The sequence below is a fragment of the Enoplosus armatus genome, chromosome 9, assembly GCF_043641665.1.
Source record: "Enoplosus armatus isolate fEnoArm2 chromosome 9, fEnoArm2.hap1, whole genome shotgun sequence".
NCBI lineage: Eukaryota > Metazoa > Chordata > Actinopteri > Centrarchiformes > Enoplosidae > Enoplosus > Enoplosus armatus.
The window spans coordinates 1,924,331-2,066,349 of NC_092188.1; the positions used below are offsets into that span (position 1 = coordinate 1,924,331).

The 142,019-nt window shown below is 44.4% G+C and overlaps 3 protein-coding genes across 3 annotated transcripts in view; 2 read left to right on the top strand and 1 right to left on the bottom strand.

Moving 5' to 3' along the window:
- The first annotated feature begins 35,468 nt into the window (after nucleotides 1–35,468).
- Nucleotides 35,469–117,377, top strand: mef2d (myocyte enhancer factor 2d). The gene is made up of 13 exons (XM_070911349.1): nucleotides 35,469–35,589; nucleotides 68,749–69,132; nucleotides 76,226–76,429; nucleotides 88,108–88,242; nucleotides 94,509–94,740; nucleotides 97,946–98,002; nucleotides 104,284–104,462; nucleotides 105,746–105,775; nucleotides 107,945–108,062; nucleotides 108,497–108,674; nucleotides 109,990–110,058; nucleotides 113,408–113,458; nucleotides 116,925–117,377. Exons 2-13 carry the CDS (start codon nucleotides 69,079–69,081, stop codon nucleotides 117,364–117,366), a joined length of 1,749 nt encoding a protein of 582 aa, XP_070767450.1. The 5' UTR covers nucleotides 35,469–35,589; nucleotides 68,749–69,078; the 3' UTR covers nucleotides 117,367–117,377.
- An 11,671-nt stretch (nucleotides 117,378–129,048) lies between these two features.
- nes (nestin) lies at nucleotides 129,049–136,944 on the bottom strand. Its single transcript, XM_070912343.1, has 4 exons — nucleotides 136,114–136,944; nucleotides 134,954–135,078; nucleotides 133,210–133,283; nucleotides 129,049–132,543 (listed from the first exon to the last, which is right to left on the bottom strand). Exons 1-4 carry the CDS (start codon nucleotides 136,942–136,944, stop codon nucleotides 129,671–129,673), a joined length of 3,903 nt encoding a protein of 1,300 aa, XP_070768444.1. The 3' UTR covers nucleotides 129,049–129,670.
- Nucleotides 136,945–139,839: 2,895 nt separating this feature from the next.
- Nucleotides 139,840–142,019, top strand: part of LOC139290515 (asialoglycoprotein receptor 1) — a 3,231-nt gene continuing 1,051 nt past the window's right edge. The window contains exons 1-5 of the mRNA XM_070912311.1: nucleotides 139,840–139,914; nucleotides 140,421–140,498; nucleotides 140,852–140,974; nucleotides 141,457–141,762; nucleotides 141,850–142,016. Coding sequence (XP_070768412.1) covers nucleotides 139,848–139,914; nucleotides 140,421–140,498; nucleotides 140,852–140,974; nucleotides 141,457–141,762; nucleotides 141,850–142,016 — 741 coding nt within the window. The 5' untranslated portion in view covers nucleotides 139,840–139,847. The remainder of the gene's footprint in view (nucleotides 139,915–140,420; nucleotides 140,499–140,851; nucleotides 140,975–141,456; nucleotides 141,763–141,849; nucleotides 142,017–142,019) is intronic.

Consider the following 142,019-nt stretch of genomic DNA (forward strand, 5'->3'; position numbering starts at 1 on the left):
GAATCAATTGCAGAAGCACTGCATAGACATAGATTGTTTAAAGTAATATTTAAAAGATTTGCATAGATTATCAATCGTAATAAAAAATTTGCCACTTCCCGAAAATTAATATAGAATGAATTAGGCTGCGATAGTACTTGCTTTATTGCATTTGGATGTGTGTGTGTGTGTGTGTGTGTGTGTGTGTTAATGTCAAGGACAGGAAATTAAGGCAGTGTTTGAAGCCAATGTATTTGTCATGTCTCACCCAAAGATGTATCATTACAGCCAAGCAGGTAACTGCTATGAACAAACTGCTGCGTCTCAAAGCCTGCTGGGAAGGTTTTAATAGTGCGGCGTGTTCTGTATACACGCAGCCATGAGCCACGCTCAGCTACTTCCTGCTGATCAAACACACCTCTGCCATCAGGAATATTAAACGTGTGAGTCCACGTTTACTCAGACTGCAGCTCATGGCTGCACCGTCAAATCAAAGTCTGTTAAGGCTGCAAATATGAGATTCAATACATATGAAACTGAGCTGCATTCTGTCATTTGTCACACACTCACACACGGTCTGACTGTAATTTCTGTATCAGTACATTAACATCGAGACTGTAGGCTCTTCAAAAGCCATTTCTCTTGATGATGTCTGAAGGAATGTCTATAAGCTGGTAGTTGAAAAAGAAATCCACAATGAGGATGAAAGGGGCTCTGCCCAACTGGGTTTCAAGATGAAAAGAATTAACAAAGAAAAACGATAAAACAGTTGCATAGAGTATAAAGACGACAGCTCACTCCTTCGCCATTGTGTCAACGGACACACGGAGCCGTCCAATCGCAGTGCAGTATTATTCACTGCTGCCGTGGGTCTCACATTCACGCGTCTTTGAGTCCTAGCAACTATAACCAAACACAAATCAAACTAAACGTGGGCTACGACTCAGGAAATATGACCTACGGTAAGTCAGGCCTATGTTAGCTGAAGATTAACTCATGTCTAAGTAATATTGTTTATAGGATAAAATATATATAATTACAAAATAGAGTGCCACACCCTCAAAAATACAGAGTCACAATTATGGACCAGTCCGTCCACACCTGGAGCTGCTGGTCTTCTCTGGGAGCCTTGTTTCCCACAGTCGCAGTCCACCATGATGTTTGCTCAGCTAAAACACCACAAGGCGTTCACAAACAGTCCAGCTTGACTGCTGGGTCAAATAATGCATCAGAGAGGTGCAGACAGCGCAGCCGATGTTCCAAAGTCACGGCAGGAATCGCCGGCGTGTCACGTGCAGACGTCCACGCCGTCGTCCTTGTTTAGTCCCGGCTGAAAGGCCGCTGAAGGAGTTGTGCTGCTATCCCTCCGTCGCGTGCTCAGGCCGTTTCGGATCCTCCAGCACCGACAACATTCACCTACAAAGAGAAAGACAAACATTAAGATACAGCTTCAATTCCTCAGAGCGAGTCTAAACACACAGCGAGGCCAATCATGTGAATGTCAAAACAATTATATGAGACAGCGGACTGTGAATGCCAATTTAGGTGTATCAAAAGAAGGCTTGTCCTCCTCCTTGTTCTTTAAGGATGAAAAATAACTTATGGGGGCATTTCTTGTGTGTCCCAAATCTGGCCGAGATAAGCGCAGCTCCATGTACCAGCTGAAGGGATTGGGGCTGAAGTTGAAAGGCCTTAACGGGAGCCTGGTACGCTACGAGCTGCTAATACAAAGAGGAAGCATGTGACACACCCTAAGCTAGGCTGAGTTGGACTTCAGAAGGCTATCAAACCCCCCCTTTTTGTTACATTTTCAAGCAGCTCAGACAAGCAACTTAAAATATTACAGCGGGTCACTGAGTGCAGAGTGGACCGATAATGCAGCCGTCCAGCTTAGTGGCAGAAATCAACAAGCATTGTGCTAATTAGCATTGCCTGAGCTATTAGCAGGCATCACGTTAGACTTGGCATTTAGCATTACGCCGTTGTTCAGAGCGGGTGCACTCGGCCCAGGGAGGGGGGGGGGAGTGGCTAACAGCGGAGGGTGGTGGCATAAAAGGCAGTTTCGGGTATTGGTGTCGCTTTGAGTTATTGGCATCATGGTCTTGTTTTGTTGAGAGGACTACAGTGAATAAGCTTGTTAATGGTAAATTTACAGCCCCAGCATGTGGCCTAATAAAACCAGAGGATAGAGGGGATGATGAGAATGATTGCGATTTTGTGTGTGTGTTCAGGAGTGTGTGTGTGTGATGGCGATGGGGGGGGGGGGGGGGGGGTTGTTAGAGAAAGGGAGAGAGAAAAGTGGAAGGCGCCGGTAATTAAGAGTCTAAAAGAGTGTGAGAGAGGCGCACACCGCTCAAAGCAAACTTTGAGCCTGGATTCCTCACTTTTTATTTATGCACCCCGACTCAAACCCCCCATCCCTCTTCACTCTCTCCCTCACTCTTTACTTGTCTCCCCCTGCTGAATGAATAGCTATCACAGTGCTACGGTGTCCCATCTAGCAACCCCCCCCCCCACCCCACCCCCTCCATCCTCCAGCCCTTTCTCAACAATCCCCCCTCCAGCACGGCTCTGAATAGGGAGCCGAATTGAGCAAACAGTCAGGCTGTCAGCTCAATAGGAGGTCTGGCCATGAACTTGAAGTCCTTCCCAGGCCCCCAGCCTCACATTAGGATGGGAGGGGTGGTGGTGGTTGGGGAGACAAAAGGGAGGAGGGGATGGTTGTGATGGGGGGTTGCAGCCAGACTTTTTAGGGGGCCCCTACGTGCCAGTGTTGGGGGGACCCCTGCCACAGAGGTTCCCAAGGCTGGTGCTCTTGCCGGAGCAATGGGGGCAGGGTGCCCCAGCTGCCTGCTAACCCTCCCCTCCCTCTGCAGCACTCAGTCTGGGCAGGAGGGGTGCTGACGATGGGGTTTGTGCAGGCGGGACAGTGTCTGCTCCCCTGCCAAAGCTCCTCTAGACCCTCACACACACTCGCACGAAGACACACACACGAATACACAGATCCAGACACAAGCTGCCGGCCGTGCCCACCCCCTCACCTCCACTAGCTCCCAGCCCTCCCAGGCTTCTCATCATCTCATTAGCCAACGCCAGCCACTCCACTGTCTACTGTTTGCATTGTTTTGGGCTCTGCATAATTTACACAGTAAATTGAGAACGGCCCCGGCCCCTTTTGCTCAATCTACCACCTGTTTATGGAGGCCAGGCCGTGATTAGTGTGCTTTGGGTTTGACACAGTTACCACAGCATTTCTTCTCAGGAAAGCCAAGCGACGCCTCCGCTTTTAAAGGCTGCATCGTCAAAAATGTAAATGCAGAAAGCTTGGCATGACCTCATTTGAGAGCTGGTATCACTGAAGGTTCAGTGTGGGTAAATATTGGACATCAGTGTTGAAATTTAGGGGGAAAGGTTTGGGTGAAATGAAACACTTTTTTAAAACTTTGGCTTGATTTTCGATTCACCTTGGACCTTCGATGACGAGATGCCGTGTTTAGCAACAGTCTCTTTTTCTTCTCTCACCTTGACACAACAGGGGGCATCGGCAGTCTCTCTGTTAGCCCTATGGACGAGTTAGCATTAGCATTGTCTCTCTGACCTCCACACCGCAGACACAAACAAAGGGAGGTCTCTCTGTTGCGAGGACAATGGCGTGCATTGTTTACCGGCTGCCTTACTTAATCAAGCCCAGCCGATGCTAATTGGTGTTTTGATTTAAGCGGTTTTCAAAGTTGGGAGCTCCCTGGTTGGAATAATGCTGCACTATAACGAGCTCGCTCAGGGAGAACAATACTCGACTTGTCTGAGCACCGACTGCCCTCCAACACCGGCCACTCGCACAAAGAGAGGCTATCGAGTACTGAGACTCTGCCTATCGAGGTCCCACTTTCTCACTTCTTCACCGTCTCTCCTCTATTATTTCTGTCTCTCGCTGTCTGTCTGCCTCCAGTGTGTTCCACCTGCCTTGTGTTGGCTTTGTTATATGCTGCCGTGTCCCTGTATGAGAATGTGAATAGCGCGTCATGGATATCATCACTGTCCACTCGACAGATGTGCCCACCTTGACATTTCTTCTGACCTGATTTAAGGAGTTGAAAAAATGTTCAAGAAGATTTTTAGAATTAATCTAAAAGTCATCACTCTGTTACAGCACACTGCAAAAAAAACGTCATCTAAAAACACTCTTTTATGTCTGTGACCAAAATGTAGCGCACAAATCCTCGAGTGCTCAACCATATGGAGTTATGAATTGTGCCTCTGTATCATCCGGAAGGCACGGCTTGCATCGTATCTCCAAAATGGCAGCCGCCGCCATGTCGGGGCACGCATGTGAGGATGGCATGAGAATTCCCAAACGGGAAGGAAAACATGGCGCTTCAGAGGACAGATGCCCACTGAAAGCCTCCTGAGAGAGGCATTGAGAGCAGAGTGATTTAATGTGAACACACATACAAAACACGCTCCGCCCACATCAACTCACCCCCCCTCCACCCATCAGCGCATCTTGTGGATCGTGCAATTAACAAACATATCCGAGGTGATTAAAACGGAGGCTATAGCCCGCTGCAGAAGGGGAGAGAGGGCACGGGGGGGTTGGAAGAGGAGAGGACGGAGGGTCGGGATGGCGCCGGTGGAAAGATGGCGGGCGCAGTGGGTTTGGTGTGTTACCTGCACTGACTGGTCTTCCCACTTCCATTTCATGCCAGCGTTGCTCTAAGATGGTGGCGCGGGCTGCGTCTCGCTGTACAGGAAAAAGGGGCAGTCTGCTGAGGATGGAGCGGAGGAGGAAGGGGGGAGGAGGAGGAGGGAAGAGGCGATGCAGAGGAGGGTGAGGAGAGAGGGAGGGCAGAATCAACAGCAACCCCTCCTCCTCCTTCTTCTCTGTTTTTCAGTCTCCTTTTGCCAGCTTTCCTTCAGTGGTGGTGGTGGAAGCCTGCACAGAAAACGGAGGGAAAATCAGAGGGCAAGAGGGAAAATTTTAAGAACATGGTTTATCCATCAAAACGCACATGTATAGTTCACGGAAGCATACGAATGCAAGCCATGCACACACATGAATGCATGTGTACACGAGCGCATGCACACACACACACACACACACACACACCTTTTCATGTCTGTTCTCATGGTACAGTCTGCCCCTGAGCATGCAAATGACTTTCATTATGCAAATGCATGCAAATCAGATCCAACCATCTGAGAATCAAGGGTGGGAAAGAAAAAAAAAACTCGACACAGAGATTGAATGAAAGAATGAAAGAGAAAAAGGGACAAGAGAAAAATCCTTTTGAGTGGCAGGAGGCGGTAAGTTAGGTAAATGCTCTGTGGAAAACAACGGCAGCCCAATTGGACAAACACAATTACCTTCTTTTATTGTGTCTACGACTTAATTTTTTTAATTAAATGTGCTGCGTCCTTGTCGTTTTACAGGATACCAGGTTGTTTTTATTCATTTGATGTCTCTGCCTTTTGTAGCCAAGGCTTTCCTAATGTAAACACTACGTTATTTAAATTCAAGGACACCGATGATGCTCTACATTCCTGTCACCACGTATTTTGCATCTGACAGCCGCAGTTAAGCATTAGTGGAAATAATGCTGCATTTTCAGCATCGGTAGAACTGTAAACAGCTGTTCAGCACTGTTGACACTCACCAGTTAAGATAACTTGAATTTGACGGAGCTCCGGTAAATCTGACTGTAGTGTTTATAGTGCATTTCTTTTAGCCTTAACAGTGACACAAAGCCTGTGCTCTCAATTCAAACAGTCTCTGACTGCGGCCACTCTCAGAATAGGATGCTCTGTGTTTGTATGCAAAATAATAAGCAGGACTAGCTTAAAGCAAGTCATTAGGTGGCTGAATGCTATTAGCACCAACACAGACTGACCACTGTGGATATCAGATGAAGGGGGTTATTTTTAATTGCTTGAAATCAGCGTCTGTCTTTACCAAAATTCTTCCCTCAATTACCCACACCTGTCAATGCAAACCAGACTAAAACCAGAGCAGCACAATGTAGCCAGCTTGCTAAGTTCAATATTCACTAGCAGGTGGAGACTATATCTCACAGGTTTAGCCGCATAGTTCGCGAACCCTTCTATTCAAAGAAATCAACAAAGAAAGCTGACTAATCGGTGAACAGAGCACGCTGTCTGATTTTGCTAATACTCTGAGCCCGACAGAAAGGATCCTCCATTAGCCAGCAGAGGAGGGATCCAGCTTTTGTCTCCTGGTGTCAGAAGGGGAAGGCTATGTCTGAAATTGGAATAAGGTGGTAAAAACAGGGGTGACTTGGAGTGTGAGAGAGTTGGGGTGGGTAAGCAGGGAGGGGAAGGACTATAGGGGTGGGGTACTGCTGAATGGTGGCAAACCTCTCCTAATTGGCACTTGACATTTTTTTGCCATTGGCACTGGAGTGGGCCAGCTTTCAAGCCCTCTCCGGGTCCTTGTTGGAAAAGTGCCTTATGCAAATATGGCGAATGGGCTCTATTGTGAAGCCTCTGATATTAACAGCTCACGCAACAATGAAATTGTGTGCTTACTCTGGACTCGTAGGTGTGTGAGAGAGAGCTAAACAATGGCAGCGGGAGCAGCTTCAGTCTGAACAGACCCTCCATCGGATGCTTTGCCAAGTCATTTCACCAGAATGGGCTTTTTCTGAGGACCGAGGCTCTCGGTAAAAGCTTTATTAACGACTGAAACAAACAAATGCATGCACTGTTTTGCTCTGGCACTGAGAGTGTCTCTGTTTATACTGCTGCTGAATGGCTCAATTTATTGTTGTTGAAAATACTGAAGGTATGGATAGAAAAGGCTTCACTCATTCTCTTTGAAAGAAATTTCCCCTCTTAAAACATCACTGTCTCAGTTCTAAATGTGAAAATGTATTCATGCTTCAGTGCCGTGCCGCACTCCCTCTGATATTTCTTTCTTCCTCTGTGTGCCCGCATTGTTTACCCTTAACTCGCTCCCTTGGGTGAGCACGGCTCGAGATCTAAAGATATCTGCAGAATCCCTTTGGAGAAAACTTGGCAAATCACTGGAGAAATGTTGCAAAACTGAGCTACATTTTCAAAAGCAGCAAAAATGATAAGAGGCCAGTGCTAGACAGCAAGGCCGAATACACTCTCGACTAAAACTTCTAAGTTGACAAGGTCTGAGGCACTCTTGTTGTCTCAGAACACAAAGCGAATTTCATCTTTATCTCCGCACAACTCAAAACCAACAGGGAGGCGAACAGAGCAACGGGTCAGGCAACAGCAGTCACCCCCCGTGTGGTCCAAGCACAGTCAAAGTACACCTGTTACTGCTAAATTGCCAAACTTAATCTCCTTTGTCTGGGGAGGCCCATTGACTTTTGCAACTGCTTAAGATACATTCATTTCTCTGTGAGCATATGGGGGTGGAGGGAATGCCGATGTTGTAGAAAATACCAGGGTCTGGCCTTCTGCTCCAGCCCAACAGCGAAGCCATTTTGCAAACCCTGTTGGTGTGTTCCATCAAGATAAAGAGAGGCAGAGAAAAGGGGGCAAGAATCACTGGGTCTTATTCAGAAAACTGTCTGGCTGCTCGGACCCGGCAGGGGTGAAAGGGAGGCAAAGGGGCGCATTGTCCCTCAGTGACAAGTGGACTAGCTCTATTGACTGTAAAGTCTACTGGTGGGGGGGCAAGTAGGACCCGACCACAATGGCTGTTTTTCTATTTGACACTTGGAGTCTAAATCTGCTTGCCTAGTGCATGAAAGCTAAGACAAACCCACCACCCTCCTCCTCCTTTTCCTTCCTTTCCCTGCCTTCTTTCCTTCTCCACCCTTTCTCCTCACGCTCTCTTTCTATTTCAGGCACCGCCATGGGACACAGAAAAAGAGAGAGAGCAAAGGCCCTAAGGTGGTTTTTAGGAACTCTCCCATCTCCGTGCCATTTTCAGGCAGGCAGAAGCTAAGACGGTCTCTACCCCGGGGTCCCCAGTGTGAAGTGTTAGTGATATAACTGTGCCACACACGGAGCCAGCACAAAGCATTTGCACCATGACATGCTTCTCTCCCAGGGCACTGCTTAGGGTATAAACACAATCTGTCCAAGACTTCAGTTCCCATTTAGCCCCAACGCTGTAACTGACACAAAAAGCGAAGCAAAAGGAAGAAACTTGTCTCAAAATCTGCCGGCCTGGCACCTGTTAAATGTTAACATTCCTAAATGCAAAATGCACCAATGCTTGGATATTAGTCAGGCACAATCATTAATCTATCATTTGCAATAACAGACCAAAGCCTACACTGTAATAAAAACACATCGGCAGGGGCGGTAGCAGCACAATAGAGAGGGAACCAGGTACTACTTTGCCATCCAAGAAGGTGACATCTCCGGCTGTCACTTCCTGTCAAGGCCCTCGTTCCTCTCTCTTGCTAGCGGAGCCCGGAGCTCAAATGTCACACTCAGCACCTGCAATGCAGCAGGCAGGCAGGCACAACTGCAGGGCTTGAAGAGATTGACATTGCGAGGTGAGGTTGCCACGCAAGCTTTTAGGAATTTCACTTCGGCCCTGTACAAAAGTTGAGAATTTGTGCCATGTCAAGCTGAATATATCCAAACCCGAGGGAGATGTTTTAGCTGAGCCATGTTGAGAAAGCAAACCGCCATGTGGAATATGTATTACAATTGGAGTTCACTGCTAGCCTGGTCGCTCCAAAGCCTTGAGACCTTGGGAACAACCCTTAGTGGCCTCTCTCAGCAGGAGTGACCCTCTAGCTTTGATGGGCAGAAAAGAAATCACACCTTCAATCAGCCATCAGAGGCCTTGAGGTTGAAGATCTGATTGACCAATTACTCCTCACCGTGAGCCTGGGCAAAGAACCTTCAGGCAGAGATTGTTCTCCTATTCTCGCTCATGGATCTTGTCACTGGGGGCACTTTCTGCTTGATTGCCCCTGGACCACTCCCCCCTTACGGAGCCTTGCGCGCACACACAGCAGCAATCGGCGAGATCCCATCAGGCCTTTCCACATGGTAGCACCTCATGCAATGGAGGCTTTGCCACGGCCCATTCACAACCAAGCCAACTGTCACGTCAAATCAAACAACGGCCAGGACCCCAAATCAAACATCTTTTCATGCAAAAGGGAGAAAGGAGTAGGTGGGAAGGAGAAAAAAATCAACAATGGCTAACTTAACAAAATTGGCCTCAAACAAATTCTTGTCTGTTCGCTTAGGTGCCGGCGGGGAGTTGGGAGCGCGGATTAACTCGGAGGGAGCATTCTTAACTCTCACAATCCCATCCAAGTCAGAACATATGTATAATTCATAGCACCGTATGCAGCTCCTATGATATAAAAGGCCCACATTCTTTTCATATTGCATGTTCTCTTGATGCCAAAGACACAAGCAGCAAAGCTGAAATTCATGGAGCCCAGTGAATAGAGCATTGACCAAACTGGCTAGCAAACTGATTAGCGAACACCGACTTGTTAAACGACTTGTCAAAGTCCGCCAGCTTTAGTGAATCAGTGTGGGTCTTTTTCAGCAGGCCCGTCACTCCCGGCCATGTGATACTATGACTAAGCCCCTGCATCCAGCCCCACACACAAGGATCATGGGGTTTATTAGATTAAAAGTGATCCTGTTGCACCAGGCGCTGCTATGGATCACTGCCACTGGCTGCAGGGAGCTGTAGGGAATATTTACGGCGATGTCCCATTTATTTCCCAATGCCTATCCATGGTATTCTGCATTTCTAAATGTTGATGGATCGAAACAGCAAATATAGACACAGCCTTACAGTAAAGCTAAGTTTATCTAAAGGCCTTGTGGTCTGGGATTTTCTCACCTACATGCACTCACACACAATATTCACGCGTCCTACCTTTAGCTGCACTCTGCTCCCGTCTTCCTTTTAAACGTCGTCCATTTTCTTCTTTCATGTTGCAGCTCTTGTGGCAGAGTTTGTGGGGTTTTTTTGGAGGGAGGCGCGTTTGGGGTCTTGATGCCTTTTCAGGAGTGTAATGGGATTCTTGTTACTTTCGGTTATCTAGCTTTATGAAGAATGTACATCACTCATACAGCTAGATAACCAAAGATAACAACCAACCCCTAAGGCTACCCATCCTCTCAAGCTGCAGGCAAAGTAACATGGGCCAAGTTCTGACCTATAAGCAGAGGAGAAAGTTGTTAATAAAAACAATATTATTTGTCTCCATTTCTTTCATTTCACATGATTTAAATCATTACAGACTAACTTGAGAAGGAGTTAAAATTCAAGACAAAAATTAGTCTGGAAATCCCAAAAAATCCAACAGCAGTTAACGCCAACCCCAAACAAAGACGTTACTCTTCTGGCTTGGGGCCTTTTTTCCTCACTCAACCTACAGCGGCCCTTAAATGTCCTGACCCTTCATGACGTCACCAAGTGGCCCCCTCACCCCGCCTCGAACCACCTCGGCCAATTAGAAACCTCCCTTTGTGCACAGAGAGCTTTGATTGGCCTGCGAGTAGTGCCTCTATATCGAAAACTCCCCAGTGTCAAACAATCAGTGAGAGGCACCAATAAAAAAAAATTACGCAAGTTGTCAAACCAGTCCAAACCGGCTATGGCGCCAACCTTGCCTTCTCCGGCCCAGCGCCCATCCCTATGGCGCATCCGCCTCACCCGCTGACTGGCTCCATAGGAGGGTGATGGCTTCAAACGCCGCCCCCCGCCACGGCCCAAATGCATTTTTAAATTAAAAGATCCTGGCTGTTTGACTACAAAAGAAACTGGTTTGTCTTCATTTACATTATCTGATGCCAAAGCAGTCGGCCGGTGCTCGAGGTTTGGCGTCAAAGCGAAGACAGAGGGCTTTAAGATGTACACACACACACACACACACACACACTCATAAAGAAACAAACTGTCCTTACACATACACTAACAGTGATGTAATGCAAATACACACCCTCTCAGACTTATCGGAGCATGAAGCACATGTAACAGACGTATCCTTTCACACCCAAATATGTCCGCAGAAATGAAGCTAAATGCACACGAAACACAAGTAGGAGTATAGACAATCCTGTAGCGCGCACACACTCCCCTCACACGCTGTGGTGGCACATGGCACAAGGCCCCTTCTAATTAAAGCTGCTCTGTGTGCCCAGATCCCTGTTGTGGCAGGCTCCTCCCCCACCAACACCAGCGCCAAGTAAAGCTCAAATGACTGAGAGCAGAGAGAGAGAGCGAGATGGAGAGATACTGAGAGAGAATGAGAGTGAGAGAGGAGGGCGAGGCACCGAATATTCTCGCCCTCCATCACACGCACCCGAACCTGAACGCTCCAACACGACTTGACTGTTAGCGGAGACGGCTACATCGCTGTTAGCAAACAACAAGTTCCACTGGCATTGTTCTCTTCCCAGCTTACAATAAACAGCTTCTTCTTCTTCTGCTGTCTGAATCTATGTAGCTTCTTTTTTTTTTTTTTTTTTTTTAAAAGGCACTCTGTTGCTGTTCAGAAGGCCGTCACGGTAACACACACACATGTTCGTCAAGGTGCTTTGTTTCAATCCACAAGGACAAAGCGAGGCCCTTTAAGAGCAGAAACATGCCTCAGCTCTCTGAAAGCTACTGCACTGGATCTCACACACACACACACACACACACACACACACTGGTGTGAACTTTCACATGTTTAAATGCACAATTTCAGATTTTCAGATATCGACCCAGGCTTATGTATAAATGCACAATCACACACACACAGATAAGTGCAATCACACACACACACAGCAAAAATATGAACATGTATTTTTCATACATAGCTCAGTCAGAGGGACTAGTGGTTTAGATAATTCATATTAATATTAAAAGGCACATTTACACACAATGGTTAATAATAATAAATAAAATACCCAAATTTACATAAAGGTTTGATATTTTTATATCATCATATTTTACAGTATTTTAAGGTACAATGCTACATTTTGAAAATCCCAATGTATTTTTATATTAATTTGTTTTATGTTAAAATATGGTTTAATTTATTAGAATAAACATATCAATCACTTTGGAGTTTGAACTCATCAGTAATCCATCAGGATGTTATTTAATCGTTTTGAATGGCTGCAGACTGCGCTGTGAGCTTTATGACTCGTTCTGAGATCAGATATATTTTCAAGATTTTCAAGCTGGATAAAGAGAAAGATAATTATATGCAGATTGCACTTATTTCCTCATTATCATTAATAGTCCCTTCATTAACACTGGCTTGTTCCTGATTGTGCTTCTTATATAATTCTAATAAATTGATACAATTTCAGTATTTATCTTTGGGGTTTCTCTTCTCACAATGTTCGTCTTTTACTCGAGAAATGATTCACGCCGTGAGTCCAGAAAATTAAGCTTGTGGGGAATTTTTAAGTGTCTCTGTTCTGCAAAAGTTTAAAGCAAAAGAATCTCACAGCAGCGGCCTCTTTTTCTTTCACTCGCCTGAGCTCCTGGTTCTTTCTCTCAGCCGTTTAAATAAACCTCATCAGGCTGTGCCATTGGCCAAGACCTGCATGACGTCAACAAAAATCAAATCCGGCGCCTCTAATTGGAAATAATTTATGCGAAGGTGCAGAGCTGATGAGCAAGAAACTGAGTCCCATCCCGATTCAAACCACGTGGTAAAATCCGGTGAAACATTTCATTTGACGCCACTTTCTGACACCGGTGGACTGATCGGACTGACGGCTGCATTCTGAGGCACCGACGGAAATTACGCACGAGTTTTACGCACGAGATAAAGTGGTTTTTTTTTACGTCAAAGCGATATTTAAAGGTGGATAGGTGAAATTCTGAAATGACCAGAATGGACGTGGCACACTGGGTGGGGGTGGGGGTGAGGGTGGGGGTGTAGGCCTGTTGGCAGACGCGCGGAGTGTTGATCGCCACGCTGTATCGTGTGGAGCTGATTAGCTGAAAATGACGGTTTGCAGAAATGAGTTGATTCATTTTAAGCCGGAAACTAAAGCTGCTCAACATCCCTGACAAAGTAACGGAGCTTGTGGCTCCATCGTGTTGGCCTCATGTTGAACACTCTTCTACCTCAAAACTAGATTTATCTGTATAACTTTAGTAGAACTTCACAACTATGTACCTCAGGAGTAGAGCTTCATATACGGTGTCTTATTTCTTCAACAAATAAAATATATTAATCCATCAAACTTCCCCAAATATCCAACCGGACTACGGAAGCCTGTGTGTGATGTGGCAGAGCGAGCTGGTCGCCAGTATTACCTACAGTAAGCCACGTGCTGTGAGGCCGCTGAATGTCTCTCCAGGGATCTCTGGAAAAGAGAGACGATCATTTTATTCTTCAAATAGACTACAGAGCACGGAGGAGCCAGATGGCCCCGTTTTACATCCTGCAGCCTTCCGTCAAACAGTAAAGACGGTCAGAAAACTGCAGTTTGCTGCCACAAAGAAGACGGTTTAAAGGTTTAAAAAGGCTGCTGACTGCAGACTTCTTCAGGCGCGTGGAGCGTGTGATGCTCCAGCAGCACGTGCGTTCTCTCTGCACATTACTGCTGTCATTGAGATGAAGTCCAGGACTGTGGACCTGCCGTCTGTCTGCTGGACATGCAGGGTCAGAGGGTGTCCCTCTGAAACACACTGCAGCGGCCAACACAACGTCTCCTCTCCGTGCGCTGTGTGAGAGTGTGTGTGTGCTGTGTGAGAGTGTGTGTGTGCTGTGTGAGAGTGTGTGTGTGCTGTGTGAGAGTGTGTGTGCTGTGTGAGAGTGTGTGTGTGCTGTGTGAGAGTGTGTGTGTGCTGTGTGTGTGCTGTGTGAGAGTGTGTGTGTGCTGTGTGAGAGTGTGTGTGTGCTGTGTGAGAGTGTGTGTGTGCTGTGTGAGAGTGTGTGAGAGTGTGTGTGTGCTGTGTGAGAGTGTGTGTGCTGTGTGAGAGTGTGTGAGAGTGTGTGTGTGCTGTGTGAGAGTGTGTGTGCGCTGTGTGAGAGTGTGTGTGTGCTGTGTGAGAGTGTGTGAGAGTGTGTGTGTGCTGTGTGAGAGTGTGTGAGAGTGTGTGTGTGCTGTGTGAGTGTGTGTGTGCTGTGTGAGAGTGTGTGTGTGCTGTGTGAGAGTGTGTGTGTGCTGTGTGAGAGTGTGTGTGTGCTGTGTGAGAGTGTATGTGTGTGTGTGCTTTGTGAGAGTGTGTGTGTGCTGTGTGAGAGTGTGTGTGAGTGTGTGAGAGTGTGTGTGTGCTGTGTGAGTGTGTGTGAGAGTGTGTGTGTGCTGTGTGAGAGTGTGTGTGTAGTGTGTGAGAGTGTGTGTGTGAGAGTGTGTGAGAGTGTGTGTGTGTGTGTGCGCTGTGTGAGAGTGTGTGTGTGCTGTGTGAGTGTGTGTGAGAGTGTGTGTGAGTGTGTGCTGTGTGTGAGTGTGTGTGTGTGTGTGTGTGTGTGTGTGTGCGCTGTGTGAGAGTGTGTGTGTGCTGTGTGTGTGTGTGTGTGTGTGTGTGTGTGTGTGTGTGTGTGTGAGTGTGTGTGCTGTGTGTGTGTGTGTGTGTGCTGTGTGTGAGTGTGTGTGAGTGTGTGTGAGTGTGTGTGTGTGTGTGTGTGTGTGTGGTGCAACTGGATTCAACAAATAAAATAAATACATAGAAAACGTAAAACTGTTTAACCTGAATATTAAAAAGCAAATATTTTAAGATGAACTATTTCCGGCAAACGTTTCTTCTCCAGACCCGCGCTCTGCCGCTCCTCGCGCATTAACCCCTGCGTGCACACACATTAATACTCTCATGTTCATCATGTGAAACGTTGCATAATCCCAGTTTTTTATTTTTTGCTTCAAACCCCCGTCAAAGCTCCACAGGCCCAGTTTTCTCCCCCGGTGTGTCCGGGGGGCGCACACGTGTTCTCCGCACAGGCCTCGTACTCGGTGCACACGTGTGGACTGGATATTTGGCCTTGTGATCCCTTTATCCGCCAGCTATGGGTGTGAACGACACCACTTTGTCTTATTACGCATGCATTGCAGGCCTGTCTGCTGGTAATCCTCATATCTGAGCCACATGGCCACACAGAGTCCTGCAAGGGCTTAATTTGGAAGGGGGGGGGGAAAAGAAAGACAGAAAAAAAGGTTCCCTCTTTTTGTCTCCAGACCCTGATCGTGTCATATATAAACTGGGTGGCTTTTTGGTGCCATATGTTGCCTGACTCTGCCGCTCCCGCTGCCACAGCGAGCAGAGCTGGAGAAGTGACCCTGCTAAGTGCCTGGAGGTGTGCATGAGAAATGAAATCGGGGCTGAAGCGCCTTTTGGCCTTTGTGGCTCCCTGTGAATGGCGCATATGAAGCCTGTGCACAATGCGTCATTGAGGCTGTGAAACAGGGGAGTTCTCCTCGAAGCGGAGCCAAACCCCGTCTAATTACAAGTTGCTCTTTCACCGACAGATTTCATCATTTAACCAGAGTGCAGGTTTGTTTCTGCATGCTCATCTGTGACCTTTCACTGGGCCTGGACGCGGTTTCATCCTCCGCGCAACGAATTCATTAGAATTGTTCTTTCTCTGGAGCCTTTGAGGCAGTTTGAAAATAGAACATTAAATAAAAGACCAAATGTGCACACTTCGTGCTGAGCAATATGTTTCCAGCTTGTATTCGCTCCCAGCAGCTGCCATTCTGAGTGAAACCTCACCTCCTACTTTACACTCCTCAGAGCATCAAGACCAAAGAGACAGAATATATAAGAATTATATCAGATTTAGAGCTGAAGACCTGCTGCTCAAACACTCTTCGCCCATAACCGCCTGCTGCTGCCACATCCAGACTATACACGCATCCTGCTCCGTTTATGTGTGCAGGTTGGCGACGCACACCGCGGGAATGCAAACGCGTTTTCCTCCGTTTTTAGCTGATATTCCGCACCTGCCTTCGCATTCCCCCCTTGAAGAAAACACAGCTTATACTTCATACTCACGCCGTCGTCTGCGAGTCTCTGCGGCGTCCGCGCTCCAAAACCGAGAAGCGAGCGGCTCGGGAGATGGAGACCAAGTGAGCTGCCGGAGGCTGGACCGCTCAGTCTTCATGGCTGCGGCTGGCCGTGACGTCTCTCTGGCTCCATCCATTCAGCTGCCCTCGGACGGGTTTTCCCCCTGTTTTATTATCGTCCCCATTATTTCCCGCGGAGGTGGATCTCGCCTCACCCCCTCCTGCCCGCGCCGTCCCTCGCACTCGCCATTCCTCGCGTCAGATGCAATATGAACTTAAAACATGCCTGCTCTAAAAACATATACTGCCACCAGGGCCCTCCCCTTTATGACACGATGCAGGTCTGCTTTTGTCTCCACCCTCTAAAATATGAAAGCAGACGTGGTCGTGAATAATCATGGATGCTCAAGTGCTCTTATGGACCAGAATTCTGCAACCTAATCATCTAAATTAATGTTGGATTTATTGAATTAATTTTATATTTGAGACCAAACCAAACAGAATTATGAAAGTATTGGCATTCACCCTCATATGGCATCAAATCTGATGGTCAGATTCATAATTAATTCCCTAATTACGCATAGATTGGCACCATAAGCGCCTCCACACATGCAGCATCCTCCCTGCCGCCTCTATTGTGGGTCTATTGGGGAGTTTCACTTATCAAGTGTGTCGTTTTGAGCCCCGTTTTGGCCCATGTGGGATTATAAAAAGTTTCGTGTAATCTTGTCTGGCTACTAGTATTCGTTTGACACAAAGCCCCCGGCGGAGACTGCGGCCTCCGCTCATGCGCCTGGATCAAGTGCGCACATCCACTATTCTCATTGTCTGCGTCTTTGATACAGAGGAGTCCAGGAATGTGACCAGGGGGTGAAGACCGTGCAAATCAGCTTTTACTGTCACCGCCGAGCCCAGAGCCCGCAGACAAGAGCCAAGAAAGGGGGTCTGGGTCACTTGATTATCATAATAATCAGATCGCGGGGATAAAAATCTCCTTTGAATAAATTACTGGTTCAATAGGAGGCGCGACTGCCAAAGAGACAACTTTGTCAGCCCCCGGTTTGTTGTCGGGGGGCTCTCTCTGCCTACCAATGTCCCGGGCTCCCCTTTTCTTTCTCTCCAGATTTTGGACGCTTTCCTGGAGATCAAACTCTAAATACGGCTACTGTTTCTCTCCTCCCCTCCTCTCGCCCTCGCCGATGCCTGGTTACCGAGTCCAGGCAGGCAGGCAGGCCTCGAGCTGCTCTTGGGAAAGCGGAGTGGTTGGTGGTGGCTAATGGGCTAAGGACCGGGCACAATGGGCCGGGTGCACCATCCAGCCCCCCTCCATCCCCTCCACCCCCTCGTCATCCCTCTCTCTTATTCCGTCGGCTGCATGGGAACCCGGGCACCGAGGTGGACCAGGGGCCGCTCTGCATTGTGGTGGCACATCCCAAGTTCATTAGCACCCATCAGGCCATTCCTGCGGGGCTTGGCGGTTAAACCCCCCCCCCCCCCCCCCCCACCCCCCCACCACCACCACCTCCTCCCACTCCATCCAGTTTAATCTGCACAGTTTCACATCCAGCTCATGTTTCTGGATGAAACATTTTGCTGGAATTCAATTACAATACAACAGAACTGTAATTCGTATTGTTGTGAGCTGATTTGTAACCAGACGTGGAAGAAGTTGTTTTCACGTCCTTTACTCGAGTGAAAAAATGCAACGATGTAAATAAAATAAAAATAAAATAAGATGAAATAAAATACTGCTCTACAGGTAAATGGCTCCTCTCTTTGTCATATTATTAAATAAAGTGTAAGCAGCTTGTCATGTTGGTAATTACTGTTAGTTTAATCTTTAACAATCATCTTCATAACTTATATAAATATATATAAATAAATATAAAAAAAAATCCTAATTTGCAGCTATAGAAGTGTAAAAGAACAGCTGTGGAGTAAATACAGTTACAGACGTGTAACTCACAGGAAATTCATCAGAAACTGCCTTTTTCAAGCCGGTTCCAGCTTCTCAAATGTAATAATAAACTGAATATATTTGATAATAATAAACTGAATATATTTGATAATAATAAACTGAATGTATTTTGGCTTCTGGACTGTCGGTCAGACCAAACGAGACATTTGAAGACGTCACCTTGGACTGTGGGAAAATGTGCTGTTGATTAATAACTGTAGCTATCGCTGTAACGCTAACAACTACATTTAACTGTGCAGGTATTAGACTGTAAATCATGTGTTGGTCAGCCAGGTGTGCAGACGGTAAACACTCTGCGTTGTGGGGAGGAAGCTTCAGGCCGCCTCTTCGACGTCCACATAAATTGTGCAGATGGATTCATTCAGGAGAAGAAGTTCATGAGCAAGACGTGATTTCCTTTTCCTGAAATGTACATCTTCAGCAAGACGTTGACATGCTAACATTTAACAGACACTGCAGACACAGATGAGCAGCAGAATATGGATGGTTTTACATCAACCTTTAAAACAACCAAAGATATTGAACAAAAAGCACATTTATCTCCCGTTCATAGCCACCAAAGCCACGACAGGCCGACCCATCGTCCAGCCACATCTGACACTATTTCAGCTGCAGCAACAAATCGAGAGATTCTACTTTTCTTTCTCAGAAGGATCAAATGATCTCAGTTTCATTAAGCTAAAAGGGAAGTAAAAACACGAGTGCAGCGAGTCAGAGTGACACAAAAATACTGTTCTGTACCTAAAAGAGCTGTTTTACCGTAAACACCTCACACCTTCTCAACAGCTTCATTCATGGAGAGCTGCTGTATTTGATTGGCAGGTGTTCTTGTTATTTTGGCCACCCTCCGTGGTAGATATCAGGCCCAATCTGTTATTAAGTATAATAAACACAACAGGTGTATTTATATTGACATAATAGAGGAGTTTGACTGATATGAAAAATAAAGACTTTGTAAACATTTAGTATTTGTTCCAGCTGTGTTTACAGAGATCACAACCTGTCAACAGCCTTCAAAATGATTCATGACTGACATTTAGATCCGTCATTTCCTGATTTAGTCCCTGTTACTAAAAGGCCTGTCAGTCAAATCTGGCCGTGACGGCAGCTTCCTGTCTTGCGCTTTGGATTTTGCTGGCAGATTGTTGTTTTGTGTACATTTGGATCTCAGATCGTGTCTTTAAACCAGCAGCAGGATGTTTTCGCAGCCCGCACACTGAAAACCTTCAGTGAACCAGTTCAGCTGCTGACCAGCATGTAAAACACTTCCATGAATGAGAACCAGGGCCCAAAAAAAAAAAGACTCGGGTGCAGAGACCGAAAGCAGAAAGAATCAAATCTTTCAGATGTATAAACTGCTTCTTTTTTTTTCTTGTTTTTTGTTTGTTTTGTTCGTAAGTTGCTCTTTTTTTCCCTGTAAGGTTCAATGTATTCTTTAGACCGTTAACACTTCAGATAAACCACATGAGAAGTGACGGTTCTATTTGAAAAAAATGCCAAAAATGTAAGATTTTGTCTTTGTGAGACTTATTCAGTAAAGTCTGCCATTATTTTTTGGTTAGTGAAAGGAAGAGTTTAGATTTTCACTGTAAAATAAAGCACCTAGATTTAGTCCACAAGGTCCACAATTTTCATTCAAATTAGTGCAAATTTCCAATGAGGTCTGGTTCTTAGGTACCACTCTCTATTCAGAGCTGCAGCTCACACTGTGTGAGAGACTGTACACTTCCTGGTTGTTCTGCTGGGGATCTGAACCCCGAACCTTCTGCTGACTCTGGTCCTCATATCAGAAGTGATACTGTCCTGTGACTGAGACGTTCAGGGTAGGCAGGGTGTCTTTTTTTAATCTAACAGACTGTGTTAATACATTATTTTAATTCAGCATCAACTGGATGTTTTCTTTAAATATTGTGAATTTAATTTGTGATTAAATTATAAAATATATTTTTCTGCAAGGATTTGTTTGGTACGATGAATTGTCTTGAAGACAGCATGAGTCTCTGACTCTGAGCAGAGGTCCAGTGGGTTTCTGCTGTCATTTATCTTAAATGTACCTGAAACAAACAACACACAACAACAACTATTGACAGATGAAGGAGGAAACATCTTCCAGGAAATCAGCAAAATACTGTTTATGTGGCAGGAAGAGGGGGCACCTTGATGAGACAAAGGAGATTAAAGACCTCTGAGGTTTGTCCACCACACAAAGACGTGTTACCCCCTACAGACCCACGTCTTTAAAACGCACCTTTATTTTGAAATGCGCTGACTAGATTCACTAACATCACTTTCATATTTAGAGTTTCATATCTACACGAGTCCACGAGTCTTTTAAATCCTGCTACCTGTTGTGCAGCTGTGCAGGTAAACGGCTCCAGCTCTCTGCCTCACCGTCTCCCAGTATAACATCCCAGTATCCCCAGTTACACCAGTGTCCCAGTGTCAGAGACGTGCTCTGCAACTCAAAGCTCCGGATCTTTTGTCCCTCAAAATCTGCCCATATTGTTGGAGCTCTGTGGGGGCCAAACAGCCTCCTTGTGCCAAACCAGACAGACCACCCCCACACCCCCCCACCCCCCAAACCAACCCCTCCACCACACACACACACACACACACACACACACACTGTCATCCTAATAGTTCATTAGCAGGGAGCAGTGGTGTGGTGGTAAATAAAAAGGGAGAGCTGAGACAAAAGAAAAGATTCAGAAAAGACAGAAAACACTGAATTTTGCTTTTGTCTTTAATCATAAAGATTCAGTTTGACTTTGACTCTGACACATTCAATCCTGCAGATTTGGGTCATGAAGATTTCTGTCAGGGGTCAAAACTTTCATTTCTCCCACGAGAATAAGTGCTTGGTTGTTGTTTTTTTCAGCCTTACATTGTCTTTGATTCCCGCTGATAGGAAGCTAAAACCCTCAAACTGCCGCTTCCTTTACGTGCTGCCATTTTGCATTTCCATTTTGCATCAGAGGAGCTACAGGCAGCTGCACAGCTGCACATCTGCACATCTGCACACTCACCTCCAGCTCAGACTCCTGCAGCATCCTGCGGCGCAGCAGCAGAAACTGGCTTTTGTCGATGTGGCGGAGAAACGCGGCCTGTTGAAGCCCAGAAGTCCGCCTCTCCGTGTGCTCCAGCGGGACTCCTGCCGGCTGAGCGGCGGGAAGGAAGAGGAAGGTCCGCTTTTGTTTTCAGAGATGAAGAAGAAAACAAACGCATCCTAAAGCATGCAGTAACAAAAAACATGGCGGACTGAAAAATCTCCCACGCCAGAGTCATTACGCCTGCAATTAGAAACTCATTTGCATAAATGCTAATGAGCCTGAAATTCATGTCGGCGCTGGGGGGGGGGGGGGGGGGGGGGGATTCTTTTTCCCTTTTTGTGCACGTGGACTTTTCACACGGATGTTGGAGGCCCGAGGAGGCTTTTATCCCGCCAAAGGTTCAAATGTTTTTTAGGTCAGATATTACAGCACGAGCCTGAAATTCATCTTTTACAGGCTGTAAGATTTCCACGTCACGTGGTCTGTGTTTTATAAACACACCGATCCTGTTCGGGGCTTCTGGTCCCTCGTGGTTCAGTCCAGTTCACCTCCTTCAGCCAGGACCAGTTCATGTTTCCTCCCCTCTGAGATCCCTTCAGTTAAATATCATTCAATCAGAAGCGGGAACGAAAGTTTGCCACGTTTATAAAATGACTGAATGAGTTTTACCTGCAGTTACGTTTCCTGTCAGAGTGACAGACGTGTGTGATGTTACGTTAGACACGCCCACCTCACTGACATCACAGCACAGATGCAGAAAATAAAACATTTCGTCTCTTATTTGTAGTAAATCTGTTCAACGTGTGTTCGTGTTCTCGTCCTCCTGAAGGTTTGTAACGCTGCAACACACCGCAGCTGTTTTAGCACCGCTTTTATTTACCAAACCACTTCCTGATGGCTCGCCCTTAATAAAAGCTTAATACACTGTAATTAATGGCTTTGAGAAATATTTTACTCATGATTTATAGATCAGTTAAAAGCCATTAATGAGGTTGCCAGGTTGTGAAAAATCCCTTTTTATCAGTTTTATCCTTTCTATTTGGGAACAATGCGGTTATACATGTTGGTAATTAATCAATAAATATTTTCTAATAAGCCAACAAGTCTGCGCTTATACGTGTTTATTGTTGTTTGTCAATAGATTTTGGTCAGGGGTCCATTGGAGGGTCTTGCTGATAAACTTAAGAGCTAAAAAAGGCAAGTGGAGAATAAAAATCTGGCAACCCAAAAGTTGTTCTTAACAGTGGCTTATAACTAACACTAATGAATTATTAATATTAATAAAGCCACCATAATGTCGCTTTATGTTTCTGACCTCTTGTTTAAAGTCTTCAGTCTTTGTTTTATGTGTTATTTCATGTTTTATGTGACATTTTCTAGAACTTCCGACTCTGAAATGTCTTGAAACTTGTTGCCTGCTGCTGCTGTGAGGTGATCAGACTGGAGGCTCTGCAGGTGGAGGTCCCGGAGGTGGAGGCTCTGCAGGTGGAGGCTCTGCAGGTGGGGGTCCTGGAGGTGGAGGTTCTGCAGGTGGTGTTGTTGACATGCTAATATTATCAGCATCACAAGAAGTCTGCCTCTCTTTCTAAATGTGACTCTGAGCTCCTGCAGGATCCACTCTGCAGGTGGAGGTCCTGCAGGTGGGGGTCCTGGAGGTGGGGGTCCTGCAGGTGGAGGTCCTGGAGGTGGAGGCCCTGGAGGTGGAGGTTTCACTTCCTCTGCTTCTGCTTGTGTCTTTGTTTCTGGGATTTCTGCCACCGATGATGAGATGATGCTTAATGCAAAATTAATTGCTTCATGCTTTCGAATTCCGCGGACATGCGCAGTGGAGATGTAGAGATTTAGATAGAGGCCGCACGCAGGAGGGAAAGGGGGGGGGGTCGAGGTATGACTGGAGTGGGTGTGTATTATTACAATACATTATACACTGTAAATTACCCGTATGTGTGTATTTTGTGCCACATTTGTGTAAAACATTTTCCACATTTTTTAACTGCGCATGAATCTTAAAGACACAAACCGGAAATACATTAACACGATCATTTAGAGGAAATTTGATTTTCTGAAATAGTTTCTTGCGTCTCGTGGTCGCTGATCACTGACTGGAGATCAGTTTACACAGACCGTGTTTTCTGTTCATATTAATAACCGATGATGAAGAGTCTGCAGGCAGGTGGAGACTCCTCCACCCAACAGGTCATTTAGTCCTCTGATGATGTAAATAAAAAACACGACGGGTTTCTTTTCATCTCACGTTGGATTCATTATAATTATATTATCATATTAATTTATAATAAAAGATTTTACTGCATCATTCAAGTAAAAGCACATTTAAGGTTTTGGATATTTACAATCCAGACTGAGGCATTAAAAACGGCCATTTAGTGGACTCTGAGTTATGTTTCCAGTTGTGGGCAGATATTAATAAATCTAGTCATAATATTAGAATATGCAGGCTAATTGAAGGAAAGTAATTAAAGGAACTGTTGACATTTATTTCTTGGCAGCGAGTTTCAGGTCGAAGCTCTTGAGATTAAAACAGATGGGATGAATCTGTTAAATCATGATGTTTGTTTGCAGCTCACACGGAATCAGCTGAGGCCTGTTTTCACTCTTCAGCTCTTTCATTTCTTCTTTCTTTCTTTCTTTTTTTTTTTTTTGGCTCTGAAACAAATTCAACAGGACAAAACGTGTCTTAATATTCAGCCGCTCTGATTGGCTGGTGGATTATTGGAAGTCGCTGATAATGATCCAATCGATGATGATCAATCAGCTCGCGCTATGTGGCAAATTCTAAACGGAGTTTCTTCTTTCTTTCTTTTTTCGCGTTAATTTCCACCAAAATAAATATAAATAAATAATCTTTCTTCTGCTTTTATTTTCACACGTGCGGCTTAATGAAGAAGTGACGACAGTAATAATGAATCTCTCTGAGACACGCAGAGGAATGATTATGAAATGAGCAACAAATAACAGAGCAGGTTTAATGACCAGCATCACTTTAATATAACGGAAAACCCGCATGAGTCAAACACACTTTAGACTGATGGAGACTGAAATAAAATATCGTTTCATCTTCTGATATTTTTTAACAATTCTTTCCTCCTTTAAGACTCCTTTAAAATCCATTCAGAAGGTTAATAAGAGTTTAAAAAGTAAAAAACTTCCAGGTGCAACACGAGGTCGCAAAGTCTTAAATGTTTCTTAAATGTTAATATTGAAACCTCGAATTAAGAAATAAAATATTCAGCAACACATTTACACCAACATTCAGGCGGATGTATCATTTAAATTAATTTAATTTGACTTTTCTGTAAATTCAGATAGAAAACAGATGCTTTCATGCAAAGAAAATATTGTAATTTTTTTTAAACGATAAACAATTAAAATAAGTCGTTTCTGCATATTTAGAATATCCAGAATCCTGCTGCGATTTGAATCAACAGTTAAAAGTTTATGAACGTTAACAACCGGAGGAAAAAATGTCTGCGGCGGATTACTGGCCGAGGAGGAAGAAATTACACACACACACACACACACACACACACACACACACACACACATACACACACACACACACACACACACACACACACACACACACACACACACACACATACGTGGCGCATTTGCATGTTGTATCCCACGGTGGAAATTACAATGGAGAGCAATTAATATGCGCATAAATTAAAAGTGAGAGGGGTTTCTGAATTCCAGGAACAGGCGGCCATCCAAAGAGGAGGAGAGAGGAAAGAAAAGAGGCTCTGTTCACACGGGACAGGAGGAGGAGGAGGAGGAGGAGGAGGAGGAGGAGAGGGGGAGGGGGGCAGGAGGAAAAAGAGGAGAGGGAGGATGAGGAGATGGAGGAAAAAGAGGAGGAGAGAAAGGAGAAAAAGAGGGAGCTGCAGAGAGCTGAGGAAGACAAGGAAGAGGGAGAAGAGGATGGAGGAAAGAGGGAGCTGGAAGGAGGAGAGGACAGAGGAGGCAGAGGAGGTGGAGGAGAGGAAGGAGCGGGATGAGGAGAAATTAAAGGGAGAGGAGGGAGAGCAAGAGGAGGAGGAGAAGGAGGAGAAGGAGGAAACAACGTTTTGTATCAAGATATGAAACAAAGACGATGTTCAGTGCTGATGTATATATATATATACATGTATATATATATATATATATATATATATATATATATATATATATATATATATATATATATATATATATTCAGTTTGGAACAACGTCATCCTCCTCTGATACTGTGACCACAGCAGACTCATCCTCTGCAGCAGCTTCTATTTTCTGTCATTGTGTTTTGACATCATTAACTTTCAATGTGACCACCAGTACACACACACACACACACACACACACACACACACACACACACACACACACACTCCACCTGTCACTAAAGGGTCTATTAGATTTCTGGTTATATGGACATTTTATGTGGGTGTGGTTTTTTGAATACTATCACGATGTGAATGGGATCCAAACATTGTCTATTTAAAGGCTTTTGTTGTTTGGAGTCAGACTCAAGGCATTACTCTCTGCCTTGATGCTGTAGCCTTGCACCTATAGAACATGTCACATGCTCCTCCTATTACCCGTTTATCATTGAACATCATTTTATATATGACCACAATACGGCAAAATACTGTTCTGTGCTCACTGACCCTTTTATATATATATATATATATATATAAGTTCATCACAGAACTGCTAACATATCTGAGGGTCACTGAAGGTTCAAGGTATCCAAGAACCTCTGTGAGCAAAGGGCCTCGTTTAGGGGAAAGAAGACATGTTAGAGAAACCCTTTAACTTGATGAACCCTCCAGAAGAAGAGGAGTTTCTCCAGGAGCAAAGCTGCCAGAGGAGCTCATAAAACACCGAGACCAACCTGCCGAATCTCCAGAGGAATGATCTTTTACTGTCTGAGAGTGTGTCCTCTGTTAAAATCAGCATCAATAATGAATACGATAAAACAAATGTAAGTGTTAATAAGTGTTAATATTTGTCTGATTTTGCATGTGATACTATTGAAATGCAACAAAAGTCAAATCAATGCACATACACACATCACACTGCAGCATGTGGACTGTGAGTTTCTGGAAGCAGCAGGTATATACCGCCCCCTACAGGACAGACGGTGTTTCAGGCAGTTCAGCCCGATTTTAGACTAATGTCTCCCTCTAGCGGCTGTTTGGTTTTACTACAACAAACTTCATCACAAGACATAATCAAATGATTAGTCTTTATTATCTTTATTATTTATACCTCCATCACTTATTACCACAACAATACAACTACTGCCACCATTTTAACGTTTACTTCATGTTGTCATTTAGTCCTGAAACATGCTTCAGACTCAAAACACCATGAAATATCTGTATAATATGACTTTGGGACTTTTTCTCTACTGATTCATGAAGGATGAAGACTTTTCTCCTCCTCTCTAATGTCGTTTCTCTCTGAAAGCTTCCGTCCATCAGCACTAAAGGAAGTCGGCACCGAGCCGAAGGACCCCGAGCACGAACACGAACAAACGAGACCACGTCATCCTTGAGGGGACAAACCAGGTGAGTGAGCGCACAAGATGAATGTGATCACACTAATAAAAGCAACCAGATGAAAACGTGTAAATGAAGGGCTCAAAAAAAAAATCTCCCCAAACAAAAATGTACCAAAATAAACATCTCTGCTACTTAAAAAATATTACACTATTATATATACACAACAAAACAATAAAACACCTATAAAACACACAAAATTACAGCCAGACGTCTCCTAATGTTCATAATCAACAGAACCAGACATATATATGATATATACAGCACACACTCCACCCACTAGCTTACATCATGCAGGTTTAACATTGCACTGTGAACATTGTATTGATCAGTACGTTCATTATAAACATAACCATCTGATTTGTACACTGTAAAGACTAACTTGTGTGTAGGTGCATGTGTCTGTTCGTCCTGGGGGAGGGACCCCTCCTCTGTTGCTCTCCTTGACTTTACATCACGTTTCTTTTCCTTGCATGAACTCATTGTTTGTCTTGTTTCTTGTCCCTGTGAAGCACCATGTGAACTTTGTTCAAGTTCTGAACAATTAAATGTAAATGTAAAACAGGGTTTTTGCAGAATCGTCACACCTGGATGTTGCAGCTCAGCCAGTCATGAACTTGACTCCATGATTATAAGCTCTGAATGTGACAACTGAACATTTACAGTTGACCTGACATAAATATGACAAACTGATATAATTACATACAGTTCAGGAAAAAAAGGCTAGCTGCTTTCATTAATGTGATTATGAGATTCTACAGTGCAGTTGGGGTTTGATAACTTCTTCTTTTTGCTGTTGTAGGTTTGCTTTTAATCCACAAGAGAGAGCTAAAACACATCTGGAGCAGCAGCCACAGTCTCCTCACTACTATAGGCGCTGCACTTTCAGGTGTATCCGCTGTATTATCTCATTGCTCGGCCTCCTTTTTTTCTGTGACTCAGAGACTTGAGGGCTGACTCTGTGTGTAACAAAGCTTTCTGAAAACACGATCCACAGCCGTACGTCGTTCCACAGCTTGTCAACCCAACGAGAGTGGATTTCTGTTTGACCCCGTCTCCATCTCCCAGAAGAACTGGCATTAGCCGAGTCTGATTGCAGAGAACCTGACGGCCCGTCTCTAACCTGGACACCAAGGATCCTCCTGGCCTTCCCCGTTAATCCGCTCTGTGACTCTGCTCTCCTGATTGCCACAATTTAGCCCTAATTGAGGGGTACGGGCTGAAGAGGAGTGGGGGCGTTTGTTGGCTCCGTTGCCATGGACACTGAGCGTTGCTAGGCAGCCGGCAGGATGCTGTGGAAGCGGAGTGCAGCGGGTCGCTGCGGAGAGAGGGATGTGCACCCACTCACCTCTCTCACACACAGACCAACACACTCTGCAGCTGATGGGGGGGGGGGCCGCGCAGAGAGAGGACAGAGGTATATCTGCTGTGAACAAACACAGCAACGTTATCAAACGACCAATAATTATTCAATGCTGCAACTTCAGAGCTGCTCTACAGAAACATTTCAGATGAGAATTAAGGCGACTCTGAGTCAGAAAACTGTCCCATCCTCACTCACAGAGATGCTGTAGATTCACCTTGTGACTGTACGTTCTCTCACTGATGAAGTCACGGCAGGAAATCTGTGGGAGTGAGAGTGAGATTCCTGTTCAGAGAAAGCAGGAAAGGTCTGTTTCCTCCAACATGCCTTCGTCTTCAGGGTTACAGACCTTAAAATGAAGCAATGTCTACCTGCAACCCCTCGTCACATGTTGCATATGTCAGTGATTTGTTGGTAGTTCTACCAACGAGTGATGTTTTTCCTTCTCAAATGGTTTTGTTTGAATCTGAAGAGGGAAAATAATCCAGTTCTTCATGAGAAACAAGCACAGATGAGAGAGAAACAAATATATGAATTTGTGTAGCAGAAGTATATTTTGTCCTGTAAATCATCTTGCAGCCTTATGATTATAGCACAAAGGCTGCAGGTTGGGTACATTTTCAGGTTGTGTGCAGTTTACTGCAGCTATGAGAGTGCAGTTTCTGTGAATTTACATTTTTGTATTTTAAAGTTGCATTATTTGTTTTAGTTTCTGGCCTCTAGGGGTCAGAAGGACACCCACCCCTGACATATTATCACCTTATGAAGTAGCTGTGTTAATGCATCAGTGAACAGTTGCTGCTGCTGTAAGTCCAGTATTCTCTCCCTGTTAGCTCTGTTTCCTCCACCTCCTGAGGGAAATATCTGACTCTTTAGCTGCTATTTGCTCCACTATGTTCAGCAGCCGGTCTCTGACTGTGTCTGTCTGCTGTCTGCGGTGGCGTACAGCAACTTTATCAGAGCTTGTTTGGTTGGAAACATCTGTCTGCTGCTGCTGGAAACACTGAGCCTGAACCGGGCAGGAAATGTGTCCGAAAAACAAAACTATAAAGATACAGATACGCGTCAGACCAAGCAGCAAGTGAGGAAGACTCAGTCTTTCAGAAATCCTGAACAATGATGTTAAACTTTTACGGACAGAGAGAAATCTGAACAGTGGAGAAAAGTGAAAGCACAGAGAAAAGAGGAGATCTGGCTGAAAGTTCTTTAGCATTTTACACTTTGTGGTTCAAAAAGGACCTCACGAAAACAGTAAAGCCTCCAAAATCAGCGCCTGACAAGCAATAAGAAAGAGGAAAGAGGGAAACAAACAAGCAGGCGAGAGGATTAGGCTCGAGACATAAGAGAGAGAGAGCAGGAAAGGAAAACGTGAGAAGTGAAGGTGGCTAAAAGATGAAGAACGACGAGGAGAGACAGAGAAAGGACAGAAGATAAGAGCTATAGAAGAGTGGAGGGATGAGAGGGTGGAGAAACAAGACAAGTCCAGATTTCTGTTATTTTTAATCTCGGTTAAGTTTATACTTTTGATTTGGCAGAAGTTTTAAAATGCGGCTTCTTTGGTTTGCAGTGACAGGAGCGAGAGGAGAGCTGCGAACAAGAATAAACATCAACAGAAACAGAAAGGGGGCTGCATGAAAACAAGACATTAAGCATGTAGATCACCTTTTCCATTCCTTTACTTTCATCCGCCTGTCCTCTCTATTTCTGTCTCTGCAGCTTCTCTTCATAGTTTTCGTCTCTCACATGGTCCTAAACTTGGAGTCACATCTGAACCTTCTGGGCTGTTTTAATCCACGAATGGATCCACATGTCACATACATGTACATACATACATACGCTGCGTTGCTTCTCTTCTGTTTTCTCCTTGTTAAATAAACACATCAGTGACAACATGGATTGCAGATCTTGTGAGGACACTCCAGAGGATCAATCCTACTGATTTTGGTGATCCATTGACTTTTCCTCTAGCGCCACCAGCAGGTTGACATTTTTAGCACAAAGCGAAATGGATGGATTGCCATGACATTTGCCTCAGCTGTGCTGAAGATGAAGCTTTGTTACTTATATTAATCTGAAAGCACAGGTTACACCTCGTAGTAAGAATCAAAGAATAGCTTTCTTCTTAAAGTTTGCTCTCGGGCCTCTCAGGGCTACTAGCACGGGTTTGCATGTTTAGTCCTGGATAAGAGCATTAGCAAAACGGCTGAAATGAAAATGTAAAATAGAAACTGTACGATAAGGAACGCGAGAAGAGCATTGTGTTTGACACAGTGACGCCGTCTGGTTGCAAAAACAAGATGAACAGAAGTCTTTAGGGTTTAATAAGTTAAGCCATAATGTGGCCGATGGATAAACCCGCTGCCAGATGAGTCTTTGCGCTCTTTCCATTAAAAGGTCATTCTATCACAAAGACTTAAAGTGTGATGTTTCGGTCAGGAAGCGGAATCACACTCACTCGCGTGTCTTCACAGTGTCCAAATGAAAACACTAATCTAGCAGCTGGACACTCGCAGAGCCGGTCCCAAATGGTGAGGTCGCGGCCCTCGTGTGAACCGCCAACAGGGAGTCCTGGGTCACGGCTTAAGTCTCAGATTTGGGTAAATAAATGTGCCTCAAGGTCTGCGTGTGTGGAGAAGCAGGACGGCTCATGAGTTTTGATCGTGATTTAGACCATTTGAGATGAAATATTGCATTATTTTTTAAGCGCTTTGAGGATTTCACCTTATGGAAGTTGGATGTGCATATGCTCATGCAGCAGGGGGATGTCTGAAGCCAGTAGTCCGCGTGCACACACATTCGTTTAAACAGATGGATGTACAAAATACTCTTCAACAAAGTCTTATTTTACAGCAGCTCAAACAAACACATTCACTCCGTAAAAATTAAACAGTGAACGGACCTACTAACAAGTGTGTATGTATCAGATGACTCAGACGCAGACTTTAAGCACGATTATGACGATGAGATTGACCTCAAAGTAGTGCACAGATCTGAGAGATCACATGAAGCATATAGCACTTCTGCAATTATGGTAAGTCTTATTCAAAGTCCAGATGAAATGAAAAATCCCCTTTTAACCCTTTTAGATCACATCCCCAGTCATATTGTGCACCTGTCTAATAATTTATGACACAAATATATGTAAAAAAAAAAGAATTCTTTGTATTCTTACATTAAAATCCAATCATGTTTTCTTCCTGTAAAACAAAATATAACTTAAATACACTAAGCTTGAACCAACCAATAACATCATGACATCCAGTGTCAAATAATTATGTTTCATTATTATTTTATTTCTTCTGTCTCTGTTTATTACCCACCCCAACAGGAAGTGTCATGGCACACTACAGCCATGTTAGCGGCTCTGTGAGGCTGTACTGAGGCACAGCGGGGCTTTGAGCTAAATGCTAACGCCAACATGCTAACATACTGATGTTTAGCAGGTACGATGTTTAATGTTAGCGTGCTGACATTTGCTAATTAGCACTAAACACCCAGTACAGCTTGTGGGAATGTCATTAAAACAATTAAACATTTTGTTAGATGAAAAGAGTCGAATCACCAAACAAACTATCGGGAGGGGGACACGCAGGCCTCGACCAAACCTCACGGCGCTTCATGCAGTATTTGTCGAGACATTTCACTTACAACCACAGATGTTAACCTCGTAGTAGTGCTGGAAGAAAGATCAGGGGATCACGAAAGTCATCAGGACACATCATCTGAGAACTACGATCGTCTGTAGACAATTTAATGGAAATCCATCCAATAGTTGTTGAGATACTTTCGTTTGAACAAAAGAGGTGTACCGACGGACCGCAGTGAGCATCCTTTGTGCGACACCGCTAGCTCGGATGATAAAATGACAGTTTAATGTTACCTGTGCATCCTTTCTCTTCGAACAGCACATGGTTTATTATGATTTTAAGCAGCACTCTTCCAAAAAAGACTTACTGTGCGACCTCAACAACAGCCACAGTGTTTGGTTGATCATTTAAGGTTGAACTTTTGGAGTCACAGCACAAACATGGAGCAGCTCTCAGTATCCTTCACATCAGCAAATCATTCAAAATGCATCTCCACGTGATTGCATAACAGCGGGGTAATTTTTGCAGTGTTCTCCAGCCACCGCGACCTCACGCCCTCCCGAACACATTAGCAATCTTCCAGAGTGTTGTGAGCTGAATATTCAGGCTGAAAGACAACAGCGGGGTTATTGAGCTCTTGTTTATATCTGCGAACTCTCTGCTAAATACGACCAGCTGAGCCTGTTGTTCATCCCAGAGCTGCAGTCTGCACAAACATGAGCTCAAGTAATAAAAGCACCATGTAGATATGTTTAGTGAGAGAAATATTATTAGTATGTGGATGCCTGAACATTACACCATGTGTGATAGTTGACACTATGGCTGTTAACGTGCTGCTCCAACAGCCTCCACTCTTCTGGTTTCAGGCTTTCCATCAGATTTTGAAACCTGGCTGCAGGGCTTTGCTCCCACTAGAGCATCAGTGAGGTCCCACACTGATGTTGGGTGATCAGGTCTGGATGGGACTGAGGGCTCTCGGCAGGCCAGTTCCACAGGCCAGTTCTTTATGGATCTGGTGTCGGGCTCTTTCTTTGACTTCACATCAAAGTATTTGACATATATGAAAGAACACATCAAGTGGCTCTTCATCTTGGAAAATGATTCTGACATTAAAGCCATGCCTGGAACCCAGTGAGCTGCTAAATGCTTCAGCATTGCTTCAACAGGGGGCGCCAAACTGTAGTTATTGATCGGGCTGAATGAAAAGTCCTGCTGATATCTGATATCGATTTGAACCAAAAAAAAAAAAAAGACCTATTTGTGTCACTGCAGCGGGATCTGCGCTCTGTAATAATTATACTATAGTCTGAATAGCAGCGGGATCAGTAGATCTGAGTGTCCTGCCCTGGACAGGGTCTCTGTTTCCTGTTTTATTTTTACTCCTAACTCTGGCCGGGCTGTTTGTTGTCATTTTTCCCGCGGTATTTCCCTGACCCCGGGGCCAAGCGGCTGACCGCTGGACTACCCAGCTGTACGAGCGGGACGGCGTGAGAGGAAGGCAGCGGGACGTCCATCAGACTGCTGCAGTTCTCCGCACATCATATAAGCCTCTTATGTAAAGCAGAAAACACTGTGTAATCTCTCTGTGTGTCACTGCCTCTCTCTGTGTCTGAGCTGGTGTCAACACCACTACTACTACTACTACTACTACTACTAGTTACTTCATTACTCTCAGTTCTCCCTCGTTCTTCATCTACTCCATTAACAAATCATTAAGACATATTTAAGTATAATGTTTTCCCTTCTCTCCCTCAGCAGGTCAGGTTCAAACACAGCACTTATTGATAAGGTGTGGTCAGAAAAAGCCCCCTGCCTCACCTTGACGGCTACACCCACAGTTAACAGTGCACCCAAAACAAACACGGTGATTTAAGCCCGAACGTGCAGAGTCAAAGAGTCCTTGTGATGTTGGAGAAGTTGCAGCTGTAAAATGTTTGAGTATCATTCCATGAGTCAGCTGTCTGTTCCCTGCTGTGTGCTGCCGCTTCCATGTGTTGTATTACCTCACTGGTGACAGGTCGGTCCAGACTGAGCGGCTCATTCCCTCTGAGAGACGACCACACGTCACGTTCAGGCAAAGGTTGTGTGTTTTATTAGGATTCTCGACTTTAAACCCTTCAAACTGTTGTCTGAAGTACCATGCGTTCTGGTTTGCTGTATTACCTTTCAGTACACACGCCACATCCCTGATGCCACTCGTGTTATCTTTCATTTCCTCTGTTAGGGCTGACCTGAGGTCAAACCCTGCGCAGGGCCCCCGAAACAGCTGCACATAACGTATGTGTGCAGCCGAGTACAAGCCGACAGGTTGGCAGTGGTGGAAAGCAACTATTTACTCGCCGACTGTACTTAAAAGTATTTTCTTTTTCTGCCACTCCTACTGGAGTGACTAAATCAGTGATTCTCAACCTTTCTGGCTTGTGGCCTTTGGAGGGGCCCGACCCTCAGTTTGGGAACCACAGGACTAAAAGTGGCTCCACCTCGAGCAGCTACAACAGTAAAATGCTGCTTGCACTCGGTTGCATCAGTATTAACAATCTCATAATGTCATATATAATAATATATCAATCACAGACATTTATCTTCAGAACAAGAACTTCTTTTCATTTTAATGATAACACCTCTGTTCTGAGTTTGAATCCCGGGCCTTTACCTGTCATGGAGTATTTTTAGATTGTTGTATAAGTACTTTTATTGAAGTAAATCTAAGTACTTCTTCCACCACTGCAAGTTGGACTGTGTACTCGCTGGCCGGTCTAAACTGTTTAACTCACCATGTGTGAAAGTTTCAACTGAGTTCAGCAACATTTTACTGTAAATGAGTGAAATATCTCAATATTTTATGATAAAGAATGATATTATTTATTGATTCAGTATTTATTTTTGTATATATCTGAAAATACAGTTGCCCACTTTATTTGTTTACCTTCATTCGGTCTCCACATGTTATTGTTTTATTTATCTGTTAGTTTATTTGTTGTATTTCTTGTATGAGATGTGTTAAAATTAAGTCGCCTAATATTTGATTGGTCCATTAATGTTAAGTGACTAAACCAACTCCTCCACTACTTTCACTTCTGAGCCAAAATAACAACAACAACAAACATCTCATGCACGAGCCGTATGACTTTAAATCTCCCAGCCAGGCCACTTCCTCCACGCTGACGTAACGTGACGTGGCCTCACGCGCATACAGTAGAAAGTGGGAATAGTGAAAAGGTATAAAATAGACCCCGCGCGTCCTCTGCGCGCGCTCCTTCTCAAAACTCCCAACGTGCGCTCGTGCGAAAGTAAATGTCTGTACATGTGTCGCCACCGCGCCTCACGCGCCACACTGTATCTGTCACTGTACGTCACCGTTCACCTCACTGTAAACATCGTGTTCCTCCGCCGTGAGCAGATAAAGTAGGGCGTTTGAACCCCAGTGAAGAAACAGCCGAGGCCGCCACATTTTCCTTTACAGCATGAAGCATCTGTGTCTAATAAAGAGAATAAATATTAATTAGATAAATGTGAATGAATGTCAGATCGGGACTCAGCTTAGTTGCTATCATCCTCTGCTGTACAGTTTAAATATCTTCTCTAAGGCTCTACATGACGGCATCCAGTCCTTCGTGGTTTTTGTATTTAAATTTCTAAACCTGTTTTATTTAAATCATTTTTACAAATGCTGAACGACATGTTGAGATTGTTGTCGGCTCTGATTTCAGCTGGTTCATATTAATAAAACAGTCAAAGTGAAGTCGCTGCTCCCGAAACATGACAGGCGGAGGGATATCAACTCTTAACGCATGATGTCGCCATCAGCCCTTCCTACTTCACAGCTCACCTTCCACCAACTCCGCGCGGGCGATCTGATTGGTCGGAGCGGCGCGGACAGCTCACGCCCATTGGCCGCGCTCCTGTCAATCATAGAGCGCTGCCACAGGATAGATTAGGCACCATTTGCCATAACTAAATAGTTACCTTGTGCATCAAGTAGGAAGGGTTTTTTTAATTGGTAGCCCACCGCGGTCGGCGGAGAGTTACAGCTCGTCTGCGTGAAAACCCGCCTGAACGTGTTGAATGCAACAAAGTGACGCGGTTGAATCCCCCCGTCTCATCAAACAGATGTGGATACACTGCTCCGGTAAGTCGCTCTTCGCCAGCTTGTGTCCGCATTTCACCGTTTGCCTCATCTGTCGCGTCTTCCTGTGTGCGCGGTCCGTCCTGACAGCCGGTGTTGTGGTTTGTGGGAACTCCGGCGAGGCTCCCTGAAAAGCCTCATCCTGCCTCTGCGTGTTGTGTCAAGGACACGCGGTGCTTCGTGTACTTTGCTAAGTTAACATCGGTGTTACAGCTGAAGCTCTATTTTCACTGCCTGTCTGCGCGGTTCCCTCCCGCAGACCTCCTGTAAATAACCGCCCGCCGCCGGTGGGTTTGAGCCGTGTGCGCAACAGTAATAACACTCCATTAGGAGCTGTCAGGGACGATTTACGACAAGTGTCAGCCTGCTTTTGACACGATTCCTCTTCATTTCTGCAAATGGATTTCATCTCTGAGAAACGCACGTTTAGTTTATTGGCAACTTTTATCGCGCCATCAATTTCGTTTACGCGTTAAATGACAGGTTTACTTTGCGGTGAAGTGGGCCGATAAAGAGACCGAACGCTGCCTCTGCCTCAAGACAAACTGTAGTGATTTGGTGTAATTGTGTTCCTTTTATAAAAGAAACATATTGGATGCTTTTCCTCATATCCTTGAAGCTATTGTGTCTGTCGAATAATTTTATGTCTCTTTCATGAGCCCATTTCCGACAATTGTGCTCTCATTGCTGTGCGTAATTGCTTTCCTCCCGGGAGAGAGTGCCATCAAACTTCTAATTTCCTCCTCCAACCCGGAAACCATTTTGCTCGTGGAAGCAGCCGTGTAATGATGGCATCAATAAAACCGAATAAAACTCCCGTCAAGTTAACTCTGAGATTCTTTGGGATGATAAATGTCCTCTCTGTCAGTTTCTCCACATCCGGCTTTGGTTTGGCAGGATCTCAGGGAGGCAGGTGACCGGGATTAGAGGGCAACAAGACAATGAGAATATGTGTCTGGAGAGAAGACTCTCATGTCAGGAGGCAGGAGGAACTGTTATCTGTGACATCATTATCCAGTGCAGCAGGGGGACGTGCTGCGACGTGGACAGATGAGTGTTTCAGCGGCGCCTGCAGGTAAAGTCCAAGTTGCCAAAAAGGTGTCACAAGAACCCGAGGGAGACAGTCCAGATAAGGGTGCTGAGCGTTGCTGGTGAGCGTCCCAGCAGTCACAGGAGAGCAGATTAGTGGTTCTTTGTGAGTCTTTGGCAGAAGGACGCAGTCGCCTCAGAGGCTCAATGCAACCACAGATGAGTGTTTGTCCAGATAAGACAGGTTGTGCAGAGGTGCAGGGGTGAACTGGCTGATGGGATGGACAACAAACCGGGGAGTCTCCGTTTTGGCTGGGTGGTTTCATGGTTCAGGAGAAGGTTGCAGGTTTGAGTCCCAAAAATATACCTTAACACACAAACATGTCGTGCATCCTGCTGCTGAATCTCTGAGTGCAAGTAGAGCTGCAAATACCCAAACTGTAAATATTCATCGAAGAATTAACTAATTATGATTCAAGACTCCTGTGTTGAGATAAACCAGGCTGACTCACAAAGTGATGCTGCGTCCCAGGAACTAACAAATTAGAGGTCTGAAGAGAAACCGCAACTGTCTCCTGGATTCAGAACATCGTCCAGAGACAACGAGACTTGCCAGCATCAGATCTTTTCCTTCCCTCATCTTTCTGCTTTGCTTTGGTTTAAAGCTCAAAATCTTCAAACCGGTGCCCGTTTGAAGCGACCAGCGCTTAAAAGTTGCACTAACCCCACTGGTTAAACTCCGGCTTCACAATAAACACTGGTGAGTTTTGTCAGATTTCACCATGGAGACGGGTTCATGTCGCGTTCGTTCGTTCTGTCTGAGGTGTGAGCGAGCGTGGGTTTTGGCTGACAAACAAAAAACATAAACGCTCTGTTGTTTCTGATGTTGTCAAGATGTCAAAGCTAATGGGATCTCTGACCCCCCCCCCTCCTCCGCCCCCTTACACACACACAGCACCTTATCTCCCCCTACCTCTCACTGTGAGATGTGACCATGCCGACTCTCTTACTGAAGGCCTTTTATCACCGTCACCATCTCCCTCGGCTCAGGAGGAGATGTTGATCGTGGACCTCGGTTTAAGATCCGATCCCCGTCTCCTTACGTTACGTTCATGCAGCAGAGTCTCTCCCTCTCTTAAGTCTCCGGAGGACTCGCCTCTTCACTCATGTACTCGCACAGGGACACAATCCATAAATTGAACAAAATATTGTAACTGGACTTGTTCAGTGAAAAGGGGCTTAAGCTGCAGATAAGTTATGGGCTCAGCTCCAGTAATGGGCTTTTGTGTCCCTGAGAACCGTGACTGCAGGCGAGGCTGTACGCCGCTCTCATCGACAGAGTAAAGCTCCCTGCCAGGACAAAACTTAAGGAGACAGTTTTTATAGTGAAAATAATCTTGGAATTAATTCTCCTGAACATCCATCCAAATTCCCAGAGTCAGAGTCTGTGAGGAAAACTGTTTTTCTTTTTTCTTTTTTTGGTTTTCCTCGCTGAAGCTCAGCCATGTGCTCCATTGTGTGCTCTGTTGGCTACAGTCAAAACACAGTGGGGGGAAAGAAAAAACTCAGCCCCTCCTCTCCTTCCCTGCTTCTGTTAATTTGAGGAAGTACAATCATTCTCTCCTGCCACAGCTTCCTGCTGAATTGCAAACACAGGCAGTCGGCCGTCGCTCTCTCCAGACATTACAGAGAGCGTCAGAGTCTGTCAGAGGCACGATGAAGTGACCGAGGGAGCCTCTGAGATCTTTGACCATGTGTGCCTGATGTACTGAAGTCAGCTAACTGTCTATTATTTTCATTATTGATTAATCTGCTGATTTATTTTTTTTTTTAGAAAAAAATTGTGAAATGTCCAAGGAAGCCTCTTTACGTGTCTTGTTTCGTCTGGCCAACAGTGGATATGTATATATATATATATATATATATATATGACACACAATATGCAGATTGGATATTAGTTTCAGATTTGATTAGTCCTTAAACGATGAATCTACAAATGTGTTGCCAATTGATTATTCCTTGGAGTCATTTATCAAACTAAACTGCTGAAATATTTTTTGTTTTAAATGACTGTAAATTGAACATCTTATTTTTAAGACGTCAGTTTGGACTGTGGGAACACGTGATGGACATGTTCACTATTTTCAGTGCTACCAAACAGAAACAGCAGCCCTCAATGTTGCTGCTGGCTGTGTGAAAGCTGAGACTCTGTAGAGTAGAGATGGTCTGTGGGGGATAGAATAAGGTCCAATCCATGCGTTTGAATTAAACTAAAGAGCAAGTGAGCAGCGACACATTAATTCCCTGACAGATTTTCCAGAGCTCTCCATTAGTCAAGACCCTCCAGACTTTCACAGCGGAACACGGGACTGTAATTTTAACTGGGGTCTAATTTTCACTAATCAATTTGTTTGCTGGCTGATTATTGATGGGCTTTAATCACCGGTGAGGCCCAGGCTGACGTTAGCACACTGTGGGAGCCGGAGGTTTATTTTATATTCTATCGCGAAGGAAACCGGACAGAAAGGGAGGAAGAAAGCTGGTGAGGTTTAGTGCTGAATAGAGGTGAGCTGAGCTGCTGTAGCCACCGTGGCGCGGAGGGCGAATCTCCTGCCACCTCATTGATTTGGCTGCTTACCTTTTCAACTCGGCCTCGGCCTCGTACAATAGAGCGGCCTTAGCGGACATGTGTTTTCCGTGTGCTCGCCTGCAGCTGACCCATGCTCTCGTCCCACGACGGTAAAAAAAAACAAATCCTTCTTGTAAGTCGGGTTAGACGAGCATGCCCCCGTCACTGCTGTCAAACTGAAAGCCTCGCGCCACAAGAGGTGCCCCTTTTCAAACGCACGGAGCATTTCAGCAGAAAGGAGCAATTACTACCTGCTCTGGTCGTGTTGCTTTCATGGCCTCTTTTGTGTGCTGATTCCAGGGCAGATTTTGTCCACGGCTGTTCCCACGCTGAGCGAGGAGAACAGGAAGAACTCAGCCGCGCAGCAGGCCTCTGCCTTCTGCTATTATGGCTATGATTCAATCAGCGCAGGGCAGCGCTTTACCCCAGCACATTGAAAGAGGGAAAGAAATGTCCTCACTCCATCTCCGTTAATGGAACTTAAAGCCAAAGGTGTTTTTGTGCAAAGAGGAGACCATCAGCCACTTAATGTGGGAAGTAGCAGCAGCAAGCCTCACCTCACAATCCACTCTCCCCCTGCTGCGCTTGCAAAATGGCCTCCCTCCCGTCTGTGCTTGCAGGGTGGAGGAACCAGACCGGGCGAGATTCTGCACTCCTGGTGCTGATCATCACACCGACTGTTTGTTTCCTTTGGCCTGAACCGGAGTGGGAAAGTTCAGCGTGTTACAGTTTGGGATTTGATTCATTTTCTATCTCGCATGCCCAAATTAGCAGCGAAGCAGTTGCTCACGTGCGGCAGTGTAGTGAGACATGTTTTAATGGCAGAGTGGGTGGATGGGCACTAAATGCTGCTTCAGCCAGAAATGAACTTGTTCTCTTCGAGTCATTCTCAAAGTGAGTTGACAGCGAAGATTGAAATATATGTTTTAATGGAATTTCTTGCTCTTTTCCAAGGTCAAGAATTAACTTTAAGCTCAATTAATTAATAGTTTGGAAAATAGGTGTTTTGTCAAATGAAGAAACCAAACAATCAGCGTTTCTATCTTCTTATGATTATGAACTGAATCTCTTTAGGATTTTTAACTCATTCAAAATAAACAATTAGACGACGACGTGTGCTCTGGGATCATGTTTTCTGACATTTTAGACACTAAACAGTAAATCGATTAATGAAAAAAAAAAAAGCTATAGAGCAGATAATGAAAATAATAATCAGTCGAAGGCATGGATGAATGGACGTGATTGTTTTTAGCTACAACACACTCACCAAGCGGGAGCAAATATTGCTAATTATTGGAAGGAAACTTAACGCTCATTGAGAAACGTCGTCTCGCCAGGCTACAACCTCTTTTGGCAGTTTTAAGAAATCAGAGGGGCTGAAATGCATTTGATTCCTGTGTTTCTGGCCAAGTATGAACCTGCTGTGATTTCCCATCTTTTATTTCCACCCCAGCTGGGAACACTTGAAGAATTGAACTGAATCTGAGCATCCACCCCGTCCAGTCTGTGTTTAGCTCTCGGACCCTTTTTATGTGCGAGGCTAAAAAAAAAAGCTCCATTAACTGCCGACATCCACGCCAGTCTACCGTGGAACTGTATGAAACGAGATACTCGAGCTGGTTTGGGGTTGTTTCCTGTTGGTATATCACATTGCTTGGAAGAGGACGTGGAGCCGTATCATCGCGGTCTCGGTGAAGTCATTGGGTTTTGAACGCCATCAAAACCAGCAATTCATAGACTTTTCAGCACCACGTTTTCCACTATTTGGTGACATTTTATTGACCAAACATTAGATTTCTTTAATTGACTAACCGAGAAAACAATCTGCAGGTTAATTGTTAATGAAAATAATTAGTTAAGGCACCTAGCAGTACATGCATGGTGTAATTGTTTCCTCGGTGTAGCCCGTTTGGCGCTATTTGCCAGCGTGTCCTCCCTGCTCTGACCCCCGGGGCCGAAGCGAGGGATTAGGGTCCAGAGGAGCCGAGGCTGCAGGGCAACAAACCGCCTTACTTACACAGGACTAATCCCTGTCCTCCAGCAAGCTCTTAATTGAGCCATCATCAGCTGCTGATCTACGGGTTAAACATCAATTAAGGTAATGAGCACATAGAGAGGAGGGAAGAGGGGGGGGGGGGGTCTTCAGTCCGGAGGGCAGGGAGGTGAAGCAGACCCACCCCGAGGAGGAGGACTGAAGTGTGTGTGCTTCTGTGAAGTGGAGTGTTGATGATCAAACAGCCCGATGCCGGTTTGTTGTTAGTGTAGCTGTGTTTGTGTTGGACGGGCTGCAGTCTGGGTGAGCTCCTCAGCTGCTGCCGGACAGGCTGGAGGCTCGCTGACCTTCTGTCGGACAAATCACAATTTTCTAGCTGATGTTGAACCTTCATATGTGTTATCTTTGCTGTTTTACCTCCTTCTTGATCGGGTACTAATTCTATTAGCAGAGAAATGTAATGAGATCTGTGACATCTCCATAGAAATACATCTAAATGTTTTGGTCGTTTCTGTCACAAAGCAGTTTTTCACTTTAAGGATTAGGGCTGCAACTATAAGCTTAGTTTTCTATTCATTTGTTAATTGTTTAGTCAATTTAAAAAATGCCAATGAAAAGTTTTCTGTCCACCTTGTTTTCTTTCAACACTACTCGTCATTCAAGCTGGACTTGTTCCAGGCAGTGATTCAATAATTGTATTTATTAGGTTTTATTAGATAGTGATGATGACACAGTGATTTCACAAATCTGTTTTAATCATAATCACCAGAATCTGTTGGTGACTTTGTGATTTTGACATCTTAAATATTGTTTGAACATTCTTCTTCTGCAGTTCAATGAGACGTCAGTACGAACCAAATTATTCAACATTATATTCTGATCCTGTTGTCAGTGTTGTCAAATCAATATCAATACTTTCTGAGGATGTTTGTCGTATTCATTTGGTCATGAAATCTTTTTTTACATACGGATCTAAACATTCGCTGCCTGGTAGTTTTTCCCTTCTTCGTCTGCAGCCCAGACGCGATGTGTTTTATGTTTGAAATAAAGAGATGAAGAAGAACTGCAGGTAGCAGCGTCTCTGTGGTTGAAGAGACAAAAGAAAACAGCACCAATTACAGAATCCTAAACGTCATCAAAAGAAAATCCAGAATCCGCCCACACTGTTAGATTGACAGGTGATCTCTGGAAGTGCAGCGTAGCAGCGATGAGTGCCGGATGGAGACAAAATCTTGCAGATTACCACTGGAAATTTCATTTTTAAGCATACTTATCCTGCCAAAAGCTTTTGAGGAAATTAATGATTAAGTCTTAAAAGCATTTTGTGCAAACAGATCACATTTGTCTGCGAGGAGGGATGTGTTTCAGAATGTCATCTGTCTCCCGGGAGTTGTTAAGTTGGTTTGTTTAAATAACAGTGAAGGAGTAAAGGGATTCGTCAGACAGCCTCTGGTATGTTTTTCTTGTGATGGCAGGAGCCACCATTTGATAAAAACGTCCTAATTATTTTAGATGATCATTAGAGATTCTCCTTTGGGTTTTTTTTGATGCTGCAATACACTGAAATTTATCTTTCTGCTTGTCTTCATTTGACTCTAGTGAATTCAGAGAAATTGTTGTATCAGTATCTGAGGGGTCAATAAAATGTCTGCACATATCCGTTATCCATGTTAAATTCATCATCCAATATTTAACAAACACAGATGATTCAATCGTTAAATGCATAAGTATTTCATAAGCAGAGCTCTTAAGATGACTCAGATTTAATAGAATCCCAAAATGTGCCTCACTTTCATGTCAGCACTCGTTCTTTTTATTGCTCTTCATCATCTCGTTCAAACAGCAGCCAGATTTCTCTTCAGAAATAAACTTCTTTCAAGTTAGAGCTCCGTTATTGATGGAATTATTCTGGGATGGGATCTGATTGAGATGTTTGGCCTTACAAGTGACATAACTTATAAATTTCATGTTAAATACTTTAATCTTGTTTGTCAGTGTCTTGAAAATATATATTTGTTCCACAAGGCTCTTTGCTGTGGGGGGGCAACAGTTACACCTTTTAGTCCTTTTTGATCACAGGAACCTTTCCAGGAACCCAGAAACCTTTTTTAGGAAAGTCAGGATACTTGGATACGTGGATTTCACCCAGGGGAACCGAGGTCTGACTTTAGCACGGTCCGTAGTTCCCATGCAACAGGGATTGGTCCGAGAACTCTGCAGCTCTTAACAAAACTGAAGCCTAGAGGCTGCCAACAGCGCTGAGAGGTCTTGATACTGGTGCTATTACGATACTGAAAATAGAGAAATATAGAGGGGGCCACCTGAATCTGCAGCCCCCCTTTGTTTTCAGTTCACTTACTGTTTCGGTTCACTCTCATAGCGTCGTTTTCATTTTGCGGCTACTTGTAAAGCCTGAACAGTTTGGAGACCCACATCTTGTCTTTCTGGTCTTCTTTACTACTGCAGGTCTCCTTTCCATACAAAGAACAATATGTGAACTCTGTTGTCTTGTTGCTCTTTGAGCCATTAGTGATCTAATTTGCCTAATAGTCAGAGTCTTCAGATGTGGTGGAAACTTCCTGAACTGGTTTTTGAGTTTAGTTCCTGGGGCTGTTTTAAAGTGACCTCTTCAAATTGCTTCTTTTGTCCAACCAACAGTCCAAAACCCAAAGAATCTTCTTTTACCGTCATAAATGACAAAGAAAAGCCGAGAATCTTTTGATTAAGAAGCTGGAACCAGGAAATATTTGACTTTTCTTCTTGAAAAATAAATTTTCTTTCAGCCGACTAATCGATTAATGGACTAATTGCTGCAGCTCTAGTTCCTTGTCCTTCCTTTAATAGTTTGCCTGTAAACTGGTACTCTGCCCTTTATTTATGTTAATCACTGAAATGTGAACAGGAAGTTGTATTGCTATGAAAACAACCTGATATGTTGTGGCTCTCTGGACGAGTCGCGACTGCAGGTCTCAGCTTTCAGCACGAGTGGCTCGCGCAGCCTCCGAGCTTAAAGGGAAAGTTGGATCCCAAATGAGCGTTTGCTGGAGTTTGCTCTGACTGTCACCCTGGCCTAAATTATAATCAACCTTCTGTGGTTTACCGCAGACTTTCCATTCATCTCCCAGATAAACAGAGCAGCGGAGCACTCCTCTGCTCTGTCCTCAGATGATGGATTCTGGGGAAGTAGGGCAGCAGGGTGGCCTGGACTTTAAAGAGTCTTGCAGTCTGAAAGGTCGCAGGATTGTATCTGAGTGTTCGGCCAAAGTGCCCTTGAGCTAAATGCCGACCTCCTACCCGCGCTGAGGAAATAATACTACTCTGATTTCAGTGATGATTTAATTGTGGAGTGATTTCCATTTTGTTTGTTGAGCAACATTAGTCACACAGCTCACCAGGTCTGTTCACACTGTTCACTGCAATCATTCCATCAAGATCTGTTACATAAAATTTAAACGGAAATGAGAGGAAAAAAAAACCAAACCTGTGTGGTAAATCCCTACTCAGTTGTTGATTTTTGCTAAAAATATCCTGTTCAGAGCACTAAATTTATCCGGTCCGCCTCGGAAGAAATTGCTGGAAATAACCAGCTTTGGAGCCAAAATGGAAATCTGTGCTGACCTCATTTTGGCTACGAGGTAGAAACAGATGAGCAAATGAAAACACTGAACGCACGTAACATTTATTTTGATCAGGGATTATGGAATCTGTAGGACTCTCATTACGTTTCATCTCCGGGTGTCTGTGCTGTTTTGTGATCTCACTCTCCTCCCTTTCGCTGCAGCACTTTATCCAGATTAAGTTGTATTTTCCTTCTTTTAAAATACTCCGTAACAACCAAAGAGGTCATCCGATGCAAAGCTACCCAAATGGACATTGTATCCGGTGTGTGGTGGGATCAGAGGCCAGTGGTCCTGGATCAAGACACAACCTACGGCATCTATGTAGGTTAAATGCAACTTAAACCCAACACAATTTGCAGGATTGACCTTAAATAACAGGAGCTCGAGCGGGGACTCGCGGCACTCTCAGGGCTGCAGCGCCGCTCAAAAAAAACCAGGCCTGGCTTGACCTTGACTGGGCCGTGGTGTCAAAATCCACTTAAATTCAATTTGAATCCATTTAGTTCAGCTTCTGGCAACCTTCAGCAATACGGCCTTTCATTTAAAATTCCATTACGTTCTCAATAGTCTTGGAGCTTTTAAAAAGAGAGTGAAAAGAAGAAAAGTGATAAACCAAATGAACAGCACTGCAAGTGAAAGCAGGAGTCGTCGGAGACACTGGTCTTTTTGGACATGTCTCTAATATGGATACAATTTCTGTTGTGTTTATGCTGTTAATTAATGTAATAATATTACGTCACATATACACGCATTTGCTATCAGTACCTAAACCATCGTATACGTAAACCTTTGATTGAAATACACAACCTACAATACCTTTAATGTGTGAGACTTTATTGATTTGCTTCAGGAAACCTTTACTTAACCTCATCCATACAAGGTCAGAGGTCAAGGTCACCTTAGCTTAGCTACAGAGCAGTAACCCTGGAGGTCGGAGGGGTTTAGTGTCTTGCTAAAGGCCAATAAAGCAGAGCACCAGCCTGCCAACATGGTACTTGAAGCTCTCATTCTCACTACAATGTCCTACGGATGTTTGATAGAAATACAGAACCTGTCCTAGTTTTGATATGGGTGTCACAGCAGTGACCTTGTTCTCGTTGCGTCACGTGTGTGTGAAACATTTCATAACTCCAAACTCAATATTTCATAACACAGCTGGACTCAGAGGTTACTGGTGTTGCCAGAGATCCAGTAAGAGCAGCACAAACCAGGAGGATTACCGAGAATCAGAATCAACAATCGGCTGCATTATATTCGGCTTGGATTAAAGCTTCTCTGTCCACTGACTGAAGCTGCAGGCTCCACTGTTGCACACCGAGGGTTCACTGGAGGTCTGCCTGGTATTGTTTCCAGGGAGCTCCGAGAACAGTGCATCGCAAAAGATTACAAAGGAAGACGTGAGCGAAAAACTGAAGAAGTTGGAACGAGGATCAAGGAGCGCTGCACACCTACAAGACCGGAGGAAGCTGCAAGAGAAAAGAGATACAGAGAAGAGATTTTTCTTTTTTTTTTCTCCTCTGTGAAATGCCATACATCTGTTTTAGGAAAGCGTTTCTTCCTCTGATGCATCATTCAGTATTCAGAAAACACAGCTCATTCTGCCTCCAGAAGCAGAAATGTTTCATAATCAAAGGTCTTTTGCTGACTCAAAACTGGAATAGTAACTGATGCTGATGAAGTTGCTTTTTGCCAGATATTGTTTTATTACGAGTGCCAAAATGTTCACCGCTTTCGCGATACAGACAGAGGAAGAAGAAGTGCTGAAGATGAAGGCTGCTCACGCTGCTGGCCTTCGTGACGGGATCTCGGTTTCTTTATTATAGGTTGTAAACCCGTAACACTGCCAGTGATGCTGCGTGAGTGATTAAAGATGTCACTTTGCTGTTTGTGTTGTTCTTTCTGACACATTTAGATTTTGGCTTCACCTCATTCCTGCAGGTTTTGTTTATAGAATCGAGGCGTCTCCCTAAATATCAACCAACTCGCTTTTTGGCTTTCTTTCCTGTCGTGTTTCCTCTCGCTGGCTCTGCCGAGCTGCCTCGGTGCCAAACTCCTGACGATCGTCTCCGATGAATGACGTGAAATGAAGTTAGTCACCGCGGTGCTTTTTGAGACGGAAGCCTCACGCAGGCCACAATACATTAGGATCTGATCCGGTGCCACAGATCCATGTGGTCCAGATTGGAGGAAGAAACTGTGACTTCAGTTGGCTTTTTTTTTTTTTGCCAATCACATTGAGGAGGACAAATCAGATCTTCAAGAATTGGGAGACTCTCAGCTGCAGTGTGAACGCAGCCCAAGTGCCGTGCCACCATACTGACGGGGTTACGATGGCGTGAGAGCAGGGGCTGCTGGCCAGCACTCAGGCACAGCTGAAATAGCAAGCAGCAGAGCCAGGAGCTGAAACACTACACCCAGGCTTCTCACCCCCCCCCCTCTCTAAACCTCTCTCTCTCCCCCTCCCTCCCACTTTCTCACCTCTCTCCCTTACCCTGCCTCTCTTTTATCTGAGGTCCTGGCATTTCCTTGCTGTTCATCTTCGTCATCTAGCCCCCCCCCCCCCCCCCACACACACACACACACATCAAATTCCTCCCACACATCTCTTCCACTTCCAGCGGAGCGCGGCACAGAGGTTACGGCCTCATTTGAATATTTGAATGTATATCAACCTCTTCCTCGCTGGGGCGTGGCGTCGTTTTATAGTCGTGCAGCTGTGGTGGTGTTATGGGACCATCTGCGCAGGGCTCATTGAGTTAGCCTCGAGCTAACGTGGAATAAGAGTGTGTGTAGAGGTAGAGGGAGGGGGGGTACAGGAGGGAAGCAGCTTATTCCTCTTCATTCTTCCTCTGTTGTAGAATAGTCATTACCCAGAGTTGGGAATGGTTCCATGGAGAAGGAGAAGAAGAAAAATCCCCTTTCCATGCTTCCAAAGTCACACACTTCCTCATGTTTGTGTATGTGCATGTGATGTTGCTATGACTCCAGGCATGTGTATGTGTGTTCATGCATGAACACATACACTGTGTCTGCTCATGTGTGTGAGTATTATCGAGGTGCACAATGTGTATTTGTGCTGTTTCATCCTTGTTGAAGGAGATTTTTCAGAGCTTGACTGTGCAAATGCATAATTCAGCAGAATAAGGACATTGTAAAGTTCTCGGGCTGGGTATCATTTCAACACTTGGGCATCGTATTACGATTACCTGACTTTCCAATCTCATCCATTTGGCAATACATTGTTTTTGATATTCAACAGATAAAGCCAGACTTGCATTGGAGTTAAAATTAGTCTTAACACAAAGCAGCTTTACAAGATCTTTGTGTCCATAAACTACAGAGCATCAACAACATTCTGATTTAAAGGAGATCTTTGGCATTCGGGAAACAAGTTTAGGCGCTTTCTTGCCGAGAGTTGGAGGATCGATACCACTGGCAGCCAGTTAGCTTAGCTTAGCATAAAGACTGGAAGCAGGGGGAAACGGCTAGCCTGGCCCTTTCCAACGGTAAAACAATCCACCCAGCAGCACCTCACCTCACGCTCACTAATCAACATGTTATATCCTGTTTGTTTGATCCATGTTGAGATTTTTATACCCAAATACCGAATTACATGTATAACCTTTTTTATTTTTGTCATTAATGCACAAAACAATCTCAACAATGCATCTCGTGGACTTCATTGTGTTGAGGGTGGACCATCTGCCCAATGATGAAGACTGTTGAAAGCTCCAGAAAGAGATATTTTTTTTTACTATATTTTTGTTTTTCGAAATTCAGAATCTAAAAAAACATCTGAGAATGTGTGGACTTGTAGGGTGGGTGGGATTAAATGTAATTTGGGGTAGATGGAGTGATTATATGTCTTTATATTTGATTTCATATCTCAAAATGTACACAGCTTTGTTAAATAGTCCAGCTCAAGAGGTGGCTGTAGACAGAAGAGTTTCTGTTTGTTTGTTTTTATTATTTGAGTCTGAAGTATCTTTGCCCTTTAGCTCTTCTTGCCACGGAAATAGTATTTTTCCTTCTTTTGGAGCTATTAAAAAGGTCTTAGAAGTCATTCAATTTGTGCTCAGATACCCTGATGGCTCTTTGAAGCACTGCTGAAATCCATTTCTCTGCTCTGATGTACAAAACCCAGCTCACGGCGTCAGCGAGGAGTGTTTTTCGCGGGCAAAAGCACAGCCGCTCTTTCAGTCGATAGAGAGCGTACTTGTTTTCTGGCGGGCCGTGTCAGTGCAGGCATTAGATAACGTTTTATTTGATGGTGTTCAATGGCTGACTCGTCCTCACCTCTCGCCCAGGCCTCTCCTGCTCTCCAGCCCACATGCGCTCCCATGTAAAACCAAACGCACACAGACATCCACCCACTGACTCATGCACACACACACACACACTCTCTCCCTGCATCTTTCCTCTGGAGGATTCTGGCAGTTGTTTATGTTATTGAACTGGTTATCACATTACAGCTGGAACACCACCAGGCTCGGAGAGAAAGAGTCCTTCTGCTTTCTCAAGAAAGGCAAAGAGAGTGCGAAACAAGAGCAGGGGGAGAACTAGATAAGAATATGTTTTAAATATAAAAAATAATATGTTACGCTGCTCTCATCAGCATCATCGTGTGCTGTGATCAGAAAAGCACACAGTACCTCATCTTTGCAGAGCAGATTTACTGGTGGTTCGACAGCGAGTCCGCAGCACTGAATAACAGCATGGGTTGTTGTTTGGCATTGCGTTTCCAAAAATGTGAGCGTTCTCTGATCTGATGGCCACATCAGCAGGAAGACGTAGTTCATCAGTGCCTTCCAAAACGCACACAACCGTTAACAAAAGTTTCATGACTGTTTTCTGATCTGCCACCTCTGTGGTCAACGTTGGGTTTAGTTTAGTTAATCTACTTGAAGTCACAGGCTTTGTTAACCTGACCTCCCTCCTCAGAGGTTGCGGTGCTAAAGTCTCTGGTTGGAGAGCAGCTCAGTCTAACTCTTTTTAAATGACCTCTTGTTTTCTTGTCCTGCCGTAAAAGCAGACATTTTTTGGATTCATCCAAGATGCAAAGACAACGTTTTTATAGCAAAATAAATAGGCTGCACTTGAACTCACAAATCTGCTGAATCTTGGTTCCATTTGCGTGTTAGAGGAACATCATGCTGGTTCAAAAATTCTCCTAACAACAAGTAACTAAACCAAACCATGTTGGGCAAGTCGTCTTTGTGCCTAAACCTAACCAAACCACAGCAGTGTCAGATCAAAAAATGCTTTTTACGTAGCGCTGATTTGTAGCCGTATTGTAAGGCACGGAAAAATGGTGTCGAGCCAGAGAACGCTTGTAACTGCCTTCTGGAAAGTTATTTGTTGCTTGTATTTGAGGGCAGTTACAAACAACTAGTTGTTTAATTTGGACTGAACACACACACACACAGTCTGAATCCTCAGCTTTACTCAGCGTTCATGTTATTGTGTCCAGACTGTCCACCCCCTGCGTGACGTTCGTCCTGATCTTGACAGATTATGACGAACACCTTTCAGTGGACATGTTGGTCTTCAGCAGCAGCATCGATAGCTTTGCTGAACCTGTAACTTCTGTACCTTTTAATGCCTTGCTCTGGTTACACAGAGAATACAACCCCTGACTCGGGCAGTGTTGCACCTGAGCTCCATGCTTTTAGCTGCACTTGTGCCTTTTGAGTTCTACAACAGAATGTAAATGACTGGTGATAAATCACTTCCTTTGTCACAGCAGGCAGCAGGTTAGTGGTATCCAGTGAATGATGAGAGAAGAGAAGAAAGAACAGATTTGGTGGTTAAAAAGTCTGCACTAGAAGTTATGAAAACTTCTTTTTTGCTCTGTTTTGCACTCCCAGCAAGAATACATAATCCAAAGATGTGTTTTTTCTCTTCTTTCACCCCATGGTTTTCTCATCCAATCCAAAGAAGTGCTGCGCTTTCAAATCCCCTCTCTTCTTCGCAGCTTTGCTCCTTTTTACAAACCGATACTCGTCGTCCTAAATATCCCGGCTGCGCGCCACCACAATTCACTTCGCAGGAAACTTTGTCTGACAAAAGCGTCGGGAGAACGTTCATGAGGAGGAGCCGTTCAGTCTCCATCAAAGGAAGCATCTCGCTGTGTTGCTGCAGAAAAGTTTCACTCTCAACAGTCGAGGAAACGTTAATACCCCGTGATAAAAAGTCCATTTAGAGGTCGTATTATTTCCTGACTCAAGCGTGACCTCCGGATTATAAGATCCACATCATATGGTCAAACCGTCATTGTGATTGTACACGGTGGTGATTGAAGTGAAAACCTGGGTATTGTGGGTTAAAATGATTATGGATTAACATGACAGCGTGGTTCTCTCCTCACCGTAATGCCGGCACCGGCTCCAGCGAAGCAGAGCAAAGGAGCTTAGTGCTTTTAGCCCGTAGTTCTGGTCCATGGGAGCATCTGTTGTTACAGTCGGACACAGCATACACACTCCCGAGCCACTCCAACACACGCTGGAGGGTCATAAAGCCCTGTTTTAATGCACTGACGGGGAGAGTGTGTGTGTGTGTGTGAGTAGGTGGGTGATGCAGTATGGAGGAAGGCTTTTCACAGAGGACAATTCCTCTGGAGTCACAACAGGTGTGTGTGTGTGTGTGTGTGTGTGGATTGCTGAGGGGAATTATGAGCCGGGCACTAAAAGGAGGAAGGGGGGTGGAGGGCTTATGAAGGGTCCCCTCTGCCCCACCTGTAGCCTGTCAGCTGTTGTAAGCCTGTTAAAACGTCAGCTGTTTCTGAGAAGTGTGTGTGTGTGTGTGTGTGTGTGTGTGTGTGTGTGTGTGTGTGTGAGGGTTAGTGTTAGTCAATGTCAGGGAGCTAGTGGAGGTTGGGGGGGGGGGGGGGGGGGGGGGGGGGGGGGGGCTGGCTCCGTGTGGCCCTCCACGCCCCATTGCACATCAAACGGCTCGTCGCCTTTGGGGATTTGTTTGTGCAAAACACAGCGCCTCGTGCCTGCGTCGAGCGCCATGGCGGTCTGGTCTCGCCTCTTTCCTGCTCGTACAGTAAAGCCTCCGTCACTGAAAAGTCGGACAAAACAAAACGATAAAAAAAAGGTAGAAGCCCAAAGATTTCAAGAACAATGTCCAAATTTTTGCTCTCATCCCGAAAAATAAGTTTAATATCTTCAGAGTGTGATGAGGGCTGGCAGTCATGTGACATTTTATCAATACTAGTGCCAAAATGAAGCTCTCCGTTAATCTACGAAACCCGAAACATTTCTTCTTCATTCAACAAAAAAGCCAAACCACTCAAAGAAAAACAAAGAAAAGAAAACAAAAATATTCATGGTTAGCTTTCAGTACTTTTTGGTACACAAAAAGACCAACAGTCCAAAAGCCCAAAGATATATAACTTACTATATTTTTCGCAGGAAGAATAATCGATTTATAAAAATAGTTGCTGTTAAATTTTCGGTAAATTGTCGATCGATCTACCAAATGAATCGACTAATTGTCTCAGCTCTATTTTATGTCATGTGAGGTATCTGTTTAAACCGCGCAACACAGTGACTCCCCACCTAAAATTAAGCAACGTCTGCTCATGACCCTTCGTGATTATGTCCGACTCAAAACATGAGTCAGGAGCAACCAGAGTTATTTTTACTACTCAGATATTTGTTTAGAAGGCTGAGGAGGTGAAAACAGAGAGAAGTTAGAAGAAAAAAAGGCATCATTTTGTGAAATATAAACACACGTTCGACGCCTCAGATTTATCTTGGGGTTCCTGCTGTAACGGGACACCTCTGACATAGTTCCCGTCAACAGATTAAGGACCGTTCTAAATCAGACCTCGCAGGATATAAAAGTATGGGTAACCATAGCAACAGAGCCTCTGCTTTGTCAGTTGACTGTCACTTGATGAAAATGAAGCTAACGAAGGGTTAAACTGAAGACAAACAAACGTTTAAAAATGGATGACAGCTTGAAAGCCGCTCCTCTTTCTGCCTGTGTTATGGAACCAAACTATGCTTCTATCGCCCTTACTTCATTGAACAGAAGTACACACACACAGTAATAATACACGGCTACTTCACGGCCAAAACATATTCCTCACAAGCAGCCGTACAAGAGGCCTGCTGTCTTGTATTTTGATTTAAATGTCTCCTGATGATCAGACTGATCTGCCTGACATTGTCTCCGTGTAAGATGACTTGTTGTTGAGAGGGAGGTTTGTTATCGCCCTAACCAATCATTTCCTCTGGTAGTGGTTGCTAAGACTTTTGGAGAAAGATATCAGTTTCCGTAAGTCGACTTGCAACAACCTGTACAGCTGCGTCGCCATGCGGGAAGATAAAGCACCCACTCTTAATCCCGCCTGCTGAGCTCTGATTGGTCGACTACTTCGCTAACTGGTGGGAAACAGCCGTCAATGAGCACGACGCCAGACTTACTTGTGTCTCTGAAAAAAGACGAGACGTGGGCGGCGATTTAGATTTAAATCGGGAACTAAAGTAAACCAGATGTTGAATCTACAGATCTAAGCAGACATTCGATGGCAGCTTCGAGTACTTGATTTGAACACACTTCAGTCTGCACCAGTATTGAGGTTGGAGACCCAGTCCCAGTCACACAGGGTCATGAAATAATCCTGTAACACCTCAAACGCTTCACCGCTCACACTGCAGGTCTTTCAGCGAGCACGCTACCTTCTTCTCCTTGTGGTGTTTGTCTCCAACAAACCTGCAGAGGCTGTTTATATTCGGAGAAATAAGAATTGGTTTTGGCCATGAAACATTTTTTCCAACTTCAAACAAGAATGATAATTTAAATGAGATTTATTTCCTCCACAAAACGTCTCAGTCCGAACTCAACTCTTTTGAAATCAGCATCGATGAATCTTTAATTCCAGATGTCTGCTTTTATTTTTCCAGGCGTAAGCTAAACGTCTGCCGTCTCTCCGCTCTCCAGTCGGTCATGCTGGCGTGGGAGTCACAGGTGTTGAGTGATTTATGGCTTTAATTTACTTTATAGATTAAAATATAATATAGCAACAAGCATAGAACATTAATTAGGCTAACGCAGCGAGGTCCTGTTTCCCTTAAGGGGCTTGGCAGGGAGACAGGAAAAGCTTACTTCTACACTTAACACATTTACATGGTGTACTGTACACAGGGAGACATGGACAAAGTTTAAAGAGATTTGTTTTCCTTATCATGAAACGGAGAAATCAATTTAATGAATATCACCTTAAAACAACCTTTAATCTTAAAGTAGAGGAATAGTAGAGAAGCTTAAATAAGCGGTAAAAGAGCCCCGCGACGTTAATAATTTGTCCCTGAAACTGTTCCTGTGTCCGAGTGGACGGTGGCGGCCTGGAAAAGCAGAGGGCTTGGAGCTGCAGAGCAGGCTTTAGGGGGGGTTGGAGCCTTTGCGGTGGCAGCTGAGGGAGGCAGACAGTTGAAGGGAACAGGTTGCTGCGTCTGTTAGGGCTCGTCTCGCTGCTCTTGACCTTTAACCTTTAGCTGTGACAGCTCCTGGGGCCGGGAGATACCACGTTTCCCCCGGACTGGGAGAGCCAGGCCGGGCAAGATGAGACAGAGGTGCAGGATACATACCGGCCAGCGCTGTTGTATGAAAGATAAAACATAACAAAGGCATTCGGCTGCAGCCTCACGGTCTTTTAAAGCAGGTCGTGTTACAGCCGATCTAAAGTTTAAGCAAGTGTTACACGCTTATTTAACAAGGCCGATATCCTGGATTTTATGACTGTTAATTGGTAGAAAAACATGCACAGGGAACTGTGAGTTTAGTCATTCACAATTTTTGTGAAAAAACAAAATGTGGCTGCAGCACAAGAACAATCCCACCTTCACTGTCACAGAACAGTGACTTTGATGTCAGATGAGGGCACTTTTTCTACCCAGAGGATGTGATGATGAACAGAAACTAAAAGCATGACATGCAAACTAGCAGCCTCGTCCAGCTCGCACCTTCCAAGCAGCAGATCTATTTACTGTCTGAGCCTTTTTAGAAAAACCAGCCGGTGCTGAATGCAATTTACTGTCATCACCTTGCAGGATTTCAGGGTAATGAAGTTAAGGATTTTACTTCTTGTAGCCGTTTGAGATCGCCAACGTGCAGAATCGCCTGGTGCCAACGTGTAGGGGTAGTGAAAAAGTCCAAATCAACAGCACAAAAAGTAGCTACAGAGCGTTTCTCTTTGTCTATGAAAACATTTTTACATCCAAAATCACAAGTTTAACCCAAAGTGCTTTATAGTCTGTGCAACATACGACTCACCCTGTCCTTCAACTCTCGATGTGGACGAGGAAAAACTTTTTGGAAAAAAACATCATGTACCAAGTTGATTGGGAAGCATTTCAGTTGAAAATTTTAAATATTAGTCCTCAAACTAAACGAACACGTCGCAGGCAAGTCGCCCGGATCACGGTCAGTCTAAACTTTTAGCCATGCTCCTGAAATACATGATGTTTGCTGAGTGAAATTAGGCCTCTGACATGTTTTATTTCATTAAGGTGTATTTATTTTTTATGATATTAGTGTAGGTGGTCACTGCAGGAAACCCTTGGATCATAATGTTGTTTGTGATGGTGCAGACTTAAATGGAAGTCAGTGGGTGAGAATGGACTGTGAATTAGTTTGATCCACTAAAGACGCTTTGGGACAGCTGCTATCACAGAGGACTGAAACCCTCCTGGACGGTTTGACGTCTAACATGAAGTGCACGTAAAATATTCACTGTATCGGTGTTCCAGCGTTGTGGTTTCAAATTGATGCTGTGAAAGTGTTGATTAACGAGACGCCTGTTTGAATGCTGGCGCAGATAATGTGCGAGCGCGGATAGATGTGTGTATGTGTATGTTCATCTTGTGAGCTGTATTATGCTGCGAGATTTGTCAAGAGTGTGACAAAAATGTGGAGAATTCCTCAATAATGTAGGTCACACAAGAGGAAAGCTCACAGCGGAGCCACACCAGAGAAAATCTTTGTCATTTTTTTAATTTACCCCGTCCTCGGGAGGGAGGCAGATTTGCATAATCAGGGTATTCACTGTCAAACCCTTGAAAGCATAGCATGTTTATTCACAAAGCTATTAGTCATTTGATACAAAGACAAAGTACCAAATAAGCTTGTCTTCAACAAAACCTCGAGTTTGTCTTTGTGGTGGCACATCACTCAGGTGGCTCACCTTTCACACGGAACAAAAACACAAAACAAATCGTTTTGCCTTCTCTACAACTGTTCCCAAGTATTTGCAGCTACATGGATGGATGTTTATCATTGCGAGAGCTGTAGCTTATACGCTTTTGTGTTTCCTTTCAACATAAATACACTTGCCTCAGGGCAAAGAAGCTGCTTCCTCTCACCGCTCTGTTAAAGGAGAGAGAATAGAAATCCTTTCTCTCTGTGTTTGTGCCTCCCCCACCTCTCCTCGGTGCCGGATCCCCACCACATGTAACCAGCACCACACAGTCTTGGCCAACGCTCGCGTTTGTCTCAGGAAGAGCGGAGGTAGGCTCATAGATCCCCATTTTAGGCTCCAGGCCAACACCCTGTGTTCAACATGGAGGGCCCCCAGGCGGCCGTGCACATGGTCGACAAATGTGGATAACAAGCAGGGAGAAACCTGGAAAAGGGGCAGTGAGATCAGCCCACTACTGAGCACTGGTGTTTGTTGTGGAAGTAATTGTGTCCTCAGTGCTGTGACATTAGGATTGTTGTGTTTAGTGGTGGTGTATATTTTTCCCATCCACGGGCAGATTTCCTGCCCCTGATAGACGAAGGGAGTTCATGTTTTCTGTCCTCCCCTCTCAGATTTATCCATATAAGTTGCTGCTTCAGGACCAAGTTGGCCCTTGGAATTTCTGCCCCTTGTTTAACCCGTCGTGCTCTGGGCACAGACGTGCCTGCATCCATACATTGGCTGTGTTGTGTGGAAACTCAATGACACAACTGTTTAGCAGACTCCTGGCCTCCCATTTCCCACACCCTCCGGGCCCCCTCGGAGATTTCAAGGTCAGGAAAGGGCAGAGGCTGAGATTCATTCCTTGGGAAGCGGAGCTACTGTCGCAAACGGTCACAGACGGCGAATCTCTCCTTTTACAGTCCTCTCTGCAGCCATCGAACTATCTCACCGAGTTCGGATCTGCGAGGATTTGATTTCCACAGCTTTGGACGTAGCTTCAGATCACAGCCGTCAGCGGCGGGCTTCATCACAGCTAACAGGGAGGGGGGGGGGGGACGTGGCGGTGCAGCCGGCGAAGTCTGACAGCTCAAACTCTCTACACTCGATTCTAAAATGACTCCTCTGCTGAGTGGCACGAGACATTACGGTGTGTTGAACTCTCCGACAGCTGAGCATGCGAGTGTATATCTGTGTGCTGCTCGTGTGTGTGTTTGTGTATAGATTTCGGGGGGGGGGGGGCTTGAAGGGTCCAGTGGAACAAAAGGTATGTAGGCAGCTGCCATCCCACTGCCAGCAGCTCATGATCCAAATGGAGGATGTACACACACATGTGCACGAGGGACAGATTGGTGTGCTACAAGGAACTGACACACTCAGCTAGGCAGCTAGTGACTCACACACACACACACACACACACACACACACACACACACACACCGCTGGCTCCTTATCGTGTTCACACTACATTTTCAAATGACTGCCGTACAGTCTTAGGTTTTAGGCTGCATTTGTGCGACCAGGCGGCCATTAGTTTCCATTCATCTCCACACAGTATAAACAAACCTGCTGGAGTTGTGTAGCCTAACCCACCAGAGTAGAGCTGCAGCTAATGATTATTGTCATTATAGATTATTCTGTTCTTTATTTGAATAATCATTCATTTTGTTGATGTGACGTGAAATAATTGTTGTCTTGAAGATATTCAGTAACGATAGAAAACGGATCCCCACATGCAGAAGCTGGAACCAGAGAATGTTTTCTCTTTCTATCCATTCATTTTCTCATTGATTCATCGGCTGATCATCTCAGCTCGACACCAGGGTGAACGTCAAGCTTGAATTATTATTCTGATTTTATGAAGTATCGTAAAGTTCCACGAGTCTGCGGCGCTGTCGTCTGCTCGCTTTGAGGATGAGCAGCTGGAACCGTCACAGGACGTCAGTCACTCGTGAAGTCATGACAACCAAATAAAGGACAGCATTTTCTCCTCGGCCAGAGCGACAAACAAATTCATACATTAGTCGATTAATTGATAGACAGAAAATTAAACCACTGTGTTAATAATTGAAGTCTTCCATTAAGTAAAAATGCTGGTTTCAGCTTCATCAGTGAAAAGCTGTGCCAATTTATCGTTCTTGTTGTTTTGTGTACTTTAAGATATAATATTTCTCATAAGATGTCACGTTTTGGGGACATGTTATATACTACATGTATAATCGATGAATTAAAGAAAATGTTGACAGATTAATCAGTGGTGGAAACACATGTATACATGATCTGTTGACTGAAGCGCGTGGAACGTCCCTTTAAAGAGCCGAACAGAAGAGACACTGATGAATTGGTGGCAGTTGCTGAAGGCATATTAGGGCAAAGGGTGACCGGGGAGGGGTTTGTGGGTGGGGAGGGGGGAGATGAGTGCACTGGGGGCGGTTGATGGTGGGGGCTGGGGGTGTCCAGTGAGAAGGGTAATTTGGGGCGTCTGGAGGGAGGGCGTTCCACCAGCAGTTGTCACTTCAGCAGTCGAGGGCACATGTGCTGCTCTGAGTTGGACCCTCTTTCTGTTCAGGACTGTATCCCTCTGAGATCTTTGACGTGGACTATCTCGCACTTGGAGCTCTTTTTAAAATTAACTGGCCTCAATCCAGAATCCAGACTTTTGTGTTTGTGTCAGAGCACTTCCATACCGCCTTTTGGCATCTTTAATCTTTGACGGTAAGAGCGACCAATCGAGACATTGCAGCTCTAAGTGTGTGTGTGTGTGTGTGTGTGTGTGTGTGTGTGTGTGTGTTCCTCTGATGTAATTGGTTTGAATTGACAAGAATGCCGCTTCGCTTAAAACCATAATTACTTCAAGAGAAAATGTCATCCTTGATGGATGTTTTTAAGTGTTCACATTACTTCTCCTCTGGCTAAAACTAACATTTTTCAACTTTCACATGCTTGATTTAAGCTGAAGTGCAAGAGACGGTCTCAAAAAAATGTTGTGAGCTCTAATCAGTCCAGGAGGCTCATCGGTGGGGTGCTCTGCTGGCGCCTCCGAGGACTTTACGAGGTAGATAGCGAGGAGTGCGAGGTGACTTGCTGTGTGGCCTGTTCTCCATCATCGGCCGCAGAGCTGACACCTTCCCCCAACTCGAAATCTGCTGATGGAGAGCGGAGGGGGTCTGTTGTGAAGATTTATGGGTGATGGCTTGTGTTGTCGCGCAGCTCTTAACGTCACACCTGTTCCTTTTCTTTCTTGTATTGAAGGCTTACACGGACATTTATGTGTCGGCTGAGTTTCATGATCCTCGTGCCCTTGACACCTGTTTAAACCACGTTGTGTACTTCACAAGTACACACATGTGTAAAGCCTTTGAGGGTATAAAGTTGATGGTTTTCTTTGACCTTGTTTGGTTCTTCAAAGCCAAGTAGGTCAAACAGACGGTAGATAGCAGGAAGTTGTCTATGTTCAGTAAAGCTACATAAAGATGGTCGGCCTGCTTCTGTATCCTCTAGAACTGTAAAGATATGTGAGAGGCAGTTGGATGAGTGGCACGATGCTGTTGGCTGCTCACTAGACACCAGTTTCATTTTGAGAAAATGAGTTTTCCTGAAGCGAGTTAATCACTCCTGTATGTTTTATAATATGGTTAAACGCGCCTGTTTCTACACGTTAATCGACCCGCCGGCCTCAGAAGAGGAGTGCATGGGCTCGCGGGGCTCCAAGCAGCTGCTCGACACTTGTTTTGAAGGGTATCTTGACAACAAAGCCGACCTGGCTCGATCTCCCGTGGCCGGATTGAAAGATGCCTCTCTAAGCTGCAGTGACCACACGTATAAACAATCATGACAGAGTCGGTTTATTCTGCGTCCCAGAAAAAGACCTGTTTTCTTCAGGGAGAGTTAATCTGTTGAAAGGGTCGCAGTTCACTTCTCAAAGCAGCAGCAGTGTGTGTGTGTGAGAGACTCTCTGCTGAGTGTTTATTGCTATTGAGTACCTTCGGCACACTTGCGGTGCCCACATTTCATAGTTAATGACGGATAAATCCCACAAAACGCTTTAAATAGGCAGGTGTTATTGTACCTAAACAACAACATTTCTCCTCCCACTCACCTGCATTCATGAAAATAAGCCTGATAGTACTCGTGATAAACGGTTATATTTAAGTGTCAGTCGGCTGTCTTGATCTCGCCTGACTGGCTCTTGGCCGCGTAAATGAGAACGTGTTCGACTGGTGACGGCAAACGTTCGCCCTCTTTGTCACATTGATGTCATCAATGTTTTGTCTAGAGGGCATTTTTCTCTGTCACAGACCTTTTGTTGTTGCACCGCAGCAGATTGAAGACGGTGGGAAGGAAAACCTGTAAACCTGTAAGCTCACAGTCCAACACGTGTGTGTGTGTGTGTGTGTGTGTGTGTGTGTGTGTGTGTCCTGAATGAAAAGAGAGCGTTAGATTATAAATGATCTGATCTGTAAGACAAACAAGGGCCTAATAATAACTGTAAACAGCAGTTCTTCATTAGTCATTTTTAGAGTAACTGAAATCTATAATTTACAGCAGATAAAACTGATCAGCAACTTTTAACTCAGTGACACAGGTAGAGCTGACACTATTAGTTAATTGATTAGTTTAGGACATTATTAATTTATCGATTGTTATTTTTTGGTTTGTCATCTAATGGTTTAGTCTGTAAAACGTCTTGAGAGAAACATCTTCAGAACTAACAACACCAAAGATTTTCAATTTACAATTGTATCAAACAGAAAGTTGCAGCCAGACACTGATTGGTGTTTTGCTTTGTAAGTGGCTTAAATAATTATTAATGACGATCAAAATGGTTGCAGGGTACTTTTCTGTCAAATAATTGACGAATCATTTCAGCACTAAATTGATTGACTGACAGAAAACGAATGGAGTTGGTTTTCTCAACTAAGCAATTTGAAGACGTCATTTTGGGCTGTGGGAACAAAGCACTCCTGCGACTACATTTATTGTCATTCATCGCATTAATCAATAGCTTAATCATTAGGGAGAGTAGTCGCTGGTTGCAGCTCTACAGGACAGGCAGCTGTTTCTGGGATTGAACCTGCGGCCTTTTAAAGGACAGTCTGTCAAAACACGAGACCACCCTCAAGTACCACCAGCCGTACTAGAAATCAACCTGACCCCCACTGGATTCTGGTATCTGTGAGCCTTTTCTATAAAAACGATGCACGTTGAGAGCTTGAGTTTAATGGACTGGAGTTAAGCTGCAATTCAAAGGAGATCCTCAGTCTTCAGCAGCATTTTCCTCTCTGACCTGTGGTCGTTTCTGCTTCCGAGTTCACTGTCCTGCTGTTGATCAACAGTACATGAATCCATAACTGTTTAGATTCTGGATTTGCTGCTTCTCTGTAAAGTTAATATCTTTGTGTTTTGGACGCTTTTATGGACTTTTTTTTGTTGTTTTATCACATTTTATAAACAAAAACAACAGATTAATCATTAGCTGCAGCTCTTCTCTGAAGCAAGTTGTAAGTTCACTGAATGAATAAGAACCAATGGCTGCCTTTCAAATTGTGATGGACATTTTATACACTACACGAGTAATCAAAAACTAATTGATAGTGGTTACAGCAGTAATTTGTTCATTGGTTTCTCCGCGGGCCGCCCCGGGTTCAATCAGGTCCTGAACTCTTGGCAGGTGAACTGCTTTGGTGCCAACAATAACTTGTAAACAGAAAAACCCTCCCCTAACTGTGAGATCCCTCCCTCTTATTGTTCCGCTGGATCATCCAATCAGTTCGCACCTTTCAGGGATGGGTGTGCCTCCGAGCGTGTTAAGTGCTTCTACCATTGGCAGTGATGTAACCTGACAGGTCAAACCGCATAGTCCACGCCGGTGATGCAGTGACGGGGGCAAGTCTCAGAGTCAACAGCAAACCACACTCAAAGTATTGTGTGACCTGCCAACAAGTCCGCTTCGCTCCACATGCTGCTGGACAAAAGGCGTCTTTGTGTGTCTGTGTGTACTCGCATGTACGTGTATGGGTGTATTATGGGTATTAACGGGGTATTTTTGCCGTATTCATGCCAGAGGCTATGAGCACTAACAGTAGATCAGTGACAGTTAGTGCGCCCTGTGTTAAATGCGTGGGTGTGTTTTTCTTTGTGTGTGTGGTTGTTTGTTTTTATGTGTGTGTGTGTGTGTGTGTGTGTGTGTGTGTGTGTGTGTGTGTACGTGCTCGGGCAGACTGCGGTATTGACAGCGGCCCGGCAACGTGGGCGTGATTCACGAGCCGAGAGGCACAGATCTCTTCGCCGCCCCTCCCGTCCCGTCCCATCCCCCAAACCACCGCCACCTCAGAAGTGCTGCCCTTGCACTGCATCTCTCTCCCCCACCTCTCCGAAGACTCACCCATGATTGGTTAAGAGGAGGAGGGGGAAGGGGATATCATATTCCACTGCCAGGGTTGGCAGCGTAGACGCACAGGCACAATCACACTCACAGTCACAAGCCAGGCTTCAGATATAAGGCCAGCAGCTCCCTCCTCCACTATTTGTCACAACCCCCCCCCCCGCCCCCCTTCACTCCACCTGCTGATGCTTCTACCACAAAATCAGCCTTAGTTTTTTTTCTTTTTTGATACAGCGAAGATGCATGCTGGGTGACTGACGCCCGAGTGTGGCGGGAGCCGTGTCCAATGGTTGCCCGGGAACATGCGGCAACAGGCTGTAAATATCCCACAGCTGGTGCTGGCAGAACACCCTCAAGGTTGGGCCGCAAACCGAGCCTCGCTGGGTCAGATGAGGGAATTCAGTGGCCCAGTTAGACGCCAGCTCCCCCCAGCCCTCCACCCTTGATCCCATCAGCCGCTCTGTTTGTGCCCCAATGAGAAACAAGCCCATTAGACCCCCCCCCCCCCCCCCCCCAAAAAAAAACCCCCCTGATTCATGCTTACAGTGTATCTTGATGCTGGCGAGCTGTGTATGAACTTTGGCATTAATGCCTTCATGATGACAGTGACCCTACATGCAGATATTTAGCATTGCACTTTCATAAAGTCGTATTACAATATTAAAAATTGTTAAATTAGTTTTCTGACAACCAACTAATTGTTTTAGCTCGATCTGGCACATAAGATTAAGCTATGAAGGTCTCTTAACGAGGATGTGATCTTGAACTTATTAATGTTTCGGAGTAATGGAGTTCATGTTGCTCTCTTGTCTGATTCAGCTCTGCTGTCGTTGCTCAAAAAAGGATCCTCAGCTCGTGAGCGTTCAGCACGTCACAACCTCAAACGCCTGCTTTTGATTCGCAGTTGTTCGGCATCACTTGTCCTCTCGTGTTTCGTCCGTCACGTCGGGCCGGTTGGAGTGAACGTTGAGTGATGGATGAATATTGGTGAAATATCGATCTGCTCAGACTTCAGACTGAGGGACAGATCAGTCATTTTGATAGTCTCTTGCAGAGGTCACGGCTCCAGCAGCTACATGCAGGCAGGTCGCCCTCTTCTTGAAACCTGAAGCCCTGAGCTCCTCGGCAGATCTCGACGTGACTTCTGTGATATTTTTGCCAGCCTGGCCTGCTAACTGATACGAGCATTTTTCTTCCATTTCATCAACAGTTGCCGTGATTTGTAAAGATATCATGACGTACAACCTCTGCGATGTCTTGGACACTTTAATCCAGCATGCCTTAGAGCACCGTGTATATTTACAGGAGTGACGGATGTGGCCTGCAATGTCTAGTCAATAACAAAAAGTTAGCTTGGCGATGTTTTTCTATGCATCCGTTGTTTATTAACAGAGACACTGTAGGTTTAGTAAAACAGATGTTGTTGCCTGTACCAGCAATCTGCCTTCAAGAAGAGACTAAGCAGCAAGTGACGGTCGAGAAACTCTCTTAGACGGTGTGATGTATGTTTAGATGCAGCGTCTATAAACTCAAAGTAGCCGCTGGACAGTTTGATGTGGGTCAGATTTCATTGTTAAATGTTAAAATTAACATGCGTGAGAATTAATGGTCAGTAGCTTGTAAGAAATCAATATTTACTCACCTTCTGGTCATGTAAGTGCTAGCCAAAAATGGCCAGTGATTCATAGGGCAACTTTTTGGAGGATACATTTTTCACTGAGATGCTGCTGACTGGTAATTGTGTATTTCAGGGTCAGTATCCTACTGAATCTGACATTATCAACAACACTTAACTGCTGAATCTTCTTGCAAATAACAGTTTACTGCTGCTTTTATATCCTTTGGCTGGAGTTCAGGGAGAGTACTATTTAGAAGTTGTTGCTGTTGCTGCTGTAGTCATTTTCCTTCGAGCTGCTTTAATGTGTGGACCCGTCGCTGACTTATATCAGTTCAGTCTTTACATCCCTACTAGGTAGTTAAATCCATGGCATAAGCACACGCATATTGTGTAGATGATGTTTCAGACTTTCCCACGACCGTGCTCCATCCATTAAACCACTCAGGACCAGATTAGTCCAGGTTGTAGTAATCAGAGGCGGGTGTGGAGGTCTGCCGTAGAGCTGGTCGCTGGTCAGCCTCGACAGATGTTGGCGCTGAGTGGGAAAAGTGATGGATTTCTCAGCACTCCTCTGGCATGGCTCCAGCAGCCGAGGACCATCTTCAACCCCCCCACCACCACCCACCCACCCAACCACCAGCCCCCTACCGCAGACTGTTATCTCTCTGCTCCAGGCTGCTCTGCTGCCACTTAACACACCAGGGCAGTAAAGGATGGACATGCAAGAGGACACACACACGCAAGCACATAAACAGATAACACGCTTAGACCTGACCAATATATCGATGCCTCAGTGTTGTATTAGAGACTGGGCATTCTGATAACGCTCCTTCATAGTGACTGAAAATGATTTTAGCTCCATGACGAGTCGCTCCTCCTCAGGGGGCAGCAGGAGGGTTCATCCCGGAGTCATAACTCAAATCTGAACACACGTGTCCACGAATCCGGTTAGATTCCAGAAGTTTCCTGGGAATCATCTGGGTTTTTAAGTTTTCTTCAGTACCAAAGTAATCCAGTGATCGCCGTCCGCACATCCATGGGAATCTTAAAACCCCTGCCCTACACCAATAACGACAGCAAAAAAATAAAAAGCCCTTGAAGATATATTGTTGATTTTAGTCTTTTTCAGATTTTGTTCTGCTCTAATAATCTCTTGTGTCTGACCCAGATCTTGTACTGTATCAGTCGGGCCTTAATGTGCACACACAGCCACATCGTCATCTGATTACATCACATCTCCCCTCGTAAAAGCCAACAGAATGCCGTGTAGACTCAAATCACATCTAACCCAAACACACCAGTCTCCTGCTGCATTTTGTGGCATGTAAGTGGTTTGTTTTCTGTGTCATGACTCAGTCAGAGCCCAGCGCTCCTCCCCTGCAGGTTCTGACACATTCAGCCTGTGGCAGAAACATTGGTGGCGATGTATCAGTAATATCGAGGGCAGCATTAGCCCAGAGGACAGCGAGGCAGGTTGTCAGGAGGAAGGTCACCAGTTCACAAACCTCGACCGGGTGGGAAAATCTGTGTGACGTGCCCTTTAGCAAGTCACTTAACCCCTGAGTGCCCACGGGAAGCTTCTTATTGTCCAACTGTGGAAGACTGTGGTTGTACTGGGAAGCGTGTTGTTTCGGAATAAGGACGTCCCTATGTCAACTTTCTCCTCATGAATAAATGTCAAAATCAAAATATTGCCCTCGGAGCTTGTGGCTTTCCACCCACATCGTTGGAATAGAAGATTGAAGCTTTGAAATGCTTAACGGCTGCAGCAACAGATGTCAGGGATAATGATGCGATGCAACATTTTCTAACTGTTCTTTTATGGACCAATGTTTTTTTTTTATGGACTAATCTTTGTTGCAGGCTGCTCCGAGGCTATGACCTGATGTGCCTTCTCTGAAGCTTAGTGGACACATTTGTACTGTAATAGTGTTTCTATTTCTTCTTTATACCATTTCTAATGCTCAGTTCTGCAGGTTTTATGCTGTTATTCCTTTTTAAATAATATATTTTTCGTCTTTCTAAAACAATATGATTATTTTTTCTTTTACTGCACTGTTTCATGTTTAACATTTATTGAATAACAACAAAACAACTCTGAAGTGCCAATTCAAATAAATAGACTGAAATTGTGTAAAGCGTGCTGAAGGTTTCTGGGTTTTCTTTTTACCACCTCGATACAAATGTGCATGGAAACATCTCACATTAGAAGGGTAATAAGCGTCACAGAGCTTTATCAAGAAAGAGTTTCCCAGTTTATCCACAGGGATGATAAAAAATTCAACGAGTCTTGACAGCTGTAATATTCAAGCATCTGTACTTAAAAACAGCAGGAATGTAGTGAATGTAGCAGCTGTACAGTTTCCTCAAAAACTCTGAATTCCTTTACTCCAATGTGTGCTTTTATGTCCATATTCCCTGTTCCCAAACTGTTAGAAAATGTAAAAGAAGAGCTTGTCGTTGGCCCCTTGCGAACTAAACCGTCTAAACGTTTTAGGCGTTCCCCAGGGTTCCAATCTGGGTCTGCTGTAGATTCCTAATTATCAGCGTTAATCTTTTCATCGTCCAGAGCCTCTCTGTCGCTGTTGCCTGCTCAGTGAGGCAGCAGACACACTCCAGGCCCTCTGCTTCCCATGTGAGAGCAGAGATTCTGCCTGACATCAGACATGGGAAGCGAGCTCCGGCAGCATGAAGGGTAAAAGGTCGGGACTTGACCACCCCGGGCAGATAAAGCAGCCTTTTCATGTGTGATCAGCCCACAGCCTGAAGACAAATCCCTCCCTTTGAACTTCACCGCCACTGAAATACAGTGGCTAACGAAGGCTGTGAGAGAGTATGAACGCACACCTCTTTATTATTTAGCTAAATTATGTTACCAACACCTCTGCTGTGTCATTTGAAGCTGAATGAAAAGAATGAGTGTACAACATATTAGGAACACCCACTCCTTTCAAGAAGTACACTAATGAGGTGATTCAGGTAGAATTCATTATGCTTTACTGATCTCGCTTATTAAATCTGAGCCAGTCAAAAGAGAGGCGATGAAGATGAAGAGGACTTGAACATGGATTTTTAGAAAATGAATGTGCTGCAGGAGCTGGAACTAAATATTAGAAAGATGTTGCCAATAGTTTGTACATTCAGTTCCTGCAGCTCTCTGCAGATTTTCCACGTAGAAACCAGGCAGCCTCCAGTTCTTCATCAAGCCTTTTTACAAAACAATTATGACACTCATAACACCCTCTTTCTCCACCCCCCCCCCCTCCTCCAATCTCTCCCATCAGTGCATAATTCATAAGCAACTCATCGCCAAAGCAAAGCCAATTGCATCCACTCTAAACGAGTGTGCAGCGCAGCGCCCACAGCAGCACAAAAGAGATGTCAGTCTCATGACAGACTATTTCACGTTCTTTGTTTCGTAAGAATGGATGTAAATAGAGGGCGTTCTTCTTCTGCTGCTCTCCCAGGTAGAGGGAATGCAAACAATGCTGGAGAGCTGGTGTGGTGTCTGTACTCACGGTTTTCCAGATGCTTCAGCTCTGTAATGCTGCCACTTGGCTCCCACTGTCGTGTGTGTGTGTGTGTGTGCGCTGTACTGTGTGTACACACAGTCTGTATGTATATATAGAGTGCTATTTTTAAAGCTGATCCACAAATAGTAGAAACGGGGCCTAAAACGGTCCTCGCCTCTGTTGCCATTCCTGGGCTGCTGCCGCCTTCTCATTCATTCATGAGTTTGCAGAAATTCTCCGGGCTGTCTCTCCCTGCTTTGCCCTTTTTGAAATTAGAAATTTATAACGTACCCATCCTATGTTTCTGATCCCTCCCTTATTTCATGGTTAGTTAGATGCACAAGACACACATTTTACACTTCATCTTTTTCTGTGTTGCATGGAATTAGGTCAGCGTTCAGCTTAGGTAATAAGGCATCATGTTATTACTGGACACAAAACGGCGTCGGTTGTGTTTAAACGCTGCGTGTCATCGGTGGGAATCTGCCCACTCATACCTGCTTGTCGGGAGTCTCTCCTGAGAGTCTGGAAAATCATTTTAAGAAAAGTTCAGAAAACTGCTTTTCAGTCCCAACTATCATGTGTTTGGATGTCTTGTATAGTTAAATGTAGAATAATTTCCCTCCATAGTGTCAGCTGCCACACTGCCCCGCCGCCATCGACGCAGATCATGTTCAGCACAGAGTAAAACCTGTTTCCTGTCAAGGAATTAGCACAGAACAGGATGGCGTTTGGAGATGGAATATATGTGGAATCCGCAGACTCGGTGGCTCCTGTCTGCTCTGCCTTCGATTGGGGAATCACATTCGGCGTGTCAGGCCGCCCCGAACGGGCAGCCGGTTGCCGCGGGCGACCAGCAGATCAGTGATGTGGCGGTGATGCCTCTAATGAAGCTGACACAGCACAGCCTCCCTCCTCGCGGGCCCCTGAGGGCCTCCTGCTCTGCATGTAGCACCACAAACACTCCCACCCCCCCACGCCTTCATGTTTCAGCTCAATGTGCTTCTGATTCGATGGCGCCTCCGATGCATTGCTGCATCATTTATTCTCTTGTTGTTGTATATGAGGGGTCAAGGCAAATACAGTATTTGTAGTAGCTGAAGTGGGTCACAGTATACAAACAAAGTATACTCCCCCCCTTCTCTCTCTCTCTCTCAGTCTGATGAATGCCTCTGTGTTGTTTTTCAGGAGCTGCCCAGTTAAGGTGAAGGGGAGGGCAGAGGACCCCAGTTCAGCCTGAGTGTGGATGACCTGCCCCCGGAAATAGGACCATGATCTGAAGAGGGCGCCGCATACCGAACCCCGTTCTTCCTCTCCTCCTTCTCCCTATCTTTTTCTTTTTTTTATATATTTACGGGGTGACAGCCTCCCTGCCCGGCTGCTTCCACCAGTGTCAGCGTGCAGAGAGGACGAACTGAAAGAGATCGGCATTCGAAGGAGGAAGAAATACAACGACATCCATCCGTGACCTCTGACCTCTCTACCCCCCCTTGACCCTCCCACCGCAACACCGGAAACATGGGGAGGAAAAAGATTCAGATTCAGAGGATCACTGACGAACGCAACAGACAGGTTAGCACCAATTAAGTGATCCAACAATGTTAAATGACTTTCTGATTTAACTCACATCAGCTAGCAGCTGCTTCAGTGATTAGAGCATCCTAGATAATCAATAACACAGAGACAGGTGACTAAGAGTGATGAAAAAACTGAATAAATTAAGAATATAAGTAATGAATGCAGATGCGTTCATACGGGAAACAAGAATTGCAGCAAAATAGCAAGCGATGTTTGAGAATAATCCTGTATTAATTAGTGTTTAGGGTTTGTGGTTCAATCTCAAGATCATCCTGTTCACATGTTTAAACAATCCAAGTCTCTTTGGACAAAAGCTTTTACCAAATGAAAGTAATGTACAGTGAAATGACTATGAGCATACATGCAAAGGGCAGAATTTAATAGTATGATTTGTTTATTTTCAGTGGTATCAGACGGTGTTGTGATAATTCGATGGTCGTTTAAAATAACACATTTAATGTAATGTAATATGTTGGTACGTCTCCGAGCGCACTGCAGTTAAAGAACATCGGTCACAGAACTCCAGTGCAGTGGATACCTACAGCATAGGTGTTGATTTATCACTCCGAGTCCGACTTCTTCTGTTCCATGTCACGTCCTGCCCCATTACTGCTTAATGTTTTATAAATCTCCACTGGCATCAGAAACAATGTGTAGTTTAACTTTAAGAGAACTCCTTAATAACTATAAATGAACACATAGTTTGGTACCACATATACATTTTTTCTGTTCATTTTGTCGGATAAAACTCAAGGTTTCATCATGATCATCCCTTGTCGTGCAGGAAATTACGTAGTTAGTCTGATGTTTCACTGGCCTGTATGACTAAATATTCCTCTCACCCGTCCTGCTCAGATCGAAGAAAGGATCATTTCCCGTCCTCCACGACTGAATTCCATTGTGGTGACAGAAAACTAACTCATGCGATAACAAATTCCCACAGGGATCCTTGCTGTTTTCACACGTCCCATGTAGCATGAACAACATAGTGGCTGTTCTCTCGGCAGTCTCACAACAGAACAATATAATAGCATCGTGTTTTATGAGGCTCACGTGACTCCGCAGAGCAATCATGGGGTTCCACCCTACAGTGAAAAAGAGCAAGAAAGTATAATATTCCCCCTAAAAAACAGCTTCAGTCCCTCTGGTTACATCAGCAGCATTGTCAGAGAGGATGAAAGGGTAAATGATCCATCTAAAATGAGTCAACTGGTAAATGGGCTTCGCTCCATTGAGCAGATTGAGTAATGGATTTGACGTGCCCACCTTCAAAAGCAGAGAAAGAAGAAAAACAAGACGGAGAGAGGCAGAGGGAGAGAAACAAGGTGCCGGGCTGAATAAGACCTGAGCAGTGTGAGAGCGAGCCGGCCGCAGGGTCTGGAAAATCATCCTCAGTTTTCTCCTCATCAATCTATGCAGGTTGCATTTCCATAAAGGAGAGCAAACTGCGCCTGCAGGGGGTCAGCGGAGTATGATGGCTTGTTATTCATCAGTACACAATTGGACATAAAGGAGGAGGAGGAGGAGGAGGGGGGTGGGCAGCTATATCTGGTCGGGCAGGCTCTGGTTAATGGAGCCAGCGTTTGTATCAGGTGTCGAACAGATTGTCAATAAGTTGATGCACTGTGGTTATACATGGTCATACAGTCTAGTACTCATTGACCGCGATCAGGAGATTAACGAGCAGCTGATCGCTGCAGCAAACCGATCGGGGTGATGACATTTTGACGCCCGCATTAAACCAAAACTGCACTCGGCGTTTACATTTCACATGCTCTTGTTTGTCTGATGCTCTCATCCAGAGCGACTAAAGAGTGAAACAGGATTCAGTTCTTGTATCAGCAGCATTCAGAACAAGTCCGCTGTGCTTGAAGTGGAACAGAGTATTAAGCTGGTAAAGAAATAGGGCTTTTTACACGCTTGCTCAGTGTTGCTTCAGCTAATGAACAGTGCAGCTTCTGAAAGGAAATCAAATGAATTTTGGAGTACATGCAGCCCGTCACCCTCCTACGTGTTGATTCAGCGATGCTGCCATAAGCTCCGCAAAATAAACAGCGTTCAGAGTGTGGGCCCCGGCTGGAAACATGACAGCATCTCAAATACCACATTTCTTATGGAGACAAAGACGCACGAGGAAGAACAGTGCGCAGGGCTGGAAGTGATTGAATTGATCTTTATGGATTTTTATTTTTGGATAGTGTGTTTGTCACATCAAAGATAACAGAGAAAGGTTTTGACTCTTAATCGACACTGTGACCCTCCAGGCTGGAAGAGTTGAAGAGCCATAAATCCATAATCTATTTAATGCCAAGTAAAAGCTGTACAACATCCAGCACAACGCAAAAGTACATGAAATATATTAGTGCGAGGAGTTATTTCCAGGATTTCAGCATTCATTTTCTGCATAGACGATGTTCAGGGACTTAGAGTTGGGCAGGCTCGGATGAACATGAACAGAAGATGCATAACTGTGTTGGAAAATATATTCTTCTTTCATAAAAAGTCAAAACTTAAAAAGAAAGCATTTCAACATCAAATCAAGAAGATCTTAATCAAGAACTTAATTTGCTGCAGCTCTGTTTTGCTTAGCTGAGGCTCATGGGTAATGTAGTATTTAGAGCCATCCAAAACCAGACCAAAGTTTACATAGTTATGGTCATAACATAACTCTATAATGTTGTTAAATGATCCAGAAGACATCGAGAAACATATAAGAGGTGTGAAGTTGAAGGAGCTGCTGGTTTCTGAATAATCATTTTAAATTTGTCTCCAGGAAAATGTGACCGTACTTCACAGATTAATGTTGTGGCCATCAGTTTTACATATTTCAACTAGCAGTTTTCTCAGAATTCAACAGTTTGGTTTGGCTGGTGGCTCTAAATACCAGGATACCCATGAGCCTCAGCTGCCATTAATAAGCCACTCAGAGGCGTGAATTAGAGCCGCATCAAATTCAAAATGCTCAGCTGGAACAACACATGGCACACTCAGAGTCTGAGGGTCAACTGATTCAAGCTGCAGTTATCCACAAAGTGTACTATTTAGTAAATTAGCGCACAGATAGCATCATCTCAAGCTCAGTCATAGTTGACTTATCTCCTCCAGGTTTGTACCTTTTTTATCAAAGAACCAGATATTTTCTAACATAGTTGTTATTGTTGTTTTGTTGTACTGATGATTCAGCCAGGAGAGTTCGAAAAGTCCAACTGTCCGTCGCCTAACTTTGTCTAGACGGGATTTTACTTCTGAAAACTTGGACGCCTGAAACAGCTTCTCCCACTTTGCAGCTGTTTTTAAGATATCATTAAAAGTAAATGTTGAAATGTGGATTTACAGCTGAGAACAACTCTTTTTCTTTCACTTTGGAACTCACAAATCAGTAGATGCTATTTAGCTGCGTCACGTCACACAGAAAAATGAGGCTAAAATGGCAGACAGCCTTTTTTTTTTAGAGTTCATGCGTCGATTTTTCAAATTGGAAAAAGAAGTTTCATGCATGGTATGTGCTTTCTTCTCATTCATATTGATGCAGATCCCAAAAAGCGTCACGTAATGATCAGAATCTACTGTGGTTTAAGTGTTCAGACCTGATTGTGTGAGCAAGACTGTAAGCTAGCAAATGAAAGGGAGGTTTTAGCTACAGGAAACAGCGAGAGGAGGTTGCGGTTGTCAGTGGTGGTTTCCTCATCCATCTGCCACACCACCACAACCTCGCCAAGACACACACACACACACACACACACACACACACACACACACACACACACACACACACACTCGCCCCCTTTCTTTCTTTCTCTCTTCACTGAGGATGTCTTATTCTTCAGTTGCCATTGGTTACCTGGCAATTCTCTTCTTAATGTCAATTACATCCAGCTTGTTTATGCTTTGTGGCAAACGCCGGGATTGAAACTGAGACCCAAAGTCAGTCACTACCCCGCCGCCCACTTTTTCTAAGAAAAGAAGAAGAAAGAAAAACGGGGTCTTATTAGGATGTTTGGAGTCACTTTGTTTGTTTTCAGTGCCGGTGAATGACCTTTTATTATTTGTTAGGAGAGCCAGTTGTTGTTTGCAGTGGCTTGTCTCTTCATCACCAGCCACTCTCATCATCCTGCACAGCCGTAATTTCCTCCCTTTCCAACGTCGCCACATAATTTATCTGCTCATTCTGAGAGAGAGAGAGAGAGGAGGGGGTGATACGTAGATAGACAGAGAGATAAAGATGGGGGGGGGGGGGGTGGAGAGCGAGCGAGGGAGGTAAGATGATGGTAGCAGTGTGTGATGAGGTGGGAAATGGGGGGCGGAGGGGAGGCAGGAGGGGAGTCGTTGCCCATGGATACGACCCCGATATAATTTGATTTGTGGCAGCAGGAAGCAATGAGTGAGTGAGCGCGAAAGGAGGGAGGGGGAGGGCGGCGGGGGGAAGCAGGGGGGATGTGGGAAAAAAAGCGAGAGAGAAGAGAGGAAGAGAAAGCGAAGGCGAGAAAATAAGAGACGAAGGAGGAAGAGAGAGAAGGAGGGATGAGAGAGGCTTAAACATGTCGGGTGCTGAAGGAAGAAGGAGCGAGAGATATGAGGGACGGAGGGATTGTGAGAAAGAAAGATGGAGAGATTGAGGGTCTCACATGGCTGCTTTTCTAGCTTTCATCCTCGATGTCTCTATCTTATCTCTAGCTCGCTATCTTTTCCTCTCTTTCTTTCCTTATTCAATTCATTTCAATTATCTTCAGTTCAGAGCTGCGCTGCTGGCAGAGCAGAAACACAGTCTGTCAGTGCAGGTAAACCGCTGCAGCAATTACATTCATCGTTTGAACATCAATATATCATTAGTGCACTGATTTGCAAACAGTATTAGAAGAGTATAATATAATTACCATAAACAGAAACGACCTTAAAGACTGTCGGCGTCCATCTAAACTTTACTTTTAAGTGAAATCTGCTGTTTACGTGTTGGATCACACAAAAGAGCAGAAAACTGCAGAAACTTCAAGAAACTTCAGCTCACGCCCCCCAAACAGTGATGTCCGTGTGTTTTAGCTTTTACGTCTGATGGAAAATGTGTTGATGTCACTCGTGGGCGTGGCCTGAAGAGCGGCGCGCTTGAAACCTTTCTGCCCCCTTTAACACCTTCATTTCATTCCAGCCTCCCATCTGTGTACACACGTTTTATTTGCATTTCTCCCATATCAAACACCAGATATTGCAGCGGTACCTGAAGCTTCTCCTTCTCTCTCTTGTCTTAATCTTTCTCTCCCTGTGTGTGTTTGTGTTTGTGCAATCCTGTGTGTTTAATCCAAACAAAGCCAAATCTCCCTGGATTGTAAATACCAGTTGGTTATCGCAGGGAAGCGCTTCTAAAGCCAACCAGCAGACAACAAGGGACCCTGTGCCTCAGCAACTCTCCCAGTTTGGTTCTGCTTGTTCACAACTGAGGGGGCTCGTACAAGTGTGTGTGTGTGTGTGTGTGTGTGTGTGTGTGTGTGTGTGTGTGTGTGTGTGTGTGTGTGTGTGTGTGTGTGTGTGTGTGTGTGTGTGTGTGTGTGTGTGTGTGTGTGTGTGTGTGTGTGTGGAAAACAGAGAAATAACGTGTGACAGAAGGAGAGTGTGGAAAAGAGAGCGGGAGAGAGTGTGTGACATAGAAAGAGAGCATGGAAAAGAGCATAACGGAGTGTGAAAACGAGGAGGAGAATGAGTGTGACGGGAGACAAGGAGTGTGTGGAGGCAAGAACAAGCCTGTGTGTGTGTGTGTGTGTGTGTGTGTGTGTGTGTGTGTGTGTGTGTGTGTGTGTGTGTGTGTGTGTGTGTGTGCAAACTACTAACGGAGTACTTGAAACATGTTTAGACACTCTGTCTATAAGTCTGTTGCCCAAAGCACACACACTACTTTAGTACAGTCAGTCCTGTTTTACTGCAAACTATCAGCCTTAATGCACAACTATAAAACCGTGAGTTAGTGGTCTCTGGTCCACTAAATCTGGTCCAGGAGGATCTGCAGTTGAACAGTTCAACATTTTGGGGAATATGTTTTTGGTTTTGTTTTTTGAGAAGAGTGAGAGTCTCTGCGATGTTGACGGAAAGACTTAGACTTAGAAATAGTCCCGAGCCGAAACCGTGAAACCACAACTTTCATTTTCACTTTCTGGATAAAACCAGATATGACATGATAATTAGTGAGCTGTAGAGGTGCTGGTGGGCAGATTGTGTTAGCCAGAGCTGGGCTAGCCTTTATGCTGAGCTAAGCTAACTGTGTCTGGGCTTCTTCTTCATATTTCACAGACACGAAGGACAATCGTCTCATCTAACTCTCGACAAGAAAGTGAACAAAAGTGTCCCTTTAAATCCAGACTGTTCTTGTAAACTTATGGCTCGTCTTTTGCACATTTTGTTTAACCAAAAACAAACATATATTTTTTTAAAAAGAGCAGATGTTATGTCCCGACACGTTTGCAAGAAGATGCTGTTGACCAGGAAATAAGTAGATTTATTTTCCACTAAACGTGTAATATTCTATTTTAGCTGAACTAAGTTCTGTGAGACTCATGTCCACTGTCCACCCTGTCGGCGTCTGCTTTGTAGACAACCAGGAACTGAGCTGAAGCTGAGTGGGCTAGCTGCCTTTTGATACCCTGAATCAAATCGTTTTTATTATGTATCATGACATGTTTATGGTTTTGTGGTCATCTGACAACAGGAACTGAAAGATGTGTCACAAAGGACACATGTAGGGCCAATGTAAGCCATCACAGATGTTGATGTTCACACCCTGCAGTCCTGCAAGACATGAAAATGAAAAGCTCTTACAGTAAATGTCTGTAATCCTTTGCATGTCCTCGGGGCTCCAGTCCTGTTCTTTAGGGCAGAGGGGCCCCTTCAAGACATATTTGTCTTGAAACAAGAGATAAAAAGTCAAAAGGGTGAGATAATTCCACTTGAGTTGAGTATCAGTATCATGAAACATGAACATAAGGCAGTTTGCTGCTCTTGAAAACAACACTTTCATTTGTTTTGAGATTTTTTATTACAGATTAGAAATGAAATGTTGTTTCTTTTCTCCTCCTCCTCCTCCCCCCGTCTCTTCTTCCACCAGGTGACGTTCACCAAGCGGAAGTTTGGTCTGATGAAGAAGGCGTACGAGCTGAGTGTCCTGTGTGACTGCGAGATCGCCCTCATCATCTTCAACCACTCCAACAAGCTGTTCCAGTACGCCAGCACCGACATGGACAAGGTCCTGCTCAAGTACACCGAGTACAACGAGCCGCACGAGAGCCGGACCAATGCCGACATCATCGAGGTAAAGCGTGGGGGGCGGGGGGGATTGAGGGTGAAGCAACGGGAAATACTGTGTCCTTAAAAACGTAGCTGCTGAGTTTAACACATTGATCTGAACGTGATAAGCTCTCGAGTCAAAACGTCCGGTCTGTTAATGATGGAATCGTTTCTTATGGAAGGTTTTCATTCACAGATGGTTTCTTTTATGTGTGTGAAAGTTGCTGGACTCTTAGTTACTGTTTGTCCTGGTCTTTGTTGGTGCGTCCCAGCAGTCCAGTTTCCCCAGTGGGATCATTAAGATTGAACCTAAACTAATCTAATCTCGTCCTCTCCAGACTCATTCAGACTTAATTAAGTCTAGTCCAGTCTATCAAGGCCATTCCAGTCTGTTTAACTGAGTATGAACTGCTTCCCCATGTCTTCGGTCCAAGATGATCTGAAGCTTTAAATCCAGCTGGGTCCTGTATACCTATTATTTACTTTTACTGTTAGCTTTAGACAGGGCGAGGCTAACTGTTTATGCTAAGCTAACCGTCTCCCGGCTGTGGCTTCATATTTAACAGACAATAAGACAGTGGTATCAGTCTTCTCATCTAACTCTGGGCAAGAGTGGACAAGCTGCTGATTCTGCACCACATGATGGATTTTTGTATTCCTATTTTCTCCATGGATTTTCAAGACTGAACATGTTGAGCCCTACATTTAACCCACCGCACTCCCCTTAAAACCGTTCTTGACCAAACTGCTGTAGTTCACTATATTTAAGTCCAGTCTATTCCAGTCTGGTGTTGTCCAGTCCAGTCTAGCCCAGCTCGGAGTTGTTGAGTCCAGACTATCCCAGTGTTGTTTATGGCTGTACTCTGGCTTACTGCCTGCTAGCTTGCAGGGAGGGCAGAGGTAGGGACAGCTGGGCCTCACCCCCCCACCCCCACCCCTCTGGCATCGGCCCCGTTGTTACCCAGAGACCTCTCCAACAACAGCAACAACAGCAACAAGCCAAAGGACGACGCCTGGAACCAATTGGAAACCACCTCGGCACAAAATGGCCTCCAGATAGAAGAAGAGCCTGTCGAGAAATCATGTTTATTCATTTGCATATTGACTAGAAGAGAGGTCAGTGAGGAGGTTAGGAGAGAAGGTGTGAGGGCAATCATTTAGTTCCGTTTTCATGTTTTGTAATAGGAACACATTTTTTTCCGAACGTCTTTCCTCCCTGTGGGAAAAAGCTCCGCTGGAGCTCGTCAGGCGAACACAGAGCACATTCACATGCCTTGCTGACCCTTTTATACATAATGGCCCTCTCATGAATTGAACACGAGATGGTTAGGTATGATTCAGCGAGCTGCGTACATTGCAGTACAGCACTTAGGCTTCATATGGAGCGTGGACTTAAAGCTGGATCTCGCTTGGCTTTGAATGTTTTTCTCACTTGTTTTTACTCGTATTGCTGCAGGAGTTCATGATCGGTCACCCACAAACATGAAGTCACCGCCACGTATTTATTGTCATGTTGAAAGCTCAGGTTAAAGTCATATTCCACCAGAAACACACACAGCAACATGAGATGGCCAGCTTGTGAAGAGATTCAGGCCAATAAAATGTGGTTAAATGACACAAGAAGTCACAAAAAAGTCAGGTTTGTTTGAATTACTGTGTAATTTTAGATTGGGACATTATTTTGGAATGAAACCGTATTTTCCACATCTGTAACCAGGGTCAAGCTGCATTAAGTAATATTGTGTGTCTGTAATAATCTGAGAGGAGAACAGAGGAAGACATCCTGATTGTAGTGGGAGGGACTTCCCAGGACTGTTTTTATCAGTCTGTCCTAAACTCGCCTGCTGAACAAGTGAGAATATTCCAACAGAATTAAATTTGGCCACTCGCCGCAGTTTTGGATTTACAGCCTTCATGATTAAAGCGATACCTACCTGTGTCCCAGGAGTGGTGAGCTTTGACACCACATGATGAGTTTCATTTCCCCCTTTTCAGGCTGTTTTATCAAATACGTTATTGGAGGAAGCCCACAGGCTTCAGAGATCATTTGATTCATCTCATAAACTCCTGGGAGTCTCCTTCCAACCTCTCACTGCGGCTTTAAGGCATCATTCATTTCCAAGTTGTCTGAAGTTATCCACAAACATCAAAATCAATCGCTTCTCTAGACATATGTGTGAACTGAGTGAACTCAGAGTCTTACTTTGCTCTTCATACGTTTTGACCAGAGAAATTAGGGTCTGAATTTAGTTCCTGCTCTGGTGGTAGTACTTTCCAATGACACAGGAACTATCATGGCTGACTTTAATGTACTTGGTGTCAGTGATTGGTCAAAGGTATAGAGTAACACAACACACGAAGCCAGCCCTGGTTTCCAGGAGTATCTGAGGTTGGAAAGATTTTAATGATGATGTTTTAAAGTTGTTTTGTCATGTGCTGTTTTTTCCATCACTTATTGGACTAATTGTCTAAAGGACTGTGGTGGAAATGGAAACAGGGATGTGCAAAAGGGACTCGTAGTTCTCGGGTCTATTAGGTTGGGGGGGGGGGGGTACATCAGAAGAGATTTAATCCAGTAATGGACAAAGTCCAATAAGGGCTGAAATCTCAGTAAAAGTGTCTGTGAAGCAGTTTTGGATTTGAGTGGGCAGAAGGTAAGACTGAGGTGGCAGAGTTTGGTGCCATGTTTTTCACCTCCACTTCACTGTCTGCCACTTCCTGTCTTCCTTTCACCCTCCTTCCTCTTTCCTTCCCCCTAATCTCCTGATTCACTCGGTCACGACCATTTCCCCTTTCTTTTCTTATCCGTCTCTCTCTGTCTGTCTCAGAGTGTCAGCAGTAAAGTCTTTCTGTAGGCTGTATCTCCAGCTGCAGCTGGCTCTTAAGTGTATGCAAGTGTGTGTGTGTGTGTGTGTGTGTGTGTGTGTGTGTGTGTGTGTGTGTGTGTGTGTGTGTGTGTGTGTGTGTGTGTGTGTGTGTGCTGTGGCAGGGCGTTGGGCTGCTTCGGGCCACATCAGCTCAAGCTCCACTGGCCCTGTTTGTGTGCGTACATGTGTTTGTGTTTTCAAGTGTGTCACTCTGTCTCTTTCTCTCTCTTTGTGTGTGTGTGTGTGTGTGTGTGTGTGTGTGTGTGTGTGTGTGTGTGTGTGTGTGTGTGTGTGTGTGTGTGTGTGTGCATAAGTCCACCTCTCTCTCTCTCTGTTTGCACGCTCTGCAGTGGCCCATGAGAACGCCTCATACAATATTCAGGCCTGGTTAGCCTCTCAGTTGTGTGTCAGCCTCAGTGTGTGTGTGTGTGTGTGTGTGTGTGTGTGTCCTACATGGCAGCTTCCCTCCTATATCGGCCTGTATATTGCCCCTTCCCGCCCCTTCCCCTCCATCCCCTCCCCCTCACCCGTCCTCTCTGTAGGCCAGGAGGCATTTAGCAACTTTCTCCAGCGTTTGTCCTCAGCTGTCCCCTCTGCCAGATGTGCTGCAGCACACACCTCCTTGTTAAGCGGGTGTTAGTGTCGTCTGCGCCGACCATTTTCCATTAATCCTTGTTATTTCGTATTTGCAGTGGCCAAGACTGGAGAAAGTCCTCAAAACCTACATTTGAGAAAAAAAAAAATAGCCATACCACACTGCCAATAGCTAAACCAAAATGCTAAGAAAACAATATTTAAAACTACAGCAACACATTTAATTTAATGAGGCTACATGTCATGTATGTAAAACCTTCATCTGTAAACTAACCAGTAAATGCAGCCATCACATACATTTAGTGGAGTTGTAGGTGTGATATTGAGCTCTAAAATATTGTGCAGGAAAAGTAGAAAATAAAATAAGAAAGGAAACATTCAAGTACCTCAAGACGCCTATTTAAAGGATAAAAAAAACCAAGAGTACATTAGTGTGTGTTCATGGTGATGAAGCAACATGTCAGCCAGTGAGACAGTGTGGCTCACTGATGTGTTTTTGGACAACAATGGCGCTCTATGGCTCAGGCTGTCACACACACACACATTAATGTTAGTCGATACATTCGTGTTGGTTTTGAGGTCTTCATGGGATTTGTTGGCAATGAGAAAATGAATAGAAAGATTATCTCTAGGTTTATCCTTTTTGCTGTGAAACATTGACAGGAAGTGCTGAGTTTCATTAATGCTTGCTTAACATTGAGAAAGAGTTTGGACAGATCAGCTGTTATCTGACACCAGGTCATTATTAGAGATCTTTTATTTGCTTTATCTCTTAACACCTCATTTACCGCCACATTTGTTTTGCAGTGCTGTGTGTTTTAATGTAGCAGCAACGGTCTCTGTCTCGGCGTGTCCGTCTTTTTGTTTTGGGTCACATGTTGTACATTGGAGGACCATGACTGGTAACATGTCACAGAAACACTTAACGTTCGATGTCGGGACTTTCAGGGGAATTCAGAGTGGATCAGCCAATGTGACTGTATGCATGATTTCTGAATTATACAGTAATTATCAAATTATAACATGCTGTAACATCGCCGGTCAAGGAGAGAGACAGACAGAGAGAGAGAGAGACAGAGAGAGGGAGGGGGACAGAGAGACAGACAGAGAGAGACAGGCAAAGAGAGACAGAGAGAGAGGATAATTGGATAGTCACAAAATGTGCCCATTTGCCGCTCTGCCTCCATGAGTCTCTCCAAGTGCTTTTGAGTATAAATTATGAAGTGTGGAGGTAGTCACGCAGGCACACACACACACACACACACACACACACACACACACACACACACACACACACACACACACACACACACGGTTTGTGTATGGTCACCCTGCATGCACTGTACATGCACGCATGTCCCTGTATGCTTAGAAGCACTTAAATTCACATTGAGGTGTGTGTGTGTGTGTGTGTGTGTGTGTGTGTGTGTGTGTGTGTGTGTGTGTGTGTGTGTGTGTGTGTGTGTGTGTGTGTGTGAGCATGGTCTTCATCACATCACACGGTTAGACATTCCTTCACTCCAGTGCAAGGCTGAGAGGCAATGCACAATGCACACACAGCCTCTCTCTGAGATGCACGTGCTGCTTGAAAGAGTGTGTGTGTGTGTGTGTGTGTGTGTGTGTGTGTGTGTGTGTGTGTGTGTGTGTGTGTGTGTGTGTGTGTGTGTGTGTGTGTGTGTGTGTGTGTGTGTGGGCAGCCTGCCTCTCCTGCCAGAATGTGTTAATCCGCTTGACTGCAGATCCCAATCAGGGCAAAGGAGGGAAGAGAGCAAGGGACAGAGGGAACACGAGCGAGCGAAATGCTGAAAGAGCGGCGGTGAATAGGCGAGGAGAGAAAGCAACATGGGCGGAGAAGGGGGATGCCCCTTTTTATTCTTTAAGCGGCTCAACGAAGGTAGATCTCACCAGCGAGCCTCGCTGCAGGGGCTTAAGGACTTTGGGAACCGCCCAGATCCTCCTGGGTCACGGCCAGGGGAGCCTCGCATATCTTGACAGGATTCGCCCCTTAACTAACCGATGACCCTGATAGCCTCAACACTTCGAACAAAAAGCGAAATGACCCCACAACAACAAAGGGTGTTTTCACCTCTCGCCATTTATCCCCTGACCGCCCGGCCGCCCCCGCAGCACCCACGCAGTTTGGAGGTGATGCCTCTGTTTGCCTGGAGATGCTCCTCCTCAGCTAATCCTGCTTGGCTATCCGAACTCTTGAGGGCCTCCTCCTAACACCTGCCATATCCTGAGGTCCTAATCTGGACCAGACGAGGTCACTTGTAAGACTTTACTTATACACACCCGATTGGTCATCCTAGGTCAGCTGATCACTCTCACTGGGACTTGTTTGAATGAAGTTTATTTACAGAGCACTTTATCGCAGAACGTGTCTCAGAGGACTCTAACTGATAAGCAGTCAGCCGCAGCTGAGGACACATGATGCGTCATAAGAAGTTCATATTCTAAAATTCACACATATTACACAGGTTGTTTCTTTTAAGGCGGATTCTGATGTTATTACTCTTCAAATTTGACTGTTTTTAGGCAAAATCCTACATAATTTACTATTGACTGACCCGTAAAGAGGCGTTATATATTTTTTAAAAACATCGGATCTTGGATACAAAGATACAAAGCTGCGGCATCTTTTGTCACAGCGTCAACGCAGCTTAAAGTGAGATGAAGGGTTAATTGGATGTGATTTCTCATTATTACAACATCATTTCCGCAGCATTTAAAGGTTAAAGGATTCACAAAGATGTCTTCTTTGGTGATGTCATTGTGCCACATATTCTGTTCAGACCTGAAATCTTGACCCTTCTTGCAAAATGATTAATAGCCCTACAAGGAAAAAAGGGCCAAGACTCCATTAAAAAGATATTAAGTCCTTGATTGATGAATTAGTGACTCATTTCCGGACTCAGTCATACTGTAGAGATACTGAATGATGAACCCCCAACACCCGCCCCAAAAAATAAACAAAATCATATCACGTAGCATTAATGAATCTAGTTTCTATCCAAAGTCGCCCCTCCCCACCCCTTTGTTCAGCCTCCATTAGTGCAGGGCCAAGACATTGGCATCTGTTTTGGCTGACAGGCCGTCTGCAGCCGAGGAGGGACGTCCCACACTGTCGGCTTCCTCTGTAACCAAGCAAGTCATCCCGAGGCCTCCCAAGAGCCGGCGAGAGCAGAGGTCCATTAACCTCATGGATAAATAATTCCAGTCAGATGTGGAGGAGTGATGGCTGTTTGGGTAGTGATGGGCCAAACGGAAAGAAAAGAAGAAGGACTGATTAGTTTGTTATGAAAAGATGGAAACAATCTTTCTGTAAAGGCGGATTGTTTTTACTTGTCACTAGTCAATAATAGACTTTCTGCAATGTGGATTTTTTTCAGTGTAGTTCAGGTCTACATTAACGATTAATCTGCTCTTTTTTAATCTGCAATTGATGCATCATTGATTCTGTACACGAAAAAGCACTAAAAACAGGGAGTGGGGCTAATTTATTGAAAAATGGGCCGTGAGCATGACTTCTTTGCTCTGTCTTTCTTTTTTTTTATGTTTTGGGTTTACCAACAGATGACCTATAAAGTAAATTTGGACATTTCTCAATGGAGTCCGTGTTTAGTGAGCAGTAAACGAGTCGGTTTCCTCACGTCTCACAGCTCGGTGGGTTAGTGACACGAGAAACGACTGCTGATCTATAATACAACATCTGAGCAGCTGAGGAGCCGTGGAGAGACTGTGGACATGATGTCCCATATGACTGACTGCTGTGTGTGTGTGTGTGTGTGTGCGCATGACATGCTACAATAGGACGTGACATTACACTGTGTTTTGTGTTGGGCAGCAGAGACTCTGCCTGCTACCTCAGTCCTTCTGGGTCCGTATAAAGTACACAGTCATTATCTAGAAAAACACTCAGTTAAACTCGTACATGTAGGAAAAAGTATCTGCACGCTGGTTTAAAATGGACTGGAAACCCGCAACGTTTTGAGCTCATCAGGTCCTCAACAGGCAAATGGCCAGCATGACAAAGGACAAGGAAGAGGAAGAGAGAAGGGATCCCTCCTCCAGGATGGACAGACATGCGATAGATGTTGTAAAGTGCATAAAGTGCAATAAAGACACTCTCAAACACCTCAAAACACCCTCTGTACCATGAAGCCCTGGAAAGACGACAGAAGTTGTTTTGATATTTTGTGCTACAGACGCATTTCGGTTCGGTACCAAAAAGCATAGAGGTTTGATAACCAGCCCGAGAACAGAGAAAGAGATGAACAGCAAGAGAAAGAGGGAGAGAAAATACGATGGGAAAGCTCTGGGAACAGGTCAAGACAGAGAGAGAGAGAGAGAGAGAGAGAGAGAGAGCAGGGCAAAAGAGGACAGAGAGAGCGAGAGAGTGGTGGGAAAGAGAATGGAAAAAAATTAGAGATGGGACGATAAGAGGAAATGGGCAGGGAGACTCACATATGGAGACGTTACAGAAGAGAAGAGATGTTAAGGGCGAAAAACACAGAAGGACGAGTGTGAGACTTTGCACTTCTCTGTGAGAGAGTGAGAGCGGCGTTAAAGGTGGTGGGCTGAGAGATGAGAAGGCGAGAGAGAGACAGAAAGAGGGAGAGAGCAGCAGCAGCGTTTCATGGAGAGCTGGAAACAGAGGTCGGGCGGACAGGCGGGTGGGCGAGCGAGCCAGAGGGGAAGGAAGGGAGGGAGGCGGGGGCGGAGCTTGTCAGCAGCTGCAGCCAGTCAGAGGCCGGCGTCGTGCTCTGCAGGGTGAATCTTACCCTGGCAACACAATAGAGCGAGAGGAGAGGGAGAGAGAGGGGGGGGGCAGGGAGGGAGACAGCGGACAGGTGAACAGATGGCTGACTGACTGAGGGACAAGCTGATCAGTGGACTACAGAGGGGGGGGGTGTGTGTGTGTGTGAGAGAGAGAGAGAGCATGTGAATGTACTGTAATGTAACACTATGTTCACTATGAGAGAGGGAGAGATGCCCATGACTGCACTGCGATGTTCACCAAATATCAGTTGTGTTTACACGAGAGAGAGAGAAGCTAGTGATGTCCAATAAACAATATGGATGTGTGTGTTTGTGGAGCCCGTTTCAGTTTAAGACCTTGAGAGTGAGAACATTATCGTGAAGCGAGGACATATTCGATGACACCGTACCTCCTCAAAAGGCTGTCTGAGGGTCAGCCCAGTGTCTTAAAGGAGTTTAGTCCATATTGGATGATCCCGTACCTCACGATTCATGTCCAGTATCAATGTTTAGTGCCACTTCCTGATTGCCTCCAATCTACAAGAATTTATTAGCCCTGATGGCTCCGATCTGCATAAAATCTGCATCTTGGGGTGTTTATGACATGATTATGGATGGGGGAAAGTATTTTTTGATCAGTTTGCCTCATGTGACCTGCAATACCGACTGTGGCCACTACGCCAAAATCACCTCACAGCCCTGTTCTGTTCCTGGGGGGGTGGTTGCAGTTTACAGGCTAACTTCCTGTTTCAGCTTTGATGTACCAATGAAAACTTGTTAGCAACATTTCAGATGTGCTCCCTTCCAGTTTTAGTCTTTGTTGTTGCCATGTTCCCGAATCTCTCTTGACCAAAACTACGAAAAGCAGACCCAAGTTGTAATAAACAGGATCTATCCTTTAGGTTGTGGTCAGGTTACGAGGGTCAGATAGAGTAAAGGTTAGACGTTTGGTTGTGAGGAGTGACATATTATTGGCATTCCCTAACCCCAACGTTACTGTCTGCACAAGTATTCAAGTACTTTCAGTATTTCTTAGTATTCAAGTGTGTCAGGACATGTGAACGATGCACCAACATGGCTCCTGTGTCATCACAGTTTTGTATGCAGGCTCTTTATCTCTTTGTCTCCTGACAGTCGGGGGCAGGAGGTCCACGCCTCGATCGCATCCTCCACGCAGCCCTCTGTCACATGCCTTCATTGTCATGTTGAGGTTGTTTTATTTTTATTTATTTCATTTCTCCTACGGTTCTTCTGTTCCCTTTTGTTCCCTCTGATTTTTAGGTCAGAACACACGCATATCTGCACGACAACTGCCGCTGCAGAGTGTGTTTTCTATGAACTGTGGACAACAGAGCGCGTGGTGGCGGCGGCTCCCGTGTGTTAAATTTGCATTAAGCTGCAGATCAGAGCGCTGACTTGTTCTGGTGAGACTGAACGGCTGAATCAGGCGACTGTCTCCGTGTTGGAACAAATCTGTCTAATAACCCATTTCTGTGGGTAGATAAAACGCAGCTTTGACACTGCGATAATAATAATGGCTTGGAGTTTTAATGAGATTCATATCAAGGAGCACCATTGTTATTAAAACTGAAAGTCTCTTTACTCTGACATCCATATGGCATCATTACCCTCTTGCCCTCACCTGTTTTGAGGACTTAAGGCTAATTCATCCAAAATTAAAAGAATCTCTGTCTCTGCCTCCTCGGGGTTTTGTCGGGAGCTCTTGCAGGTACGAGTCACCGTCGGCTGCACTTCCGAGGCTGAATTGCAGTCAGTTGAATCATCCTCACTTAGCAGTGATTGTGCGCAGTGGGAGTCATGGAACATGTGCTTATGTTTTAATCAGACCACCACTAGACTGCAGTCACACTTGACACAGCATAATTAATTAAAGGAAATATAGGGTGTGTGAAGTATTGCACATGACCTGAGAGTGCTTTGTTTCTTATGGATAATCTATGAAAAGATACACTATAAAAATTATTTTACATATTTGTCTGTAATTGAGCCCTTAAAGAACCAAACTAGTGTTTTTGTTAGTTTTAAGTACGCATTATGTACACTGTACAGTTTTGCTTACATTTTCAAATGCATACTACATTGTTTTAGATGTTTTTAAATGTATTTTTACTGCCGTTTTAGACGTCCATTGATGCCCATTCAATGAAATGAAGATGAAAATCAATTAGCAGACTGACTTGTGTAGTCTGCCACAAGTAAGCTAAAGCTACACTAATGTAGGAGTGTTTTAGTGTCTTTGAGCTCATTGTTTTGGTTTTGGTCATTTCTAGGAAATTCTCTTGTAATATTCTTCTTCTGCATTGTCGGACTTTTTTCCAGTTTTCAGGACTCAGTTACAGATTGAAACTTGACTTGATAAGATGGAGATTTTTTTGCAGTGTACTACTGTCTATTTCCTTTTGCTGATAGGTTTCAAGGCAAGGGATTTTCTTCTTCTTCTTCTTCTTCTTCTTCTTCCTCTTATGGCACTCAGGGCTAAAGCTTGTATTTGGACCACAGAAGGCTCTCCAGCTCCAGTTTAAGACCCATTTTGCTGCGAGGATCTATCTGCTTGGCTGTGTGGTCAAGGGCCCACCAGGCAAAGCTACTTAACGGAAAATCTCGTTTAGCAGAATCCTCTCAAAATAAGAGCCTCAACCCCCCCCCCCCCCCCCCTCCCTCTTTCTCTTCTCGCCCTTTCCAATGTGTGCTAACACTGAAACAACCTGACTGCCGTTAGCCACGGCGCTAACACCGTCGTGTGCTACCCAACACACCCTTAACCCTTTTTGCTTTGCTCAACCACTTTCCTCAGCTCAAAGCCTCACACCAATTAGTAACACCGTTGATTAGCCGGTGTGCAGAGGTGTGATGCCTCACTGTGTCTTCTGACATGCAGCTCAGGTTTATCACAGTTTCTCGCCCTATAAAAGCGCCACAGGGAGCTACAGCTGATCCTGTATACTTGGTAAAGATGGGGGTGCTTGTTTTCTAATGCCACATCCTTTGATTTCAAAGCTTTCTCCGTTTGAAATTTCGTTTCTTCACCCTTTTAACTTATGACTTCCCAAGAGCACCTGCCGGGTGAGCAAGTGCAGATTCGATGGTTATAACTTGCTTTCACGTGGGCGGTAGATGTTACGAACGTTGACCTCTCAAATCGAGGATTATCAGAGGTTGAGAATGTGTTTTCTGCAAAGCCCTTTTTTTCTACTTCTTGAAGACGATGCTAGGAAAAAAAACCTCCTTGTATGCCTTCGCCAGGGTCAAACTGTTCCATCTGACTTTCACCGCTTCATTTTTATACAATGAACAGCGTGGGAGTCAGCAGATATGGTGCAATCAAGATGGTCATTTGTGTTTGTGTGAAATGAAAATGGCTTGAAAAAACATCAAAGTGGTGATCCCAAAATGTGCATGAAAAATGAAATGTAAATGTTCCTCCTCCTTCTCCTCCTCTGCCCCTCTCTGACCGCTTCAGACGTTGCGAAAGAAAGGCTTTAACGGCTGCAACAGCCCCGAGCCCGACGGCGACGACTCCATCGACCAAAGCCCGCTAAATGAGGACAAGTACCGCAAGACCGAGGACCTGGACAGCCTCTTCAAGCGCTACGGCGTGAGTACCGTCACACTTTTGTCACCTTATCTAACCTACCCTTTCTCTTCTCTTTCTCTATCTACCTCTCGTTCTCTCTGTCTGCCCTCTTCTTCTTCTTTTGTTTGGGGAACGAAGGCTCTGAACAAGAAAGAGCACCGGGACTCTGAGAGCCCAGACCCTGAGGAGCCCTTCTCCCTCACCCCCCGCACTGAGGAGAAATACAAAAAAATTGACGAGGAGTTTGATAAAATGATGCAGAACTATAGGCTGTCAGTGAGTACCGCCCCCCCCCCCCCCTCTGTGTAACCCTGCCCCCTCCCCATGTTGGTACCCTGCTGCCGGAGGTTTTCCGGCTGCTGATGGCGGCCTGACTACTCACAGAGCACTCGCCTTCACCATTCCCCACCCCTTTACCTCCTCCACTTCACCTCTTACCAACAGCACCTCCCCCCACCCACCAAATCACTACCCACAACCCCCTCTGATGGTGTGTGACTGAGCAAGAAAGGGAGGGCAGAGAGGGAAAACTTTAAAACCAGGGCTGCAACTAACGATTACTTTCATTATCAATGAATCTGCAGGTTGTTTTCTCGTTTGATCAGTTAATAGAGACCATAGTCCACCTGCCCTCTTGCTTTAATAATACGGGGACTTTGTGTGAGAAAGAAATCCTTAGAAAAAGCAGCATAACACCAAATAGGGCATTCTTTACTGCGATTATTCACCTGAAGTTGAAGAGCGTCCTCAGGAGTATTATGGCTTTAATACCCTGTTTCTGGTGCCTCTGCGAGTTCAGTAATGTACAAGAATAAACAACAGAAGGAGAGGAGTGCTAACTAGGTCCCTAGTTTTCACAAAAGTTGGCATAGCAACCTGTATCACAAGGGGAAATCATGCTTTATGGTAATAATCAACACGTTTGGAGCATGCCTTTGAGCAGCCGGATTGCTTGGCTTAAAGTACCGGTTGTGTAATACTTAGCAACACTAAAGAAACAGACGTGCAACTGCAGACATGCTGTGTGCACATGGGGAAGTCTGACATTATGCAGGTAACACAGAGAGGGCCAGGGAGCTGTTGCTAACTGGTCGTCATTTACAGTATTACTGAGGTCACTTTGGTCCTAGTGTAGTCCTGTTCCTGCGACTGGATGTGCTCCTGACATTATCCAGGTTCTGCCTCCTGACTGGCGCTCTGCCAGGCTCTTTTACCGCTCGGCTCCTGTGCCAGTTTCTCTGTGATTCATTTTTCCTCCGTGCTCAATAATACCATTAATGTCACTTTAATGAGTAGCGCTCAATTTACAGCCCCTCTTCCTGTCTGCCTGCTCCTCTGATTGGTCACTTGGGATGGGACACAGTCATGCTGAGACGCTGCAGGAGAGTTAGACTGCGCTTATTCCTAAAATCGTACATGAGGTGATGTGTCGGAGAAGTCCGTTTTCTTTTAAAAGCTGGGTCTTATTTTCATAGTTTTGGTCATCTTTTACTTTAATAACTTAATAGTTGTAATCTGGAGACACAATCAAATCAGTTTGACTTTCAGGGACTGCTAGTGTTGTGAAAAGGTATGAAAATAAACATCATATATATGCAGACTCCAAGTGAAATACGTGTCAAAGTAACTGAGACCTTAACAATGAGGTGTTTCAATCAAGTGGAACAACAATAGCTACCACAAAAACTTTGTTGCCAGTCATTAATGTTGTTAGTAATAACGTCACCTCAGAGCAGGCCTAATAGAGAAAACGAGCCTCTGCCGCAGCAGAAGAAGAAAAGAATTCAATCTCGCGTCCCCAGAGAGCTGCAGCTCTTGGCGCTCGCCGATTGGATGCTAGCCTAACGCCGCTAGCGGGTAGCGTCTCCTCCCCCACCACCGCACTGCCCTTCAGTCTCTCAGCCTGCCTGGTTTGCCCAGCACACCTTTCACAGGGCACCAGCAAAGGGAGGCATACATCACCTCCCACCACTCCTCCCCTCAGCATCATAATCCCCAGCATGACAGCTAGGGGCCGGGATATACAAGCTTAATCCCACTTGTACTAAAATACCTCCTGAGGTAGGGAGAGAGTGGCGAGGGAGAACGGGCAGGACACTTGGCGAGACGAGCCCCGAGCTAACGTCTCTGTTCCTGTTACACTGGCGCTGTGGCAGGCGAGGAAAAAAAAGGGAGCTTTTTTTTTTACCGGAGGGTCTCTGGTTTGATCCTTTTCTGGCTCTGAGATTCTGTGTCGGGAAATTGAATAAGAAATAGATTTCCCCTTTTAACAACGAGCTCCGCGGTGCCCTTGAGCAAGGAGCCGAACGTGTTGAATGTCTCCTGCAGAGGCTCAGTGTGAATGTGAAACATGAAACTAAAAATGCTGCTTGAGCTGCACAGTTAATCACATCTAATTTAATTTTCAGATTTGTGGCTTTCACAGTGAATTCTGGCATTTCCTCAGCCGTACTGAAGAATTTAATTTCACTAAAACACAAGAAAAAGAATCAAGATCAAGATTTTTATGTCAAATGTAAGACGGTCGGTGAAGTCATATCTTTTGATTACAATATATATTAATGGTTAGGTCAAGTTAAACACTCACACTGAGATGAATGATGCTGTCATGCAAATGTTCATTTGATTCATTCTCAGATAATTCCCTAATTTGTTTCAGATCTGATGATTATAACTCGCATAACCTTTTTTTCTTCAGGCACAAATTTTACTGTTCAGATTAATGCTTGAAAAGCCTCATTATGGAGTAAATAATCATTATTTCTGCTTCTTTTGTCAATATGACGTCATTATGTACCTGCAGTTTATTTGGAGAAATAAATCGGTAGTACAGTACACATCAGTCAACAGTCAACATTAACCACCTTGAGTACAATATGATCACTTGTTGAGTTGACGCTCATTTCATCGGTGTGTTGAGTGACCCTGAGGCTCATTTTGTCATTTAAAACCAAGAAGGCATCAGAAACTTAAACGGTCTCTTTAATGATTTGTGTGTGGAGCTGCAGATTAAACACGTTTCATTTGAATTATTCACTCTCGTTTCTTTGTTCTTTATTCAAACATTAGGGAAGTTGGAAGGGAATCAAGGTGACGGAGATACATGAGGGAAAGCGGCGACTAAAAGCTAATTTACTGGTCAACTGCTGCGACGTCCAAAGGTCACGCAAACACGTCTCTAATGTCGCCTCTGTGTTCACATCCACAGCTGCTAACAAATAGGATGTGACAATCCTAAAGTTGAAAAAGGAAAAAAAGAAAAGAAAAAAACTTTCAAAGGCCTCCAGGACAAGTGGGGGGAGGGGAGGGAAACTAGGCCACGAGTTCAATTCATTCTGATTTACCCTTGCATCCAGGAAACACACCCTTGTTGAGAACGCAGCTCTGAGGGAAAATAGGTTAGCTTTCTCTCCCCTCTTTTTGTTCTCCTCACGCAGAAGAGGCCTCGAACTTCCTCACATGAGCCTCCGGAAAAGCTCCCAGCTAATTATTTACCCAACAGCTCCCTGTGTTTTTTCTCCTCCGTGTTGAACCTGCAGGATGATGGGCGGGGCCCAATTAACCCTGCTGTCTGCTGTTAAATGCAGTTAGCTGTAAGCAGGGAAGATGTAAATGCACTTGTAATTTGCCAAAAACACGGAATAATGCTCAGTGCAGAGCGGGGTGAGGACACTTTTAAAATTCATATTTAGAGAAGAAGTGAAGAGGTTTGGTCGTCATGTCACCGATCTCCTAGCAACCAGAAGCTGGCACCATCATGGAGGTCCTCTTATGGCCATTACAGATAGAGAAGTACTTTATTTCAAATCATCTGATGTCAACGTGCATCCATCCTGACTGACGACTGAGAATATTTCTAAGTCTCAAATAAAAGTTGGGTTAGGAGAGACAACACTTAGAAATAATGAATCCAAATTACTTAAAGAAAGTTTTGGCAAGCCACCAACCAAACTCTGGACGTGTCTTTTGAGTATTTAATCACAAAATTTCACATTTTACTAATTAACTGTTCAAATACTGCTACTAAAACAGTCAGATTCTGTCTACAAAACGTTGGCATTGGCCCTAAGAAACATCTGTATTTGTAAAATGTGAAAATTCTTCTCGCCATCACTTTGATTCAAAGAGCTAAAGACCTGAATAGTGAATTGCGTTCAGCCCTGTGAAGATAAACCTTCTCTAGTGTTGAATGCTCCGTGTTTACACACCTCCGTCCCCTCTGCACTAACCCCCCCCCCCATCAATCCCTCCATTTATCCATCCCCTCCCTTTCCCCTCTGCTTGGCCGGTGTGCAGTGCTGTTAGCTGCTAACTTCACCACAGCTCTCCTCTTTACTCTCTAACGGGTGAATTTCAGATTTTCTTTGGTTGTACTAGTTGTAGGATGTTTGCTAGCGTCTTTTACTCGGAGCAAAGCAGGTGAATGTGTCTACCAGCAGGAATACTATTCTAGATATATGTAGAGTTTCTAATCGTAAATAAATAATACATTATTATGTATATGGCTTTAGATTAAGCTTTTTGATGAAGTAAATTCCGATTTTCCACATAATTTGGACCAAATGACTTCTCTCCCCCAAACTTCCTACATTATCAGGAAATTACTCAGACATTTTGACCCTTAAAATAAAGTGATCCCAAAGATATGACGGCATCTCCTTCAGCTTTAGTCAGACCTATTTCTCTCTCATCTTTTCACCTTTTTTTTTTGTTCTCTTTTCCCTCCCCTCTCCCTCCAAAATAAAGCAAAAGTTAGAAAACATTGCAGAAGGAAAAGAGGCAGAGATCGAGGGCAGGAAGGTGCCCTCGTCCTCCTCTGCGTTAAACTGGGTCCCAGGCAGTTGGAGTACAGTACAGTGCAGCACTGGCCCATATTCTATATATAGAAGTCCTTCTTTCAGATTGAGTTGGAACAGGGTGAAATGGGTCGGATGGCTGGACAACCCGAAGTCCTTGCCATTGATTTTCCAGGACCCTGGGCTGTCTGGTCTTCTACTTTCGGAGGTCAACTCAGGTGACGAGGTAGCCCATTTAAAAAATAAAAAAGGTGTTGGAAAGTCGTTTCCTCTTGAGACATTTCGGGTGTGTTGGATGAGGCATTGGGCCTCGCAGCAGCACAACATGTTGAGGTACATTTTATGAAGTATTTAACATGGAGGGTGATTTCAGACACAGTGGGATATTTGCTAATGTTCCCGGTGATGAGCACATGTCAGTGGGGGTGGTGGGATGGAGCTGGAACGTGACGTGCACGCTATGAAATGTCACCAATAACCCGCTGCTGCGACGAGAGTTTTAACCTGGCATGAGACGTGAAAGGCGACACAGCTTTTTGGCCTTTTCACCAAGTCACCTTGCATGCTAAAACTGAGCGTGTGTGTGTGTGAGTGTGAGTGTGTGTGTGTTAGAGAGAGATCTGATGTGTGTTTGCCTGAAGAGTTAATTTCCAAAACACTCTTTTTACATTTTTACTTTAAAGGACTATTTAAAGTAAGGACTTCCAGTGTTTTTGCATATTTTATTCCATTGAATACAAATTGTAAATACTACCAAACTCTGCCTGGAAAGTAGGAAATCAACCTGGAACGTTTTTATTTTCTTTGAAAAATGGTCAGTAATGATTATAAAGTAGTCAAACGGTCAAAGATGTTCTTTAAAGAACAGAAAAAACAAAGCTGAACTTATTTCCAATGTTTTCTAAAATCAGTTTTCATTATTTTATTCTAACCTGCCTTTAGTCTTTTTAGTTTCAAGGAACCGATTCTAGAAAGAAACAAGTTGATTCCTGTTGATAAGGATTTTATATATTATATAATATTATAACCCAAATCACTCAATAAGCTGGAGATTTTTGCAGTTTGACGTTTTATTTATTTAAATCATTTAGCGAGAGGAAAGGTTAGAGTTTTTAAATAAAACTATTTGTCAGTAATTTCAAATTAAACTTTGTCCATTTTTGATATACATATTTCAACAGATTTAGATTTAATTACCATTTATAGTTTTTGAAGACACATTAAGAGACAGAAATGGGCAGATATGATGGAGATTTTGACTCTATATCACATCATTAGTGTCTTCTATAATTCTATAATAACTCGTCTGTTTTGGAAAGACTCTGTGCTGTGATTGGTTGTGTCGGTGTGTTTTTCACCTGCGGGCTCGTTTGCGCTGCTGCAGATCACTAACTGATCACCAGTCCATCATATATATATATACTGTATTTGTGTGTGTGTGTGTGGGGAGGCCACAGTCTCAGCCCCGCCTTCTTCCTGTCTCTCCACCAGTCTACAGTCCCACAGCCCACCTTCTCCATGCCAGTCACCGTGCCAGTATCCAATCAGAACGCAGCAGCAGCGGCAGCCCTCCAGTTCAGCAACAACCCCAGCGGCGCCCTGGTCACCACCACCTCCTTTGTCACCTCCACCCTCACAGACCCCCGCCTCCTTTCGCCACAGCAGCCAGCTCTGCAGAGGAACACCGTGTCGCCAGGGTTACCACAGCGACCAGCCAGTGCAGGTAGGAGACGCAGCTGGACTGTCTCTGTGCAGCTCCACATGTTCGTGTAAATCAATCATTCGTGGCATTTTCATAGAAATAAAGTTTCAACGCTCTCAGCTGCCAATTGATCCGTCCAGTATATCACAGCTTTGTGCATTTGCTGTTTTAAATGCCAAGTGATCTGAAAAATCCTCCCGACGCTCAGCAACTGATGACTTTTGTTTTTACTGAAAGCAGCGACGGCAGTTTGAAATGAATTGAAGAAGAAGAAAAAAAAAAAAGACAAAAACTCAAAACTTCTACAAAAGAAGATTGAAGGAAAAAGACTTCAGAGTGCCGCCCACACTGTTTGACTGACAGATGTTCTGTTGCAGTGCAGAAGCAGCAAAACGGAGACAATACTGGCATCACATGCCTGCATGTACACTGAAGGCACTTTCTTAGCTGTTCCTCCAGTTCACACCGGCCACAAAGAGATCAGTGTGAGAGTCTGTCCCCCATCACTCACACTGAAAGCGCTTCAGAAAGAGATCTCTTGGCGGCCAGTATTGACAGGAGGAGCAACGGAGAGAAAACCCAGTAACATTAAGCTGCTAGTATTATCAGTAAACTGTTGGCAAACAAAGATTACAGCGTATTACATTCAGAGGTAAAACAAATCATGTAAACAGCAGACAGACTCCTTTTGACAAAAGAGTCTCGTAACGTAGTTGTACCTGACTGGGTTTGACAGAAATCTATTCACAAACGCACAGTTTTGAGGATTTTATTATAATTTGATAATAAATAAAGTTTCCTCTTGTTGCTGTATGGTAGCTTTTTGGAGATGTACATTTAGAACTTCAACAGATTTTTAACTTTCAGATGATAAGATTGAATCTCTCAGTCACGCTTATCCTAGCGTATACAACATACCATATCTTACACATCGCACGCTCGATCACAATGATCCCTCAGTCTGAGTAAACAGAGGACTGTAAAGTCTCTACATGGCCACTGCACACTCTGCTGTAAACGCCGGTCATATGGCGTTGAATGCTAATCAGCAGCATCTGTCAGCCCTCCATGTTGTGTGTCTGTGACTCAGATCCCGGGTTTAAACTTGTGACTGCTGTTCCTCTGCGTCGCTGTGTACTTTTTGAACGGTTCGTCGTCGTGGTTTTTCCAAACTGTTCCTTTTTGTGCATCGATCAGAAAAGAAATCCAGTTATTTAATATGTCGGTCAGTTGTGAGATCAATCTTCCGAACAGGTTAAAGCGCTGATTGCCAAACGTCTCTCATAGCTGGAAGGATTTGAGCCGCTTTTATAGACATGGTTGTCATGGTGACTTAAAGACCTTTTTCATAAAGTGTAATAGGTGCCATGTTTCTCCCCTCAGTATGTAGACGCAGAGTTTATGTAACAACGGTGTTTTATAGTCTACGAGCAGCAAACTGACCAAAGAAGTGAGTGTGTGTTTGTGTATTGATGTCCAGTCTCTGCTACCTGTCAGTGTGAGTAACTCCTGTTTGCTCAAATAAATGCACACCGCCTTATAATGACAGAGATCCATCACTTCCTTGACTGAGGCTGGTACGCTCCCGTGTGCTGCCTCTGTGTGGCAAACCAATCCTTCACCCTCTGACTAAAAGGATTTGTGCCCCATTTTTGCGTCTCAGACAAGGTTACTTATCAAGCTTTGTTCCGACCAGCGTAATCTCATTGTAAGTCAGAATTAGGTGATGTAACGCGCAACAAATGCATTACAGCATCTTTCATAACATGCCGTTCTCCGAGGCAGGAGGGTTTCACATAGCAGTAATGGACGCCCCCCTCCCTCCTCCCTCCCTCCTCCTCCTCCTCAGAACCTCAGCCGTGCAAATACTCTGCTGTACCCTGCTATGCATCCCACATTACCAGAGATGTATTGGGTTCATCGTGTTTGCTTATTGGTGTTTTTCCACGCGTCCATCCAGCCAGATATTTTTCAGTCGCCCCGAACGACCTCGAGTTTCTGCCTTTCTAAAGAGTGTTTGAGCCAAAACCTGAATCTGTGCCACAACAGGGAACCTAAGTGAAGAAAAATGTTTGCTAGAATGAAGATAAAGGTATAAATACACATTGTACCGTAAAGATATGTTTGTCTGCTGTTTAGGGACAGAGCACATTCATCTACATGGACATTTTAAAGCGGGAGCAATTCATTTTTATGTATTTTGGGCTGTTTTGGGGGGGCTGCAGAGTAAGCTGTAAACACACTGACTGAACCAAAACAGTAAAGTTGTGGGCCAGTAAACCGAAACAATGAACTGGACGCCGCTGAGTCTGTGATGATTCTCTTCTAATGTAAAAATGTTGATTAATGCAGCTTTAAAAAAGGTTAGCGGAAATGTAGCGGGTTTAGCTCATCAGCTGATTTGCACCCAGTATCATGGGCTTATTAATGCAGCATTGGCTACCAGCTGACTCGTAACATCCAATCACATTCATACGATTACGACATTACGAGGCGGCCTGTATAAACTTTGCTGATTCATAATGCAGCGTCCTCCCGATGCGATTGAAGCTTTGGTGTTAGCGTCTTGCTAAGCTCCAGTGTTCCTGTATGTTTACAGCTACCTTTGGTCCTGTACTGTTATGGATTAGTTCTCCCAGCAGAGAGTGGAGCCATTTGAGACGAAGCTAACTGTGAGACCGCTGGCTTTAACATGTCCGTGTCTCTGGCCGAAAGGTCTCAGTTCCAACACAACAACAAAAACACACCATACACATGAAGTCCTGAGAGGAATAAGGGAAAAGATGGAAGTCTGTGACATTACTTTATCTTGATGATCTTAAGTGCTAAACACACACAGTTAATTGATTGGCAGTTATTTTTACTGTTATTTCCAATAAATATCAAATCACTCTTGTATTTATTAAACAGGTGGCAATTTAACCTTTTTTTTTTTTCTTCCACAATTTAAAATGAGTCCCCGAATACGACACAAGCACCATTGAGAAGTGGTGAAACCGGCACTTGGAAATTAGCCGTTAATGCAGAATTGAAACCAATTATGGTCCTTCATGGAGTGAAGTGAGTGTCGATAGCAGAAGCACTTTTTTAATGACACTCTTGATTAAATGATTTTTTTTTTTTCAAAGTGGGATATGCAGCGTTTTAGATTACTGCTGTTCAGATTAACGGTTTGATATGAAATAATCTTTATATTTAAAGGTCTTGGTGTGATTTTCTGTCCTAGGTGCTCTGTTAGGAGGAGATCTGGGGAATTCAAACGGAGCGTGCCCGAGTCCAGTCCGTGAGTAGTCTTTATTTTCCTTCTCTCTACGTTTTTTTGTACTCAAACACACACACACACACACACCCTGCAGTATGTCATCCCCATTCTGTATTTTAGCTGGACTTTATAAAAGGGAAATGATGCTTCGGTCTGACTCACAGAGACAGAGCGACGCAGAATATTCCTTGTGTGGCAACAGGCGGTCACGTGTGCACAGCTCACGCTCTGACTCAAACACAGTCAACACACACCAGCACGAAAACACCTGTCGACTGGCGACAGCTGAAGGTCGCAGTACGAGCTGCTTGTAAACAGTCCAAAGAACAGAATGGGTTTCAGGTTGTAGGAGAAAAACAGGAGCAGAGGGTTTGAAAAGGGGGGACAGAAACGGACAGAAAATGACATAAAAAGGCTTCTGAAGCTCCTCCGCTGTTTTCGCGTTGGTGCTGTTTGTGACTCGGAAACCAGAACTCAGTGGAACATCTTAAAGGTTTGACAGTGTTTCTGACCTGGTCTGGTGTCAGCAGGAACAGATACCTGAAAGGGAGCTGAACATTTCGTTCCCGTCACCAGTTCAACCCGTGAAATCCAGTCCAAGACCTGCTTTACTGATTGAAGCGACTTTCTTTTTGACTCAAATTCCAACGTCAGGATGAGTTTACTATTGAGGCACTTGATGACTGACATCTTGGACTCCAACATGCTTAAGAACAAATTCATCACTGAATTTCGTTCCAGATACTTTCAGTTTAACGTGCTGAAATTGTGTTACGTGTTGACAAATGACATTTGGAGACGTCAAAAGCAGCCAGAGACAAATGTTCACAGACCTCACTGTGGACAAACCTTTGTTGGGAGAAACTTTATTGGTAGAAAATATGGATTTTTGTGATATGACTGAACTGTCCCTTTTCAAGATAAAGAAAAAAATTAGAGCCAATATCAGCAGCTTAAAACAAGCCTCTGATGAATTACTCATTGCTAACTGTTAGCTGATTTCTGTTCGGGAAGAGCGGTTATTTAGTTCAGGTTCTAAGAGTTTTTATTTCTGAAAGTCGGCTTACAGCAAACCGCTCGGCTACGTCCGTCTTTGTGGCCGTTTTTCATGGATGTAGCCGGGTATCTGTGTAAGAAGACGACGACTCTGAGCAGATGAAAGATGTGAGTGCGATTCAGTCAGTCGCATGTTGAACTGGAAACCAGCAGACAGATATTGGAGTCAGTTTTTACTGTAACGACGGTACCACAGAGAAGAATCCTGGGATCCTGAGCTTCCCGTCTTCACCCATCTCTCCATCTACACCCCCCCCCCCTCCCTCCCCCTTTCATCCTGTCTCTCTCAGCTGTTCCCACTCGTCTTCTCTCTGGAATTATCTACCCCCCACCCCCCCTCACCCAACTGTCCCTTGTCTTGGCACAGGACTCTCCTCAGAGGTGACTTTGACACTGGCCAGAGCTCTCCCCTTAAATCCCATTAGCCGGGACAGATACTGCCAGCCAGCCCGTAGTAATAGATATGGTGGGAAGGTGTTTTTTTTTCTTTCTATATTCGCTTGATAAACGCATTGTCTCAGTGTGAGGTGGGCCAGAAGAATCAATACATTTATATTAACTTCCCTGCACTGTATCAGAGGAATATACCAAAGGCAAGTTTCAATATTGATATTAGAGTTTCAGGACTATTAATGAAAAGAGTATATATACGTTCTATTAAACTGTGCTCTTAAAAGTTGCCCTCGATCAATGCAAGTGTTGTTGAAACACCAGTTTTGTGTTTGCGCATTAGTAAAGCGTCGTAATATTACAAGATCAACTACTTTTGGAACATGATATCATAATACAGTCGCAGTATAAAGTATAAATAGAAAAGTAAACACAAAGTTCATTTGTTTTCAGTCTGTTGGTAGTTTTCCAGCTTTCTGTGTTGATCTTGACAACATCTGTGTCTGATCAAATAATATATGTCGATTTGAAAACGCTCAGCAGGTGTGGTTAACTTGGTAAAATACATTTAGAGCTTACAGTTCCAACAGGCATATTTCATCAAATATCATTTTTATTCTTGTAAAATAAGAATTAAGAAGGTGTTGCACTCTAAATAATCCCACCAGGTTGAATTCTTGGTCTGCTGTGGCTGAATGTCACCTGCACCTTCTTCCCAAAACGCAGCTCAGGTGACCTGACCCCCCCCCCCCCCTTATCTCCACCTCTTCCTCGTTGCTCCCCATTTCTCTCCTTTCCTGTCCCTCCTCTTTCTCTTCCTCCTTCCTGTTTTCTCTATTCCCATTCTTTCCAACTTTCTTCTTCTCTAGTTTCTTGTCCATATGTCTCCTTCTCCTCTTTGCTGTCCACTTCTCTAGCCGTCTTCTTTCATACCTTCGTCTCTTCCCTCTCCCCTCTTTCTTTACTGCGCCCTCCTCTTCTTCCTCCTCTCTGTCCTTCATCTCTTCCACTTCCCTTCCTTCTCAACCTTTTTCTCCTATCTTCTCCTTTCCTCTGCTGCCCTCCCCTCCTCTCTTCTTCACTCTCCTCCTCCTCCTCCTCTCTTGGTCGTTCTCAGCTGTTGTCCAGGGACTCGGGGCTCCGGGAATGTCACCATTGACGTCACCCGGCATTCCTCACATTCCCACGCCCGGCCTGGCGTAATAGGAGACCTCACACACACACACTCACACAGTGTTACGAGACAGCCATCTCACAGTTTGACGAGGGGTCCGTGGCCCAATAAACATATAATATTTTTAACAAAGTTAGAATTAAAGAGAAGACAGTTTCACCATTCTTTTAGTAGTTTAGTTCAACACTTCGTCTTGTAGGTTTTAGTGTTAAATACAAATACTACAATCTGTTAAATGGAAAAAAAAGAGGCAGATATTTTCTTTTTCCTACATAAAATAAAGTTGAGAACGTCCTCCTTGAATAGTTGGAGTAACCGTCTCCAAACAGCCCGAAGTTATTAAGGTATTTGACAGTTTTGGAGAAGGGTCAGTTCACCCAAACTCCAAAAAGAAAAAAGATAATCCGTTGTATTGGGGTGGAGGCAGAAATGTCAGCAGATAAAACCAAAACCATCTGCTTTGCTGGATACGACTAAAGGTAACTGAGAAAATGTGTTGTTTTTTTAATGCAATTTCGGTGAAGCGGCGCTTTAAGACGGACACTTATATGCCTGTCAGCATTTTCAGATCCTCACATTTCTGTGTCATAATATATTTTCCCACAATTTATCGTTTCACCCTTAAATCTGCACACTTACTTTCAAACAAGAATGCATCTGGGGTCTAGTAAAAATGACTTTAGGGAACATAGAAACCCCCACAAAATTCCAGTGAAACCATTACTAGTGCAATATAGTGTAAACACACACACACACACACACACACACACACACACACACACACACAAATATGCCAGTACTCCAGACTGTTTCTATATGGGGATTTGGTGTTGGCTTGAGGGCACCTGCTCTTCAGTCTCGCACACACACACACACACACAGAAACTCACTTCACGCTCTTTGTGTTTCTGTGTGTATATATATATATGTGTGTGTGTGTGTGTGTGTGTGTGTGTGTGTGTGTGTAGCTCTCATAACTCAGGGTCACCACAGTGCCGCCACCCTCTTCCTTCATCCACAAACATGAACACAACGCGACCAGCAGCAGATTCCCGTCAGTCAGTGACGCACACATGTGTTCAGCGCATGTTACACACCCTTTGTCGTTCCCTACCTCCTCCTCCTCCTCCTCCTCTTCTCCACCTCCTTTCTTTCATTTCCTACCACCTTTCCCTCCTCCCCTTTTCCTACCTCTTGTCTTGTTCCCTATTCCTTCCTCCTACCTCTTGTCCTCCCTTTCTAACTCTCCATCCCCAAGTCATTCCCTACCTCCCTTTTCTTTTTCTTTCCTCAACCTCTCCTCTTCTGTCTTTCCACACCTCCTTCCCCTTTTCTGTGCCTCCACAGTCATTCTCTGATTGTTTTCTTCCTACATCCTTCTCTCCTTTTATTACTCCCTACCTCCAACCTCTCCCTCCATCCGTATCTTCTTCCCTTTTTCTTCCTTTTTTTTTACCTCCTTCCATTTTTCCTGACCTTCCCTCCCTCTTCTGTCCCCCCCCCCCACCTCCTCTCTTGTTCTCTACCTCTTCTTTTCCTTTCCTTCCTCCACTCCCTCATTTCCTTACCTCACCCTTCCCTCCCCACCTCCTCTCTTGTTCCCTAACTGCTGCTGTTTAAATCTTTTGCAAATCAAATTAATTTTATTTCCATCTGACCAGTAGTTTACAGTCAACTCTTATCTCCCCCCCCCACCCCCCCACCCCCACTGAGCTCTTAGAGAGGTAGTTTTCATTTGTTGTTGTTGTCAGGTTTAGTTCATGGGTTGTGTGTGTCTGTGTCTCCCAGGAGTGTGTGTGACTGAGATGAAACAGAGTCACATGCCGCTGTCGTCTGGAGGCGGCGTCATGGCGAACTGCTATCTGCTATCACACACACACACCCTGACTCTGCCAGTCCAAGGGGAATACAGCCTGTGTGTGTGTGTGTGTGTGTGTGTGTGTGTGTGTGTGTGTGTGTGTGTGTGTGTGTGTGTGTGTGTGTGTGTGTGTGTGTGTGTGTGTGTGTGTGTGTGGTGTGTGTGTGTGTGTGTGTGTGTGTGTCAGGGCTGGGAAACTCCCTGCTGTCCCCCTTTTATACACACTGAGACTGACTGAGACTGTTTTAGTCGAGTTCTTCATTTGACCCCAGCAGCACGAACAGGCTGCTGTCTGCTGGAGTCTTGTTGTCATGACACCCAGACCCCCCCCCCCCCCATCTCCTACAGCTTTATTGAACAATCTATAAGAAATACAAATATATTAGTCCAGGAACCATTAAAACTTATCACACAGGAGAAGATTATTTAGTTTTATAGCATAAAGAATAAAAGATCTAAACATGGAAAAGAAACCTAAAAATAGGAACAAAAAAGGCAGAAAGATTTCCGTAATATCCCTTTAAAGCAGGGTTGACATCAAAAGTGTGTCACGCATCAGGTAGTGTTGTTTCTTACAGAGTAACTGTTGCGTTGCAGCGAAGTCAGTTTGGAATGTGACCAGTTGCACAGTGTCAAAGGAGGGAGCGTTCAACAGACGTGATGTTCAGTCATGTTGCCTGTCACGTTGCTGGAATGCAGCCGTGAGAAAGAAACAGAAAAGTACTGCACACTGCAAAAAAAAGTCATCTCTTTCTGTTAATGGATAAGTCTGGTGATATTCTAGATTTTCCTTATTGTTGAGAAAACATCAAAACCAGAAGATAGTCCCCAACAAATGCACTGTTTCCTCCTGTTAAAGTTTGCTAAAAAAGTCTTGAGTCAGAAAGTCTTGCGGTCTTTTCATGAGGTTTTTGAATCACCAGCCGTATCCTTTAAATCCTAAAAGTCTTATTTTCTTATAAAAAGTAAAAAAGAAAAAAAAATCTTAACACTGCAGTGACATCATTTCAACCTCTTTCTATACACATTTCTAGTATATTCTCAAAACAAATTGGTTTAGATTGGAAGTATGTTTTTTAAACACAATGCTAAGGGGCAAGAAGGCCAAAAACTTCAAATCTTGAGAAAGAAAAGTTCTGCAGCTTCAAGTCTCATCAGGGAAAAATGTTTGTCAAAAGCAAACCTCAGAGCTTATAATTACATGCAGTTATGCAGGTACACACATGGTCCAAACAGGCTCCAATAATTGTGATATATTGTAAGCATGTTGAAATAATATCACTGCATTGGAAAATGTTTCACTTGTTTTTTTTAGGGCTCAATAATAGTAAAAAACTGACTGACTAAGAAGGATATTTTTTGTAGTGTAAGATGGAAAGAGTCCAGGGACATTTGTGTGTGTTTTTCACCGAGCGCTGCGACGGCTGAAACAAAAGAGGAACGGCGTCGAGAGAGAGAGAGTGGAAATAAAATAGTTCTGGAGAGAGAGTGACACGGTTTTGATGTGGAGGAGCTGCCGGAAAATCAGAGCGCCGCCAAAAAACACTGTTTGAGCTGCAGAAAGGATGAGGAGCATGTGGTGCGACAGAGCGATCCAACTCGCTAATGAGAACACACACAGGCAGACGGCAACACACACACACACACACACACACACACACACACACACACACACAAAGAGCTGAACACACACACCCAGGCAGACAAGCACAGGCAGAGTTCACAGGTAGATACAGATACTAAAAACATCCGAACACACGACCTCCTCCATCCCTCCCCCTTCACTAAATCTCTCTCTCTCTCTCTCTTTATGTGTCTCTCCAGCTAATGGCTACATCAGTGCCAGGGCCTCCCCAGGCCTCCTCTCCGTATCCAACGGCAACAGCCTGGGGAAAGTAGTCCCGGCTAAGTCTCCGCCTCCGCCCAGCCCTCAGATGGTCAACAGCCGCAAGCCGGACCTGAGGGTCATCACCTCGCAGGGCGGCAAGAGCCTCATGCAGCTGGTGAGGAGAACACAACTACGGCAGCCACACGGGGACAAATGATGAGTCCAAACTCACAGAGGACGGGACAAGAAATGCACTCAGAGCTGAATGTGAACAGTACTTTAACACAGAATTAGTCAAGGTTAAGTAGCTTCTGGCGAACGACTTCTAATGAAGCAGCAGAAGGAGTGAAGTATTTTTATTGGTGGAAGGGGGGCTCCAGTCGAACCAGCCATGGTTAAAAAAAAAAAGAATAATTACTTGCCTATATATTATAATTATTTTGGAAGTTTTTAAGTGGCATGGAATTGTCACATTCAACTCTCTGCACAGGGAAAACACACGAGAATTGTAAATCTTCTTATTCTTAATCAGAATGAAATTGGGGTTTGAAATGTTCAGAATCTTTCGGCACGAGTCGTCGTGCAGCAGGATGATTCTCCGCCTCCTCGGGTCCTTATGCTGGCAGCTGTCCTGGGGGGCATCCTCTGTTGCATCATGGAACGTATCTCTGACCGCCTCCGATTTTAGCCTTTAGTAAAGGACGTAAACGCTTTCTTTAATTAAACTTGCCCGCAAAAGGAGTGCACAACAGTTTAAGGCCATTGATTATGTTATTGATGAAATCTCGAAAGTTCACCCACTAATGATCAGCTGGCATTCAGTTGAAACAAGCAAGTTAGGACACGTTTGTGCAGGTAGAGTCTGAAAATGAGGAGAAGAATCTGAAAATCTGCATCCCAGTCGTACTGCTTAAATTATTAATACTAGTTTCTCTTAATCTTTCTCCAGATTTGAAACATTTCGATTTCAGCAGCCTTTTAAACAAAAGGAAGTCAGGTTCTCCGGCCATATATAAATATATATCGCTGGTTAATTTGGATCTCAGAAGTATTCTATCCATAAACAAATCATAGGCTGACTTCTTGCGGATCTTTAAAAACATTTCACATCTAAATGTCGTACAGATGATGAATATTCCTCCTTTCTGTTGTGCAATTCAACATCTGGATCCAATCGTTCCCCTTCAGTCAGCCATCGATCAGTTTGGCTGCATTTCGACTTCAGAGTCGAGGAGTTCAACTTGCGAGTCGACTGGAAGACTGCTGGAAAAGCAGAGGCCCCGTTTTCAGTATCACTATAAACATACTGTCAACTAGACTTCTCGACTTTAGATTCAGTTCTTTTTAATGTGTGTTCATATCTTCCTGCAGTTAGCCGTTTTAGAAACGTAACCGTCCTCTGTTTTTTACCCCCCCCCCCCCCCCCCCCCCCTCCTCCCCCCTCCACCCGCTGTGCAGACAGAGGAAGAGCTGGAGTTGGTGAGTGAGGTGAATAGACTTCTAGACTTTTAGCCTGGTGGATGTGGTGTCGAACTCTGTGTGATCTCACCGAGCATGAGTGTGACACCGTCAGCAAACGCATTCCCATCAGGGTCGGCTCCGGTGGCACCGGTGCTGAGGAGCAGTTAGAGCGTCAGAGCACCCGGTGAACTCAGAGCATCGGAGCAACGGACACACTGCGGACACATCGCCTGGTTGCACTGGCTCCTGGGAGATTTGGACCGTAGCGCTCAGGGTTCACTACAAGGTTCAGGTTCTATTAGGTTTCCCTCACGGGGGGATGTTTTCATTTCAAGCCCCCCTGACTTGACACTCGACTCCCAAAAAGACTTGAGCTTCAAAGTTTCTACCTGTTAAAATCCCCAAACAATACAGAATAAATATTATAAATATTAAAATAAATAGTTTGCATACTGAATTATTAGGACTTTGCATTCAAAGACTCAGTTATGCAGAAAAACACTATTAATACAGTTTTAAAAAGAGAAGTAGAGCTTAAAGTGACATTTGTGCAAAGAGGGAACACTGAGGGAACACTGAGGGAACACTGAGGGAACCGGAGCAACCAGCTGACTCTCCGCTCTGTGTGAAAGCTGCTCAGCATGTGCATGTTTGGTTTCATCTGAGTGTCGATGCTCTGAGGATCAGACAGAAGAAAGATCGCAAAGTCTCCAACCTGGAACAGTGACGGCCATGTTAGAGTCCACCACGCTGACCCCTTCAGTCCCAAACACACACACACACACACACACACACACACACACACACACGCATGCTGACATGTGTTCATGCATATTTCTCTGCATAAATATACACACACACACCTCAGAACAAACACACACCTCACACTGTGTATTCATTCCTCGCATTCCTCTCTGCAAACATTGACACACATACAGTTTCAATACAAACACATTGTCACACACACACACACACACTCGTCTCTCCACTGTCATCCCTGTCGATGCATGCGTTCCTGTCAGCATGATTCTCCGGCACAGCGATGCCTCTCATAACACCTTCCACCGTGGCGCTACATAACGCGAGCGCACGGCCCTGGCGACAGCGTTGCCGTGCCAACGCCACCTTGAGATGCGAGACACTTCTCATCTTGCACGCAGATGTTAAAGTGTCACAGAAAAGTTAAACGCCTCAGAGAGAACTGAGGTGCTTGGATTTTCTCACAGGGGGCAGGAACGCTGCCGTGTGTGGCACGATGAATAAAGCATCTTCACTGCGCTGCACGGGCAGAGTGGAGTGACGGAACTGTTTATTATGCCAGACTTTAGTTATTAGTGCTCTGTTGGATTTGTTTTAGAATATTTTCCTTTATTTAGTCTGCCAGTAAAACTTCAAATGTGGCACGAAAACTGAGGGTTGAAAGTTAATTAGAGTTGCTGCACTTCATAAAGCAGAGGGTGCAATTAAATGACAGGAGAATGTATTTGTTTTTTATCCCAAGTAGAAGTAGAACAAGCTGCGTTTATAGTGAAATATTTCAGTAGTAACGGTGTAATTAAATTGTTCTCAGTCACATTACAACATCTCTGCATCCACTCTGCTGTACAGTGGAAAGCACATGCTAACTATTATCATTATTGCTGTTGAAAATGGATGAAGTCATGTGCCGTGAACTCTCAGCCCATATAAGGAGAAAAAGACACGATTCGTAGTGGAACCGGACCAGGTTTTCTCTCAACGCGGAGCCACAACACTGGATCCAAAGATCCAAGATAGAAAGGCTTTGGCTGTAAATTTGGTTGTACAGACTTTTCAAATCCTGTTGTATATAAACCAGAATTCTTTAACATGTTGACCCCAAAACCTTTCAGATACAACACACCAGTGCCAGACTACCATTGAAAAATGGCCAAAAAAAGAGTTTTAGCATGACATTAACTACACTGTACACAGAGGAGATGCAGATAATTGTACTGAGAGAGACTTTTTTACATCATTACTTTAGACACATTTTTATTATTATTATCATTATTTATCAAATTCTTCAAATTGGACTAGACCCCCTAGAACCACCCCCTGGCCCCCTGAAGGGCCCCAGACCCCATTTTTAGAACCACAGTATCAGTGATCACCTCTTCCACTTCCCTCCAGCATCTCAATGTTCAACTTCCTCCGTCTATCTTTCTGTCTTCCCAGAATGCTCAGCGGCTAGGTGGCTCCCAGGTGGCGCAGCCGCTCACCACACCGGTGGTCTCCGTGGCAACACCCAGTCTCCTAGCGCCCTTCTCCGGCATGCAGACGGCCTACAACACTGGTAAGACGGCGAGGGCAGCGCTGCCTCCCTGAAGCCAGACAGGACATGTTAGCAGCTCAAACTGAATCTGTCGGTTCACATCAGGGCAGGAAGAGGACACTACGTCCACCAAGACTGAATGAGACAAAACTGGAAAAGATAAGACATCAAGACCAGTAAAAGATATGGCCTGCATTATGTCATGGAAAATCTGGAGTGTCATGTAGAAAAACTTGAAAACCTCACAGTGTGATGCCACAAACCACTATGAATATTCACTTTGTTCATTGTGTGAGAGCTTCTGGAACGATTCCACTTCAAAGGTCCCCATTAATATGGATTAGCCCTGATTAATATTGATGCACCAGAAAGTTGTATGATGTAAAACAATCCCCCTCACCCCTCCTCTGCACCACCTTTCTCTCTGTGTCTCCCCCTCCATCCCTTAATCTCAGAGTACCAGCTGACGAGTGCAGATCTCACAGCGCTCCAGACGTTCACACCACCAGGGCTGGTGCCTGGCAACATGGCTGCCTGGCAACAGCAACCAGCAGTCTCCCAGCAACAACAGCAGCAGCAGCAACAACAGCAACAGTCACAGCAGCTGAGCTTGGCATCGCTCAGTAACTTGGTGTAAGCTCCCTTTTCTTCATTCAACAAACTCATAAATGACATTGATTCGCCAGATTCTTGACCTTTGACCTTAGACATCCGACCAGTAGACTTTTTATTAGTGCCATGCATGTCAGCTGATCCAGCACACCAGGCATAACACACACACATAAAACACTTGAAGCACCTCTCCCATACGGAGCAGTAGCATCACCCCAGCTGCGGTTGATTCATCTTTGTGGTGACCTAGATACTCCCCCCCCCGCTCAGCTCCGACTCCCACTGGAGTCCCACTCTGATTTAGCTCCTGGTAGCGAGGCTAGGCTGCTAGCTGTGTTATCCGGCACACAGACACACAGGATTTGAAACTACAGGAGCTGGACTGGCTCGCAACCTTGAAAAGATGTTCTTACGTCAGTGCTCCTCTTGTTTGGCCACCTAGTAAATGAGGACGATAAGTGAGACCCTTCCGGCCTCGGGACCACTTCAACTAGTTGGACATCTAAAGCGTCCCTCGAGTCAGTCTGAGCACGTCTGCTTAGCTTTGGCTAAAGCAAAACGAACCCTGACCCTACATGTGATATAGGTGTCCCCTTTTCTTTTTCGCCTCGGTCACCCGGCCCCCCGCCCCGACCTTCAGACCAGCCTTTAAAAAACATTAGATTTAGACTGTGTTCATCTTGATAAAACAAGCAGAGAAAGAGTTTTTACATATATTGTAACTGAGAACACTCTGATCCAAACAACACGTCTACTATAGTTCAGATTTCTGGAGTGCTTCGAGTTCCTCCTCTAGACTCGGCTCCTGGCTCAAACCTTCGTCGTCTGGTAATCTGGTTACATGAAAAGGGAGGCACCTCAAGTCAGTCTGTACGGCTTCTCTTAACTTTCAGCCAGTAACAGGACACAGATGAAATACTGATTTCTCTGCAGTTTAAACGAGTTTTGAGGAGTTCTTTTAGCCGTCACGTTACTTTAAAGATGAATTCTAGCAGATTAATTCTGATACTTGCTAACGACCTACTTTTATCAGTGTTTTTGTGATGACGTCACTTCAGAGATACAGTTCTACATTACATTATCTTGTCTGCTCTCTGATAGGTCGGAGCTGCCTTCGGTCAAAATCTTGCATCTTCAAAAATGTTTCCAAATTATTTTTACGCCTACAAAGCTAAGCTTGCCTGAGCACTTGTCAGGCACGTTTGTATCGTAGCAGTTTAGCCATTAGCGCTAAGTCTTTGTGTGACCAGTCTGGCTGTGCTAGGCTAACCTGTGGATGGGGGAGCGGCTTGTAACTGCCTCTTGTTTTGTCCTCCCTTCCCCCTTTTCTCCACAGCATGTGGGGTGCAGAGAAACAGAATGCAGAGATGGTTAACTGCATCTCCAATTTTGCTGCTAACCTGAGGTGAATGACATGATAGCATCTAGTGCTACGCAGCTCTGCAATGCCTTTTACCTGTGAAGTTGTTATACTGCTCAAAGGCTTTATGAGCCGAAACAACAGAATAACCCAAAGAAATTACAGAATAGATTATATGACAAACATGAAATCAAACCATCTTTTCTTTTCATTTGTATGTTGAATGTGACGCCTGTTGTTGCTTTGCTGTCTCTTCATTGCTCTTTCAGTTCCGTCAAGGCACTTTTTTTCTCCAGATTATTACTTTACCAGTGTGTAAGAGTTTTCGTGCCACCTAAAGCTCAGATCTGAAGCTCTTTGGAAGTGTCATGAACAAAGAGGAAGGTGCTGCAGTGTGACAGCAGCGGTGCCTCGCTAGCTTCTCGAATGAAAGGAGTCTCTGGTTGCTGCTTTCAGTCCCGAACACTGTCCCAGCGCACAGCCGTGCACCACCGACATGCTTACTGCATTAAAATTTTACTTTTCAGCTATTTGGCTGTCACTGTCAGCTGACAGTCAGACATAAGCTGCGATTCCTCAGTTACATGTAGCCCTGATAGTCCTGGGGTAGCTCGACTAAAAAGAATAATTTAGATGTAGCTTAGCTGTCAAAGCCAGTTATTTAGATAGATAACATTAAATGAAATGCAGTTCGGAATTTGATGGAGTTTGATAATCAGTTAATGGCCTGTTACACTCTCAAATAAACATTTAACATTATGCAGCCCTCTTAATGCTTAATGCTATCCTTTTGTTCAGAACAATATCAGCTACAAATGAATCCTGGCGTGAAGTTAATTTAAGAGACTGTGCAGCTGCTCAGAACCTCTATCACAGAAAGGGAAATTAAAGATTACAGAAATGTGTTAATAAAAGACACTTCAAATAATGCCAGCTGTCAGGAGTGAGACTGTTATTTGTTTCCGTCTGACAAGCTGAAAATTGTCCATGAAAATATGATAATAGGTTGTTTGTTATTGTATACAACAGCTGTGACTCCAGGGGGTTGAGCACAAAGCAGTATATAGTTCACACTTAGCACCAGCTCATACACGGCACTCTTCATATCGCCTTGTAAATGTTAACAAATGGCTGCCCAGATTGTATGAAATCCTTCAGCAAACAGATCTGTTAAACCACTCAGACTCTGAACAAGCGGCCAGCGTTTCTCTGCTGAGGTCGACATAGAGTCCTGTCACATCAACCGCATCCTTAACTTAGAAAGCAACTAATTAGGCTTATTTTATTAATGATTGATCTATCTATCTGAAGCTCAACACTGTCCTCCACAGAGCCATGCCGCTGGCGTCGCTAAAATCTCAAAACATTACTTGGTTCCAGCTTCTTAAATGTAAAGATTAGTTTTTCTTAGTTCCTTACAGTTTCAGAATCTCTTTGGTTTGCTGGTCTGACAAAACAAGACATGTGAAGACCTCACCGTGGGCTCTGGGAACTGGTGATGAGCATTTTTGTCTTTTGCTTACCTTCTATGAACCAAAAACGTAATGACGCAGATGAATGAACGATGAGATAAATCCTTAGTTGCAGCTCGAGTTATAAGTATTAAACTATTCTAGTCAGGATGCCGGAATGTGCTTTAAAATAACTGAGATATTCCTTCAAACTTTGGGAATAATAATCGTGATTTCAGTGAATAAGCGGGATATAAGCGCGGCATTTAATCTTCTCTCAGGTTTGACACTAGAATGAACACCCGGCAGGTTTACTGTGTTGTGTGTGGGATCAGAATGACAGATTCGCTGTCACTGAAAACAAGCGAGCACCACAGAAATGTGGGAAGCTTTCCCAGCTCGCCAAACTGTTCTCTCGGCAGAACGGAAAAATCGTGCCGTCCTAGGACAGCACGGGCAGACGTGGGCACTTCTGCAGCCCAGACTGCTCCGGTTTGTTTTCGATTCCATCACAGCGCGGCCTCACAGCGAGCAAACAAGCTCCTCCAATCAAGCGCTGAATGACGGTTTGGCTGTGAGCCTCGCCTCTGCTGTCCTCCACACTTTTCCTCGCCACAGTCTCCACGAGGAAATGATTTCTGTCATCTCGCCCTCTCCCACCCCCCTTTTTAATCATTCCTCTTCCACTACTTCCGTTTTTTCCGCTTATTTCCTGTTCCTTTTGTCGGACCCGGTTTAATTCAGCGTACACCTGTTGACTCTCATCTTCCTCCTCACTGGCCAATCTAAATGTTAATGTCATGGCTGCCCCCTAAGCCTCGCTTTCAGCCGCTTTGCCTGTTTTTATAGAATTGCTCTATGGATGCTGTTTGTTTCCTCGCTGAGTCAATGTGTTACCAGCAGACGGGGCCTCCATTTGGGACACTTTAGCAGGAAATAAACAGAGCAACTTTTAGGGACGTTGTCTGCTAGTGCATCCGTGTTGTTTTGTCCGTTTGATCCATCCATGTGCGTGGCTACAAATCTATTATTACGGAGCTAACAGAATGGATAAAATGTTTTACTGGTGGCTGAAGTTTCTGCCTCGTGCTCTTCTCACTTTGTTCTTGTTTTTTGCCCACAAAAACACACTTTGTCTTTCCCAGTCTGTCTCTCTCACCCTGTCTCTCCCCTCCCTCTCTCAGCTGTGGTTTAAGAGGGGAAAAAACACTCGCAGACAGTGCACACATCGCTAAATTGCTTACAGGACACTCTGTTTGTCGGCCGGGCACAATGCACACAAGCTATCAGAGGCTGTTCAGTAAAACCTCCCCAGAGGAGTCAGTGTTTTCCCAGACTACAGATTAGAAACCACAATGTAAAAACCAGCAGCGGCTTCATTAAGCTTCCTGCTACCTGAAAGATAATACTTGTTTTATTTAGCACCAAACGTGTAGTCTGTTTAGTCATTACAGTGTAGGAAAGCTAAAGATTTCTGCTTACCTGTACGCCGCTGATGGATTCTTACAAACAAATGATTGAATTCTGCATTCTGCAAATTTAGCATGATTTCATCCCAGATTCACCAGTCAAACAGCCAGTTAAACCAGTGAAATGGGAACAGCAGTTTCTAATAGCCTGTCTGAGAATTTACATTATATTCCTTTAATGAGGACTCCCATTGGCCTGATCCCATTCTAGGAAAAGCCAATTATTGGAGCGGACTGTAAAAATGCATTGCGTGTGGACGACTGTCAACTATGTGTCAGCACAGGCTGTAGCGCTTCCTGCCGTACCCAGCTCTGCCTCTAACAACATCTCAGTGTGACTGAAGCAGCTGCTGAGCCTTTTTTTTCCTGTAGTAACCATGTCTGCACTGACCGTGACTGGCCTCCGTCCCACTGTTTCCCTGCTGTTTTAGCTTTTTTAAACTTGCCTGTCTCTTTTTCCACCTCCCTCCACAGCTTGGCCTCTCAGTCCAACTTGCTCTTTGGCAGGGAGGAGGGCCTCTGCTGGTACTGTACTCTCTACACTTCAGCCACACAGCTACAGCACACTGCTTTCCCAAAATATCTGCTGCGTGAAGGAACCTCGACAGTTTCAAAACTTGAACTGCAAAGTTTGCTACTGAAATGAAGAGATGTCGACTATGTAAAAAAAGATTAGACGTGAATTATTCCTACGGGGCAATCGGGCCAACACAGAAACAATTAGGAGCAGACAAATAAAAAACGTAATTAGGGACAAAGTGAAAGTACAAATGTCTCACAGCATTAAGCAAATATGCTAAATAGTGCTGTTATCCGTTCGGTCTTGTCCCTGTTTCTAACCCTAACCTGTTCTGGGGAGAGTAGGCTACAGTTACGTTTAAATAAACTGACGTTTGGACATGATGTTTTACTGGAAGGATTTATTGTTGGACTGCCAGAAGTGTTTCCAAGTTTCGTGCATTATTTTTGAAAATGACCTACTGGTACATATATGACATGATAGCAGTGTTTCACAGTGCTAGTGGGCGTTTGAAGGTTAAATGACTCCCACACACACAAACAAGTTTCAGTACATTTTAAAGGACTTAATCCTGCATTTAAGTAAAATAGTTAACGACTAAGTGAGGAACCTGAAGTGATATAAAACATGAGCTGTCTGTGTTGGTTTATGTTGAATGGATGTACTATGAGTGACAAGGAACAAAAGGAAAAAAACCTAATTAAAAGTACTTGATTTGACAGTTCCATAAATTCAGGGGACTCAAAAACGACATACTTAAAAAAGAAAAGTCTAAATCAAAGCAGAGGTTGAGACGGCTCAGCTTTTATTCCCTAATATGGGTCGAGGTCCAAAAACACTGGATCCTACATCTCCCACAATGCAACCATAGCATCTTTTAGTTGCTTGGTAAACATTTTTAACGTCACAGAAGACATTAGTCATTATATAACTTCACAGGAGGAGTAGGAGGCTACTCCCCATGACTAGTAAACTGATGGTGGAGTGCCCCTTTAATGAATCTAGTTTAATGAACTAGATTAACTGACATTTGTCAAATCCAGTAACAAACTTAATTTTGTAGTTCACATAGTGGAAATGACTGTTTCAGTAAATCTGTCTGATTTGAGTTTAATTTAAGAGTCATTTTGCAGCGTGTTGGTCCTCAGAGAAGCAGAGCATTTTGGGAAACACGGCTGTATCTCATCACACCGCACTGTAACCAAGTGTCTGCTTCTGGCTGTGCTCGCTGTGTTGTTAGCGCTCGGGGGTAGCCTGCCGCTCTCGCCTTCATCACTGTCACCGGCCCGCTGACTCTGCCGTTTTCACTCGCCATAGCAACGGCACCCCAGTGGCACCGCCATCCGTCTACCTGTGCCGACCTGAGCCACGACGCGCAGGTTTGATGAAGTGGGCGCGGAGCCTCGCCACCGCCGAGGGATTTGTGTGTGTGTGTGTGTGAGAGTAAAGGAGGGAAGGAGCATTTGTATGTAAGACAGCAAGAGTGCAAGTGTGTCAGAGATGGAGCAAGACAGGGAGCACATTTGAGTGCCGCAGACCCACATCGCCTGAAGGACTGCTATCTTAAATTCCCCTCTGTCTGCCAGTAATTGAGGGAATATTAGAGATACAGTGCTGCAGATGGCTCATGATATGACATATTAGAACACACCCGAGGGGGGAATCGCAGTAATTGGGAGTTTCAAATTCAGATCGACCGTGTCAAGCCGGGGGAGAGGGAGAGAGAGAGAAAACCAGCACGATCCGAAAAATCCTGTCGACGCCGTCAAAGGAGCGAGCCACAGTGCAGCGTCAACAGCCGGTGTCAGCCTCGGTGACAGGTTCGACTCAGCCTCCAGCCAGCGGAGGAGGAGGAGGAGGAGGAGGAGGTGAAGGCTGAGTGTGAGGGTGAAGGGGCTGATCAAAGAGTCGTGGCAGGTAGAAGCGCAGACACTGACGGAGACGTGAGCTTTTTGGCACATGACTTCCTCCCGAGCATCTTAACGTCACGTTTAGAGCAGCTGCGTGAAACGATGGAGTGTGATCGTATTTTTTAAAAACAATATTTAGAGAGATGGCGACAGGTGATCTGACTCTGTTAAAGAGAGGAGATCGGACTAGAACCTGTGGTCCTGCAGCAGAGGGCTCGAGCAAATAAACACAGCCACAACCCAATGCACTGTCATCCAGCGATGCTCTGGCATGTCAAATACATGAAAGCACACATTCCTGGTAGATTATTTGTAACGTGAACGAAATAATTCTTCTGCTTGATGGTGGAGACGGAGGATAGGATGTTTTTTATTTTGTTGTGATAAGTTTAGTATAAACCTCTGCGCAGCATCTGTTACTCAAGCCGGCATTCCTGCGTCATATGTCATAGTCTCACCGGTGTCTGTCGTCACATCACGTCTGAACACGTTAGACCCTCTGAACTGAATCTCCTGGAACAGCCTGATGATCCTGGTGGTGGCTGATCGTTCAATAGTCAGTCTGAAAACACATGTAAAGAGCAGCATCCAACAACTGGTTCATGGAACGCAGGCAACAGTCTTCTGAAGGAGAGATCTTTTATTATTATCATCAAATCCACGTTGCCTCAGAACGGCTCCTCGTCTTCAGGAGGAAACTTAGAGGAATCACTAACTCTCGTGTGTTGATTTTTATATGCAGGTTAGCTAGCTAATGCTAATTAGACAGCTGATCTAGTGTTTTCTTGTAGCCTTTGACTTCTTAATCGCTCTGTAAAAATAACAGCATTAAATCTCAGGTGCCACCAAATATTTCCATAGTTACCTAGAAGTCTGAGTTTCTTCTTCCAGCGATGCAGCTTGTTACTAGGAGACATAATCCAAACCAGCGACTGGAAAGAACCCAGTAATTATAGGTAGAAGGAGAAGTGGACTCAGCTGCTCTGGTACTAATATCAGAGAAGGTAACCTGCAGCAGAGAGGTGTGTTCACACAGGGAATGCTACAAAAACCTCTCACCTGGCAGGTTGAACGATACCAACGCAACCTACTTGTGAGCTCCGCTTTGTTTGTAATTGTGCAACGTGAACCTGAACAGACCAGATCCAAAATGCAGGGGTGTTTGGGCTGCATGGCTTACGGACTGTGCTTTTATGTGGCCTATGTAATCCTATTTGTGTCGTGTGTCTTTGTTCTCCATGTGCTGAAGTCCACCCGAGCCTACATTTGCCTGGTTTACAGCATTGCCGCAGAGTGTGTCGGGTCTTTGTCTTTGAAAGTGGCTAGCTTATCCTCGTTTATGTTTATCTGCATCTGGTGGTGCGTTCATCTGACAGCGACCGTTCCTTGAATTATTTTGCAATATTGGCTGTTTCATCCCTGCAAACTGTTGTCTAATGAAGGTCCGCTCTCATGTGATGTTCAAGGATAAAAAGGTAGTTCTGTGATTATGTTCTCGAGACTGTCGGTAGTCTCACTCCTGTCGTTTCTCTTCCTTCTATCTCTTTCTCCACCTCTCCAGGCCGGTGGGCCACATACCTCAGGGCGCCGCACTGACGGTCAACACAAACCCCAACATCAACATCAAGTCCGAACCCGTCTCACCAAACCGCGACCGCAGCACTCCCAGCTCCACCTGCGGCGGCGGGGGAGGCGGAGGAGGCCAGGGTCAAGTCCAGGGACAAGGTCTGGTGACGGTCGCCTACCCTGGTACCCTGCGCCTGGAAGTGGGAGGTCAAGGCCGCTCGCCAGTCGACAGCCTCAGCAGCAACGGAAGCTCGTATGAAGGCAGCGACCGGGACGACGGCACCCAGGGACGAGGCGGGGGTCCGGACTTCCACCACCAGGCAGGCGCCGGGGCCCAACAGCCCACCATGGTCCTCCTGCGGCCCTCTTCGGCCGAGCCCCAGGAGCAGGACGGGACCAACGTGAAGAGAATGAGACTGGATACCTGGGTCACATGAAGAGATGACTGGAGAGGGATGGATGGACGGACAGATGGAGGATGGAGATGGAGATGTGTACTTGTGGCTTGTGTACATGCCCCCACCAGCCCTGATGCCCCCGATCTCCTTCCCCGTGCATACACACACACACACACACACACACACACACACACACATATATATATATATATATACACCCACCATCGACCCAGTAACCTACTGTCCACACAGGAAACGCTGACCTCACACACATGCAGACACAACACAAGCATGCTAACACACTCTCATGTCGCACGTATGGACACTGACACACACTTGTATTGCGATGTGCATACACATTTGAACTCTAATGTATTTCCACTCACACACACACTCAAAACCCCAAAGGGTTGAGCCACCAAACCAGGGATTATTTGTCAAAACGATTACAATGTTGGACTTTATTCAGCTGTATTTGAATAGACGTGAATGAGCACGTTTTTAATCAAGGCCACTGTGGCTAGTGAAACCCTCAATTTGGCCACTTGGACTATTTCACCCTAAATGTTGACAGCCGCTGGCAGAGCAGACAAACACACCAGCCTTGGTTTCCCAGCATGCCCTGCATTGGGTTAGCGGCTGGTGGTATTCTCCCACCCTCATGTCCTCACGGTCTGTTTATCCACAAACACAACTGCGCTGCGTTGAGTCGGTGCCACCGAGTGAGTCCACGTCGTCGTGCACGTCGGCCCGACCTCGGTTGTGTTGCTATCGCTCTAGATTCTTGTTTCTTCTCTAAGAGCCTGGGCCGTTTTTTGCTCTTTTTAAAGCGTGGAGTTTTGTCCTTCTGTCTTGACTGTTGATCTTTAGAGTTTGGATTCGTTTCACTTTTGAATATGAGGACACTAAAAGAAAAACTCGCCTCCCTCCCCAGCCGAGTCGGCGGCCGCGTCAACAGGCCGGCACTTTGGCCCTGTACAAGACTGACGACTCCCGGCTCCTTATTTAATCTGAACCATGCAGACTAGCTGTAAAACGAGGAACATGATTTGTTGCGGAGGTCAAAGACTGCTTTTCTTTGAATCAGGGACGAGCTGCAACAGCTCAACGACACATGACGCAGATACTCATAGTTTTGCCCACATCTTGTCAACTACAGATGCTGAGAAAGGTGTGTGTGTGTGTGTCTGTGTGTGTGTCTGTGTGTGTGTGTGTGTGTGTGTATACGGGTTTGTTACCTCAACTGGTTGTTTTTTTAACAAAGTGATTTGGGCAAATGTTCATTCTCAATTTCATCCTTGAACACACACCTGCAATGCACACAGCTGAAATTATTTTTGTGAAGCGACTCGTGTTTTGAATAGATAGCTGATGTTCAAAGGGGGAGATTCGTGAGGTACCATGTATATAAGCAATCTGTAACCTTTGTGGCTTTTGTGTGACAGGGATAAGGTGTTTTGAAGGTTAAAAAAAAATAGATCATATACAAGTATATATTTAAACAGCTTCAGGCGGTAGCAAGGGCAGCTCTGCACCCGCGGCAGGAGACTACAGGGATTGTATATATTAACTATATATTTGGCAGGATATCCCTTAACAAAACGAAAAAAGCAAACACATTAATTCTCAGTGGATCGGTCTCTTTTTTAATTATTGTTTATGCTTGTATATAAAGTGTAATATGTCGACGAGCCAAGAGAGGGCGCTGTAGAGGCAGAAAGGGAAGACGTAGCCGTGGTGACTCGGACTGTTTGGAGTGAACAATGTTTAGGACTCTGTCACTGATGGAGCGCACTTTACCTTAACACCCCTGACACACACACACACACACACACACACACACACACACACACACACTCACTAGGGTTAGACTGATAGACCCGGCCGGTTATTAAAAATCTGAAACTCAACAGATACAAATACATTTGTGCACTTTTTATTTAAATCCTCCAAATTCTGTTTTCTGTTGTAGTTTAAATTAAATAATTTATTACTGTGCATCGACCCATCAGTCATTAACCTTCCATTTATATTGTGGCACAGTGGCCTGTTTGAAATTAATTAAATGAATTAACCGTAAACATTAAAGCAGAAGAGAAATTAATTAAATTAATTATAAGACAAAATATGGCAGGAAGAGAAATGAGTACAAAAAGTACCATTTAAAGGTATTTAAAACTTCATAAAATGAGTAAAAAAATACAACTTAAAGGGCTTTAAAAAGGTCTATTTATATAAGTTGTTTAATTTATATTTCAAAATGATGAATAATAAAAACGAACAAACCATTTCATCATTCTGTCGTTCGACGTTTAGAGTTGCGTTTCCCATGATGGTCTAAATGACCCCCCCCTTAAAAAAAGGTGCTCCACCTTTAAGACTTTAGCAGTATGAGTATTTGCAGCGTCGGTACAAAAACGGCAGCTTTATCTGTCACGAACATATCAGTCAAACTCTAGAGCAAACACACACACGGCAAACGATGAAGCGAGCCAAGGATGCCCCCCCCTCCCTTTTCAGTTTTCGAGGTTTGACGTTTCCTCCTGTTAAAAGCCATGTATGTATATTTAAAGGACCTCTCCTTCGCCTGTCACTGGTTGGCTGTAGTTTTATATTGCGGAGAGGTAAAAAGACTATGAAGGTAAAAGAAATGTGAAGGATGTCGTTTTTTGTACTCTAAAAGTGGCAAAGAGTGATTTCGGGTTTAGTGGGTAGATTTAGAAACATAGTGGTCAAGAGTGCAAATTCATGTATTTATTTTTTTCCTAAAAGCACTCTCAGCCTCCGTCCATTTGTTTGTTAAAAGCTTTGGAGGCAGAGCGTCGTTTGTCGTTAAGCCGGAGGTTTCAGAACGAGTCTTGATCTTTTAATGACTACCTCCCAAATCCAACGCAGACTTGTCGACTTTGGGTTTTACCACATCCAGCCACCACATCCTTCTCATGGGCAGGCCCTCGTCACCTCCCTCTCACCCCTGTCACTCACTCACTTAATCTCAAGCCCCCCCCACACACACAAACCACACACACACTTTCTGTTACACACTACTTTTCTGTTTACTCCGTCCAGACAGCGGGTGTCAGCGCTGAAATGACAACAAGTCAAATTATTTTGGGGTCATTTCCATGGGTAACACAACCCCCCCACCACCACCACACACACACACACACACACACAACCCCCAGCCTCATCACACGCTACTCCCATCATCCTCTCCTCACTTCATCTCCGTCTGTCACTCACACACTCACTCATCCACTCTGTGACAAGTCTGAGTGTCAATATTGCTTTTCTGAGCGCGTGGCAGAGTGAACATAACCCCCCCTCACCCCACCCCCCCGAGTGTAAACACTTTGACTGTTACGACTGTTGTACCCTGAGCTTTGAACAAAAAAAAAGGAAAAACAAGTCGACTCCGCGTACAAGTCCGCGAGCTGTAGCTCCGTCAGACTAACTAACCACACGGCGTCCTTTGTGACTGGCGGGAGTTCTTGGCTGTCAGTGGTCGCGTGAAGCCCTGCCACGTTCTGTAGAGCAACACTAGGGGTCGCTGTAATCACAAAAACAGAAAGACAATCGTGCTGAGAAATAGTTTTAAGAACCTGCACCCCCCCCCCTGCCCCTCCCGCCCCCGAAAAAACAATACTTGCTCCTGTATAATGATGTTTAGAAGTCTCACTCACTTTCCAGTGTTAATTTGTGCTGGTGACAGTCTGTTTTTAATTGTTCTCTGAGAATTGATATTATTATTATTATCATCATCATCACCGCAGCTTTCACTGATGGTAGCTGTCATGATGATGTAGGAATCTGCGTTTATTTGTGTAGGTTAGGCATCTTGTTTTATTTGGAATTTGATTTTATTTTATTATATAAAAATATTCTATAAATATATTTTTTGTTTTCTCTTTTTGGGATTTGTTTTCTTTTTTCTTCAAAAAGGGTGTTACTAATGTTGCACGATTTTTATGACATGAAACAAACAACACAAGCGTAGTGATATTAGTACACGCGTGGCTGTGGACGGAGGCGCTGAACGAGTCGACTGCGACAAACCGCTTCAATGCTGCAACTTTGAGTCCAATGTACAAACCTCTCAGTCCGCACATGCTAACATGGAGGGGAGGGTGGGAGGGGGAGGGGGGGCAGCGTGACACGTCTAACTTATTTCAGACCAGACACAATGATGTCAATGCATGGGCGTTTAAAAACAAGCGAAGAGTGAATCTTGTTATAGGAAATACAAATGTAATATCGACACAAATATACACCACACAGAAATACATTTAAGAAAAAAAAAATGAAATTGAAGAAAAAAGTTTAAAATAAATTATAGCTAATATATTGTGTTCGGCTAGTCTGCTTTTTTGTTGTAAAGATAATTTTTTTTTGTTGTTTTTGGAGAATGATATACAATTTGTGTATATTTTCATAAATAAAGTATGCACTGATATGTTATTACAAATTCTATACTGCTTTTACAAAAAAAAGTGTTTGTTATTGTACCAAAGTATCCATTGGTCCCCTCTTACCCTCCTCCCCTTTTTGCGTATGTTTTACCGTATTTTATATATTAAATAGACAAGTTGACCTACAGAAAAGTTTGAGTTTGTGTCGTTCTTTGGGAGTGTCTGTTGTTCTGCCCTGCGGCCGGATGTGACGGCAGTATCATGTTGGCACCACTAGATGGCACTCTAATGTCTGGTATTAAGCTGCGGGGATGCAGTGATGCAGTGGAGGCTGCGGGGATGCAGTGATGCAGTGGAGGCTGCGGGGATGCAGTGGAGGCTGCTCACGAGTCAAGTGTTTTTTGTTAATCTGGTTTCTTTTTGCCAAAGACGGTGAAAGAACAGTCTCAACCCAGAAACCTTAATTTTAAGACGTGAGGTTTTTTTTTAGTAAGTGCTCGACTCTTAAGAACCAAAACTAAAAGTATCATTACTTTAATGCAAATGCATATTTTGCAATGCGTTGGTAAATTAGAACTTCATGCTGGATTTTTATGGCTGTACTTGCTGCAGTTGAGTAGCTTTAAAAAACGTCGTAACATGACATTTTCAGCAGACTTCAACTTCTAAATGAAGAATAAATGATTGTTTAAAAGCTACACCTGGATTTGTGAGACGTAGGCGGAATTGCAGAGAAGGTTTGGTATTTTATTTTGACATTTTTTTGATATTTGGATCATTGGATTTTAAATTTTAAATGTTGACCACTTCGATGGACTCGAGCTGAACAACCACAGAGTTCAATTCTAACACAGAAATGAATGAAAAACATTTTTCATGTGTGTTATTTAGCTGATGCTTGTTCATTGAGCCACTTTAACTGCAGATCAATGAAATGTGATATTCAGTTGATCTCCAAAGGAGAAAAAAGCTGTTCTTGCCCTCCTCCTCCTCCTCCTCCTCAGGTCAAAGGTCAGGGACAGAAACAGCTGAAGGTCTAAGGATGAATATGTTGCACATATTGTGAATAATCTGTGAATATGTTTCTTACCTTGGAGCTGTGAAGTCACTCTGCCTTCAAGAAACTAAAATAAAGAAAATAATGTGACAAAAGTGAGTTCAAAGGCACTTTAATGAAGCTGAAGAGACTTTGTACCATTGGCGTCAACATAAAACACAACTTACAGACTGCGTTCATACTAAAGCAAGAGAAGACAGCATTACAGAAGGTTTTAAACATCGCGTATTTATTTTTAAACATTGTGATTACATGACTTTTCAATATAACAGGCTTGTTTCCTCGACACAAATCACAAGAACGCTGGTTGTCTTATTATCTCAACATAACAAGCAATTATTCCTTCATCTCCACATAAAGTGTCAAAACTGAAAATCTAAGATAATTATTTTGTGATAATAGTTAAACACAGCTTTACAGTCAGTGACAACAAAGGACCATTATTTTGTGATCACAGGAAAAACAGTGTGTATGTCGACTTTAATGACCTGAGGAGAAATAATATAAACAGAAATAATACAAACAGTTTTGGTCATTTTTATTTTACACTCAAAAAATGTGTTACGAAGGCCACCAATGTCTCAAGTACTGCGTAATTAAACGGTACTTGAGTTTTTCAATATCATGCTACTTGTTGTTATACAGAGAAAAATTTAAGTTTTAAGTAGGTTAAGTTTAAGGACCATGCTGCTTCCACATGAACGCATCAGTGATAATTATATAATAATAATAAATAAAAACAGGGATCACTCTGCATAACAAAGTACTTTCACTTTGGATTCTAATAAGATTCTGTACTTTTACTCAAGTAAACATTTTAATGCAATACTTTTACTCTTAGTAGAACATTTTTACATTGTAGTTTTGCACTAATAATATTTTTATATCAACACTGGATCAAATGGCTTCATGTAATGTGAGCTCTCTGTTTTAGTGTCTTTTGGTTCGACACAACTTTTCGCTCTCATCATCATCATCATCATCATCAGACGGACGCAGTTGGAGACCAGCTGGTGAACAAAAAGGAGCATCCGGCAGCTAAATGGAGTTGGTGGAGACCAAAGACAGAGCTAAAAGGAGAGTGAATACTGGACTTATATTCATCAGCTGGACACAAACTGACCAAATAAATGCACCCGGACACGAGTCAGCATGTTAACACTCCCGGTTCCCTCGTCTCCAAGTCAATCGTTTTTTGAATGGGTTTTGGTTTGATGCCTGAAATGTGGTGAACACAAGCATCAGTAGATATCCTACTCCTGAATTTTGAGGCTTTTACGTGTAAAAACGAGGTCGCTAACAGCTAGCTAAATGAGAAATGTCTATATGTCTATATTATCTTACAGGTTGGAAGCTCAGTGGTGGGGAAGTAATGTGACCGTGGTGGAGTTTTTATAGTTTATAACATTAGCTTTTTACTTCTTACTTACTGGTGTTGATATGTCAATGATGAGTTTACAGCTTGTTTTGCTCCAAGCGGCCAAACGCATCAAGAAACAATGAAGCCGGGTTTAAGGAAAGCAGCAGAAGACTCCCTCCACCACTGCCCGAGACTGGATTCATGCAGCAGGAGTTTAAGAAGGTTTTATGGTCATTTTTAAGTTGTTTAATTGACCACCAGTTTTACGTTTTCACATCACTTGACTTTTTATTGATCTAATCCTGAGGATTGGACTGCAGAGAGAAGACAGAGGAGGAAGTAAAGCTGGTGGCAAAGAAGGAAAACCCGCACAATTGTTCCTCCAACCCATCCGACCCACCCAGGACTGACTGAGCTGACCGCAGGCCGTCAGCTGCCACGGCCAGCTGGTTTGTCCACGTCTCGGACAGACACACACACTCCACTAATAATAACCACACACACTCTCAGACGGCTCAGCCAGACGTCCAACTGGCCCGTCCTGGCCTTGTCTGTCCAACAGTCACCCCTCCTCTTCCTGCCCCTGAGTGAAGAAGGCAGCCATTTCTCTGAGGGTGGTCTCATCTTTCTACACTTCAGGGGTTAAAACCTCTGAAGTGTCACATCTTCAGCGTGAGTGCTTCATACATTTAAACGCGTGCGACTGAATAGATTTTCATAGTTTCTAGTTTCTTTGTTGAGAATTTGGTTTTGTGGTTGCTGAGCGACGGAGAAGTGGAGGACTGGATGTGAGTCATCATCTTCCTCTCTGCCTTCCTCTGTGTTCTGTGTTCATGGGTGTGGCCTGTCTGCCAGCGCACATCTAACTTCATTTCCAGACACTGATTAGATTACTGTGTGGGCATCTGCTGGCCGACACACACACACACACACACACACACCAGCAGTGTTCCTGTATTTGTGCTGTTATTTCTGTCTTCTATCTAACACACTCTAAATTATCTTTAAGCTTTTAGGTTCTGTAAAGCAGCTGCAGAAGAACCCTGACAGAGTAACTCCACACTGAATCTATATGGATATAAAAACCCCTAATTCTGAATTAAGTCACTATTTTGTGTTCATTTAAGCATCTTTTGAGCTAAAATGTGATGATCTGGAGATGCTGCTGCTGCTTCACCATCTTTTGACAGAAGGTCAAACTGGGTGCCAGATTACTTTTATCTTCAGATCAAATCAAATGAAACCCTGATTTCTAAGAATCAGTCCTACTGATACAGTACCAGCCCTCGTCAGTATTAAAGCAGACGACTGTGGGCTCCAACATCCAGGTCACAGCCTTTAATATTGTTCTCATGGAGGATTTTTTATTTTCTATTCACGGGTCAGTCTCGCTCATCCTGGATCACTAAACCAACCTGCAGCTGTCAGGAGCAGATTGCACATCGCAGTGCAACCTCGGCTCTATTTCGATGCAGGCCGCTGACTGATGACATGATAGGCAGGATTTGATAGCGTTGTAATACTGTCAGATGCCTTAAGCTCTGTTTACACAGAGACAGACAATTCCTGGTGTTTAGGCGGGGCGGAGGGGCTTGGAGCACGAGGTGCAAAAAGTTGGAAATAGTTTTTGAGTGGAAGCATCGTGGATCACCTGTCAGACCGCAAATAGGGAACTAATGACTCACGAGGGACACACGAAACCATTCTGCATTTCACCTCCTTTGTCATTGTGGTCAGAGGCAACTCATCTCTCGCTCTGCGCTTTGAAATGAACCCAGCGTCTTCAGTGCACCTTGCACGTCTCTGCCTGTGGAAGCAGTCAAGTACAAATTCTGCTCTAACAACATAAAGTAGTGGATTTGAAAAGTAATTAGAGTAAAACTACAGTTTTATTAGTGTAAGTTGTGACGGTGTAAAGGAACTGGTTAATGAGGTAAAGAAGGTCTCTGTCATGGATGTGATCTTGAGGTATGTGTAACGATGCACGTAACCATGGCTACCACGCTGTCTTTTGATTATGTATTGACGACGGAGGGACAGAGCAAGACATCTCTAAAATTGACGGCCAAATTTTCATAAAAAAAACATTAGATAAATCCTAATATTTTTGGTGACCTGCTCACTTTTCTTGTAGAACCAAGTAAAAATGTTACATTACGGAGCATATTCTTGCTCCCAGAGGATGAACTCTTACACAATCTCCACGAGCACCATACTCAATGTCCAAAAGGTCAAAATGACATTCAAGATACTGCATTTCATTATTTAATTGCTATGAAAGTGTTCCCAAGCAGACAGACCCTCTGATTCTTCTAGAGAAACCACCGGGATAAACTTATAATTCAAATAATACTCAACACGTTAGCTGCACATAATTGAGCCTCTTGCAGGGTTTAAGACTCAGTGGCATCACATGATTACTCCTTCATGCCTTTTCTGATATAATGGGGATGTAAAGTGGGAGAGCCCAGTGAAGACACCTGCTCCTCAGTCCAGCTCTGCAGCTCCTCCACCAGTTACACCCATGACATCTGGAGTAAATCAATGGAGACGGGATGACGGATGGCAGATGTGCACACACACACACACACACACACACTACCACAAAGAGCTAAAAGAGGTTTACGTTTCTCTTAATGGACTAATACAAACACACCTCCCCCGTGTTAATCCAGTGGCCGTTGGTCACGACTGGAGCAGTCGAGGGTGTCGATGCCTTAAGCAGACTTTGGAGGCATTTTCAACTTAAATGTAGTTTATTCCGGTGAGATGGGTGCCTTTGGTAGCACGCAATTATTAAGACCCGAGGATGTGCTCTTGCAGCTTCTAAGAAATTAGAACATAATCTCTTTTTTGAAAGCCAGGCAGAACAAAATGAAGTCTGGTCTGGTGCTCATGTTCAGATATTTCTGCATGTAATTGGCTAAAAAACACGGTCCTAACTGCTCAAACGTAACAACACTTAGCAGCTATGCCAGCTTTTGTGGTAACCAGGGAGCTTGTTCGTGAAAACTTGGCACACATGCTCGTGTTGTTGACAGTTGGTTTGACCCTCAGTTGCAGAGTTTTACTGCGTTTAGTTGCCAAAGAATAAAATGATTCATGCAGCTATCAAAAAAAGAGACCCCCCCCCTAGAATGAATTAGCTGTAACTACTAATTTGTGCCAAGCGTCTTCAGCGCTTAACTTTTAACTACACAAACTCTTGTGTATTTCAAGAATAGCAGGTTCCCTTGATGCTCATTGGCTCTCCATTGTTTTAAATGTAGCCTTACTAGTTAAAGCCAAACTCCTTTAATGAACTCTTATATAAAATATAAAAGGTTGGTTGTGCTATCGTGCACACATGAAGATAAAACTAAAGTAGAAATTGATCAAGTTGGATTTTGATTGTTTAAGGTAAAAAGGTTGTAAAACTACAATGTAAAAGGATCTTAAATCTGATACATTTGTCATACTTTTAGTAGTAAACAAGTTTTAATTAATCAAATATTCCCTTTGAGATTGTAAAGGACAATTGATGATGTGACATAAGGCCAAATGAACGCTCTCACTCACAACACAAACTAAAACGTCCTTCAAGGCCTTAAGCAAAGCCTCCAGTCACCACATTGGCATTTGTTCAACATACAAGTTAACATGAAGGCTATTCAGACCTGAGACAACACAAAATATCTCATTATTACCAGCAGGTAGAGAAACTATTGGTTTATAATTCAGATTAAATGAATCATTTAGTTACTGCTCTCCTCTCAAGGCATCAATGAAGTCCTTCTTATCGCTGTTGTATAGTGGACAGCTCTATTGATGGGGGAGGGGGGGGCAGGAACATGCCAGACAGCTGCCGTAATGCCTTCCCAGCACTCCGGCCTTGTCACAGGGAATGCGACCGTCTGCGGTTTCCTTCCTCGCTGAATCTCTCATTGGGCAGATTTGGGCTGCGGGGACTCAAGCACCAGCTAAAATAGCCATCATTGTTTGGCAAAGAGACTAATGAATGACGAGGGGAGTGGAGGGAGGGGGGTGGGGTGGGGGGGTGAGGTCACACATTGTTCCCGCTTTCGTACTTCTTCCTCGGCCGTCTCACGGGAAGGCTGTTTGCTTGTGGAGGGCCCCGGTGCTGCTTTGTTAGATTGCCTGCTTTGAGGTCAGTGCAGCTGGGATGTTGCCAAGTCAAGGCACACACACACACACACACACACACACACACACACACACACACACACACACACACACACACACACACACAGCTTCAGTCTTCCTCAATGAAAACCTGAAAGGAAACAGAGAAGGATGTTTCTGGAAGGCAGCAAGCAGCTGGTTTCTTGACCTCGCCTTGAGGAGTTGAAGGTTTATGCTTTTAGAGGCCCGTCTCATCAGTCATCACTAACCAGTTCCCTCTTTCAGATAACAGACATTCAGATAGTTTTCAGCCCCATAGTCACTGACAAAATTTGGTATTTGATAGTAAAGGTATGGCATGGTTCCATAATTACCCTGGTAACGCTTTATTTTATAGGTCTATAATTTAGATCATTTTCTATGAAGTTTCCTGGAAAGAACAATGTAATTTCACGCCCATTATAGGGAAAATATTTTTTTTTTCTTGAAAGAGCAGCTCCATTTAAACCCAAGTAAATACTCATGAATTATTCATTTAGTATTGGAAACTCAATTCTCCAAGATGCTAAGATCAATTCACCAGAAACTAGAAACTCTGGCATCAACATATCAGCTCAGTTATCAGCGGGCTGTATTGTAATAAGTAGAAAAGAAATACAGATTGTAATGGTCTAAATAAAAATGAGATGCCTTTATCAAATATTTGCTTACACCTATTTTGGCAAGCAAACAAGATAAATGTTCAAACAAAGAGACTCGGGGCATACCATGATTCTACAGTTTATTTTTAGACTGTAAATGTACCGCAGCATATATGGATGGACACAAAAGGAAGTGTAATACAGACCAGCCAAATACAAACAAAACAGTTTGCTTATCCAAATAAGTTTACGTCATCTTTAACAAAAGACTTTAAAAACAACCAACCATTTAAATCAATACATGTGTAAAACAGTCGATTGTTGTCCAGGGAGATCAGATAACACACTGTCTGATTGATACGATGTGAAATAGCAGCTCTGCGAGGAATCTTTCCCTTCTGGTCTCATTGATTTCTATCAGTCAGTAAAATCAGATTAGGCAGCAATCAATAAACACTCTGACTTTCAAACGACATTCTTTGTTCTGTCTTCATGCTGGTCCCTCATGCAGAAATGCCCAACCTCCGTCCATAACATGCACACTGAAAGACTGGAGAGTCTCAACAATTAACATAGAAGAAAAAACGGTTAGTCGAATGTGTCAGCGTAAGGAAACGATCGATATCTTTATGGATAGAATTGGCACATTGGTGGTTAGTGTCACTGAGGTGCGCACCAAGGCACCACTTTGGTTTTCATAGTAACTACAGTATAAAGAAAACGTATTTTTCCTCTGACTAACACTAAAACTGCTTTAACTCAAACTTCTCACTACTTCTTCTACCGGTTCCTCCCCAGATGACCAGGATTCACCCTCAACTTCAGACTCCTCAGAATGGACCAGCTCCTCCACCTGCTTCACCTCCGAATGCATCTGCTCCTGCTCTTTCTTCGCGGCCAGGGCTGACTCGATATCCATCCTGGAGTTCCTGTAAACCACATTCGGGTCTTCCAGATTCCCCCAAACCAAGTTGTCAGCAAACCCTAGATTCTGATTGGTTTGCTCAGCTGCTTCATTATAGGCATCATCTGGTTGATAGGTGGCACCGGTCTCCAAGGACGACACCCAGTAGTCATTCTTTACACCAGAGCTAAAGAAACCATGGAGGTCGTTGTCTTTGCCATTTGTGTTCAATAGTTCTGTTGAGTCCTTCACCACAAATATATCGTTTTCATCAGGTACACTGTCGGGGGAAATCTTGAGGGGCTCCTCTTTAAATGTCACAACGCCCTGACCAGAGCCTCCGTCGTCAGGGAGATAACTTTCAGCTGATTCAGGCACATTATCACCTTCTACATCTTCATTCTGATCTCTGTTTTCAAAGTCCTCAATTAGGTTCTCTAGGACTTCCCATTCAGCTGTTTCTGGAACTTCTGGAAATTCCTGACAGTCTGCAACATCCTCAATTAGATGTTTTTGAGATACGCTGGATACTTCCACAGGTGCAACCTCTTTCACCTCAGTGGGGACAGCCACCTCCTGCAGGTTTACCTGATCTGCTGTTACCTGTAAGTTAGGTTCCTCTGAGCTGTTGATTTCTTCTATATCAGGCCTGCTGATGAAGTCCCTGAAGCCAGAGTGACCTTCTGTTACATCAGTATGTGTCACCATGGACTCATTGTGTTCATCCTCTTCCTCTCTTTTCTCTGGAGCATCTATAGCTTTTTGATCTTCATGCTGGACCTCCTCATCAGCCAGAGTGTCTGTTTGGGGCATTACTACTGACGGATCACTGAAATATAAGTTCTCATAAGGTTGATCTATAATGTCCTGCGTTCTTGTCTTTGCAGCCTCTTCTTGCTCCGTCACTTCCTCGACAGACTTGTCCTGCAGATGTAGCATCTCCTCACTCTCTCTGACCTGCTGCTGTGCAAAGCGAGCGCTGTAGCTGTCTGTGGCGAGGTTTTCTAATTCCTGTTCCACAAGTCTGTCTGTCTCCAACTCCTCATCGTAGTCCACATTTGTGGGTACCATGAGTTTGGTGAGTTCTTCATCCGAATGTCCCTCACTGACTTTTCTGATAATTTCTTCTGTTTTTTCTGTATCATTCACCAGTGCAGCGTGATCACTTGCAGTCATACCAGGGCCAACACCCCTGTCCTCACTGTGAGCATATCCCAGATCATATTCCTCATCCAGCGCTTCCCCTTCAACTTCTTCGCACAGATCTTCCATAGTTCCAAATCTCTTTGACTTGCCTTCACTCCACATTCCAGTTCCCGTCTCTCCGATCTTCTTTTCCGGATCACCTTCTGAAGACTCGCTCTCATCCATGTGTGACGCCTGAGTATTTACGTCAGTCTCATCGCTCTTGTATCGAATCAGAGGACGAGTGTCAGCTAGAGTGTTTTCCTGAGCGTAGCTGTCGCTCTCCAGCTCGGTCCTCCAGGAAACAGAGACATTTTGAGAGTCCTCCTCTTCATTGTCTTCTTCATCATCAGGAAGCGGTGCATGCTCTTGGTCTAACGCAGCACTCGGTCCATCATCATCTACTTGCGTGTCCATCAGTGAAGAGGCCACGTTGTCGTCTTGCTGTACATCTGTGGCAACATCCAGTCTAATTCCTCTCTTTTCATGCTTTTGTTCTCTTGCCGATATGTCTTCCTCTGGTTCAGCGTGCTGTCGTTCTTCTTCATTCTTTTTTATGCCATCATTTGTATTCAGATCCACCTTCCGCTCTATTACGCTGTCCCATGTATCCATCTCTTCTCCATCAGGGTACAACTTATCCTCAACATCCGTCTCATTTGTTCCGACTATAGAACTACTTATTTCTTGTCTTATCTCAGCTGCGTCCTCTTTGAAGATGTTTTCATCTCGGCTGAAGTCTGTGTTAAACATGCTTTCTTCAGGCTCACATTCAGACAATGGACTGCTAGTCCGGGATTCGAAGTTTGGTTCAAGTATCGCCTCGGTTTCAGAATCTGTGGTTTCCTCTTGCACATGCTCTACTTCTTTGTCTGTACACTCTTTCTCTACCCATGCATCAAATGGGGCATGTGGCTCCTGCATATCTTCTTTTTCAGCAGGTATTTCTAAAGGTGCATCCTTATCAGAGTCATCTGAGAAAGCACAGGGCTCCTCTGTCATTCTGACGTGGTATGGTGTAAGGTTGGGTGTGGTAAACTGATGCTGACTAACTTCATCATTGAAAGGTGGCTCAGTACTGAGGCCAGACTCAACCTGATAACTGACAACTGACTCCACTACTGGTCTTTCCGCAGGAGGTTCAACACCAACGTTGTTCGAGTCCTCTTCGCCTTCTTTGTCCCCTGATGTTGTATCAGCAAGAGCCTCCTCATTAGGAGGTGATAGAGGCTCAGCATAGGTGACTTTCTCCTGAACCTCCTGAGGTCTGAAGTTTTCAACGGCTCCATCTTGCAGTATTTTTGGATAGGGGGTTTCCAGTGTTGCTGACTTTGATGTGTCTTCATATGCAGCTTTCATGGAAATCTTTGGAGTTTCAGTGAGGGTTACAGGTTTTCTACTCCAGATGGGTGCTGCAGTCATCGCTGTGGACCCTGTTCCTGTTACTCCACGGACAGATGAGAGGGAAGTGGTCTTGTGGCTAGCAGACAGCTGGGTCTGGTAATTCTTTTTAACCCCTTGAGGACTGAAAACTGCATCTGTGGAGGACAGGAGCAGAGCTCATGAATACACAATGAACTAACCTACTGTAATAATAATGACTTGCATTGATGTCTCTTGAATACATTGACTTGACATCGAAATGAAACCAACACATTTAAATGTAACAGTGCTGCCAAATATACTGTTTCCTATGATATTTGATATCTCCGCACAATATTTCAAATCATCCTTAGTACTCTTAATGTGACAGAGATACTGTGGAGAACCTGCCTCCCCAAAGCATTATTAAAACATATGTTATTCAATGGAGGTCGGACACTAATGGGGAGATATTGATCGTCATTTCCTTTCACCATTGTCTAAGTTACCGGAAAGCAAAGCCATATGGCTCAATAACCTTTGGGGACTGTCTTAGGTGGCTTGCGTTACAGGACCCAAAGTGCCTACCTCAGCTCCCTTAGCCAAGACCCCCACCCACCCTGCCCAGTTAGACTAATGCGATTACAAATTGTATCAAACATGTCCCCCACTCTGAGGGGCTTTTAGTTAGTGAGATTCTACCCTTACAAAGGGGGAGTATTAATGTAGCAAGGAGCGTGGAGATAAAGGAGAGGATTTATGCAACACATTGAGGTTATAAACACTGCAGCAGTGAGTCACTGACATGCTGCTGCCGTATTAATATTGTTTACTTCAATTACCTGTGATGGAAATGTTTCTTGGCTGATTTAACAAAGGGATGTCTCCCCTGAGGCTTTCACTGTCCAGCAAAGCTCTGTAGAGACAGACAACAAGAGAGGGGGGTTACATCCTGAAGCTGCGCAGCTCTAAAACACAACACGGGAATATTGCGACGTTTAAAATTACAATGAGCCATAAACGGGTGAATGCCGACATGATGCCGCACACAGAGCGGTGGGTGGGGGGCGACTTTTGTTGCTCTTGAGCAGCAGGAACAGACTGAGGTCTGTTGTTATGGTAATGAAGGAAAGGGCCTGCCATTGAGGAGCCATCTGCAGCGCACAAACCTCTGCCATCAATTCCACACACACACACACACACACATGCAGTGGCAGCAGATATTAGAAGCAGCCCATGCAGCACTAATACGACTGTCTCCATTCACACATGTGGAACACACAAGTCTCCATTCCAACACACACTCTTTTAATGAGCTGCATGTCTAGCAGTTTAGTGCACGTTTGTGTCTGCACTTCCTCACAGGAGCCTGTTTGACTCCATGTGCAGTGAATGGCATTGAAATGTGTCCTCTAGTCTTTCCTCCCCTCTGCTGTTATTCAAGACTCCCATAGCTCCTAAATCGGTAGCTTCTCACTGAAGGGTGAGGGTCAATATTTTGAGGAGGGGGGAGAAGGAGAAAGGAGACACCACTATAGAGCCCCATAGTGGATAAGTTGGAGGGTGCTTGTCTGCAGCAGCGTTAGAATCATCTAAATCGACATGGTAGTGATGATAGTATAGAGTATGAGATGTATTTCTAAAATAAACAGCTAACCATATATGAGCAACAGTTTGGAACGTGACCATAATACGATTTAATCATCTTCTTCACTTATGAAGACAAAGGAAACACGTGATTTCAGTTCCCATGACGTTGTCAGTGAGGCGCCTTTTAACAAACATGTTGAAATCAACATTAAATGCAACATTCATCCCACACCTCTCCGACATCAAACAGGTAAGTTCCTCAGATCATCCGCCCTGGTGACGTTTTAATGCTTTTACATCACAGTGTGAAGCCAAAGTTTCTCCTTCTTCACAGCGATGTGACTGACACTTCATAAAAGCCATCCTATTATGAAGAGTCAAAGTCAACACAAAGGCTGACTTCTACAACAGAAAACGTATCTGACATGTTAGTAGACAGTCAATAGCCGAATCAATCAAACAACGAACCCTGCACATCTCTTTTCCCTTGGGATGAAGAAAAGTGCAAAGAGAAAAGTGCTTTTTTACTGTGAATGAATAGATTATATATTTACACCTATGAGACTCTTTTACAGGCAACAGACACAGTGTATTGCAGGTAATGCACAATCTGATAAGACTCCTACAGAAATCCCTAACAATCATTAGGTTTGGGATAAATAATCAATATCATATTGTATATTTTTAGGAGTACAGTATATTTTCCTCTTTAGTTAGATGTTATGTGTCAGATTCTATTGGTTTTGCATTACAGCGGGTATCACAGAATCACTGGTGATACTGATGTTTTATTATATTGCAATATTTTCATATCTTGACTCCCCCTGTGGCTGCAAGATATTTATATACAACTTAGTTTTGTCAACACATAACTAAAATCACAAATTTACTTTGGACAGAGCCAGGCGAACCCTTCCCAGTGTACCAGGGGCAGAGATGGTGACTGCTTTGCTCAGGAACCTCCTACATCTTGGAAAAGTCATTTCCTGACAGTACCTGTACGTTGCTACCTCCAGGCCCAGAGACATCTTCAGCTGCAGCAGCCGGCGGTTCTCCAGGAGGAGACCATCGATCTGCTGGCCCAGCTCCTCTTTCTCCGCCTCCAGGCCCTCCAAGTGCTCCTGCCAAAACAGGAAGTCAAACAGGAAAGGGAAGCGGTTAAAAAAAAAGGTATGAAAGCATTCTCACAGTGGAGTATATTTGGTAAAAATAAACTTTCTTTGTGGTACATGTTCTGTGGGTTCACTTCATGTTTGACCTTTCACACCGTTTTGTTTATTAGACCTTGTTGCTACTCGTCTGTGGGAGAAAGCAGCATTTTCCTAAAAAGCGCTCTTAATTTGGGTCCTTCATCCTTCAGCCTTCACTGTGACCCAGAACTAATCCAATCAGCCCCAACCTATGAATATGTAGTCCCTCGGTCTCTTTCAGGCGCCAGTGTTTTCACTCCATCAGAATATTAAATGAGCATACTGAGGGAGGAAAGCTCCTGGGAGGAGAGATCACAAATGCTCCTTAAAGCCTTCAGTGGGGCATCTGGCATGTTACTAAAGGCCTTGAATATTCGCCAGAAAATGAGATATAAAAACATAAATCAAAATATCATGTGGTCATTATAGTGAGAACAAAAAGATCGGGTGAGCAAGTATTTGATCTTTTAAAACCTGACCAGTCATGTAGCACAACTGTTCACATTCCCCTGTGGTTTGTCACTGCGTCCTTTTAGACTGTGCCTATTTGTGCCGTATCAAGCTATGACTATGCACTGTGAGAGATTGCACATCTCATGAGCAACAGTGGATGCCTTGTGAAGACTCTTTCACACGTTAGAAGTTCCCCAATTTGCAAAAAAAAACAACTATTCACAGCTTCTCTAAAAACAATCTAAAGCAATAATTCACATGGACTCTTTTAGAGAGCAGAAAATCTATCTCCCCTATGATAATATATATTGATCAACTGACACTATGATGATGAGGATGTATAAATATATATATATGAAGTTCTCTGCAATGCTGAAATTATTATTTAATGAATCAATGGCGATCATCCATTTTTATCCACTTATCAAATGAGAACTACAGTGAGTTTTTCAGGGATGTTTACAGTGATTAGGATCTGTAGCATCCCGGCAGGTATGGATGTTGTGCTCTCACCTGGAGTTGCTGGATCTCCTGGCTGTATCTGTCCTCCTGTTGGGCTGCAGTTTTCTCCAGATGCAGCCTGACGTCATGAGCTGAGGCGATCTCCTTCTGCAGGGTTTGGAGCTTCAGCTGGCTCTCGCTCTTCTCCTGGCCCACTCGGGTTAAACGGCTCCTGGCCTGGTTAAGTGACTCCTCTAGCCGAGCTAACTGCCCCTGATAGGCCTCCGCTGCCTCCTGCCATGCCTTGGTGGCGCTCTGAGAGTACTCCTGTCCCAGCTGTAGGAGGTTTGGTGTCTGGTTGCCCCTTTGAGCCAAAGTGGGTGGCATTGTGGCTCTGGAATGGGTCAAAGAGGCCTCCAAGTGGGCCACATCCTCCTGATGGGTTTGAATTAGGAGCCTCATCTCATGCTCCAGCTGACTGACCTTCTCCCTCAGCCAGATCTGTGCCCTCTGTTCCTCCTCCAGCGCCTTCCTGCTTTGCTCCAGCTTCGTCTTGGTCTTGACCTGAGCCTGAGCCTCCTTCTGCCTGTGCAGGTCCAGGGCTTGGAGCTCCTCGACCAGCCTGCCGACCTCCAGCTCCGTGTGGACCCTGTCCCTCCAGGCCACGTCCACCTCCAGTCGGGCCTGCTGCAGCTCTTCCTCCAGGCCCTTCCTTCGTGTCGAGGCTCCGTGATTGCTGTGCCTCAGAGTTTGGATCTCTTTTGCGAGCAGCGCATTTTCCTCCTCCAGGAGTTTGACCCGGCTCAGGTACGTCTCCAGGCGTCGGTTCAGGTTCAGCATCTGGTGCTTCTCCTCACCCAGGTGGCTATGGTGAAAGGTTTTGTGCACACTGTGGAGCTCCATGTCAGTGTTATAAAATAAAGAGATTTGGCAAACCGAGGCCTCGCTCACTGATTATGATTTGGCAGCCAACTGTATCTCCGTTTCCTGGCTTGAGTCTGCGTTTGGGGGGGCGTTCTTGTGTGAGCGAGGGTCCTGTGAGGCTCTGGTGGTCTGACTGCCAGCAAGAGGCTTCCCTTTCATACTAGAGTTAATGAAGGGGCCGGGCACACGGACAGCGGGGGAGGAGGGATGGAGAGGGAGGAGACTGAGGGCTGGAGAGGGAGAGAGTGGAAAGAATGGTGGAGGAGAGATGAGATGGAGGGGTGGAGCAGGAGGGCTGGATGAGATGGGAAAGGCCAGCGAGAGGCAGTGATGTAATTTCCAAGTTTAACTCTTTCACCACTGGCACTTTTTTCCCAGCTGAGGAAAACATCCGCTGGGCAGAAGGTGAAGGATTTTACATACAGACATTCAAACGTCTTTAAAAGTAAACCCAGTAAAAGACACCAGAGTACAGTTTGACTGACAGTATATCACTGTAAGTCAGATATAACATGCAATGAAAAGCATAGAAAGCCTAGAGGTTTAAGATACTGACCATTTAGTTGCAACCCAACCAGTCTGATCTTCCCACAGACCTCTGCTGCATGTCATCACTCTCTACCTCTGAAGTTCTTCTAAAAAAAACAACAGAAATGAGTGATGAAAGTGATCAGAAAAACAGAAATATAGAGAAGTCCAGATGTGTATGTTCAAGGTGGGAATTGCTAGTGCTTGAGGTTCAGCCAAAGTAGAACGCTTTGGTACGGTAAAACAGTCAGAGATGTATTTTGATCCTCAACCAGAGATCTGCAGGCAAACAGCAGCCATTTAAACTCTATCATATATGACACACGGGAGGACAAAAGGTGTGACGTGATCACGTTTGTTAGTTATGACTTTACAACAGCAACAGCATTCTGAATGAGCTGAAGTTGTCTAAGAGTTTTTTTGGGGGGGAGACCTGAGAAAAAAAACACCACTGTCATCTAACCTGCCGGAAATGAAAATGGGGACACGGACAAGTGAAGCTAACCATCTAATTGAAAAAAGAAACCAACTAAAGGATTACACAACATCAAAGTTTCTAACATCCTCTAGCTGAAAGTTGCAAGTATCTCAGGGTGATTTTATATACAAGTACTCAAACGTACTAAAAACTATAAATACGGATAGAACAATAGTGATAATACGGTATACAGTTCCAGCTTGACACACACCTTCTTTCACAATTTGTTAAAAAGGAACTCTTGACTGTGACTTCAGGACGTGTGGAGTCTGTTTTTATGAGTGTTTATGAGACCAGTTGTGGCTGTGCATGAAGATCTTCCTCCGCTGTCTGCCGAGCCGCGCTCTGAACGTACTTCTGAATCTATTTTCATCAGTTTTGGAAACTGCATTTAGTTAAGTTAGTTAATGATTAAACCAAATAAAGTGTGAATACCATGACCTTATCAAAACCAAACACACAAGGCACAACCTACAGTATCTGCAGAGTACAGGGAATTCATTCACACGCAGATAGCAATAATAATAAAGTCTTCATTAAAAGTCTGGTTAGGCCAACCCATCTCCATCTAGTGGGCATCTCTCAACACTACAACAACCACTGACATACACTACTCACAAAAAGTTAGGGATATTCGACTTTCGGGTGAAATTTATGGAAAATGTAAAAAGTTCATGCTACAGTGATATTATATCATGAAAGTAGGGCATTTAAGTAGAAGCATGCAATGGTAATTTCTTCATTTCTGCTCAATGTGAATCGACTTCATGTGAAAGCTGAATATCCCTAACTTTTTGTGAGTAGTGTAACTTTCAGTTCAAAAGGACGTCCTTACAAGACCGGTTCTGTTATAATGACCCACATTTAACAAGATCAAGTGGCTTTGAGGCAGTGCTGCTCCAGAGGTGTTACTCTGTGACGGCATCAGTGAAGTATCACAACATTTTAAAGCTTCCTCTACCTCTGATAAAGAGGCAATATATTCAATTCAATTCAATTTTCAGATCCATATTGACAAATGTAATATTTTAGTTACAAAAGCAAGCAAAGACAAAGAAATAAAACCAAGAAAATTGATTTTGTATATTTGACTTCCTCTTTCAAAGCAGCTGAACTCATGAAGTTGTCTTAAAATGTATATCTGTAACCATGTTACTGTATACTGTATAAGAAAGCAAGTGACTTTACATCCACACAAGTCCATTTAGTGGCATTGGGGCCAGTAGTTACCAAGACATCTTGCCCTGGACCAGCATGGAGGGTGTATAAGATCAAAATCCCTCTCAGTGCAGACCTGGCCTAGAAAACAGCAATTTGACAAACCACAAAAATAGCTGAACCAGGACCAAATCTACTGGTCTGGCTGAAAGAAGCTGACACATGTTACACATATTGGACGTTTACTGTCTGTGAGCATTGGTGAGTACAGCACAGTCTCACAGTGAGTGGGGGAAATGTGTGAGTTGTTGCAGGTACTAATTACCACACAGAGAAGTTGAGTCAGTCAAGTCAAAACCACTAAAACTTTATCACCGCTGTGGGTGAGTCGATTTGGATGTTCTGGAAACAGCATGAATTGTTTCCAGACAAGCAAACATCCAAAGTTAAATATTAGCAAGCCTCTTCCTGTTTGTAATATTGGCTTTTATCATTTTATTTTCTCAATACAGGAACACACTGTGAAGTTCATATCCAGCCAGTAATGGATGCAAATTACTTTCTCAACCAAAAGCAGAAGTTGTTCATTTCAAGGCTGCGAATGACAGACTCAGCTGAACAGAGGGAAACAGCAGTTCTCCTATGAGGAGGCTCTGGAGGGGTCAGAGCTACTTCTGCGCCTACTAGTCAGATAAAAACCAACAGAACGACGGTGGCGATGGCGGAGGAGGAGGTCAACTACGCTTCAGTTGTATTCAAAGCTAACAACCCTTCCCCACCTGAAGGTAAGTTTGTTTTCTTAAAAATATTTTTTATTTTTCTAAAGAATCAAGAAAAGATATCTTAAAAACGCTCACACCGCTGACATGGATCAGATTCTGTAGATACCTCATATACAGTGAAATGTTTACCTGCAGTCACTGTTTCCTAAACTCAGATGAGTGTAAACATGTAAAATGATGATGTAGTCTGCTGCTTTAAAACATGCATTTGTCATATACACATTGAACAGCTGTTGGTTTTTGTCCTGCTCTTGTTTAGTATTGCCTATTTATGTAACCCACCCTGACGACAGCTACCTAAAACCTGCCAGGAGACCGTGTAATGAACTAGTTACTTGTAACTGTGAGAGAACTGGATCACACTAGGATGAATGGCTCTTCATCCTAAAAGAAGATACTGGGACGAAAGCAATCATCATCGGGTTCAATTTCAAATAATGGAATACGCCTTTAAAATACGAACACTATACAGTAATTAACCATTTGTGGCGAATCCTTCAACCTTTCAGCTGAAAAGGTGGAGGAAACGGTGTACGATGAAGTGAAGGTGCGAGGTGAAACAACCGAACAAACTGCTGACACAAACGGTATGTTGTACTGCAGCTGGGAACAGTTCCAGTAATACTACTACGACTACTACCACTACTTACCATTATTACTCCTGTACTGTACTGTTCAATCTGTCTTATTCACACTATATTAAGAGATCAATGTAAGAGATGGGTGATCAATCTACAGTCCTCATCTGAAGCTAGTGCGAGGGTACCTTTACCGTCTTTCACTTACTGTTGACTTTTTAGTATAAAGTTCCCTCTTTCTGCTCCTCCTTACACTGTGTTTTCCTCGTTGATAGTAACACAAAGAGTCATTTTTTGTACTAAAAGGACTGTGACCTTGAACGCTACCCTCTTGATCTAAAGCCTCATGTTTTGTTGTTCAGTCTCAGCAGGATCCCTGCCCGACAAGCAAGCAAACTGCAGCCGCCGCTATCAGCAGCTGACTTTCTGTTTGGGGACTCTTTGTGTCATTTTGCTGTTGGTCATCATAACAGTGTGTGTCTACTGTAAGTATACAAAACACCTCAGACTTGGACATGAGACAGACCTTAAAGAACAATTCAACAAAGTCATTTACTTTATGTAATTTGTTTCATCTACAACTAACTTTCTGCCTCTAATTGTTTTCTAAATCTGTTATGAACAAAGTAAAAACTGTTCTGTTTGAGTAATGTTTACAACTACAACTGTAGTGCCCCGCTGTTTAAGTCAATGTCAATTATCTACTTAAGTAGGAACCAAAAGGCCTCCTGAGTGTCACACACAGGTAAGGCCGGAAAACATAAAGAAACGGATTAGCACATCGATGGTTTTAGTCTTTTCATGGGGTTTGTTGATGTCATACATTTTAGGACACTTAACGGGAGCCTACAACTTCCAAAAGGCTGGAAAACCTGAAGTAAAACATACAGGAAATAGCTTCCAAATGTGGCAAAATACAAAAATTGCATTATTACTATCACTTAAGAAGCTAATTTTCATTTTGCAGTTGCCAGTCATGAGAGTGAGCAGGACCAGTTAAAAGAAAGCCAGGCGAATCTACTGGTTGTCAATCGCAACCTGACAAACCTCAACGAAAACCTGAGGAACGACGTCAACAGTCTGACAGTCCAGAATGACAATCTGACGCAAAACAACACGGCCTTAAAAAGCGAGATCTCAGACCTGACAGCACAAAACCAGCAGCTGGAGGAACAAATAAGAAACTCTGAGACAAAGTGGAACCAGTTCAACGTCACTCGAGCTCAGTGGAGCATTGATGCCTACTGCCCCAAAGACGAAAACAAAGGCAACGGTATGTTCAGAAGCCATTAATAACCACTAATGACAATAACATCACAGTGCAGAAATGTTATTTATTGGTTGGTCTCTGTTGTTTCAGAGAGACAGTGTAAAGCTTGTCAGAACGGCTGGATACACAACCAGACCAGCTGCTATGTAATTCATGACCCTAAACCTCTTAAATATCAGAAAACCTGGAAAGAAGCTCGAGAAGACTGCAGAAAAACAAGTTCAGATCTGGTTCTTATAACTAATCTGAAACAGAAGGTA

What these genes read in the sequence shown, in the direction of transcription:
- mef2d (XM_070911349.1), top strand. Translation starts at nt 69,079, where the DNA reads ATGGGGAGGAAAAAGATTCAGATTCAGAGGATCACTGACGAACGCAAC. An exon ending in CCAATGCCGACATCATCGAG is followed by an intron (nt 76,430 to 88,107) that starts GTAAAGCGTGGG and finishes TGACCGCTTCAG; the next exon opens with ACGTTGCGAAAGAAAGGCTT. An exon ending in AGCTGGAGTTGGTGAGTGAG is followed by an intron (nt 105,776 to 107,944) that starts GTGAATAGACTT and finishes CTGTCTTCCCAG; the next exon opens with AATGCTCAGCGGCTAGGTGG.
- nes (XM_070912343.1), bottom strand. Translation starts at nt 136,944, where the DNA reads ATGGAGCTCCACAGTGTGCACAAAACCTTTCACCATAGCCACCTGGGT. An exon ending in CTGGAGGTAGCAACGTACAG is followed by an intron (nt 133,284 to 134,953) that starts GTACTGTCAGGA and finishes CTGTCTCTACAG; the next exon opens with AGCTTTGCTGGACAGTGAAA. An exon ending in AAGAAACATTTCCATCACAG is followed by an intron (nt 132,544 to 133,209) that starts GTAATTGAAGTA and finishes TGTCCTCCACAG; the next exon opens with ATGCAGTTTTCAGTCCTCAA.